This window comes from Haliotis cracherodii, unplaced genomic scaffold, assembly GCF_022045235.1.
Source record: "Haliotis cracherodii isolate W230 unplaced genomic scaffold, xgHalCrac1.p SCAF_41, whole genome shotgun sequence".
Lineage (NCBI taxonomy): Eukaryota > Metazoa > Mollusca > Gastropoda > Lepetellida > Haliotidae > Haliotis > Haliotis cracherodii.
In genome coordinates, this window is record NW_027266299.1 from 889,389 (window position 1) to 1,033,567 (window position 144,179).

Consider the following 144,179-nt stretch of genomic DNA (forward strand, 5'->3'; position numbering starts at 1 on the left):
ATTAGAACGTATTATTCTCACCTCAGGTTGGGAGTAAACAAGTTATTTTGTTGTAACAACGTATTGCTTGTTAGTTCAGTTAACCCGTTCGCGTGTTTAGTAAATCAATTTCACATCAATTATACACATCAAGTATACAATAGGGTTAATGATAATATCATTGGCAACAAGTCTGCATGTTCGTTATAAAATCAGAGAAGGCAGAACCACAGCGGAAGAGCGTGACTGTATGTACTACTCTGTTTCATATGCTTGTACAGTTATCATGATGTAGAGTGGGATTATAACTTTAAATGTTTCAACTATTATTTGACATTATAAACCTCCGGTGACGTCATCCTATTGTTCTCCAGTCGGGTTATATCTCATAAACCGGGACGTTGTAATGTCCCTGGGATTTTATATAACATCCCCGGGATTTTATAGGATATTCAAGTCATTTTTGCTATATAATGTGTTATAATATCCCAGGGATTTTATATAATGTCCTGGGTATTTCATTAATATAACTTCCGTTCAGATTTTAACATGTAATGAAATGTAAAATCAAATGACAAATATTTAATTTATATTCCCGAGGATCGAACATGCAACCTTTGTATCTGTAGCCTAGTGAGTGTACCACTAGGTTAGAGAGGCATTGATAAGTCGCACTGCTTTTTAGAATGTCCTTTTCAAGATCCGTATGCCAGCAACAGATATTTTACGCCCGTTTCCTAATGTTCATTGAAAGTATGTTCGAAACATAAAAATGTTGATAAATGTTGTTTAAAGTTTCTTTTCTCGGTTTATAAGTAAGATAAAACACTTCCCCTCGGGTTGTTATGATATTTAAAACCCTTTTCCTCGGGGTAAGCCCCTCGGGATGCAGGTTTTAAATATCATAACCCGAGGGGAAGTGTTTTATGCTATACTTAGAATATAGATCTCCAGGTTCCAAAGGGTCACTTTACTGAGGCCACTCACTTTACTGCACACTCACTCACTCAACTTTTGGGCTGTGACCAAAATACATCTCTCAGACATTGACAATTGAGTTTCTGATGAAGATTAAAACGTATTATTCTTACCCCAGATTGGGAGTAAAGAAGCTATTTTGTTGTGCCAACGTATTGCTAGTTACTTCCGTTAACCCGTTCGCGTGTTCAGTAAATCAATTTGACTTCAATTATACACATTCAGTATACAATAGGGTTAATGAATAATTGTTGTAGAAGCACAGTACTGTCGTCTTGATGTATATTCTCCGGATGTTATATGATTATGCAGCCTTCACGACTATGTTTTGCAGGTCATAATCAGTCAGGTCAACCGACACCAATACCACCAAACTGAAAATGAAACTCCCACAGATGTTCCTGCTGATGCTAGTTGTCTCCCCCTGGGTGATCCTTGCGACTCGGAGGCGTGTTTCGTTCACGAGTTGCCAGTCCACAAAAATGGACAGTGATATCCTTGAATCAGTACCAGTCAGAAGCAGGATCGAGTGTTCTGTGAAGTGCCTGAATAACCCGGTCTGTCTGTCAGCCTCCTACTGTAAGACTGGGGATGGTTATACGTGTCAGTTAACCGGGTCGTACGTGGAGGGGAACTGTTCGAGGCTTGCCGCTGGTAATGTCTGTGGTCAGACTGCGATGGTAAATTTCTGTTGTTGTTCCTTCATTTAAGACTTACAATATATTTTCTTGAGTAGTTGGCTTAGAATTATGTAATGACTAATAATTAAAATTTTGAACAATCAAATATAGAACCAAATTGTCATTAGGTAAAACACCGAATTTTGATTATTTGGAAGCTGCCTCATGTCATACGACATTCAGTTGGGAATTCCAAGATTGACCTCAAACTGATGGCATCAGAGGAATGTTCAGACAAATTCTGCTCGTATGTAGTTGTGTAAATGGACATCTGAAATATTTGTTGCCATGGAATACGTGGCAGCTCTGATGCAAACCAGAAATGAGAACAATTAGCTCGTAAATGTAAGAATGTAAATAATTACATACATGTGTGTGCGTGTGTGTGTATATATATATATATAGTTGTGCAATATGTATAAATGTATATTGCTCAACTACATGTGTATATCTTTTTGTTGCACACACACACACACACGTGTGTGACGTTGAAGTTTCTTTCATTTAAAATATATACGTGTCTCCCCATAGGTAGATCCGTGTGAGAACGGCGGAACTTTCTACCCTCACAACAGGACCTGTCACTGTGCTGAAGGCTTTGTGGGACATTACTGTCAGAGGCGCTACCGAGGTAGGTGATACTTTCGATTCCAACGTATCTACATCACAAGTCAACCTATCGTTCCGTATGTTTGGCAAAGGAAACCAATCCCTCGATGTATCTGTTATTTCAAATACAAAATGAAATGATCGTTTTATCATAAAACATTACCATGGGTAGAACTTTATTGATATGACATCCAAATTTCCAAGAGGTGTGAACTATGTTAATGGCTTCCCTAAAACTTAAGGTTGATGTGATAGGAGTGAATTTGATGTTACGCCGCTTTTAGAAATGGATCGCAGAAATGGGCTTCACACATTGTCCCGATGTCGGGAATCGAACCCGGGTCTTCGAAGTGACGAGCGAATGCTTTAACCACCAGGCTACCCGACTGCCCCTGATGTGATCTGAATTAAAGTGATGTAAGCACAGGTATCTGCATGTAATACCATCACGTCTACATGAGAGAGAACTAAATGGATCAGGCATTGCATGGATGTCATTGTATTCTAACTGCGTGCTCATGCTGTCAATCACTGGATTGTCTGGTGTAGAATCGAATATTTACAGTCCTTCGTCATACACCTGAAATATTGGTTGTTGTGGCCTAAACAAATATACAAGAAAACGGAGCTTCTACTATCTTCTTCTTTTTTATCATTAAGCAGACCCAAGATCCGAGGTAGAATATGTCTTAGCAAGAGGCGACTGACGGTATCGGGTGGTAAGGCTCACTGAAAGTCATCACACCCCAATTGCGTTGATCGATGCTCATGATATCAATCGCTGGGTTGTCTGGTACAGCTGATATTTGCATTGGACCCGTGAAGATTCCAGGGTAGAATAGGTCTTCAGCAACCCATGCTTGTCGTAAAAGGCGACTAACGGGATCGGGTGGTCAGGCTCGCTGACTTGGTTGATGCATGTCATCGATCCCGATTGCGTGGAGTGATGCTCATGATATTCAGCACTGGATTGTCTGGTCCAGACTCGATTTTTTACAGACCGCCGTCATATAGCTGGAATAATGCTGAGTGCGGCGTTAAACAACAAACCAACCAACCAATGATATGTGCATTGATCAGCTTCTTCATGATCACATTGAACATCACCACTGCGTACATCACACTACACCTACTTTGTATGCTTGTACATCTTCTCTTCCAGGCTGTACAGAGACACCCACAACAGCCGGGTTTAGTCCATACATCATGCAGCCATTTGGATCTGAAGAGGCACTTGAGTGGGTTTGTGTTCAAAGGAGCGGTCGTGTGGCAGAGATATACACCGTCAATTCTAATGTTAACTTCACACTTCCATGGCAAGAGATGAAACGCTATTGTCCATTGTTTGAAGGCTTCTCCTTTTTTGGTCTTGAAAATCTACACCAGCTCACAAAACAGGGTGTGTATGATGTACGTGTTATTTTATCAGCTTTTGAAGATGATTATGGTGATTTATACTATAGAAACATTCGCGTGGACTCTGAAGCGGAAGGTTATGCATTGCACTGGGACAGCGTTGAATGGGACAATACATACTTCAAAATGAGCGAGCAATATTTGGATGGCTTTGGTGGAGCGGGGGATGAAACCAAGAACCTGAATGGGGCACGTTTTGGAACATATGACAATGACGTCAATGGCTGTGCCCGTGCCAAAAACGCTGGATGGTGGTTTAATCCACTTGGTTGTACAAAGTTGAGTTTTCATTCACATGGCTTTTTTTGGCCCACAAACCGAAACGGAACCGTGGCAGTGGAGTTTATGGAGTTCGCCCATATCATTTTAAAGAAGGTTTATTGGTATGTGGAAGATGACCTTGTGCTGTGAATAGATTATACAGACCGCCAATTATTTGTTGTTATTCGTTGTGCTATGGCAGGATAAGTGAAGAATATACATTAAATTGTTATAAAGATTGTAATTTAATAAAACCCAAATCCAATTAATAAATGCAAATTATCCAATGGCATATGACCATACTTTTGTCCTATCATGTTTCATAAACCTAAAGATATTAGACCACACCCTCTGGTAGGCTACTGCTTCCTCATTGGGTCGTTATAGAGTGCCCTCGAGGCGATACCGTGTAGATAAGAATGTGTCTTCAGCACCCCATTTCTGGTCGTAAAATGGGACTGAATTGGGCAACCCTTTCGAGATGGGTTGCGTCCCTGTGACGGTGGAGAAGCAGATTCTGGGGGTGATTCTCCAGGTGCTAATTCTTGGCCAACGTTCATAGTTATCTCATCAACTGATGGAAACCCCAAGAAACGAAATCCTTTGGCTGTCTCCAAGGGCATTCAGAGTGACCGTGGCGATGTAAAGTAACCCATCTCCGAATAGGTTCACTTCTTGTCAAATGTGCACGGAGACAACAATCTGTGATTCTGCTGGGTTTCCAACAATTTGTTAACACCCAGGTTTTTGTTTCAATGCACAAATCTCTGAAAACATTTAGAGGAATTGTTCGAGACCGAGCAAAGTGTCTGTCTGACATGACGGAAGAAGGAATTACAGCTGCATTAAAAAATCGGCGTCACGTCTTCAAAACGTTTCATGAGAAAACAAGACAACAATATCGTCAAAACAAATAGATACCTGTTTACTTTCAGACTATCTAACCCACTAATATGTTATAAATGTCAACAGTTTGGACTCTAGCAGTCAATATTCCTCGCCGGTTTTCTTTGATAGAATCACACAGGCAATGAAGCGAATCAGTACAGTAGACACAGATAATCGTCTTTTGACTTTCTAAGTAATCAACAAGGATCACACTCTTTGCATCCCAGTCAAAATAACTTTCTTCACTGATCTTGAGGATTTTAATTTCTTTGGTAGAAGTAGAATGGTGCCATTGACAATTTGACTCGGGATCTCAGTGGTAGACCCATGTCTCATCACCCGATACAAATCTCTTTTTGAATTTGAGAGAATCCTTCCGAATCAGCTCTAAATATTCTATGGCAATGTCAGTTCTTTTTTCCTCAAGGTTGTGACCCAATGAGCAGATATCATATGCATCTGTAAACGTTCATGAATAAAATCAATGGATCCATGGCTAAGGCCTGTGTCTTCCTCAAGTTCAGCAATGATAATACGTCTATCTGGCATTATACGTTTTTCTGTCTCCTCGATTGAATCTTCATTGATGGAAGTTGAGGGATGTCCAGACCTAGGGTCATCATTAAGGCTTGTCCTCCTTGCCTTAAACATATCTGCCCAATCTTTAAAAATGGAATAGTAAAGGGCACTTATCCCATACACTTATGACATGCGTTCGTAATTTCTTGTTGAGTGCTTTTCTCTAAAGTAAAAAAACTTAACTTGACTGCTCGGTACTCATTCTTTTCCATTCCTGTGTCCATTTGGATGTTGACCAAGTTGTTATATTCTGAAAGGGAGAATTGGCTTCGGTTTCTTATTCTTGAAGCAAAGGGTAACTACAATCCTTTTTCATATTCACGGTTGCGTTTGGAAAAAAGGTCTACAAGCAAAGCTGGTGAGATGGAAGATGTTGCACAGTTTCGGTCTTGAGGCCTTTTGATTGAATGCACACAATACTCTTAATTTCCCCAAAGGTCTTATCTGAGATAGAGATCAAATTCACGTTGATGAATAAATTGGGTCTGAAATTAGAAGTGAAGATATCTATCATTGAGGCAAAATTATCGTCAAAGATGACTGCCTGTTCCATTCGCACACATTTCGTTCTACTTTTGACACTCCAATACTTCCCAGTCGCATGTTTTTTCTATACATTTGGATCTATTCATCCTACGCCCTACACGTTGCCTCAAATGTCAGAAGTGTGTTCATCGGCACATTTTCTGAATAAAATAAGCTAAATTGTTTCAGAGTTCGAAAATTGATGATGATGACGACACATGTACCCAGACAATAATGTGCTTAAATTGCAAATGTATGACATTAAAAAGCAATGTATGACATCTACAACTGACTGCTCCGTTTAGAAATATGAGGCCACTGTACTCAAGGTTCTGTTGGTTGCTTCAAGATTTGGGTTGTTTGAAGATATGGATACGTAAGTGTTTGCCAGTGGTCACTCACCAAAAGAGAACACTAGAGCCGTATCAACCATTATCCTTCCTTAAATAAGTAACACAAACGCATTACTTAAGTGGAATTGTCGAGGTTTAAGGGCATCTTTTTACACGATTAAGCTTCTAGCAAGTACATACACTCCAATAGCTTTCAGCTTTCACGAAACATATTTGAAGGAAAATGATAAACTGACTTTACGTCAAGATAACATGTAAGATACAGGTGAGGCATCTGGTGGTTCAGCATTTATTGTTACATATAAAACACAGTCCACAGTCCGATGTCATTTAATACGAACCTTCAGGCAGTGGCAGTACCTTCAACTCTACATGTTGCCAACACTTTATGCTCATTATACATACCTCCATCACGTCAAGGATCTCGATAATCTTGTTGATCAGGTACCCAAGCCCTTCTTCCTTGTGGGGTACGTAAAAGGTCGCAATCCATTATGGGGTTCAACAAATCATATTCCCCGGCCGCGTCATACCAAAAAACGTTAAAAGATGGTACTTGTTGTCACCATGTCTGGCGCTCGGCATTAAGGAGCTTAAACAATGACTGGTCGGCTCGGAGTCAGTATACTGTGTCTAAGTTGGGTATTCATGTTAAACTGCGGCATGGTGTCTCAGTGAGCTAGCACTATAAATCAGCATCAGTCCGGACTAGTACAAGCAGCCACACAAACACACACACACGTACATGCACGTAAGTGCAATAATCTTTGACGCGACGTTAAACCCAATTTCACCTCACCTCACCTCAACAAATCATAATGACAAAGGTAAAGTGCAAGAGGACATGCTTCAAAAACATAAACGATGTTTGTTTAATGATGGTAGTGATACACATCTACATCCAGCAAGAGGTGCATACTCTGCCATAGACTTATCTTTACCGATTTTTCATGGTCCGTTTATGATCATTAATGTGGTAGTGATCAATTTCCAGATATTCTTGAAATTGTCATTACCTTCGAAAATATACCTCCTAATACGTGGTCGGGTAGCGTAGTGGTTTAAGCGTTCGCTCGTCACGCCGAAGACCCGGGTTCTATTCCTGACATGGGTACAAAGTGTGAAGCCCATTTCTGGTGTCCCCGACGTGATATAGCCGGAATATGTCTAAAAGCGGCGTAAAACCATTAACACTCACTAACTCACTCTCTTATGTGACATAACTATAGAATCTATTCCCAAAACATCGACCAACTCAAGTGTACATACTCCATGTTACACTGAGAGCTGTAGAAAAGCTAGGAATGCCAGGAAAAAGTCGAAACGATTGGGGTGTCATACTCCAGAATTACAGACATGAATGGCTGTCATGAATAAAAATTTGAGGCTGATTCGACCCATGCCATTTTCTTATTAAAAATACAGTATTCAGCGGTTCATATCAATAGATTGGCCCATGAGCCACCGCCTTGTGGGACTGGACTCAAAATTATTTTATTTTACATAATCAATGTTTTTATATATCCATGATCAAAACTTGTGTGATGTGATTTGTCTAAATTATCAAGTAATAAATGCACATGGCATGACGTGGCGGGACAATTATATGACCCCTGAAGGTGAGGTAAGGGTCGAAGTGGTGAAATAGAAATTTAGAAATAGTATGCAGACAATCGCGAGCAGCTGAATTGATGGTGCAAATCCTGCTGGGGAAACAGGTGTAGGGAGTAGAAGTTTTGTATGGTGGTCCAGTTTTAGTGGTTGGCGATCTATAGCCTATTTCTATTTTGTGTTGTTGATTAATTATTCGTTTGTTAAATGTTCCAAACTGGTTTTGACAGGTTATAATTCAATCTAAATGTTCTTATTATCCATGTATAAGTTCTCGTCACGATATTGCTGAAATAATCCTGATGTGAATTAAAACTTAACTGACTGACTCATTCCCTCATTGAAAACGGTTTAAGAGCAGTGCCATTTTATCAGCAAATCTTGCCACAAATTATCCAATAAATATGGTGTTTCCTTCATATATGTGTATCCTTTGTTTCGCTTGCCAATGCATTTAACCTAAACGTACACCTCACAGTTAAGTCTTAAGTAATGAAAATATTTATGATGCCACAAAACACATGCATTGATTTGCAACAGTGTTCAGTGTTACGAAACTACACGACAGTGCATGACGTTTAGAGTTCTGTTTTCAAAAGTAAGCCTCATAGAATGGATCAGCGACCACATGGATCAGGTGTTCATGTGTGGTGACTTGGCGGATTGTGTATCATGGCACCCTGACAATATGGGACGTTGACAAACTGAGTTGTTAACTAATTAACAAGTAACCAGGCATCAAATATCAGTCCAGAAATTGATTAAATCCTCAGCTTTTTGCTATAGAATTATAATTTAGAGATAAAAAGCAATGCTATTAAATGCAAAATACAATATTGTAAAATACCATACATTGACAGGCATGACGTGTGTATGCTGATGAAAAATCTATACTCACCAAATACCACAAACTATTTGAACGATATAATGATATATGTATACGCTTTATATATACCTTCACATCTTCGAGACGAAAAATAACTTCTTATAGATATCGAATACACTTGCACAAAGTAAAGGGGCTATAAATCCGTTATGCTTCAAAACAATGTCCAGAGTCACAAGCAATAAGGGACGGGGTGTGTCCTTGGGGAGTTTATCTCAAATAATGATTTATGTATATCTAATGATGATCCACACACTTATTTACATCCTGCAATTGGTACATACTCTTCGCCTGATTTGTCACTTATAGACCTTAATTTGTTCTCAATGAATTTGACTGGTCGGTTTATTGTGACCTGTGTGGAAGTGATCATTTTCCAACCACACTTTCACGGGTTCATCCAGCTGATGTTCTGCCTTCTGTTTTTTTTTCCTTTCATGAAGTTCTTAGTTAAACAAAGCTTTTTCCATATTCAAAAGAAATCTCTGCTGAAAGCAGAATCATGTTTGTTCAAGTGTCATACAAGTCTTGCTCAGAAGTTATTTGATACTAATTATGACATACAAGGCCTCATTAAATGTTTCGAAAAGTGTCATGGAAGACATGTGGAGGACGGATGTTCATTTCACGCAGCAGTGGCGAGAATAATGTACGATGCAATTATTCAACCATACCTCGGCGAGAACAAGCTATACAATGATAATAAATACATTTATACCACTAGTATATAAATACTTGTCATTGATGGACAGCAAGATAACTATATTATCATTTATATTTTATTTATAAGCTAGTATTATAACATACAATGTTTTAATTATTATTTGACATTAGAATATAGTTCTCCAGGTTCCAAAGGGTTGACCACTTTACTGAGGACAATGGGTGCTCGCTCACTCATTCACTCAAACGGGATGATCACAGTCGACAGTCAACATGGGAGTGGCTATGAACGTTTAGTCGGAAATAATCATTTTCAGGCCAACTCGACTGTTACTCATGGACAATGCTGTCAGTTGGGGCAGGACATTTCCTTAATGTTTTGATTCATCACCTTTACATTGGTTCTTGAGGGATCTTGAATTCGTTGCTGGTTTTGTTGGACTGTGAAAAAATAAATCTCTCAGGCATTAACAACTGAATTTTTAATGAAGATAATGAAGAACGTACAAATGTATTATTCTTACCCCAGATTGGAAGTAAACAAGTTATTTTGTTGTGACAACGTATTTCTTGTTAGTTTAGTTAACTCATTCGCGTGTTCAGTAAATAAATTTCGCTTCAATTATACACATCCCGTTTACAATAGGGTTAATGATAATATCATTGGCAACAAGTCGTCATGTACGTTGTAGAAGCACAGACGGCACAACCCCAGTGAAAGAGCGTGACTGTGTGTACTACTCTGTTTGATGTGCTTGTATTGTTATCATGGTGTAGATATGTTTCTGGGAACACCAGGTATACTTGAATGTCCACTTCACCATCACAGAATGTACAAGTAGACATTTGAGTTAATTATGTACTTTATCTTATTTCTTATATCGTGAAGATCCGGGGTAGAATAAGTCTTCAGAAACCCATGCGTGCCGTAAAAGGCGACTATTCTTTTCGAAATAGGCGACTGACGGGATCGAGTGGTCAGGCTCGCTGACGTCGTTGATGCATGTCACCGTATCCCAATTGCGTGGATTGATGCTCATGATGTCATTCACTTGATTGTCTGGTTCAGACTCGATTATTTACAGACCGCCATCATAGAGCTGGAATATTGCTGAGTGTGGCGTTAAACAACAAACAAACAGACAATTAAAAATCTTAAATCAGATATTGCTGTTGCAACTTTGAATTGTTATTCAAGCACTCACTTTAATCGATGTCACACCAACACTAGACCGATACAACCCTCAAGGACCATTAGGCTGGCAAGAGATTCAACATGCAAAGTTGACTGTCTTTGTGTTTTAACTGCTGTCTTCTGGATGTTTTTTTTCGGATAAGATATGCATTTGCAGCCTTCACGGCTATGTTTTGCAGGTGATAATCATTCAGTTCAACCGACACCAGTTCCCCCAAACTGAAAATGAAGCTTCCACAGATGTTCCTGCTGATGCTAGTTGTCTCCCCCTGGGTGATCCTTGCTACTCGGAGGCGTGTTTCGTTCACGAGTTGCCAGTCCACAAAAACGGACAGTGATATCCTTGAATCAGTACCAGTCAGAAGCAGGATCGAGTGTTCTGTTAAGTGTCTGAATAACCCGGTCTGTCTGTCAACGTCCTACTGTAAGACTGGGAATGGTTATACGTGTCAGTCAACCGGGTCGTACGTGGAGGGGAACTGTTCGATGCTTGCTGCTGGTGATGGCTGTGGTCAGACTGCGATGGTAAATTTCTGTTGTTGTGTCTTTATTTATGACTCACACTATATATTTTGTTTAGCAGTTGGCTTAGACATAATATTTTATTGTATTTCTTCTTTGCAAAAGCATGAAAGGAAAGCAAACATTAGTGTAATTACTACTAATATAAATGTGAAACAACAAACTGTTGAAAAAAACAGTCATTAGGTAAAACACCCAATTTGGATTTTTAGCAAGCCGCCTAATTTCATACGACATTCGGTTGGGAATTATTAGAGTGACCTCAGCTGATGCATCGAAGGAATGTTCAGACATGCATTTGTACTCTGCATTTGTGTAGCTGTGTAAATGGGCGCACATGGAAATCGTTGCAACTCTGATGCACAAGATGAGAACAATATATATATATATATATATATATATATATATATATATATATATATATATATACGTAAGAATATACACAAGTACATACATGTGTGCGTGTATATATACATAAACGAGGTACATATACATATAGTTTTGCATATAGTGTCTATCATAGGTGGATCCGTGTGAGAACGGGGGAACTTTCTACCCATACAACAGGACCTGTCACTGTGCTAAAGGCTTTGTGGGACATTACTGTCAGAGGCGCTACCGAGGTAGGTGATTCAGTGATTCCAACATCATCCTCACTTACATCGCAACCTATCATTTCGTATGTTGGGCAAAGGAAACCATTCACCCGATGCATCTATTATTTCAAACATAAAATGAAATGATCGTTTAATATTGAAGCATTCCCGGGGGTAGTACTTCATTGATATTGCCCACTCCGATGTGACTCCGAGAGGTGTGCACTATTCGAAAGGATTCCCTAAAACTAAACGTTGATGTGATAGGAGTGAGTGACTTTGATTTTACGCCTCTTTAAGCAATATTCCAACAGTATCACGGTTGGGAACACCAGAAATTGCCTTCACACATAGTACCAATATCGGTAATTGAACCCGGATTTTCGGTGTGACGAGCGAACGCTTTGTCCACCAGGCTACCCGACCGCCCCTGATGTTGGTTGGTTGGTTTGTTGTTTAACGCCGCACTCAGAAATATTCCAGCTATATGACGGCGGTCTGTAAATAATCGAGCCTGGACCAGACAATCCAGTGATTAATGTCATGAGCATTGATCCACGCAATTGGGATCGATGACATGCATCAACCAAGTCAGCGAGCCTGACCACCCGATCCCGTTAGTCGCCTTTTACGACAAGCATAGTCACCCTTTACGGCAAGCATGGGTTGCTGAAGTTGCTACCCCGGAATCTTCACGGGTTCCGCTCCTGATGTGATAGGAATTAAGAGTGATGTAAGTACTGGTATCTGCATATATCACCATGACTACTATAGAAGACAGTAGGGACTAAGGGTAGGTATATAGATCACCACTAAGCTATGCTTATCGTAAGAAGCAGTTATTTAAATCGGGCGTCGCATCGATGTCATGGCATCCTTATTGCATGGATCACTGAATTGTCAGCTGTATAATCGAATATTTACAACTGGAATCTTGGTGACTGTGACCTTACCGAACATTCAAAGAAACACTTTAAGCTTCAACTATCTTCTACCTCTTTATTACACAGCTTACCCATGAAGATCCGGGTTAAATTAGGTCTTCAGCAACCCATGCTTGTCGTAAAAGGTGACTATCCCGTGATATGCCAAGGAGAGGCACGGGCTACCGAGCCGTGGATGCCCGTGCCTATAATAAAAACAGAAGATGAGATTGGGTTAAATGGCCGAGGGTGTGCAGGTACTAGTGGGCTACTTAGCTGCTAATTGTGTATACCAAAATGCTACCGTGGCCAACGGCGATTGCAGCTAGCGCTGCTGGCCTGAGACTGCTACCGCTGTCCGGCCCCCACGGTAGCATATTTAAATGCTACCATTGCTTGGCAACTCCCACGCTGCCAAAAGCAGCTCCACGCTGCTGGCCTAAGTCAGACTACCGCTGCCCGGCCCCAGGTAGCCGGCCAAAGCAGATCCCACTGCCTGGCCCCATTAGCAAAACCATTATGCGGCTCCCGCCGCGGACCCAACTGTCAGCTACCGCTTGACAAGACGACTTCCGCCGCCGGGCCCATATACGTGGCGATTGTTTGCCCCAACGTATGTTATTTTACGATTCCCCGGCTGAAAAGTCGGGAAAGACAAGGTTCCCACTGAGAAGCAGGTAACCCCGGAAAGGTTCCCGCTGAAAAGCAGGTAGCCTTAAGCACGAGTATTAATTTGGAAGCAAGTTAACTTGTTACTAGCAGTGTAGCCCACAAGAACCCCGACACAAAGCACCAGAGTGCTACCCCACACCCACGGCCACCCGATACGTGGAGATAGCATTGTTGCCCGGCTTGCCTATGTACTGAAAGGAAACACTAACCTGTGGAGAAAATATCCTAACTGGCGCAAAACAAGCGCCAGGGCATGCAACAAATTGTCCGTAAACACACACAGTCCTTTGTCACTGAGGTGGACGCCCTCCCAGGCGTACCATGTCTTGTCTGATGCCAGGATCTGGGGATGTGGCACCATTGTACCGCCGAGCTCTTTGACTCGGTTGGCCTGTCGGCGGTTGATATTCTTCCGCATTCCCTCGATCTTTAGTGGGTCCCTGGCATCGTGCCAGTAGCGCCTGGGCAGCATTGAGGATACGATGATCTTGGTGTCAGGAAGCTGGAGTTGTATCCGAAGGATTGATGCCACCATGTCAAGGTAGAGTTGGCTGCCCTTGACCGAGCACAGGTCGTTGGAGCCCAGGTGAATGATGAGGGCTCTGGGGCTGCGCCGTGTCGCCTTGACCTGTGCATCTAGAAAGGTGTCCAGCTCCTTCCACCTCATCCCCCCTCGTGCCAGCCATAGCATCCTCGGTTGGTTCGGACTGGTGCCCTTCAGGAGCAAGTACTGCCGTGCCCTGGCCATGTAGCTGGATCCCACCATCCAAACTGTAAACAATAAGAAGTGTAGTAAGTACCATGAAAGGCTATTGGAATTAATTGTGCAACATTGGATTTGTTGGTAAGAATATGTAAGCATTATAGCAATCTGATTTCCACCTGCCGTATTTTTTTATGAGGTGTTCGGGCACCCCGTTCATGGCTGCTGATGTGGCTGCCCCAATGCGGAAGGAGTGCGAAGAATAGCGGGCCGTGTTTATGTTGCTGTGTGCTAAGGCCTTTTTTAGGAGTGCCTGGAATTGGTACCTTGTAACGGGGGAATGGTGGAAGTGAACGAATGCATGTTGTGGGCCGGAGGGGCGCGCCTCCAGGTAGTGCTTGATGGTGACTACCGGACATAGTGGATTACCTGGTATAGATGACATTGTAACTGTTGTCCCCATCCTGTACTGATCAGACTTTGAGTGTGGTAAATGGATTGAAAGCTGCTGGGGGTTGCCCGAGAAGCTTAAATTCTGGATGGCGCAACCTGTTTTTGAGGGTCCAGTTTGGACCAGTTCGCTAACCCTAAAGAAACCGAAGAAGGCTGTGCAGTAGACTGCCTTGAACAGCCTGGCTTCATATGCTGATGAGCATACATGAGGCAGATTGTTGGTTACTACCTGCAGCAGGTCTGCAGTGATCGGTTTTCTGGTGTCTGGTCGGCCCGCTGATTTGTGTAAGCCTGTTAAAATCTTGCCTACCAGGAAATGGTTTGTACAGTCGGTGAGCCCGTGGCATTTGTGGTGTGAAGACAGCGCTGCAATGTAAGTCTTGACTGTGTTAGAGGAGTGGTGAGTGACCGACAGATAAGCAATAAAGTTTACGACCTGATCCAGCGGGACTGGCCACACCTCTTGTAGCTGGTGTGCGGACCGGAACTGGTGCAAGGCATTGATGCCTGTTTGGTAAGTGGCCCATGTATTTGTAGAGATTGTTGTAGGAGTCTGCCGGCTTCCTGCCTCAGATCAGCCATATGTTGCACGGGATAGGTGTTGGGTTCTGGGCCGCGGCTGGTGCTGCCTCTCGGAAGCGTTTGAGCTGAAACCTCGAGAGAGCATCGGCAATAGTGTTAGCAGTGGAACATACATACTTTGCCTTAAACATAATATTATATCGGAGGCACTGCAGGATTAGGCGACGGAGTAGGCTCATCACTCTGGGGGCCATAGTTGACTGCTTGTTGATTATTGTTACGACGGCTTGGTTGTCGCAGTAAAAGAGGACCTTTTTGTTTGCGAGTTGCTTGCCCCAGATTTGGATGGCCAGTGTGATGGGGAACAGCTCCAGGAGCGTCAAGTCCCGTGTGGTTCCATCCGTCGCCCACTGAGGTGGCCATGCGCCGTTAAACCATTTGCCCTGCATGTAGGCCCCAAAGCCGGCGCCACCCGCTGCGTCTGAAAACAGCTGGAGGAAATCGCTGTCCACCCACAGTTGGTCCTGAAACACTGAAATGCCGTTATAACTCGTAAGAAATGTTAACCACATTTGTAGGTCTTCCTTGACCCAGCTGGTAATTCTAATGTGGTGAAATGGTTGCTTATCTTTGCTAAGCAGATCGATTAGCCTGCGGCTGAATGCCCTTGCCATTGGTATAGCCCTGCACGTAAAGTTAAGCTTGCCTATGAGGGACTGAAGGGCCCTTTTTGTGACCTTTATGTTACCTGTTGACAGGATGTCTTGGATTTCCCTTGTTGCCTCCTTGATCTTGGACTCTTCTGATCTGCATTGCAATGGTGTCGATTTCCAGCCCTAGGAATGTCAGTTTGGTTGTGGGGCCTACCGTCTTGTCGTTCGCAATAGGAACCCCAAGCTGTTCTAGCGTATTCACGCATCCGTTGAGGTTGTCTGAGCAGTGGCTGGTGCCTGCTGTGCCCCCCGTTAGGAAGTCATCCAGGTAATGCATGATCTGACACTTTGGAAGATGCGATTGCATGCACCATTGCAAGAAGGTACTAAACGTTTCAAATATGGCGCAAGATATGGAGCAGCCAAATGGTAAGCTTTTATCGAAATAGAACTCACCTTCGAATCTGATGCCTAGCAGCTCGAAATCGGATGGGTGGACTGGTATAATTCTAAAGGCCGACTGAATGTCGAATTTTGCTAGTAGTGCTCCCTTTCCCAGTTGTTGAACCATATGGGTAGCTTCATCAAATCTGGCGTACACGACGGAGCAGGCCTCTGTGTCTATGAAGTCATTTATAGATTTACCCCTGGGATAGGATAGGTGGTGAATTAGACGGAATTCCTCCGCATGCTTACCCAGGTGCTGACCATATCCTGGCTGCTTCTTGGGCACCAGGCCTATTGGGGATACTTGGAGGTTGTCTAGGGGGGTGTCCTTGAAGGGGCCCGCCATCCTGCCAAGGTCGACTTCCTTTTGTAGTTTTTGTTTCACGTAGCCTGCCGTGTCTTGGTGCGTGGCTGATCGCAAGTTTCGTGCCAGGCGACCCGTGCGGCTTCCCTGGAATTCGAGCCTAAAGCCAAAGCTAAAACCTACCCATAAATAATTTGCATCTTTGTAATTGACCCTAGCATATTGGCGTAACCAGGGTGCCATTTCAATGAGATCCACGGGGGAAGGGGCCATTGAATTTACCTGCCTTGACGGCTGGTTTTCTGTTAGGGAAAGGCTGATTGGGCTTGTATGGGGTCGGTTGGACCCCATTCCCTCGAAAGCAGGTCCTAGAGCTATGGGAATGTTTGCCGCACTTACCGCATTTGTGAGTGTACTTACAGTTGACCCTGCTACAGCCAAATTTATTGAAATCCCAGCATACCTGACTGGCGATGTCTCCCTGTACGTGTGTCATTGCGCCACGTCCGCCTGATTCTGGTTGTCGTACCGGCTGTGTGACCATGTACTTCAGCCACAACTCCCCGTCGATGCTGTCCCAGCGTCGTGAGGGGTCCCTTGACATTCTGTGTCGGAATTGTTGGTCGTAGGTTGACCAGGCGTCCCCCCCGAATCGAAGTGCCGCTGTTCTTATGGTTTCCATGTAGGACAGCAACCCCTGGGTTGTGCGGACCTCGGAGTGCCTACTAACATATATACACATGAAAATGTGGAAAGCTGAAGTCCAGCTTGCCAGGGACAGGCGCTTTGGTTGCTGCTTTATTGGTTTAAAAATTACCTTACCTGAGGAGTCGTACGCCATGGTAATCGCACCGTCCTCGTGACTTCCCTCGGTGTTTGGTAGTATTGTGCCGAGGTCGACATACTCGCCACGCTAGATTTTTTTCCATACCTGTTGTTTGACGTGCGCGTCTATTCCATCCGCACGGAAGGATAGGGAATCCCCGTATCCTGCGATGTGATTGGCTGGCCAAGCCGCGTCACCGTCGGCCTCGTTGTAAGCATCGTGGATTCTCCCTATGTTGGGCGAAATGGCGGGAGAACTAAAACCAAGCCTTACCTGTTGGTTTGCGCTAACCGGGCCGGGCGCTGAATGTTCCAGCAACTGGAGTATTTTTTCCAGTTGCTCGCTTACCTGGGTAGCCGAGTTGGCAGCCTGTGCGGCATTTACAAGCTGCGCCGATTGCACGTTAATTCTGTTGCCACCTTCGATATCTCCGTAATTGGCAGACTCACCATCAGCTGTTGCCTCCTGTACAATGCGTACTCCCGGGGTTTGTCTCCTGGTTGTCCTGGCCTGCTTGGCTCCCCTCACAAGCTTGTGGTTGGCGGCTGATCTTCTCTTGGGAGGCATCACGAAAGGTCGAGGTGGAGAGTTGGTGTTCCACAAGCGTAAAATTGTCCCGAGGGTGAAGTTCGGGAGTAGAACGTAATAAATGCGATACGGCGAGTGCTGAAATAGATGGTATTCAAAGCGTAATCGGCGAAACGGTCGCGATTGTGTAAATGCGATACGGCGAGTGTTGGAATAGATGGTATTGAAGGCGTAATCGGCGAAACGGTCGCGACTGGGTACAAAGGAAACGTACAAAGCGAAGGCGATTAGATACAGTGACACACGTGTGTACTTGGAGAAGGGCTGTTCGCGAATGACGGACTAACAAAGGGCGGGATGATGCTTGCGCGGGATTATTCCCCGGGCACGGTGCCGAGAGGTGGCCCGGGGGTGATTGAGTTACGAGGGGTGATTGGGTTACAGACGTAATTAGACCATGGTTTGGATACGCGCGATAAAGTCATTTAGTAGTTAGTACTAAATGTAATTATGTTTGTCGTAAAAGGCGACTAACGGGATCGGGTGGTCAGGCTCGCTGACTTGTTTGATGCATGTCATCGATCCCAAATGAGTGAATGGATGCTCATGACATTAATCACTGGATTGTCTGGTCCAGACTCGATTATTTACAGACTGCCGTGATATAGCTGTAATATTGCTGGGTGCGGCGTTAAACAACAAACCAACCGACATTATCACACAGATACTAAATTCTAGAACACAGCTGATATGTTCGTTGCCCAATTTCTTCACATGACACATCACACCATGCCTACTGTTCCTGCATTAACATCTTCTCTTTCAGATTGCACAGAGACACCCAACCCATCCGGGTTTAGTCAATACGTCATCCAGCCATTTGGATCTAAAGATGCACTTGAATGGGTTTGTGCTCAGGGGAAAGGTCGTTTGGCAGAAATATACCCCGATACGTTCAACGCAAACTATACACTCCCATGGCAACAGATGAAATGGTCTTATCGATATTTTGAAGGATTCTCCTTTTATGGCCTTGAGAATCTACACCAGGTCACCAAACAGGGCGTTTATGACATAGATATTAAGTTATTTACCAAAACAGATAAGGGTCGTATAGTCTATAGAAACTTCCTCGTCGACTCTGAAGCACAAGGTTATGCACTTCACTGGGATAGCGTCCATTGGTATAAGACCCACAGCACGAGCGCGCTATTTCTGGATGGCTTGGGTGGAGCGGGGGATGAAACCAAGAACTTGAACGGGGCACGTTTTGGAACATATGACAATGACGTCAATGGCTGTGCACGTGCCAATAACGCTGGGTGGTGGTTTAATCCACTTGGTTGTACAAAGTTGAGATTTCATGCAAAGGGATTGTATTGGCCAACAAACCGAAATGGAACGGTTACAATGGAGTTTGTGGACGTCGTCGTTATGTTTGTGAAGAAGAATCATTGGTATGTGGAAGATGACCTTGTCCTGTGAACAGATTATCTGTTCCGTCAAGACAACGACAAGGAGTGGTCTGTCAATAGTAGTCAGGTTCTCCACAATCCAAATGTCAACATTGGCAAGAATCCAATGAATTGTATTCCTTCTAATTATGATGGCTGCACACGTGACGAAAATACATTACATTGTTATACTTGAGACTCCATTATAAACAAAACGCATCTAACTAATAAATGCAAATGATACCATGGTATTTGTTTAGCTAAATGAACCATAGTAAACGGGCTACTGCTTAGTGATAGGCTCATAATAGTTGTTTGGTTGGTTTGTTGTTTAAAGCCGCACTCAGCAATATTCCAGCTACATGTATATGACGGCGGTTTTGTAAATAATCGAGTCTGGACCAGACAATCCAGTGATTAGTACATGAACATCTATCCACGCAACTTGGATCGATGACATGTAAATAATCGAATCTGGACCAGATCAACCAGTGATTGATATCATGAGAATCGATCCACACAATGGGGATACGATGGTATGCATCAACCATGTCAGCAAGCCTAACCACCTGATCCCGCGCCGTTGGTCGCCTTTTACGGCAAGCATGGATTGCTGAAAACCTATACTTCCCCGGATCTTCACGGGTCCGGTTTCTTTTGTACATTTAAACTCCGTAGTGTGCTTATCTTCACCATACTAATGACATATCTTGCGATGGTTGCATGATTGTCTACCGTCCGCGATATATTGGCATTTATGACATCGAAAAGGTTTTAGAATGTATTGACCCTCTGCGATATTAAAATATCCTGCTTTTGATAGGTATTTGAGTGAAACGAACATGTGTAACTCCCTGATGTTTCAGTTCATCAGCTATTTCAATTTCTGTCATATCAGAGAGACAGTGTTCCCTGTCTCTGAATAATACCTTTACCAGAATTTAGAATTTTGTGATGTTAAATCAAAACTGGAGTAGAAACTAAATGTTTGGCAGGTAGAAAAGTTGTTGATTGTTTGACAGTTTTACTCCAGCAGAGCAATCCAGATCAATCTTTTTGACATCCTGTACATCTACGGGGGGCACGGGTGGCCCAGTCGTCTAAGGCGCCGCGATTCGCTGTGCAGAGTTGCGTCGCTTGGGCGCGCCAGAAACCTATGATTGTGGGTTCGAATCCCTGTTCGCCCCGATTATGTTTCTAGGTTTGTCAACACCATACCCGTGCTCGTGGGTTTCACCGAAGTGGTAAACGTCTGAGACCTGCATCACTTCGGGCTTTCATCCCGCATTAAGCTGACACGCTATGATATAAATGGAATACTGTTAAAAGCGGCGTTAAACCCAACTCACTCACTCACTAACTGTACATCTACAGCAATGCCATAATGTGCCTTTACTGAGAAAACAATTTGCGAAATGCCGGAAGTTCTGTTCGGATTGGCAAAATCTAAACAAGGTAATCTGGCCAAGAAGTTTTACTTCCGACTAAAAAGTCCGGGCCAATCTACCACACGTCTTCGCGAAATAAGGTTCGAAGCAGTGTATTGGGCAAATGAGCGCTATTTCCGGAACCAGTGCTCTCAACCACCAGACTCCCGTCTTTCACCTACACAGTGACGCAACCCACAGTAAACAGGTTGCCAAATTCGGTCGCCTCTTACAACCAGCAATTGGGTTCTGGGGACACATTCTTCCCCGGAACCCCAAACGATATTAAAAGGTGAAAATCCTCCGGTCTGCATCCAGCGTGTCCTGCTTGACTGTATTGATTTTTCCACCACAAAAGGGATCAATATGTTAAAGTTTCGTTTTAACTTAAGTTAACATTAATTTTTTTAATTTTTAAACGAAATTGAATTGATTCATAAAGTTTGATGTACATAGTTGTCTTAAAATTGGTGGTTAATAATTATTGACAGATTGTTAGAGGCCATGCCCCCGATGAGGTTGAAGTTACTTAAAGTTCTTGTGATCTTTAAAGGGTATCGTAAGTCATGTCTTTCAAAGCATATCTATATCTTCCATTCTATTTAACGTAGAATATGTGTCATGTTAATTATTGGCGGAATTTGCATACAATCGCCAGTAGCTAAAGGGATGGTGTAAAACATGCAGGGGAGCCGTGTAGGTAGCAGAAGTATCGTAAGTCCCCACGGTCCCTAGTATGGTGGCCTAACTTTGGTTGCTGGCGATCTATAGCCCGTTTTTGTAACGTATTGTTATGAATAGTTATTTCTATTTTACTTGTCCCTGCTAGTTTTGTATACCAATCTGTCATAGGTCTAGTTTTTTTGCTTACCATTAATGACAAGCTCTTATATTTTACATGTATTTATTATGTACATCCTTTTAAAGTCACAATATGGCTGAAATACTACCGATGTGACTTTAAAAACTCTCTTCGACCTAGGGTTCGTGATTTGAATGTGCATGTTATTGCATGACGCACAATTTAGATTTTTGTGTGTTTATTGGGAGCATGATACTTATACCTGTGGTTTATGAATGTGAACAGCACAAAATGATTGCTTGACCTTCAGGTGCTCATTAAAATACATTTGGTTAACAGTAAATAATGATTGAGGCCCTGAGGTACACCGTTCAGAGATGAGTCCGGTTTTCATCTGGTTAGCTCTGATGGACGTGCAGTGGTCTGGAGGCGTCCAGGAGAGTGTTTTAGCAACATACGTCTGGGATGAGATAGAGACGCCTACGACAGGACAAGAACCAGCTAATAAGGCGAACGCAATTGGAACAGTGATGAGTGAGTGAGTAAAGTCACATCGTCAGTATTTCAGACATATTGTGATCATTAAATGTTGCAGATATTAAATACAACAAGCGTATAGTCGACGAAATCATCTATATCCCCTGCCCATTTTAACACGTTATGGTAACCAGCTAACTGGCCCAACATTTCTTTTAGCCCATGTCTAAACAGCTGCAATAGACATTCTGAAGTAAACATTTCTACAACTCCTTTATACCAAATGGCACCAGTTCAGTATGTGCTTTATATATAGAGATGCAATGATTGGCAAGGAAGAATTTAACAGTTTATTCTAAAAAGGCACCAGTTCAGCATGAGTCTGATAGACATGCATAGTCTCGTAGAGAAATATTTACCGGTTTCTGAGTTATGCTCCGGAATCAATTTCGGGACGCATGCACACATGTACGCACGGGCGGACGGACGGACGGACGGAATTAGACAACATAAGGGTGGCACCCGTCACAAACACATACAAAAGCAAGTCCATTGTTCACCTGATGAAACACGTTTAGTTACCGATGCGTCAATTTTGGAAATATCCTACACGTCTACTATAAAACATGAAAGCTTTGCTGGGGCATTTTATGTTATAACTTTGATCAAACAACTTTTGAGCAAGAGTCGTATGACGCTCTTTGAAATCTTGTTAGAACGAGCATGCTTGATTTTACTTCAAAAGTTGTGAATTGTAAACACCAAAGGCTGGAACTGCTGGAATATTGGTCAAGATGAAGGAAAAGTTGAAGTCACCCCCTTGACAAACAGTCTTTGAGCAACTCACATATTTGAATATCTGAATATTTTTTAGTACGGTTAGTTTAACTTTTAACAAATTGACCATATCCATTAAACGTCACGACATTAACTTTCCAAATACACATTTCGTCTCTTGAAAGTTCGATAATTTAACCAAAGAATACACAACATCTGTGACAAGATTGACTTTTTATTTTCCAATAAATCTTTAGCAGCTTTTTTGTTTCAGCAACGTAAAATACACTCAAAGTTGTTACTTTGCGTTGATCATTGGTCAGACCGATATAATTTGCAGGTAGTAGAAAGTATTTGTCTCGTGTTTACAGCCCTCCCCCAAGACACACTGGAGATATGACATTCTTTGTTAAGATTGCCATGCAATTGTCACATTTTAAAAATCGTTCGGAATCGCTCCCAACGTAACTCCCCCTGGATACGGGTCCATCCCGAAGATGTCACATAGAACATCTGTTTTAATATTAACCTATCTAAAACACACTCTATAGGCCACCAGTAAGCAAAGCTAGGCCACCTTGCTGGGGATCATGGGGACTTTCAGCAACCAAAATGGGTGATATACATATACATCTGGCTTAAATTGATTATGTCATTCCAACACTATTTATTCAGTTAAATACTTACTACACAAAAGCTGTTGTATTTCATATGCAGCATATATTTTTAATTCAGATACATCTCTTTACTTGAGCGTGTGTGTTAAAACTTGACACATTGACAATGTTTCAGCCATATTGCGGTGGAAACTAGGTAGTAGTTTGGCGACAAAGGACAGTAAAGCAATAACTCATATCACAGTTTTAGAATAATAATAAAAAAAATCAAAATCTAAGTGCATAAGCCAGAATTAACCAGGCAAACCAGTAATTGATCCTGTCAACAACGCTTCAAGCAGTCAGGGTACGATTGGCACGCAAACAACCTATTAACACGACAAGCAAAGGCTATTTGGGAATTCCCACATGGTTTGACTATTAAAATGATCTTACAATGTTGTTTGGAAATACTTCTTTACATCACAAGACATTGTGGATATGACATTCCTTCATAAAGTTGTAAAGAACACATATAAAAGGTGTATTGTTAGCTAAAGTGGTCCATGAAAGGACAAATGCAGTCACGACAGCTCAGAATGAATTATTATTGTTCGGAAATGTATATTTCAAAATGATAAATCCATATTTACATCAGAGAGGTTAAATAGGTTGACAACATGAATAAATGAGAGCTGCTGTAAGGTCAACATTTTACTGTACAATGCGGGTAGAATGAGAGTTACCCTTCTTGTTTGATGTTGGTCTGTTGTCATATCCTGGAATGACACAAGTTGGTCACGAATAAGTCAAGAATATCGTGACGTACGCAGGAATCAGACGGCCACTCAAAGAACACGTTCCCAGCAGCGTATCAAGGCGATTCTTTTTTATTCCCAAATACCCTCTAAATATACCCCCAATTTCCGCGAACCAAAATATTCAATATTAAAAAAACCCTAAAAATTAGCAACTTACAAAATATTAATAATTTTAATAATTACTGGACCAAATGTGACATCTTATGCATGTACTTTCTATCCAATTACCCATAATGCCATATTTCTATTACCCATAAGTCCCAGACTTTACAGGAAAAAAATAATATTACAAACAGATAAAGGTTATTCGGAATGCTAAATCAACACAGATACATTTAGAAGAAGAACATTATGCTACCTTCGGATGTATTATTCGTTCAATAGTTACACTTTTATATGTTTCACAGTTTGTTTCACTTTATCACGGTTGTCTCCCATAGTGAAGTAGTAAACTGCGTTGGAACCCCATGAAACAAGCGCAGTACACTCTCTAGTGTCCCCCTTTCATTATTATGATACATGTTCTAACACATTGTATAACTTTATATAATGTTAATGAAACTTTAGGGGTTTCGTGAAAAATATAACTTAACAACTAACATAACGGGAAAGTGAAAAACACATATACCAAAAAATTAATTGTCACAGACAAGTGTAGACAAAATTAGAATGCATGAATTTGCTATACAATTGCCCATAACTCCCTTGTCCCACAGACGTTAAACGGAAATATTACAAAAAGATCGAAGTCACCAGCTATATTTTGCTAATCATACCTCATTTACAACATTGTGTATTGGGGGACCCTTCAACAGTTGTGTGAGGTATACACATAGGTTAGGCACATTTAATAACACATTAACACAAGTTAACATTTGGTAAGGTTATATCACTGCTTGTCAGTTGCATGTGTAACACTAGGTGTTCGCGAATAGGGTAAGCATGTCCTGTTCTACCGGTAGCACACCACCACCAACAAATTCTGCATGCAAAAGCAAGTGTTTGATGCCTGACACCACGCATACATAAATACTATTCTGACCCGGGGGAACGGATGGACCAGTCGTCTAAGGCGCCGCGATTCGCTTTGAAGAGTTGTGTCCCTGTGATTGAGTTTGAATCCCTGTTGGTCACGATTATGTTTCTAGGTTTGTCAGCACCATACCCGTTCTCGTGGGTTTCATCGAAGTGATAAACGTCTAAGACCTGCATCACTTAGAGCTTTCCTGCCACATTATGCTGACACGCCGTTGTAAAACTGAAATAATGTTAAAAGCGGCGTTAAACCCAACTCACTTACTTATTCTGACGCAAGTCATATATTTTTTTACAAGCACAGGTTTGGTGCTGAAAATCTAACCTTGTGATTTAGACTACTGTGTCCCGATGAACAAGGAACATAGATGGGCATAATAATTGCAGCCGTAGATCTATATTTATATTGACACAAGTTCTAAAAAACATGTATTGTTATGTTGGTCCATAATCTGCACATGTTGTGTTGGGTGCGGCGTTCGGTGTTTTCATGATCCGTGTCTTGTACCACAGATTGAATAATGTTCGTTGAAACAAGTTACAACGCAATAACTTACCAGTCTGGGAGACTAATATTTTACCGATAAGTGTGAAGGAAATACATATTTTCCAAACCGAAAGAAAAACAAATCCTACAGATCTCTATTGTTGTAGCCTTGATTACTAATGTAATATTAAATTAAGTTGTAAGAAAGTGAAAAGTGAAAAGGAGAAGACTACAACAATAAACAGTAATTAGTGGACATCTCGGAATACAAATTTCGTTTTGAGTCTGCTCTACACCAAATGCTTAGAAGTTATCAGGCGAATGTGTTTTGGAATGGTTTATTATCCTGTATTAAGATTAACACTGTATAATTGCTAATATGATTAGCAAGCTTTGGCGAGGATATTTACTATGCTCAAACACACAACCGCCATAACATCTGTATTCTTTAATGTCATTCGTCAATTCTGCGGTCGAAAATCTCTTCCCATCTCTCACAAATTAAACCTTAACATTGCACGTTTTCCTGGAGTGAGTGAGTTTGGTTTTACACCGCTTCTAGCAATATTCCAACAATATCACGGCGGGGGCGTGGCGAGCGAACGTTTTAACCACCAGACTACCCGACCGCCCAAGTTTTCCTGGAAAGTGCGCATGATTATATATTACGTCAGAAGGAAAGTGAAGCGTCAGTCAGACACTGACAACAATCAATTCCAACTGAAAACTGTTTTTTTCAGAGTTGCGTAACTGCATGTTGGCAAAACAACAATTGCCTTCACAAATTGTTTCCACGTGCATTTTGCGTCAATCCATCGATCTAACCACTAAGCCCTTTATCAAAGAGAAGCTACTCTAAGCCTGGTCTATGAGACGTCACGTTTGTTGACATACTGCCTGTCCTGTCATAACGTTAAGAAGAGCAGTCAAGAGAGACAAAACGAAACAAGGTGGCAATTCGGACATATTTCGGCCAGATTCAACTGTTTTAATTTGGGGAAAGGGCTCAAAGCGGCATATTTCCTCATTAAATTGTTTCGCAATTTTATATCTCCAAAGTTGCCAAATTTGTAAATGCCTTAGCTACGTCACAGTTAGACAATGCGTTTCAGTATTTTAGACTGTTCTTTTGAAAATGATAGCAATTATCCCAGTAGTTTCTCTAGATTCCCGATGGTTAATTCTGACTCGATCGCCGAATAACAAGGGCTACGCCATGTTTGTTTATAAACAGTGAAAGTAGTCCCTACTTGACCTTTGATATTTGCATCTCTATCCGCATATGACTCCAGCGGATACAACTATTATCCGTTGGCTTTATCCTGCCAAGAAACCTACCCATTTTATGATAAAAATATATATTTGAGTATCATTAAACGATTTATTAAGCTTCATAAATGATTTGTTACACAGCAGAATATGAATGTTTGAAAACATTCGCTGGATTTGAAGAAGTGCTTACATTGTACAGGTGAAGATTACAGCTTTATACCTATGATGATAATTTTTATCTACGAATTTATAGTTTAATCGATGAAGAAACTTTACTAAATCATAACTTGTAGATGGATATGTAAAAGTGATAACGTAATAAAAAACTTGCAAATCATAACTACCTGATACATCCGATTCAAATTCCACAAGGTGAATGTGTGTAAAGGACGACTCTGTCCAACAAACCAATCCATACAGTGTACCTTGAATTTCACAGATTAACATTAAATAAAATCATATGTATGTTAGCTAAATGTGTTTTTGTATTGATTAAAGCTTGTTACGTAATGAGCCCGAATTTGATAAAATACAAATGAACAAAGTGCTCAATTTGTTTACAATTCTTTGTCTGTGACTAACTTTACTATCAGTATAACGGTTTGGTCATGCTTTCGCTATGTCCCTATTCTTACCTCCCATATTGTTAATACAATATAAGCAAAAACGAAATATATGACAGGTCCGATTTCACTTTTCATTCAATTATGTCATATCGCGATCTTCATACAAAATAAGAATATTGTGGTGACAGAAGGAGAGTGTTACTCATCTTGGTAAGAATTGTGTGAATGAAATCATGAAGTTTTGTGATGCGTGAAGTCAATGAGAGCTTTACTCGGATAGTTAATCAAATACGAAAATAAAAAAGTACTTGATTAAAGAACAAGGTTATCTTCCTCGTACCAGTATATCCGTATTAGTTGGAATTGAACCATATCTATTTTCTCTAATTCCATTGTTCCGGTTCGGTTAACTGGCCAGTGCAATCCATCTGGGTCAAATTCCAAGATCGTGCACCCAATAGGATTGTACCACCATCCAATACCTTTAGAGCCAGCACAGCCACTGATGTCTTTGTCGTATGTAGCAAAACGCGCTCCATTCAGATTCTTGGTGACATCGCCAGCACCACCAAAACCATCCAGATACTGATCACTGTAGGTGCCGCTGGTGTGCTTTTCAAAGTAATCCCACTGACAGGCATAGCCCTCCGCTTCAGAATCCACTCGGAAATTCTTGTAGAATACTAAACCATTATCAGCATCAATCATCCACAATCTTACCCTTAAATCATACGAAGCGTCTTTGGTCAACTGGTGTAGATTTTCAAGGCCGATAAAGTAATAATGATTTTGAACTTGAATGCCTTGTCTCATAGACTGCCAGGTTCTTGTAAAATTGCCGTTGAAAGTAAATAAAAAGGACACTACATATGATATGTATCTATTCGGAGGCAGGCAAGCCATTCAAAGATATAATCAGAGTTCAATGGCTGAAGAGTGTAAATTATATTCTTCCGTGGTGTCTCTGTGCAATCTGGATTGAAGGGAAATAAATTGATTGTAATAATGCAAACAGTTCTTCAAAAGAAAGAACGAATCTGTAGCTGATAACAACTAGTAGTGACAGTTTGTTAGTTTGTTGTTTAACGCCGCGCTCAGCAATATTCCAGCTATATGACGTCCGTCTGTAAATAATCGAGTCTTAACCAGGCAATCCAGTGATTCAGAATCACAAAATTAACTCGTCACAAGACTGTATGACAAGTGTGAGTATTACAGTTATATCACGGTGTGTCAGCTTACTGACGTGATGCAGATGTCACTTCGGTGAAACACGCGACTACGGGTATGATGCTGACAAACCTAGAAACATAATCATAGGTTTCTGGCGTGCCCAAGGTACGCAACTCTGCACCGCGAGTCGCGGCGCCTTAGACGACTAGGGCCTCACGTACCCCCGGAGTCGTTTGAGACATCGTCGAAACTGTTTCCATGTGGAAAAATACAATTTTGAATGACATTTAAGGACCAAAGGCGCCTGTTAACGTGATGATCAATGCAGATGTCAAGTCTCTTTGATAAACAATGAACGGTTTTCAAGTTTTGGGTCTGAATAGGAGGTGGACGCCAACGGTAACCGAGCCAGAAGCAACATGTCTAACCTCCCTTGAGTTGGGGTGACATAATCATGGACTGCAACCCCTGGTGGTTTACTTAAATTTTAACTGCGACACTTAACGGACATGCATTTAATGATTTGCTGGTCTTCATGATGTGGGTTCTACACTGCACATTGCCATTGTATATTTAATGGCAAATCATTCCCTTTCCAGGATTTGTTATATAATGTTTGTTGTTTGTTTGTTAGATGTTTAACGTCGCGCTCAGCAATATTCCAGCTATATGACGGCGGTCTGTAAATAATCTAACCTGGACCAGACAATCCAGTCATTGACATCATGAGCATCGATCCACCCAATTGGGATACGATGACGATCCCATTAGTCGCCTCTTACGACAAGAATAGTCGCCTAGTCACATAATGAAAGAAGTTGGACAAAGAACCTACCTCTGTAGCGCCTGTGACAGTAATCTACAGTGAAGCCTTCAACACAATAACAGGTCCTGTTACCTGGAAAGAATGTTCCTCCGTTCTCACATGGATATACCTGTAAATAAAGGCAACAAATCAAAAATCTCTGCTGAACGTAGTGTCCACTAACTATTCCGCCTAAGTAAACAGGAATCGCTATCAAATAGTCTATAACCAGGTGTTCGCGAAAAGGTGAACATATCCAATCCCACCGGTGGCACCCCTCATCAACACATGCACAGGCAAATCAATTGCTCCCCTGACAAAAACACCTTGAACATATGGGACAAGTCAAAATAGGAAATTGCATCAAACACCATTTGTGACCAATTTGCAAAGGGCCTAATTGCAACCACTAAAGAAGTTATTACTGGTGTTTCTGGCTATCTGCAGTTTTTTTATAGATCCAGTGTAGCTCCAAGGCACTGAGTTGGAGAGTGAATAAGTTGAGTAGTTTTCTCCAAATTAAAGACATCGTCAAATTTCGGTTTTTCTCACAGATCACAGTTGGAATCCCCAGTAATTAGGACATGTTCACATTCATGCTGAAGTTTCTGCATGAAATCATTAAGTGAATGTTGTTGGAAGGAACTGTATTCAATACTGCGAGTGAAGTAAAATTAAAAGTCACATCGGCATTATTTCAGCTATATAGCGACTCAATACACAGCAATATCTGTCTGTAAGAGTGAATGTTCTGCGACCCTATATTTTATCCCCGGGATGACTCTCTTGTGTCAGGATGATTCTCCCTAGAGAATTCGAACCCATACCAATGTGGCACTAAAGTAGGATACTATACTCTAGAGTAAAACTTCCCCAGGGAGGATAATCCTTGCTTACATATCGAGGTGAACAGTCTTTCATTCAGCATTCTAGTCATGTAATCTAATGTTTTTTTGTTTACTAACATTTGTGTTCATTAAACCTACAAGTTTTAGGCCTTTCCATGATTTGACCCCACTGAGCATTGTATACACATGGCCAGGCTGGGCTTTCAAGTTGTATGCATCTCAATTAGGTAATTATGTTCACGGCATGGTAAGGAAGGACGGACGGATGGACGTACAGCGCCTATTGCTGTATTTCCCTTCCACTTCGTGGCGGAAAATAATAAACAAGAACTCACAACGGCTGTTTGGGTACAGGCACTATCATTTGCAAGTCCGAGACAGTTTCTATGCCTGTAAGACCTGCTCAGCTGACACGTGTGGCCATCGCCTGTTTTGCAGAAGGAGGCTGACAGACAGTCCGGGTCATTCAGGCAGATCACAGAGCACTCAATCCTGCTTCGCGCTGGCTCGATTGTCATCAGATCATTGCTTGAATTTGTGGACGGGCAATTCCTGAATGTAACGCGTCTTCTTTTCGCAGAGACGAGCAATGGACAGGCAATTACTATCAGCAGACAGGTCCGCAGAAGCCTCATTTTCAGTTTCAGAAAGATGCGTCTTCAAAATGACGGAACTTTCAAGTCAATTTTACTTAAGTGTGCATCTGGTCTGAAAACATACAGAAGAAGTCTTGGGAAACCTGTGACACATATTTGCAAATAATGGAAACACAGAAGCAGCTCTTTCATCACCATTTCTGCCCAAGGGATCGTAATCAATTGAATGCATTTGTTATCTGACATTACGTAGGGATGGAGCCCTTTCGTCGGTTTCTCAGTGTGTGCAAAGTTTCTCAAAAACTGTTTAAGTTAGAGAAATGAATTTGTACTGTTATATGTCAGTGTATTTTGTTGTTTAATTATGAATGTGTGTGTCTTCTTTTCTGCTAAGATTCGGTAGACGCCCACTGCATTGTATTAGGCAATGTAAGCATTCGTCAGATGTTACTATGTTTAGATGCGTGTATGTGTACATTTCCCGGTATACAGCGGAGGATGATAGCTTGTTATAGAAATATATGGAAAGTTCTAGTCCTGCTTGACTGGTGAGGGCACAGTATAGAAACTTCCAGAAGTTTGTAAGGCTGTATACATGTATATAGTGGTACAAGAGCCTGTTTACGTATCTCTCACACATTTCGTCTCTCACGTTTTTCACCACTTTGTGTGTGGGGAGAGGGGGCATTTCGGGTAGCCTAGTGCATAAAGCGTTCACTCGTCACGCCGAAGGCCCGTGTTCGATTCATGGGCACAATGCATAAAGCCCATTTCTGCACTCCTCTTGTGTCCCTCGCCATGATATTGCTGGAGTATTGCTAACAGCGGCGTAAAATCAAACTCACTCACTCATCGCCTTGGAACCAGCTTTCATGTGATGATCGCTCATCATCCCTGATTCTCTGACTACCACATATCGGAAGCTTGACCACTGTCGCCGCTGGGTGAACATATATTATTTTAACTGACTTTTGCTGTCACTAGTGTATTTGTGTGTTTGATAATGACGACTGCCATAGTATTTTTTAATGCCACTGAACACTTGTACCACCACTCTATTTTTACTGCCTTTGTAATTGCTATGCAAAAACTTGTATTGATTTGCAAAATTTTATTATACCTTTATTTTGTTGATTTTATACCACTTGTTGGTTGTTTGTTGGTTTCACACTAGGCTATTTTACGTACATAACTCTGAGTTAACATTTTTTCTTACTTTTGGATCGACACGTAACAATTCACACTAGGTTTACCAGTCACGATCTTTTATGTGCGTAACCGCGTTAAGGCGGTTGATCCATGATTTCCAACTTAGTGCAAACTGCGTGACGTGAGGACAAGTTTTCTCAGAAACCAATGAAGAAACATGGAGGAAAATTTGCAATCTCATGTAAGATCGTTATGACTGAGAGTACAGATGTGACTATACTTTTGACTATTTATCTCACTCACTCTCACATTCACTCAACCTATTGCAATGACTGTGACCTTCAATCTTAGTCATAAACTCTACAGATAATGTATATAAATTTTCTTCAATAGCAAGTACTTAAGATATTGTGTACACAAGCATGTTTGGACGTACACTTCACATCCAGTCACATGGGAAGAAGAAGTTACAATTAAGACATCGTCACATCCATGGTGATGCGTTCGTTTCTACATATTGCAACACCATATAAAAACGGGGTAAAGATAAACACCAATGTTAAGCTACAGAACTTGAGAACGTGGGTACCTACAGTATCCCTGCAACCTGCACGATTCAACACAAACCCTTCAACTGCAGGCGATTGAAGGCAGTTTAAGTCGGCCTATAACATTAACAAATATACTACGATCAATTCAGTTGTAGGCCTAAATAGAAATATTGAATGCTATGGAACTTACACACCTTCAGAGGGAACAATTATTATACGCTACTTCTACCTAATCGAGGATACTAAATATACTACGGACTACTGAAACTGGCTGGTAACTTCCAATGGAATAAGTTACAACGGATCTAGTAATTATCAGACCTTACCTTTCTGCAGCCCTACTGTTGTGTTTTAGGTGAAATTATCAATGAAGGTTGTTTTTTTCCAAAACATGTTTTGTTCAATAGACTTACAACTTGCTTCCGGATATGTTATGAACAATCCTTAAACAAACTTTATCTGCTAAGCTGTTTACCTCAGACGAAAGTCGTCTTGCACGTTGCATTGTCACAACAATGTATGTTGGTTGCTACAACAAGTTAATTCCTATACAGCAAATCTTTTCCGCTTCCTTCATAAATAAGTCTGAGATGTACGGAAGCGTAGTAGGGCCACGGTGAATTTCTGTCTAAGTATCTCCTACGTAGGACTTACCATCTCCTACGTAGAACTTACTAAGTCCTACGTAAGAGATAGTATGTCCTACGTAGGATATACTAATCGTAATTATCATACTAATAATTATCAATGTTTTCTCTTGGCTGATAAGGGGTGATATTCGTTAGTGGTCTGATCACCACATGGTTTCAAAAGAACACGGCAGCCTATGAAGAGATAAATAAACTCTTGCCAAACTTTACTAGTCGTGTAGCAGTGAGAGAAGGAGATAAAATGTAACCTAACATCGGCAATATTACAAACGTATCGTCGCGGGAACACGTTATAAAATATTATCACAAATATTTTACTTAAAACTTGTAACAGAGCAATACACGTCTAACTATTATTAGACATTAAATTAAGATCTATAGCAAGCAAAGGGGAGATCAGTGTACTGAGGACAAAGAGTACAGACAGTACCACTCTACCTGCATCTCACTCCAGCAGGTTCCACGCATGCTTCTATTACCAGCCTCACCTCACCTCACCTCACCTCACCTCACCTCACCTCACCTCACCTCACCTCAAGGGATGTAAAACCCGAGTCACACCGGTTATGCTGCAAGGTCTGCCAGCACAATTCCCGTGCTCGTGGGTTTCACCAAAAATGTAAACGTATAAGACCTGCATCACTTTGGACTTTTCTCCGAAGTTAAGCTGACACGCTGTGATATCACTACAATACTGTTCAAAGCGGCGTTAAATCCAACTCACTCACTCACAAAGGATGTTCATAGTCAAATGACAACCAACATTGAAGCGGCTAATTTGATAATTCACAAATCACTAAAAACCTTAAGTCCAATGACAACACAACGTCATCCTAAAGTTTTATCATACAGAATTATATCCAGGCCAATTAGTAATTGACCTTGCCTTGTGACTATAAACATCCCCAAGTCATTTTCATATGAACTTTTAATGAAGATAAGAAAGGTATTCTTATTCTTATTCCAGGTTGGGAGTCAACAACTCATTTTGTTGTGACAACGTATTGTTTGTTGGTGCATTTATGCGTTAACCCGTTCGAGTGTTCAGCGAATCAATTTCACATAAATGAAATAAATCCGGAATTTAAAAGAGTTAATGACAAAATCACGAGGAAGAAGAAAAATGAACAGGTAAAGGCACTTTGCAGGCGCAACAACCACAGTGGAAGAGGGTGATTGTAAGTACTACTCCATTTGATGGTGCCTAGAATGTACATGTTTCTAAGGAGACCGCTTTTCAGTTTGATTTCCATTTGACCATCAAATTAGTGAGTGAGTGAGTTAAAGTTTAACGTCACATCGGCAATATTTCAGCCATATCGTGACGAAACAAAAGTTGACATGAACAATATAGTTCAAACTGTTTAAAATTCTGTCAACGAAGGGCAGTATAATATCTAGAATATCACAGATTTACATAAAACTAGTCAGAGAGCATGTAAAAATATATATTAACATTTGACAATACCACATAATAACAGGCTATAGATCGCCAACAACTGAAGGTAGATCACCACGCTAGGGTCCATGGGTACTTACAGTACTTTTGCTACCTACATTGAACCCAGCAGGATTTACACCATCCCTTCAGTGGTTGGCGATTATTGACAATGTAGCCGAATTAAAAGAACATATATTCTGCGATTAAAAACATGGTAGTAATAAATATACTGTGAATGACGGGGACTTACGTACCATCTCCGGGGGACAATCATTTTACACTACTTCAACCCCCTTCGAGGTACAGCCACTGACAATCTTAGTTATCTAATTTATTCGACCAGTATTAAAAGATCAATAATGAAATTCAAAACACATTTATCAAAATTTATGAACAAGTTCTATTTCTTTTAAAAAGCTTATTAATAAATGAGACGAAATATTATTAAAAAGATCCATTGTTGATGTTGCACTGAAATATTTATCCCTTGTGATGGAAAAATCAAAAGTTGGGTGGGGGCTATATTTTCAAGATTTAGCCGAAATAGAAGATTGTATTCTTAAGCCAAGTGGAGGAGTGAGTGGTGATCTTTTTGTATAGAGGTCTTCGTAAAGAGGGTTAAAAACACAGTCATAGGCTGGATTGGATTTCATAGAACGTAGTTTAGTAATATACTGCAAAGATAATTTAACACGACGTTGTTTAAGTGAAGGCTCATCAGCCTCCACATACAGACTATGAATTGGAGATGTTCTAAAGGCTCCAAGGCAAAGCCTCAGGCCCTGATGATGAATAGAATCCAGCTTTTTCAAATTGCTTTTACATGCTCCACCGTAGACGATGGAGCCGTAATCAAGTTTAGAGCGGATGAGGGCTCTGTACAGTTGGAGCAGGGTTTTCTGATCCCCTCCCCATTTTGCGTTTGAAACTACTTTTATTATATCCAGAGCCTTCAGGCATTTAGTTTTTAAATAATTTATGTGTGGCAGAAAGGTCAAGTGATGGTCAAAAATAATACCAAGAAACTTGGCGACCAGCAAATTAAGTACAGGATAAAAAATAACTTGACAAGAGTGTTAGTGATGTACTTGGTATGATGTTATGATGTACATGAGTTTATAATGATTTTTAATTCACTCACTCACTTACTTTAATCGAAGCCAAACCTACGCCAGACAAAAAGCTGGCAAGAGATTAAGTAGGCAAAGGGAGTCTCATACCTTGAGCCTTCAGATTTTCCGTTTCTTTCTTCGTGTCCTTATTATTGTATTCAGGAGGTATTTTCCGCAGGAGACCCGCATAAACAGCCTTCAAGTCTATGTTTTGCAGCCGTAAATCATTCAGTTCAATCAACACCAGTGCCTCCAAACGGATAATGAAACTTCAACAGATCTTCCTGCTAGTTGTCTCTCCCTGGGTAATCCTTGCACACAGGAGGCGTGTTTCGTTTAAGAGTTGCCTGTCCACAAACACAAACAGTGATATTCTTCAATCAAAACCAGTCAGAAGCAGGATCGAGTGTTCTGTGATCTGCCTGAATAACCAGGACTGTCTGTCTGCCTCCTACTGTAAGACGGGCGATGGCTTCATGTGTCTGTTAACCAGGTCGTACGTGGAGGGGAACTGTTCGACTCTCGCCCCTGATAATGGCTCCAGTCAGGCTATTATGGTGATTTGTTATGTTTCCTTTTTTAGATAGATTGAGTGAGTGAGTTGTGTTTATCGCCGCTTTTAACAGTATTCCAGTTATATCACGGCCTGTAAGCTTGATGTGTGAGGAAAGCCCCAAGTGGTGCAGGTCTTAGACGGTTAACTTTTCGAGTGATTTGTTTTGTTTCCTATTAAAATATATTTTGGATTAAAACTGAATATGCTCTTATAACTGCCCTAGATCAGGTACACTTTAATGCTACATGCTCGTCAGCTGATATGTTATATTGATGTATAAGTTCTAAGATCCAACATAATTGACAGTCACCTCATGCAAGGGATTGTCCACAAAATAATAATTGAAGAGGGAAGATAAATGTTTCTATAATCAGTAAATATCATCACGACATCAATAAACATACAAACAATTGTATCAAAAGACACAGGATGTGCAGTATTAGTCACAGCTGAATGACGAATAAGACACGTGCTTCGTTCTTGAATGCAGAAGACCAGTTGAATACAGAAACAGCCAGAAAAGTAGGTCATTTCAGATGAGTAGATGTCTCAGATCGAAGGCTAAGAATCACCCTCGTCTCGATCTTGTGTATGTACAGCTAGCCTTCTAGAAACTGATACCTTACGCCCCAAATGTAAACAGGCATTGAAGTGAATAACTCAAAACAAGCTCTACACAGCGGAATTCTCCATACCGGGAAGGTAATGAAGGCGTCGCGTGGTGGGGAGGGGTTAATTCTGTAAACACTGAGCGAGGTCCCTCTATTGTGCAATTTGTAAAAAGTCACTGCCAGTCCCTGGGTATTTTATTTTAATCACATTACTGCCACCTGCAATTATCTGAAATAAAATAAAAGTATCTACTGCCACGTAATACTTGTAATATATATATATATATGTGTGTCAACCACAGATGGATCCTTGTGAAAACGGGGGTACTTTCTACGCTCACAACAGGACCTGCCACTGCGCTGAAGGCTTTGTGGGACACTACTGCCAGAGGCGCTACCGGGGTAGATGATTCAATGATACTGTCGATTCCAACATACTTACATCACAATATTAATTCTGAAGTTAACCTGCCGTTACATATATACCCAACGCAAAAGGAATGTGAACCATAGAAACATACAGAGTATTACGTACGTTATGAAGAGATGTTTCTGATGTGTACCAATAATGACAAAATTATCAGTCAGTGTTACAACAGGGTGTCTCTATTCTTATCACGATATGCTTCACGTGATTTCAAAACATTAAACTTATAATTGAACAACACGCTCATTAACGTGTAACATTATAACATAGTTTACCTTCCACGTTTGCCTCACAACTAAAATACAGCTCTAGTATATGCAGTGTACAACTTCTTGCCATAGGATACTAATGCGTACTTCACAATCACTTCTATTAATACCATAATAATAGTTCATTGGTAGAGCGAATACAATGTGTCTAACATCGTGAACTTCTTCTCTATTCAGATTGTTCAGAGGCACCCACATCAAACAAATTTATTCAATACACCATCCAGCCATTTGGATCGAAAGATGCACTTGAGTGGGTTTGTACCTCTGGGAATCGGGAGCGCAATCGTTTGGTAGACATATACCACGTCAACAAGTATTTTGACTTCAACTACACGCTATCATGGCAACATATGAAAAGGTATTGTCCGTTTAATGAAGGCTTCAGCTTTTTGGGCCTTGAAAATCTCCACCAGCTCACCAAACAAGGCGTGTATGATCTACGTGTCTACTTAAGAGGTTCAATGAAGGATAAGGGTATTATGTACTACCGAAACATCCGCGTGGACTCGGAAGCAAGAGGGTATGCACTGTACTGGGATAACGTGGAATGGGACAAGACCTGCTGCAACACGACTGAGCAATACCTGGATGGCTTGGGTGGTGCAGGGGACGAAACCAAGAACTTGAATGAGGCACGTTTTGGAACATATGACAATGACGTCAATGGCTGTGCCCGTGCCAATAATGCTGGATGGTGGTTTAATCCACTTGGTTGTACAAAGTTAATATTTCATGCAAAAGGAATTTCTTGGCCAACAAATCGAAATGGTACAGTTGCAATGCGGGAGATGCTATTCGTTGTTATGAACTTAAAGAAGGTATATTGGTATGTGGAAGATGACCTTGTTCTGTGAATGATTGGACATTGACTGTTCTGTGATTAGGGTCTACACACTATATTTGCCATTTGTGATGAATCCAATTACTTGCATGTGTTCTTCTCATGGCAATACACACATGACGTGGAGTACATACATGTCATATTTAAATTATGATATTGCATTTTTTTTAATAAGCTCACCTCTTTCTGATAATTTTAAGTGGTTCACTGCCATTTATTTGGCCAACCAAGCGATATATTTTCCATAAACAGAAGGTTATAAGGCCAGGCTCTCTAGCAGACTCTTGTTTCCTGATTGGCTGATAATATGTTTGGCTTAGTGTTAGCATCAAAAGCGTCACTAATTTCGTATACATGTAGTTGTCTGCAGTTTTTGTGTTAATGATAAATATGCAGTCTGCGAAGTATTGCTGACTTATTTATTTACGAGTCTTGACTTCAATACAAATTTCGTTGAGGGAGGTATATACGTACAAGAATTGTGTCCACACTTTGCTAAATTAAAAGAAAAAAGTTAACACGCCAACATCCCTGGAAGGGGTTGTCAAGACGAGAGAGGCAGTGATAGGGTGAAACTGGGCTCAGTATTCAGATGAAACTGACTCGTTGGAACATCCCGATCAGATGGAGAATACCAAACGAACAGTGGAGATCATCCATCCCTCCAAGTGTCGGTTAGGATCCTATTACCCAATTTTCAAAATCATATTACCAGAACCATAAGCAGTCCTAATGAATGTAGGATCAGTCTTCCATGCACAACATTACACATCCCCAAAGCCAAGGAACGTCCCAATCAGATAAGATTAACACACCCGTAACACTGTCAGGATTTCATCCAGAAAAGGTTAGCCTTCAACTTATTGTGTTTTGGTAGTTCCTCAAGGTGTCAATGAAACATTAGTATCGGTATTAGGTAAAGGACCTGTGTCATTTTCTCGTGTTCACATGCCAGTTGGCCTCATAATCCAAGAGGGTAACGTAAACAACTAATTGAAAGATAATCGACTGACCAATAGACATATGTGTTCCCAGCTGTACAACGCTTGCAATTCTTTTAGGGCAAAGTTCAGCGGTTTGTCCAATAATTGATTTGGTTGTTGTTTAACGCCGCTCTCAGTTCTAGCTATATGACGACGGTCTGTAAATAATCGAGTTTGGACCAGACAATCCAGTGATTAATATCATGATAAATCAATGCACTTGGATCGATGACATGCATCAACCAAGTCAGCGATCATGACCATCCGAACCCGTTAGTCGCCTTTTACGGCAAGCATGGGTTGATGAAGACCTATTCCACTCCGGAATCTTCACGGGTCTCAAATATTTGAAAAAAGATCAAAAAGATCAAATATTTGAATATATTTTTCTCTGCTTGAAGTTCGAAGGGTCTTATGGTCAACAGTTTAGGTGTACGGTAAGAGAATTTATACTCATACACCATTGTCAGTGATCAACCACCTTTGGTTAATTTGTTTAACAATCACGTACAACAGCACCACCTAAGTTAACTCTTCCTGCAACAAACATTTTTTAATGAAACTGTTTCCATTTCAAATTGTCAGCAAGCGCAAGATTTGAAAGGACGCTCACGTTTGTACCAATAGCTCCACCCAGAACGATCCTGAAATCAAGTCAAAACGAGAGCAACCATCCAAACATGAATACCGGTTAGAATTGTCCCTTAAGGGTGCATCGTCCCTGCTTGTGCTATATAATCAGTAGTCATGGTTACCAGATTGTCCTGACAAGGCAACTGAAGACTACCTTTGGCAACTACACAGACCCAAAATACAGGATTCAGTAAAAAAACCTGTCCAGTATTCAAGTATCCATACATTGTAGAGGTAAAATTGCCAAAAAGTATGAAGAAGGAAAAGTATGAAGATTCGAAATTAGATCAATGTGATACACAAGAGGCATTACAACTTTTCAATAGTCATCCGTCCCTTTAAGTTGTGCAATATTATTGATTGTGATCAGCTGTAAGCAGCAAGCGTCTGTCCATGATATTTGAACAAACTGCACATGATCATGAGTCCCTAAGAAACTGTGAAATATGGATTGATTGACACAAAAAGGAAATTCAAGAAGGGGAAAAACAAATCACACCTCTTGTTATATAGTTTGGTACACTCTTTAATTTCTAAGTCTTGATAGTTAGATGAGGTAAAGATATAGAGGATATTATATTCGTGTTCATGTCATATGTTTCAGGCACAAGTGTCTAAATTCCGGAGCAAAAGCAGGGAAACACCGGAATATAGGCATGAACATGAATATAATGTTCTATTTATTACCGAAAAAGATATCTCCGCACTGAGACGAAATTTGAAATTTTGTGTTGCAATGATCACCACCTGTTTCACAGATAAAAACAATTTGCCGAACGACGTCAACAATCTTAAGCTAAGACGTTTCTGTTGAGACATCAATCCGAACCTACGTCAAAATAATATTCGAATGACAACAACACTGCCGCCCGGACGACGGAAACAATACTGTTGTCAGGTGACAGTGATATGATCCTAGGGCAAAATGATTTTTAACCCGTGAAGATCCGGGGTAGAATAGGTCTTCAGCAACCCATGCTTGCCGTAAATAGCAACTATGCTTGTCATAAGAGGCGATTAATAGGGTCGGGTGGTCAGGCTCCCTGGTTTAGTTGATGCATGTCATCGTATGCCAATTGCCCGAACAAATTTCTGAAGGTTAAATAGAAGTAGCTGTAACTAAACACAAATATAAAAGTTAAGCACACCCTAATATGTTTCATTCATGTTCGGTCCCGATATTTGTAACAATCATGAAAGATATAATTACAGGAAGAATTAAGTTTTCTCGAGATGATGTAATCAGTCATGCGTGACGAAAGCTCACGCGCCAAGGATGGTATGCCCGTGCAGCATGCTACCCTCTACCCTCGTGTGTCTCTAAAAGCAATATATCCAAACATTAAAATTGCTTTCTTAACCTCGGTTTTCAACAGTTATTCCATGACATTGAGTGACCATGGCACGAAGGTGATCCTCAAACGCGGCAAGATGGCAAATAATTGGTGTGCATTACGCAGGAAAGTCTTGTAATGCCGTTGGTTTGGAGAGTTTGGAGGCACCGGAACGACCTACACCCCAGGAACATTTAACCGACTGTTGCATACGGCGGGTGCTCGGTATTGGTTTGGGGGTGTATCTCTCATGATTCAGGTTGGATTTGGTCACCATAAGGGGCAACTTAACAGGGGCTCAGTACAGTCAGCGTTCCTCATTTTGACAACCACCCTCCTGCTACTCTAACTCAGTACATAAATGACAATGCCAGGACTCATAGTTTGCATGCAGTGGTGGATTACATGAGGGTCAATGCAATAACGACTCTACCATTGCTAACAATGATCCCAGATTTGAACCCACTAGAACATGTTGAGGATAGTCTGGGGCGGCGCATACATGCACGAGACCTTTCTGTACAAGTTATGCCAATTGGGAGCAGCATTGCATCAGGAGTGGTTGTTGTTGACCCATCAACAGATCCAACGTTTGACTTGAGGCATGAGACGAGGGTGGAATGCTTCATCTGGGCACGTGGCGGTTATACCCGCTACTTATCGTTTTCACGTCTCATGTCAAGTAGAGACTATAAGGAACATTTTCACGTGAAACATCAAACATTACACGTTTTCTTAATCCTACTTAATCCATACTTTTTTTTAGGTATTGTTTATGGTCTAAAACAGCACCTGTGTTACCATGACGTTTTGGCAGTAAATTGAAATCACAACTCAACAATATCTTCTTTATTTGTTGTCAAATGTTTGTTCTCTCCGATGACATTTCTATCGCACAGCTCCTGTGGTCAGCCAACCCATGCCATGATTTTTGCCATTTGTCATGGTTCAGAAATAGGGATGTGTTTCACTTGTTTCTTTGTGTATATACTAATGGAACTGTTATGCTTCTTTAACCACCGTCGATAACATGGCCACGAACATCAAAATTTGTGAATTGGTTCAAAATCTTTCAAATAGTGAATGATTAAATAAAGATTACCATTGCTAAAATGGTGATAAACTGTGTTACACTGTAATACTGATCGCTTGTTATGGAAAATCCAATGCAGTCAAGCAGGACATGCTTGTCTGTGATTCTTTCAAAAGGAGGAGACACCTCCAAATGTTGAAGGGATACAAACCGGAGATTTCTCATCTATCAATAAATAGCCATGTGCATATCTGCACATAATGCCAAATCATTGCCGAGCATTGTATAATAGTGACTGTTAACGTGCATAAACACCATTTCATAAAGTGATTATGTTAATCCTACTGGGGTAACGTGCAGTAAGCTGAGGCACCATAAGTCCCCGACAAGGGGGCCAAGCTTGGGTAGCTGATGGCTTATATATGTTTGAAACATGTTTAAAACAGTACTAGATAATGTTGTTTTGCCCAAACAGGTTGGACAATCTTAACTTTGTATTCATGACTCAGATGGGTATATATCAACTTGTTATCGTCACTTTTTGACTGAAATACTGTCGATGCGACGTTAAATTTTTATTCACTCACTCAAAGTTTTCTGTACTGACACAGGAACCTCATTCTTGGCAAATGTAGTTATTGCAAAAAGAACGGGAGATTGATTTTCCAAACGCACTCAACAGAAAGGTAGACGTGTTATATTATCTGTTGCTTTGGCAAACAGAGGCGTCTCATAAACAGGAGGAATGTAATGGCCAGCTGATTGATAGAATTGAAACACACATCTGGTTGAAGTTCTAGTTGAATGGTGAAAGTGGAGTTTTGGGGAATACTGTTCCCGTCATCCGCTGACACACGGCCGCAACCAATGACAAACAGATTTCCCAGTTCGGTTGTCCTTACATCCAGCAGTTTGGTGCTGGGGACATATGTTTACCTGGGGTCCCAACGTGGAACGTTATTTAAGTCAAATGACAAAGGAAAGACGAACGTGGCAGTTCTAGCAACTATAACTGTTCTGATGTCAGTCTTGGAAGAGCACATCCAAACACTACAAAAAGATGCAACTCTGTATAGCCTTCGAACATAAGCAAATGTAGTTGAGGGATCTAATTGACTGTGTTTCAGTACATTTCGAGCATAGCCTAAAGGTGTTTATACAGATAAACCTAACTAACAAACCTTCACGACGCTGAATGTAGACACTACATCATATTTTGACAACCTTAACCAACTCAACATTCGTAATTAAAGTCTGTAGAAGCAAAAATCATCCAAATAACTGCGAGGTGGAAAACTCGTATTAAACTCAAACCACATTAAACAGACAGTTGATTGGATAAACTTACATTTACGATCGACACATCCATTAATGTTTGCACACGAGTTAAATAGTTTGTTGACATGACAACCATGGAACATCTACTGCAAGGATACCAGTTATACATAAACAGGGACAAATATTATTAACGATAATTAACTTTATGTGTAACCATCGAAACAAGTCAGCATCAACGATCACATAACATCTTGACGACTAACAGAAACCGTAAGTTTTCGTGTGTCTAGGAAAATAGAAATGTATTTTACCCCATCTATCATAGTTCCAGAAGACTTATTACTGGTATAATTAGCCCCGCTACGGAAACGTCACCAGTTTTGTGCCCTAACTGTCCTTGCTAGCGACCTTTAGTCTGACTTATATGTTGACGTTTTGGTGTAGATCCTAACACCTTTACCTAGCAAGGTGTTAGGATCTACACCGAAACGTCGCACTAATTGTAATAAAGAAGTTGTCCATCCATAGAACTCGTCTTACTTCATCAAACCAACTTCTGAATACCACTCTAAGAAGGAAACAAGTATATGTTCGTTTAAATGTTTTGTTTCAAACAACCATTACTGCCATCACTCTGCTTTTCTGTTGTTAATACCGATCGTTTTGACTAATAAGGGGAAATAAACTTATATTATCCAAGAGTACAACGCATATATTCGCATTTATGGACATGTTTTTATTTCAGTGCTCGTGAAATTGAAAACAAAGCTCGGGAGACGTTCTGCCCTATCAGAACTTAAGATGAAACATCTTCAGACCTACCTGCTGTTGATAGTTGTTTCGTCAGGGTTGATTCTAGCAAAACGAAGACGGATCTCATTTATGAACTGCCAATCAGCAAAATCCATCAGAAACCTTGCGACAACCACAACGGCCCTAACAAAGATAGAGTGTTCTGTGATCTGCCTGAATGACCCTGAATGTCTATCAGCCTCCTTCTGCAAGGCGGACGGTGGCTACACGTGTCAGCTGAGCCGGTTTTATGCAGATGGAGGCTGTTCCCAGTTTGCAGCTGATGGTGACTGTAGCCTGACTGCTATAGTGAGTTACCCGGCCTTTTGCCCTAAGTGAGTGAGTGAGTGAATGAGTGTGTGAGTGAGTGAGTCATATCATGACGAAGCAGTTATAATAATTATATTTATATTGACTGAAATGCTGTCAACGATGGACAGTATATTACCAAGAGGAACACACTTTCGATTTTAAAACTAGTTTAGAAAATTTAAAGTAATACATTATCATTCAACAATACCACATTTTTTTATTATAAAAATTGGCAATAGAAAACCAGCAAACAAACAAAGGATCACGACCTTCTTTGTAATGCTCTGATCTCATAAAGCGATAAAGTCGCGATAAAGACCCAATACTTTTAGAAAATGAAGCTTCATGAGTTTTGAACAACACAAATGATGTCTATTTGAAGGAGCATATTAGGTGTTTGAGTGTTGAATGTGCTCTATGACCAATAAATATACCAGTCATTCAAGTGAGTGAGTGATTGAGTGAGTGAGTGAGAGAGTGAGTTGTGTTTAACGCCGCCTTTAACAGTATTCCAGTTATATCGCGGCGTGTCAGCTTAATGTGGGAGGAAAGCCCGAAGAGATGCAGGTCTCAGACGTTTACCACTTCGGTGAAACCCACGAGCACGGGTCTGGTGCTGACAAATCTAGAAACATAATTTGGGCGAAACAGGATTTGAACCCACAATCATAGGTTTCTGGCGTACCCAAGGGACGCAACTCTGCACAGCGAATCACGGGGACTGACAACTGGGCCACCCGTCCCCCCGTCATTTAAACCTTTATCGGTTGGGGGGAAATGAGATTTTAAATTCATAATGACCACAGCACCTGCTGCCCCAATGCAGATGTTTTTTTCATTGACTTTCCAACCTTACGGTGGCTACTTTGATTTTAAAATGAAAAAACTATACTCTTGAAAAAAAGAAACTTGACACAGACTTTCAAAATGTAATATAATGCGATTGTTTCAAAATAAGACACAGAAAACATAATTGAAGATCAATGTACACAACGGCGGTGGATTCCTTGTGCGAACACGTCGATACAACTCGTCCCACAGATGCTCAATCGGGGACAAATCTGGTGACCGGGCTGGCCAAGGTAATGTAAGAAGTCCTGACAAACACGTGCAATATGCGGTCGAGCGTTGTCCTGCTGGAACTGTCCGCCATGAACGTGGACGTGGCTTTAGGATCAAGCCTCTGTAACGCACACCTGTTGGCACCAAAGCAGACAAAGTGACGTCAATACATGACGTCGAACAGGCCTTCATGCAAAAAGTACAGCCTCCCTCAGACTGTTGTGTACCGTTTGAGCTGATATTCTCCTGACCTCAGGGATCTGTGTGGTTGTAGACGTGGCTGTGGTAGTGCGGTCTCGGAGGTGTCACAGCCGGATGTATCGATCTTGTGCTTGGGTTGTCACCCTTGGTCTTCCTGACCTTGGTCTGTCGACATCTCTGTTAGTGTTGTTGTATCGGGTCCACAGTGCGGAGATTGTCTGTCTGGATACACCTGAGTTGCCCTAGCTTGTAATCTCCCAATGGCGTTGTTCCGTTGAGCTGCATTCAGTCTTGGCATTCTGTCACCGCCTCTACTGCCGTTTTAGGACTGTATGAACAGCCGTTGATGTGGATTTTTATACCCATTCAGCAGGGGGGGGGGGGGCTGCATGCCTAAATGCAGGATCCTGTACTGCACTTTTTTTACAGGCGGCTGTGTTTGGATGAAGCTGTAAAATTGATCCCCAAACGCTACGTTTATGTGCTTTGCGTGTTTTCGCGAATTATAGACACATCATCTTTCTGTTTGACTTATTTTGTTCACATTTAATGTAATAATGTTAGATACTTGGCAAAAAGTGGTTTTACATCTATGTCAAGTTTCCTTTTTTGAAGAGTATATTTATTTTCAGTTAATCTACCATATTGTGTCTACAATATGTAATATCAAATATAATATAATTCTGTATCATATGTAAAGAGTATACTCATAAGAGAGAATCTGATGACTTGTGAGTAGCATATGACAATGTTGCATTTAAACCAGGTTGGAGAATACTAACACACGTTTACCTATCAAGAACGAAACAATCTTATAATTTGGGCTTCAGATCGCAAGCATCTCAAGTTCTGCCACCATACTAGGAATCTAATAACAGTCACATCTTTATGACAGAAGTAATTGAAATGGTAACGATGCCTGATATTTCACAGGTGAACCCGTGTGAAAATGGAGGGACTTTCTTTCCCCAAAACAGAACATGTCAGTGTGTTGACGGCTTTGTTGGGGACTATTGTCAGAGGCGCTACCGAGGTGGGTATACTGTTGACACTACATGGCAATCTGATCATCGTTTGTACTTGCACATGTATGTGATCATCTGTTTCATCAGTATTTCATTCTCTTGGTAACATCCAAATGACACTTCTGTTGTACCAAAACGATGACCATATTTACCACGTGTAGCTTGGCATTCTTTGCCCTTAACACCGCAAGCTTTCAAGGAGATGTCATATTGCAAACTGGGCAGATACACGTCCATTGTGAAGGAATCATAAGGGAAAGTACAAAAGCATAGGTCCAAGAGAACTTCATGTCTCTTGTACAACGTGTAATTGTAATAGTCATCGCGCGTACGGCCTAGACCAAGTTTAGGTTGTCATATATATTTTGACTCTTTCGAAATGCCAACGCTAAATCATAGTTCACTCCCTCACTACATATCATTCTATGAATGTTTTATGGTTTGTCTTATTTTCAGTCTGAAATAACGATCACGCAATCATTTATAATTTGTCCTCGTCTGTAAAAGTGTCCGTGACACTGCCGATTGAATCTTCGTAGATATCATATCACTACATAAGAATTCTTTCTCACTTAATTTCAGACTGCACGGAAACCCCACAGAGTAAACATTCCTTCATTCAGCCACTGGAGTCAGACTATATCTCTGAGATATATTGTGAGTATCATCCACTTCATCTCAAACGACTTACTCCTATCACGACTTACATGCTCACCTTCAGCGGAAATTTTACAAGGACGTGGCAGTCGATGAGACAGGGTATTCCACTACAAAGTCATTATTACTTTCTCGGCCTTGAAAACCTACACCAGTTAACCAAACAGGGTGTGTATGATCTGTGGGTTTTCCTGATGGATGTCGGTAAAAGTGCGGGGAGTATACGCTACACAAATATATGCGTTGACTCTGAAGCAGAAGGCTATGCATTGCACTGGGATCACATTGAAAGTGAGAACTTCGGCAGCTACGACGACAACCCTTATATGGATGGTTTCGGTGGTGTAGGTGATGTCACCAAGAACATAAACGGGGCACGTTTTGGTACCTATGACAACGACGTCAATGGCTGTGCCGGTTCCAAAGGAGCTGGATGGTGGTACAACCCTCTCGGGTGCACTATGTTGCAATTTGACCCTGATGGACTATCTTGGCCAGTTAACAGAACTGGGGCAGTTGAAATAGAGCAAATAAACATTGTTAAGTTAGTACTCTTGCCAGTGTACTGGTATGTGGAAGATGACCTTGTTCTTTGATAACGTTAAAGCCCCATCTGCGGTAGTAACTACCGCACTCTAGTGTGCGGAGCTTATACAAGTGATCTGACAGGTCAATATGACGTCATGATAACACATACATTTCATTGGTTAATGCGTAAACGGGTGACGTCATGTAAACACCCACCCACCTGGGCCGTTTGACAACAAGGACGTAAGTTTTAATGGTAATATAAAATATCTACCAAACGATTCCAAGACTTTTCAACAAACGCGTTAATCTTTGGTTTCAAAATCTACCTGCCATGTCGTCTTCACATCCTCATAAAATGATACCGTGGAATGTCCACGATTTATCCAACACAGTCCACACACAAATTATAGTTCTAGATCTCTAGACGAGAACGAAATACGTTTGTCGTGATGCTTACGAGCAGTGTAAATGAACAAGAAATATAATATGTGTTGGGGCTCCAATCGTTATCCTGTGGTGTAGGGTATATCTGCAGTTTATAAATAGCATTTCTCACAATATATACGGCAATCGGTGATTTCAACAATGTTTTTCTTCGTTGTGTTCATCTTGCCTCATCTGGAATCTGGATGACAACGATCGTGTAAGAAACCCTGGTTATGATCAAAAATATTTTCAAGTGATCAAAGTAGTTTCTTGTCTTTTTTCATTGCCCAGTAGCAATATATTTTGGCAAAGTCTCACTTGTCCGATGAAGCTCCTCATGCCGAAGTAACTCGATCCGTGAAACTTGGCGGGTACAAGTGACCCAGATCCCTGTTGATTAGCATTCCAAGTGTCATTTGCTTAAGGCCATCCATATTTTTCGTATGTGTTTCTACCCTTAAGCCTCCACTAACCAGAGAGCGGGCGGACGAAATAAAATATATTACTTATAAAAAATGTCTTTCAATAATTGTGTCGACCCGTGAAGATTCCGGGTTAGAATAGGTATTGAGCAACCCATGCTTGCCGTTAAAGGTGACTACGCTTGTCGTAAGAGGCGACTAACGGGATCGGGTGGTCAGGCTCGCTGACTTGGTTGATGCATGTCATCGATCCCAATGGCGTGGATCGATGCTAATGATATTAATCACTGGATTGTCTGGTCCAGACTCGATTATTTACAGACCGCCGTCATATAGCTGGAATATTGCTGAGTGCGGCGTTAAACAACAAACCAACCAACCAATAATTGTGTCAGTTATTTTATGACATTTAAAAAAAGGTTTAACACTTGGCACTAAAATGTAGCCTATGAATGAAATTATGATGTAGATCGATTCGCTTTGCTTCGGAAACGAATTTTTCATATACAACGGAACAAAGATAAAGTTGACCTAGTTCTTTGATGACGGTGCAATGGTAGATCTAGTAGTATTTCTTATATTAGATCGGTGCGCAATTTTACCACAGCGGCAGCAAAACTGAGACACGAAGACATTATATTATTTCACGTCGGAATGGAGATAAAAAAAATTAAATACGGACAGCCTCAGACTTCGAAACGAAGTTCAGATAATTAATTGTTCACATTAATTCTGTCATTTGTGTGAAAATGGGTTTCAACATTATTTTCATCAACCTTACATTTAGGTCGCTGGCTACTTCGACATGAACACATGTTTTGTCTCGAAGCTCAAAGCAACAATGTTTCTCTCAGATACATTTTTCTCCATCCATGACGAACATCTGTCATAATGTCAATGCCTCAACAAGCCTAATTTGACGAAGAGTTATTTGAGATAATCAGGGAGCCTTTGGTCATTTCGATTATGACACTGGTGACTTTATCGTGGAGAAAGTTCCAATTCAAGATGACATCATTCCGATTCACAACTCGAATCGACGAGATGGCGCCTCTCTTCCCGCCCTTGCAAGTGCAACAGAAACTTTGATAAATTCAGTGCCGATTCTTGGGATTAGTGAAACAATGTCACAGCTAGATTTCATTGTGGAACCAGATGAAGCTGAATATGTATGTTCACACTTCTTTTGTCAACCATGCGTGACACGGCACAGGCAATCGCAGTTAGGGAATGGTGCGGCCACCATGTTGCAGAAATTCGTCGATTCGAACACATTGTTTCTGGACTGAGCTAAATAAACGAAGTGTTTGGAGGGATCGTAGATACTTGGACTTGAAGAAACGGAATTAAACGTTGCAGCAGATGAAGGATTGGTGTGGACAAAACTGGAAAGGGATCCCAGATTGTATTTTTTAAATTTGTGTGCGAAATGTATCCAAATACCCCGAACAAAAAATTCATGGGACAAGTGTGGATCTAATGATCAAACTCAGTTTTGTGTGTGAAAATTCTGTGAAAGAAAAGGAAATTCATAATTAAAGTTGTCTTGGAATATGCGCATTGGAGTTTTGGTTGATGGTAAGTACAATGTTATCTGGATAAGCCTTCTGTAGGTCAAAACATCAAGTATATTTCGTTACTTATTTACCACAGTTATTTACCATGCTTATGTGCATCGTTATGTTGATACACGTAACATATTCATCTATTGTAGTCAAGCTGAGAAATATTGGAGCAACTTCTGCTGCTTCAAATTAGGCCCCTTCCTAAGCACTTGTTGAAAAAAATCTGTGTAATAATTTACGTTTTATGAATATGAACTAATTAAGTCTAACTGTTGAATGCAAATGCAAATGACCAAAACTAAACAAATATCTGTAATTTTCGGAATGGACTGAAAGAATCGCGTCGTCAATTTCGTATTTAAGTATCGTTACTGTTAAATTAAACGAAACTGATGTTCTTCTGTAAAAATATACAAAAAAATACACTTTGACCACAAATGCATTGAATACAGGTACACATGACTGACTGACTGATCCAGAAGATTTAACGTGCGCTTTCCGGCTGCAGCGTATTTCGCACACATGACCATGTGCTTGGCTATTTAAAGCGCAACCGTAAATAAGCTCCGCCCACTGTGGTTGATGCAGACGCCAAACACGATCGATTCGATTTTTTATGATAAAACTACAGAATATTTATTGACTTATATCTAGATATGGAGCCATTTGTTGTATCCATGGTTTGTCATTCAAGTTGATTCGAAGTTTGACGGTCAATGGTGATCTAGTTCCCTTATGGTTTTCAACATAAACACCGCCACCTTGCGGGCTATTTATAGTCAGGATGGGGCTGTAAGGAGTTAATTTTTAACATTGCTCACAGGGTAATATTCCAGCTGTACAGCGATGTGTTCTTTTAATGTAGTATAAAATCTGATTACGGTTATTTCATCAAAGAAGATTTTAATGGATCCAAAGTGTTACGTGACCCGAAGGGAATAAAATGTGCACATAACTAAACAATGCATTCTCAATCATATGTCCCCACACGTAGCACAGCTGTGTTATGTTATTCTTCGTTAGGATGAGCTTTTCACCCTATTGTTACAGCGACTGTAATTCTGTCATTATTCAAATAAAATATTTTTTCGGATTATATTGTTTAACAAGGGATATAGTTATTTAATACTATATTTCTATTTTATTGCGATTTTTCATAAACTTGTTTGTCACGCCGGCAATATTTCAGCCATATCGTTAAATGACAACAGTATACTTCAATAAGAAATATATTTTGAGTGTATAAAATCCTGTCATCAAAGAACAATACGTTATATAGATTATCCCAGATTGTATGCAAAGCTAGTTTGAGAGCATGTAAAAGACTAGGCTATCAATTAACAGCACAAGAAAAAAGACCCGTGATGATCCGGGGTAGAATAGGTCTTCAGCAACCAATGTTTGCCGTGAAAGGCGACTATTGAGATCGGGTGATGAGGCTCGATGACTTGGTAGATGCTGTTATTGTTTGTTTGTTGGCGATGTAAATGTGAATCTTTGTTGGTTGACTGGTTGTTTAAAGCCGCACTCAGCAAAACTGCAGCTATATGACGGCGGTCTATGGTCCTGAGTAGAGGTTACAAGTCGAGCCGCCCTGACTGATTTTTTGGTTTGTTGTTTGGTTTGTTGTTCGACCTGACTGAACGTAATTACACAGATCGCCGTCATATTGCTGAAATATTCCTGAGTGCTGCATTAAAGATCAAACCAGCCAACCAACCGCCCTGACTGAAGGTTGGTTGCATTGGCTGGTTTGATCTTTAATGCCGCACTCAGGAATATTCCAGCAATATGACGGCGACCTGTGTAAATAATCGAGTCTGGACCAGACAATCCGGTGATTGACATCATACGCATCGATCCATGCAATTGGAATATGATGACATATAGTCAGCCAGCCTGACCACCCAATTTCGACAAGTATAGTCAGTCGCCTTTTACGGCAAGCAGGGGTTGCTGAAGACCTATTCACGGGGCTACGGATACGTTGAATGGGAGACATTTTATTTGAGTGAGTAAAATTTAACGTCACATCGTCAATATTTCAGGCATATCGTGACGAGAACTTAGACTCAATAAATTATTTATATGGAATAAAACCTGTCAGCGCTGGATAGTGTATTATCAACTAGAGTGCCACAGTTTCGATTTTAAAACTAGTTGAGAACATGTAAAAGAATACATTTTCATTTAACAATGCATTATAAAAAATGGGCCAAAGATCACCAGCAACAACGGCGGACCACGGTTTCCCATCCCAGCAGCCACTGGTGACATTACGCAATTAAGTCATCAGGTAAAATAAACAAATATACTACGTTTACAACTGACGTATGAATAAATGTACTTGTATTGATGAGGTCTTATCCTGTCTTGGGGGAAGATAAATTAACGCTTACTCAGCCCCTTTTGAGGAAACAGCTACTAACCATCTAAGTAACAACTTATACATTACAAATTTAAAATATAGCTTACTACGTGATTCAAAATCTGATTTTTTTTTTTTAAATATTTTAATTAAATTGTTATTGATGCTAAAAAAAGAAATCCGTATGATGATTTGAAATGTCCCTTATCGTTGAAGACGTTCTATAGGCTCCAAGGCAAAGCCTTGGGCCTTAATGATGGAATGTATAGATTCTAGTCTTTTGTAAAATATTGTTACATGCTCCACCATAGACAATGGAGCCATAATCAAATTTTGAACACACCAGTGATCTGTGTAAGTATAAAAGGGTTATCTGACATACAATTTTAGCTTTAAGTGATCTAATATGTGGTAAGAAAGTCTAATGGCTTTCAAAGTTGAGTTCCAAGAATTTGGTCTCCTTTACAACTTGGATAGGGGTGCTCCTATGAGGCTTACATTTTCTGGACATGGGGACACCTTATCATCCGCTTTTGCAGGTTTAAGGACAATAGGGAAATCATCTAGTTAAGGCAAAATAAGATTTCACTTGGAAAAAATTGCAACAGTGTTTCCACAAGGCATTTCTACAAGGTCACCCAAACAACATACTTTAAGTCCCAAAGCAATCATTCAATGACATGCTTCAACCAAGTCAGTAAGCCTGACCATCCGATCCCGATCTCGTCGCCTTTTACGACAAGCATAGTCGCCTGTTACGGCAAGAACGAGTTGCGGAAGACCTAATATATCCCGGATCTTCACGGATCGTTTGCAGATGAAATATGAGTGAGTGAGTGAGTTTGGTTTTACGCCGCTTTTAGCAATATTCCAGCAATATCACGGCGGGGGACACCAGAAATGTGCTTCACACATTGTACCCATGTCGGGAATAGAACCCGGGTCCTCGGCGCGACGAGCGAATAGGCTACCCGACCGCCCCAGATAAAGTATGTATGGAGTTCCCTTAGGATTGGTTTGGTTGGTTTCTTGTTTAACGCCGCACTCCAGCATTATTCCAGCTATATGACGGCGGTCTGTAAATAATCGAGTCTGGACCATACAATCCAGTTATTGATATCATGAGCATCGATCCACGTAATTGGGATCGATGACATGTATCAGCCAAGTCAGCGAGCCTGACCACCCGATCCCGTTAGTCACCTTTAACGACAAGCAACAAAAGTTGCCTTTCTTCCCAAATGGGAAGAAACAGATATGGTTGTTGTTTAACGCCGCACTCAGCAATATTCCAGCTATATGACGGCGGTCTGTAAATAATCGATAATCATGATACAGAAGTTGAAATTTGAACTAAGTATCTTCAAATTTCAAGATAGTATCGAAACAAAAACAAAAAAAACATGGCCCTAAAAGGCTTCCGTACAATCCAGTGATTTCCAGCTTCTATTACTTACAGACTGCCGTCATATAGTTGGAATATTGCTGAGTGCGCCGTTAAACAAACAAACAAACAAATTATCTTGAAATTTCAACTTAGTACCTTGACATTTCAACATTCTAATTTGAAAGTTCATGATACTAACTTAGTATCAATTTCGACATAAAATCTTGAAATGTCAAGTCAGTATCATGAAATTTGAAGAAATGTTTTTATTAAAAACAAATGGCCCTAAAAGGCTTTCGTATAATCGTTTGTCTTCGAGAAATATTTTGCGCCAAAAGTTGCAGTCGTTATGTGTGTACCAACCAATCAGCGACGACCTGGGTCTGTATTTAATACACGTGCACCTGTCAATCATCGTATTTTTAGAAGCACTATAAAGCAAGACACCGAGCTAAAGACGTCATTCTACTCTTTCTTCCGAAGACACTACAACAATGTCAGGAAATCGACTGCTTCGACGCGGACTCTCTGTGGATCGCGACATACAGTGTGACTGTCCATTCCTCTCCAGGTTTGCCAACCTGTTCGCCCCAAGCTTGGACAACAGCTTCATCCCAACCTTGGATCTCTTCACAGAGTACAAGACCAAAGTAGCAGCCTGGACTGAAGACAAGCAACTCCAAGCTCTCGCCGGAAGACGCCAAGCCTTCACCACTCAGTTCCGGGCGGTCGCCATCAACGTGGGCTTTGCTTACGTAGAATCTCCTCGTCGTGGGTACAAGGTTAGGAGGGTAAGAGTAGGTCGAAATTTGGGGGGAGGGGAGGGGGATCGGGACGTTTTGGGAGGACCTCTGCGGTATTCTTTGAGGGGTTACAGTAGTCGTAGCGCAGTGCAGGAGAGGGAGAGGAGGGGGGATATGTTTTCGGCACCCATTATTGCACCTGTCGACGCGAAAACTGGGAAGGGGGTATTTGCAACTCGGAATTATAGGGAGGGGGAGGAGGTGTGTGAGTGCTTTGGCCAGCTAATTCCGAGAGCAGATGTTGATGGGAGGTTGGGTGAGTACGACAGGTTGAATTTAACTTATCGGTTTATTCACATTCAGGGGGCTCATGGTCATGAGGAACTTGTTTTGGACGGCCATAGAAATCACCAGGGCGATCTTATTCACCCTGATTCAAATTTGGGGGCAACCATGAACCATTCCAGAGATAATGCTAATTGTAAGTTAACCCGGGTTACTACGGGGATGAGGGGGGAACGGCCGAGATTCCAGGTGGTGGCCAAAACGGGGATAAGTGCTGGCGCGGAGCTCCGGTTGGAGTACGGGGACTTCAGACGAGGAGTGGAGGGTTTCATCGACCACAGGGAGTTCAGCCAGCGCTAACATCTTATGTCAGGAACCTAGCTTCCTCGACGGCCTTTTTCAAGGCTACAAATGACCCAAAAGGAAACTAAAGCATGAAATAAAAACATGAACACAATTGTTTACGATTGAATCAAAGTATTGCCCTTAAATTTTCTTAAACGAAAAGAATGAAATGAAATTAATTGCTTGTGTTAATTCTGTAAACAATCCATGAAGCTCCGGGATAGAAGAAAAGGCCTTAAGCAACCTATGCTTGCCGTGAAAGGCTCATCGATACCAATTGCGTGGATCGATTGCTCGTGAAATTAATCACTGGTCCATACTAGTTTATTTACAGACCGCCGTCATATAGCTGGAATATTGCTGAGTGCGGCGTTAAATAACAACTATGCTCATTTCAATCACTGGATTGTGTAGTCCATACCTGTATTAACAGACCGCCGTTTTTCAGCTGGAATGAATAAATTTCAGCGTCATGCAATTAAATCAGGCGTAATTCAACTTGCGTATTAGTATGAAAGCTGCACTCGGCAATACTCCAGCTATGTGATGGCGGTCTGTATATTGACGGAGTCTGGACCAGAAAATCCAGTGAGACATGTTCCTGATATTAATCACTGGATTGTCTGGTTAAGACTCGATTAATTACAGACTGCCGTCAAATAGCAGAAATATTGCTGAGTGCGGCGTTAAACGTCAAACAGACAGACAGACGATGATATTTTTAGTTGAGTAGTTCCTTTATACATTTGAAAGCTCGCTATAAGGCATTTTAAATTGGTTTCCTGCTTAACGCCGCACTGGGCAATATTCACGCTCTATGACAGCGGTCTGTAAATAATCGAGTCTGGACCAGACAATCCAGTGATTGATATCATGCGTCAAACTAACTCCGCGAGCCTGACCATCCAATCTCGTTAGTCGCCTTATACGTCAAGCATGGGTTGCTGTAGACAGGATCTTCACGGTATGTACGTTAAAGTGGCTGATAGATCACTGATCCGGGGTAGAAGAGGCGACTAACGGGATCGGGTGGAGGTTGGCTGACTTAGTTCATGCATTTTGTGGATTCGTATTGTGTCTATCGATGTTAATGATATTTATCACTAGATTCCCAGATAGCAGTCAGACGTTGGGCAAACGTCATTTTGACCGGCGGCCCAACGTTGGCTAAACATATTGGCCTGTTTTATTTGTCAATACCTCCCAGGCAGCCTAAAATGTTGTACCAATCTAGCTGAGACATCAGGTATCAAGCAATACATTCTTCTGCCAGCTGAATTCACTTTGAATTCTATCCATTAAACAGCAAGTCAATGAAATGCTCTTTCTCTTGGCAGGGTACCCTGTATTGTTTGATGTAGGGCCAAGAAAACAATCAAAATGTTTTTTTACATTACATGTACAAATAGGTTGTATATTTGCCAAAGCACCTTTCAAGGATATGTGCAAATTGTTCACAAATGTTTTCAATGGCATTAAAAGATAATATCCCAAGAATTTGCAAACAAACAAACAATAAGTCCTCCACAAAGTCCCACATTATTATGTGAAACATTTGAGTTGTTCTTGGCCATACTCCATACATTCCGCACTGAGGGCAAGACTGAGACCAGCTTAATAGTCTAAGCATCTTGATCCATTTCCCTGATATCCATTAAAGCTGTGATTATGATAGCATCATAATGACCTATTTCTTAAGTGACAAATCAGAACTTGGGCTGAGGAGCCTTTTCAGTCCTAAAATGTAGAGTTATAAGAACTATACACGGGATGATCAACTGTATCAAATAATTTTCAAATCGTTCAAATGCAATTTAAAGATTAATATTTTACCCAGAAGTTGCAAAAGTCATGAGATATTATATCCCATAAAATGAAGTAATCTTAATCTTCATTGGTGTCACCCTACATATCAACAGCAGGGTTTCAGATGTCCTATCAAAAAAAAATCCTATTGCCATTATTTTGTGTCCAGCAAAATCACTGTACGGCATTCAGAGCAGGTTCGAGACCAGCAAAGGCACTACAGTATTCCATTACATCAAAATACGGTGAACATTACAGCACAATAGAAAACTCTGGTTGAGGAGTTATTTATTCGTTGAAAATTGTATTCAATTGTCCGCGTCTGAGGACTCACAAACTCTTGTTTCATGACTCTCCGCCTGTGCTGCTGAAAAAAAATGTAATAAACAATTAACATGACCACACACAACATATCATGAAAATTATAAGGTAAATAAGGTAGGATGCTTTCGAAAGTAGCCACCCCATACACCTGAAAGGTAGGGCTGGCTAAAATGACTAATAATCAGATGGGAAGAAATATGAACAAATATCGATATGAAAATTGTGTCATCAATAATATCTTACACAAACTATTGTGATGAAATAATTTCAAGCAGATTTGGTTTTGAACATTGCCGAAGACGGCAAGCAACTGATTTTGTTATATTTTAATCATAATATTAATGTCCACAAAGTAATCCACGCAAAAATGTTTCATCACTAACCAGTGACTTGTGGTGTGGTGCCTCTGAGCTTTTTGCATATTTGCTCAAAATTACTTCTGTTATTCATCAGTAATAGATCGTTATTCAGTGAACGATTATTGATCTTTTCGATTTACATCGATAGCCAGCCCTACTGAAAGGTAAAATACATGTTCTGCGTGTATTGCCGAAAAGGATGTCACCCCTTATCCTGGTATATTTAACTTACATAACTCAAAGAAAGATGGAATGACAACTGGCAGCCATTTAATACTGTTATGTAAAAAAACCAAAATCTTTATTTGCTCCTAAATCGCCATGAAACAAGGCAAACGGAAGCCAGTTCTCTCTGGTTATAAAAAGAGTCCATTTTATATATTGACTTGTGTTTGTAATCCATTGTTTTACATTTATTCAAGACAATTATGTCAACATAACATCTGTGTGATCAAATAGCAGACGACAGGAAGCCTCAATGGTGACTGGTCAAACTGTTTCATATATATATACTAGTAAATATCTGGCAATAGCAATCAGCTCTACCAAAGTGCTATACTAATGGTTATTCTTATTTTCAATATATATAGTAAAATATGCAACAAAAGTAGCCCGACATTGGAATATGTTAGTCTTGAAAAATATATATTCAGACATACTTTTCTTCTGATAATGGCATAACAAATTCTCCTATGTTCTTCTTATTTGGTATTTTTAACTGAATCACCAGAAGATCTGGGAGAAAGCGCACAGTTGATTGCTATTGATCTTCTGGGAGAAAGCGCACAGTTGATTGCTATTTCTGTCTTAGTTTACAAGAAAATGCACATGGAAATCTTAGTCCTTACATATAAACCAGCAGGCCAGGATTTCATGAGCCTCAATCATTCAGTGGTGGGTCAGTAACTTTGGAGAGGTGCCAGTAACTTTTAAAAAGAGGAGCAAGCCCTGGTGACTTGAAACAAATGTGTTGTTTAATTGAATCTTACAGAGGACAGAGGGTCGTACTGTACATACTTTTCTTCTGGGATCTTGCTGTACGTGCACAGCCCCTGTCCCCACTGTACTTTGGCCGAAGCGTTATTCTACTTTCGCTCTCTGCCTCGGTGATGCCCATTTTTTTAGAATACCTTAACATTTCAGGCACAAAACATACCTCAAGGTTTCCATACTGATTCTTTCTATTAGCCTTGGATAAACACAATTTGAAATGCTTCTTTAATACAAATAATTGGTTTTCATGTCACAGCATACAGAAATATCACACGATGTGGTGATATGTGGAAAAATATGACATCAGTGTATAAACCTTTGTTAATATTACCATGTTTCTTCACTACATACATCTCACGCTCGATGATAGCGTGTATAACATAATATATTCGTATAGAAAAATATCACACCCCTCTATATACATAGAGACAAGTAGTGACACCCCCCATCTTATCTCTTATTCAAGATTTCGCACTCGGTTCGAATCACAACTCGATGTCGCATGTAATATGAATGTCACTTATTTCAACCTATTGGCACCTGCTAAACAAACCATAAGCTATACAATCATGTTCATCTGTGGTCACCTTACTTCGTATTTATTTTAAAACAACCATCAAATGTTAGCTCTATGCTGCGCCGCTGAGGTAAACAAGAAATAGGAGGCCGGAAATTACGGCGCTACACGGGCTTGAACTCTGCGAACGTTTCTGGTTGGTTAAAATGTGTATTTCAATATTAGCACATGGTGAAGGGAGGGAAATTCAAGACCGTCATTGATAATCTGCATCGAAATAATTAATTATGCTGTAGATTTCCTTGTCAATCCTAACATTTTGCAAGCAGGTCTACCATGGACGGTTTTGAATTTCCCTCCTTTCACTATTTCGATACTCTATCTTTTATTTTAGCCAATCAGAAACGTTTTGCGAGTTCAAGCCCGTGTAGCGCCGTAATTTCCGGTCACCCTTTTCTTGTTTACCTCGGCGGCGAAGCTTGGGTTGAGATTTGATGGTTGTTTTAAAATAAATATGAGTTTAGGTGACCACAGATAAACACGATTGTGTTGCCTGACGTTTGTTTAGCAAGTTCCAATTGTTTGAAATAAGTGACATTCATTTTCATGCGATAATGAGCTATGATTCGAACCGAGTGCGAAATCTTGAATAAGAACCAAGATGCCAGGTGTCACTCCTTGTCTCTATGTTATGTATACAGAGGGGTGTGATTTTTTTCACTCTCTACGAATATATCACCAAGTTCCTGTGATATATCTTTATGAATTTTACCTTTTATGGAACGGCACAGGGCAAGTCCTGAAAAGGCATGTTTTGCCCCCCTTCCCTTCCAGATATAATCACAGTCCAAAATGTCGTGAATGACAGTTGTCATCATCCGCCTGATGATATCACCAATGGAGCAAAGATGGTTTATCTGAAAAAAAAACAGTTTGAGTATGTTACATATTCAACAGATTTTCCAATATCTGCTTTCAGTATATCAAAATGCAATTGCATTTATCACAATATCTCCTTCAATAAATAATACCGTAACAGAATCATTTTGCTCAACGAGTTCTAACTTCTCACCAGACGATCATAAAGAACAGAAATATGCATATATTTTCTTTTTCATAGTCAATTTCATTTCAATTGGAATTTTCAAAGGTTGATTGAACAAAACATAAATTTGATATATAGATTTATTACAGTCTTAAACAAAACAAATAATCATTAGTCAACGTGAAGGGTTCCAATACTGTCATGCTAAACAGCTTATATATAAGCGGTTTAGCAGGTGGGTAAAGTGATAGAATGGAGTCCCTTACTCGCTCAACCTGTTCCAAACATCTGAATGAAAAGTATGTACATTAAAAGTAACCAAATAATGATCATGGTTACAATACCTGCTGTAAGTTAAACAAATCATAATGTGACAATCACGTCATTTGATATTGATTGGTTCAAAGAAGGCAAATATATTACCACCCAATACCATTAACATCACCTGATAAGTGATAACAAAATAGAGGAACCACAAAGCACCTCATTCTCACATTCTTATATAAATACATCCAAATGTAAACTAAAAGGAATGTGTGAGCTGCAATCCTATTGATTAAATAAGATTGGTGCAAGACTTTTCGCTTCACATGAATACTTTTATTGACTTGTTTTTCTAATCTAAATTTTCTAAGTGTTTCTTTGTTTGTTTGTTGTTAAATGCAGCACTCAACAATATACAGCTAAATGACGATGGTCTGTAAATAATAGTAACTGTCATCATGAGCAATGATCCAAACAAATAGTTTAATCAAGGCTACCTCACTGCCCTGTAGAAATATGAAAGAATCGGGTGGTCCTTAAATTCTTGGTAGTAGTATATATTCCAAAATACTGAATTATTTGAAATTGCACACATACATACCAATGCCTTTTCTCTTGTCCTGTCGGCCAACAGAACTTCAACATGCTCTATGTCCAACCTGGTTTTTAGGGGAAAGTTGAAAATGTCGATTTCAATTACGGCACTCTCAAACTGTCTCCGCTTGACCAGGGTTTGGAGTAGGAGGCTGTTTTGTTTGACTTGTCCTTGTATTTCTTCCAGGAGTGTCAAGAACAGTTTATATTTATCTGGTACAGAAAAAAGAGTCAATAAGTAATCACATAATAGCAACTGTAGGAAAAATAATCTCCAAAGTTTGGTGATGACATGTAAGGACACTGTAAATATTTGATTTCTCAAAGCAAATTTTATTCACAGTGGCTCAACTAAAATTTCAATCCATGAATAGGTTGAACAAATCGAAACCTTTTCTCCGGCATTGGATTGTCAATTAATATTTATTTTCAATATATTCCTTTAATCATTGTAATACTGACCATCAAAAATGGGGGTACCAATTGTTTAATAGGCATAACTAAGAAGTTGACGGATGACAAAGTAGACACAATGAAGTGTTAATATTAAAGAAGTTGTTATTCATAAATTGTGTCTGCTTTGGGTACAAACATTTAGAGATTAAGAATCCATTTGCACTTGTTAAAGCAAATGTATTTAGACAATATGCACATAGTTGACATTTGTACCCAGCATGATCAACGTTGTACCCTCTATGACTTGGAACACTTATGTTTTTACAGATGAAACACACACACACACACACACACAGGAGTGACAAATATTGTACGTACCTGTCAAATCCACGGGTGTACTAAATGTCCTTGTAATATTGATCATAAATGGCCTGGACATGCTACTAGCTGTGGACGTGGTTTCTGGATTGGGCCAAATCTGCGAACATCACTGACCAAATGGGTAAGTGCATGAACAAGTTGGTTATGTCCAAAGACAAGATGAGCAAGTCTTCCACATAATCACAATATTGTGAGCAGAGCTGTGAACTTGATAAAATTGTAATGCTAACATGGAGCATGATGGAGTGACAGATCAACTCATGAGACAACTTCCTCTTGAGTGCCACTGGTCCAGTGTAAAGAACACATTTTCTAAACTCTGTGGCTTTCCAGCTGTCAACGTCTGATAAGGACCGACATTTCCTCGCAAATACCCGTGGCATGAATGGTTTGAAGCCTCCAATACTTTCAGAAATAAGATGCACAATACGAGAACCAATTCGGGTTGGCAGAGGTCCCTTCATTCACAAGAAAATCAATTTTCTAACCACTACCAAACAAACCAAGTGCATATAATTCAAAGGAAAGCCTGAGACGAGGCCTATTCAGCTGTCCTAATGTAGATGTACCTCTGTGATGTTCCCCATCCACCATTTCATCAAACATGAGTGAGTGAGTGAGTATGGTTTTACGCCGCTTTTAGCAATATTCCAGCAACATCACGGCGGGGGACACCAGAAATGGGTTTCACACATTGTACCCATGTCGGGAATCGAACCCGGGTCTTCGGCGTGACGAGCGAATGCTTTAACCACTAGGCTACCCGACCGCCCCTCATCAAACATGATGTCAGTTCTGGAATTAGTGCGGACCTCAGGGAAGGTCATACGGTGATTTATCCATTCACCAGTTCGATCACAACCAGAACAACCTGTATGACCCTTAGACTTTTTCACAAAAGCTCTGACAGGCGTGTCACATGCAAAGTTCAAAAGTTTGATTTGCTTTACTGAGCCTCTATATGTCATTCCTTCAGTCAGAATCTTTTTCATTTCATCAATGAACGACTGCAAATATAAATTTGAATCTTCCGGCTTGGAAGATCCAACCCATAAGCCAATGACAAATGGCTGATTTGTTATATCCTCTGAACAGACCAAGAATTGGCCAAAATTGATCATTGGAGCTCTTGAGCAGAGGAATTCCTTCAATGTTTACGTGGAGGGACAATGTGTCAAGTGCAGCAAGTTCTTTCCTGCTATCTAAGACGACAGTGATATTAGATTTAATACCAAAATGATAATATTTCCCCCCAGAACATCACAAACATCATAAGATGTGGGTGTGCCAACTAAAGTTCGGGCATCTTTGGGTAACTCTGGGAGGTGGGGTCTCAATATGCTCAACACAGTGAAATGCCACTTATCACAGTACGGTCAGCAAGTTTCTCCCTGAGACTATCAGCCAGACGAGAGACTGACATGTCGCTCTCATTCGACACTTCACGGTCCGAGTCGACCAAGGAAATTTCATCGCCAGAAAAAGTATAGCACTGAAGTGTTGCATTGTGATGATAATCAATGTTGTCATCAATATCACTCTCTTGGTCATTTTCTTCACAGGCCTCACTTTCAGATGAATGCTTCTGCTCATAATTGCCTGAGACCTCATCGTCTTCAACAACAACGCTTTCACAAACACTTTCCTGACAATTTGAACTGGATTCAGCTAACGCACAATCCAACATGGTATCTACCCTTTAAAGTGCCTTCCGGTGCAGAGTTATATCAGTAAAAGCAATTCCAGCCAGTGTGCTTAAGAATAGAATACCAAAGATAAATCAGAATGAGCAACAACAACAAACTGTATCAAATTAACAAATCATTTTATTTTTTTTCAAATGAAAAAAGATGACCATTTTAAAAATCAAATATTATTTTCACTTGTCAAAAGAATGAACTGCTACAGTGTTGTAATATTATGAATGTACCTAATGGTTAAAGTGGTAGTAAAGTATACAAGGAATGTCACTAGTGAGTAGGACTACCTGAATTTTAATTGTTTCAGAATTCAGACTAGCAGATTTATAATTTCGAACCCTGGATAATAAATTTAAAATTGACATGTAAATGACATCAATTAAACTTCAAGTTTGACTTTAAATGCCTATAACAATTACATACTAAACAAGAGTAATCAGAAGTTGACAAATCCCTCCTGCCCCTACAACAAAAGGCACCACTTCAACCCCTGGTTAATACATGAACCAAGTTTGGATGAAAAATCTTTAAAGGTTTTCAAGTTATTCTCCAGAATACGGAAATACGGACAGACGGATGGACAGACCAGATGTTGACTATATCCCCCCCCCCCCCCCTACATGATATCCCGGGGGAAATAAAAAGGATAATATCACAATCAAAGATGCCAACTCTAATGTAAGCTTTGGAGTAATCAATGCAGAGTTAAAGAAATATAATGACGTCACTGTCATTAACAATAACAACCAATCAGAGACCTTGTATCACACTATTTAACACTAAATGAATTGAAGGCAGGGCTATGATTGGTCTCGTCGAAGAATGCGTCATGTCACCGTGCATTAACGATTGGCTCCCCATGACATGTATGCATGAAAATAATGGTTGGTATCAGTTTTCAAAACTAAGCTCGGACGAGAAATTTTCGATGTCTTTAATATCAAAAGATTACAATTTAGGCGATCCCTAGATTAAAATAATATAATACAGCAAAGGGTACCTGGAGCAGCCATAATTTCAAACACTGATGATACATCGGTCTGTAAATAATAAAGTCTGGACCAGACAAGCCAGTGATTGATATCATGAGCATCGATCCACGCAATTGGGATCGATGACATGCATCAACCAAGTCAGCGAGCCTGACCATCCGATCCAGTTCGTCGACTTTAACGATACGCTTGGTCGCCTTTTACGGCAAGAATGGGTTGCTACTGACCTATTATATCCCGGATCGTTTGCAGATGTATAGAGTTCCCTTAAGAAAATGCGACCCGTGAAGATTCCGGGGTAGAATAGGTCTTGAGCAACCCATGCTTGCCGTAAAAGGTGACTATGCTTGTCGTATAATGCGACTAACGGGATCGGGTGGTCAGGCTCGCTGACTTGGTTGATGCATGTCATCGATCCCAATTGCGTGGATCGATGCTGATAATATTAATCACTGGATTGTCTGGTCCAGACTCGATTATTTACAGACCGCCGTCATATAGCTACAATATTGCTGAGTGCGGCGTTAAACAACAAACCAACCAACCTTAAGAAAATGCGCAACTAAAGTTGCATTTCTTCCCAAATGGAGAAACTGATTCGTTTGTTGTTTAACGCCGCACACAGCAATATGCCAGCTATATGACGGCGGTCTGTAAAATAATCGAGACTGGACCAGACAATTCAGTGATTATCATCATGAGCATCAATCAACGCAATAGGGATCGATGACATGCTTAAACCAATTTAGCGAGCCTGACCACCCGATCCCGTCAGTCGCCACTTACGACAAGCAGAGTCACCTTTTACGGCCAGCATGGATTGCTGAAGACCTATTCTACCCCGGATTCTTCACTGGTAGGGAACAGAGGACGGTTTAGGCTTCATATGAAGAACTTTTAAAGTGAATTTTGGAAGAACAAAACAAACGAACACTGTTGACGAGGTCAAAATGCGAAAAAAAAGAACGTGGGTCGTACCCGACCCCTTCACCGGTTCCTATATGATGGCGGTCTGTGTAAATAATCGATTCGGGACCAGACAATCCAGTGATTGATATCATGCGCATCGATCCAAAAAAAACTGGGATCGATAACATGCATCAAGCTAGTCAGGAGACTAGCATGCAGGTGTAGCTACAGTATTGATATATCCTTAATGATTAACTTCTAAACAACTCTGTTCAAAGTATGATGCGAGTTTGTTTGTCGTCAAACGCCGCACTGAGCAGTACACCAGCTATATGACGGCGATCTGTACACGAACGAGTCTGCACCAGACAATCAAGTGATTGACATCATGATCATCGATCCACGCAGTTGGGATGTGATGACATGCAGTCAGCGAGCCTGACCACCCGATCCCGTGTGTCTGCTCTTACGACGAGAGTATGGCAATATTAATGTGAATCTTGGTTGGTTGGTTTGTTGCTCAAAGCCGCACTCGGGAAAATTCCAGCTAAATGACGGCGGTCTGTAAATAATCGAGTCTGGATAAGAGTGAGTGAGTGAGTTAAAATTTAACGTCGCATCGGCATTATCTCAGCCATATAGCGACGAGACCAAGTTAATATATTTACAATTTAGTCATTAATTCAAAGTTTTGTTTAAAAAAAAGTTGTAAAACATATTTGAGCATACTATATTTAGAAACAATTCATAAAAATATTTGAGTATAACAATATTATATATACAGTTTTAAAACACGGGCTATAGGCCACCAGTAACCAAAGCTAGGCCACCAGTAACCAAAACTAGGCCACCTCGCTGGGGATCATGGGGACTTCAGTACCTCTGCTTCCTGCATGATACCCCAGCAGAATTTACGTCATCACTTAAGCCACTGGTGGTTGTGCACTTTGTCTGGATAAGACAATTCAGTGACATCCAGACTGTATTATTTACAGACCGCCGTGACATCCAGTCTCTATTATTTATGGACCGCCGTCATATAGGTGCAATATACCTAAGTGCGGCGTTAAACAACAAACAAACAAATGATCTTGAAATTTCAAGATAATTTGAAAGTTCATGATACTTACTTAGTAGTATCAATTTCGACTTCAAGAAAAAAATTAAAAAAAACAAATGGCCCTAAAAGGCTTCCGTATAATCGTTTGTCTTCAAGAAAAAAAATTGCGCCAAATTTTGCAGTCGTTATGTGCACCAACCAATCAGCGACAACCTGGGTCTGTATTTAATACACGTGCACCTGTCAATCATCGTATTTTTAGAAGCACTATAAAGCAGGATAGCGGGCTAAAGGCGTCATTCAGCTCTTTCTTCCGAAGAAACTACAATCATGTCAGGAAGGCGACTGCTTCGGCGCGGACTCTCTGTGGATCGCGACATACAGTGTGACTGTCCATTCCTCTCCAGGTTTGCCAAACTGTTTGCTCCAAGCTCGGACAACAGCTTCATCCCAACCTTGGATCTCTTCACAGAGTACAAGACCAAAGTGGCAGCCTGGACAGAGGACAAGCAACTCCAAGCTCTCGCCAGAAGAAGCCAAGCCTTCACCACTCAGTTCCGGGCGGTCGCCATCAACGTGGGCTTTGCTTACGTGGAATCTCCTCGTCGTGGGTACAAGGTTAGGAGGGTAAGTGTAGGTCGAAATTTGGGGGGAGGGGAGGGGGATCGGGACGTTTTGGGAGAACCTTTGCGGTATTCTTTGAGGGGTTACAGTAGTCGTAGCGCAGTGCAGGAGAGGGAGAGGAGGGGGGATATGTTTTCGGCACCCATTATTGCACCTGTCTACGCGAAAACTGGGAAGGGGGTAATGGCAACTCGGAATTATAGGGAGGGGGAGGAGGTGTGCGAGTGCTTTGGCCAGCTAATTCCGAGGGCAGATGTTGATGGGAGATTGGGTGAGTACGACAGGTTGAATTTAACTTACCGGTTTATTCACATTCAGGGGGCTCATGGTCATGATGAACTTGTTTTGGACGGCCATAGAAATCACCAGGGCGATCTTATTCACCCTGATTCAAATTTGGGGGCAACCATGAACCACACTAGGGATAATGCTAATTGTAAGTTAACCCGGGTTACGGGGAGGAGGGGGGGACGACAGATTCCTGGTGGTGGCCAAAACCGGGATAAGTGCTGGCGCGGAGCTCCGGTTGGAGTACGGGGACTTCAGACGAGGAGTGGAGAGTGTTATCGACCACAGGGAGTTCAGCCAGCGCTAACATCACATGTCAGGAACCTAGCTTCCTCGACGGCCTTTTTCAAGGCTACAAATGACCCAAAAGGAAATTAGACCATGAAATAAAAAAATAACCCAATTTTTTCAAGGCTACAAATGACCCAAAAGGAAATTAAGGCATCAAATAAAAAATAATAACCAAATTTTGACGATAGAATCATAGTCTTGCCTTTAAATTTACTATAACGGAACGAATGAAATGAAAAAAATGCTTGTGTCAATTCTGTACACAGTCCATGAAGTTCCGGGATAGAAGAAAAGGTCTTAAGCAACCTATGCTTGCCGTGAAAGGCGACTTCCGGGATCGGGTTGTCACGGACTTGTCACAGTTGATGAATGTCATCGTATCCCAATTGCCCACGTGGATCGCTTGAGTGTGGCGTTAAACTACAAACTAACTAAATAGTCGTGTCTTGCCCAGACAATCTAGTGATTGACATCAAAAGCATCGTTCCGCGCAATTGGGACACGATGATATATGCATCAACGAAGTCAGCGAGCCTGACGACCCGATCCCGTTAGTCGCCTCGTAAGACAACATAGGTTGCTGAAGACCTATGCCACATCATCGATGCTCTTTAGGTCCGTGACTAGATTATTTATGGTTAATGAATGATATCATATCCAAAATGTGTGGATCGATGCTCATTTCAATCACTGGATAGTCTGGTCCATATTTGTATTAACAGACCGCCGTCTTTCAGCTGGAATGAAAAAATAAATCATTATCAGCAACATTCACTTCAATCAGGCGATTGACCACCCGATCCCGTTAGTCGCCTTTTACGACAAGCATAGTCACCGTTTACGACAAGCATGGGTTGCTGAAGACCTTTTCTACCCTGGATTCTTCACGGGTCCTGTAGCTTATACAAAATTAGGAATTCGTTTTAACCCAATACAAAGATATGTCTGTCTTAATTACAATTATTTATCGGTTGTATACGTTTTCTGTCAACTATACAGTATCTTGTCAATTATAAATCATAGGCTGGAGTGAGTCAGTGAGTATGGTTTTACGCCGCTTTTAGCCATACCCAGCAATGTCACGGCGGAGGACACCAGAAATGGGCTTTACTCATTGTACCCATATCGGGAATCGAACCTGGGTCCTTGTCGTGACGAGCGAACGCTTTAACCACTAAGCTACCCCCTAATGTTTTGTCACTCTGAATCACTTAAAATAGTTGTCCCCCAGAAGAGGTACATAAGTCCCATTTCTTTCAAACTATTTTTCATTTACAATGTTTTCAAACGTAGAATTCTTAGTTTTTTTAATGATTTGGCTTAAACTTACTGACAATCACCCGTAGCCAGAACGATGGTGTAAATCCTGCTGGGTTACCATGTAGGTCCCCATGGTACCTAGTATGGTGACCTGCCTTTGGTTATTGGTGATCTATAGCCCATTGTTATTGTGATTTTATGATGATATGCTAGTTTTAAATCCACATCTGTGATAGTCTATTGCTTTTACTGTCCTTTGTCGACAGATTTTAATGTCTCTATTTATGTTTTATTATTTTATGACTTGATTTAGTCACTATATGGCTGAAATATTGCCGTTGTGACTTTAAATTTTAACTCATCCTCACTCACTCTGAATCTGTATGCATAGATCTAAATATGAAACAGATGAGGCGGTCTCACAGGTCTCCTCTAGTTCAGGTCGTTAAATCAATGGAAGGAAATTGGCAAATTGATTCTTTATATTGAACAAAGCATGTGTACCGCCAACTTTCCAAATCTTTTCGTTTTTAATGAAGGCACTTCGCGCAGTAAGATACGTTTTATAACGATATAGATTGAGCATCGTTCACATCGTCTTGACTGGGTAGGCTCCGCCATTTTGCTTTTAGCACATGTAACTGATTTGAGAGGTGGATTCTGATTAGATAATTACTATGAATCGTTATTAATAGTCACATGTTTATAGTTACAAACTAGTTTTAAATCTATACCTGTAATAGTCTTGTGCTTTTACTGTCCTTTTGCGACAAATTTTACAGTCTATTATTATGTCGTATTACTGTACAGTTTGATTTAGTCACGATATGACTGAAATATTGCCGATGTGACTATCAATCTTAATTCATTGATTGATCAATAGGAGGCACATAGAAGGGACATTACACGTAATAACGACTGATGGCGCGACGATCGAGCCTAGAAATTCCAGCTTAGTTCGGGAAAGGTGGAAACTGGACATACAGTCAGTTAACGCCTTTTCCGACCCGCGAGGTCAGCAACCAATGCTTGCCGTAAGAGGGGCTTGCACACTCGGATATAGTTTAAAACAAACACACTTTCAAAATATATCAAGCCATTTTCGTGCATAATTGAAAAGCTCCTTAAATGACTCCTCGCAGGATATATCTTGGACATTTGCTGGGAATTCTGTGGTTGCAGCAGCTGCCAAATTAAAAGTAAACATATTTACCAGACACAGCCTCCTTTTGATGAAGCAATTCATTGACAATCAGACCCGGGAAGATGCGGATTTGAAGTGGTCTTCAGCATGCCACGCTTGTCATAACATGCGACTAACGGGAACAGGTGGTCAGGCTATTTTATTTGGTTGATGCATGTCCTCCTCGCATCTAGTGAGTGAGTGAGTATGGTTTTACGCCGCTTTTAGCAATAGTCCGGCAATATCATGACGGGGGAAACCAGAAATAGGCTTCACACATTGTACCCATGTCGGGAATGGAACCCGTGACGAGCGAAAGCTTTAACCACTAGGCTACCCGACAGCTCTTCCTCGCATCTAGATCGATATGGGGAATGGAATGGTAATAATGGAATGTATTTATCGATTTAAGCCAGTGTTTGACCCTTGTGAGGAAAAAATAACTTGTAATTGTCGAAATTGAAACTACAAGTCGGTTCCCGGTACTGTCACCAATGTACATGAAAGTGATACCACCACGCAAAATTGTAAGCTCTGGCACACCCATTGACATCCTTGTCAATAGTTCCAAAACGTGACCCATTTATGCTCTTATTGGAATCGCCCAAAGCCCTTAACCCGTCGAGATACATATCGCTGTTGTAGCAGACGCCAGTGTCCTTCGCAAAGGAATTCCAGTGACATGAATATCCTTCTTCTTCTGAGTCCAACCGGAAGTTTTTGTAGATTACATAACCCTTCTCTTGACCCCCAACAACCATCCTGACAAAAAAGATTGTATACACCCTGTTTAGTTAACTGATGAAGCGTTTCAAGGCCAGGAAAGAAATAACCGGTCCGAAGTGTAAACTCTTGTCTCATCTGCTCCCAGAGAAATGTATAATTAAGCCTAAAGATAGAGAAATACTTTGGTACCTGCTGGAATCTCCGCAGTGTAGGTCTGACAGTTTTGGTTGGTAAAATATAACAAGACATTTGCCAAATTCGGGTCAACACCTTCAACAGTCACCTTTTAATGAGACAATTCATGTAAAACAAATATAGTATAGTAGTTGTCAGTGCCATGTTTTGTCCTGGCGCCAGAATAGGGCGTTCGTGTGACATTTATGAAGACAAAATGAAATAGAGGAAAATATCGTGTGAAATGCAACTTCAAGTTCTAATGCAAGAGATTTTTCGCATTTTTATTTTACTTTATGCTTTAGAGCAGGTAGAAGACATCATGTTCGTCATAAACGTTTGCAACGACAATGCTGTCACCACAATGAAAATAAGGGGGCACGGGTGGCCCAGTCGTCTAAGGCGCCGCGATTCACTGTGCACAGTTGCGTCCCTTGGACACGCCAGAAACCCATGATTGCGGGTTCGAATCCCGGCTCGCCCCAATTATGTTTCTAGGTATGTCAGCACCAAACCCGTGCTCGTGGGTTTCACCGAAGTGGTAAACGTCTGAGGCCTGCATCACTTCGGGCTTTCCGCCCATATTAAGCTGACACGCCGCGATATGACTGGAATACTGTTAAAAGCGGCGTTAAACCCAACTCACTCACTCACAACAAAATGTTGTTACAGAAAAAGGTTATCTTCAACATACCAGAACTCTTTAATTAAGCCTATAATGCCTACGTCTATTTTCTCCATTACAACTGTTCCGGTTCTGTTAGTAGGCCAGTTAAATCCATTTGGTTCCAATGTCAGGAATGTACATCCAATTGGGTTATACCACCACGGAAAGTCGTAGTTAGCCCTGGCACGCCCACTGACATCCTTGTCATAAGTTCCGAAGCGTGTCCCATTCATGCTTTTGGTGGAATCGCCCAAAGCCCCTAACCCATCAAGATACTGATCGCTTTGATAGATTGCGCTATATTTCCTTGCTAAGGAATCCCAGTGACATGCGTAGCCTTCTGCTTCTGACTCCACCCGGAAGTTTGTGTAGATTAACCAACCCTTTGGTTTACCCAAAACAAAGAATATAAAAAAAAAGATTGTATACACCCTGTTTAGTTAACTGGTGAAAATTTTCAACACCAAGGAAGTAATAGCCAGGCTGAGGTTTGATCCCTTGTTTCATTTGCTCCCAAGTCTGTGTATAATTTAAATTGCCTGTTGAGAAATACTCGGCTATTTGGTAATAAGTCTTAGTCGGGCCACACTTCCACTGAAAGGTGTACAGAACGCCTGCAACGGGTGTCTCCTGGCAATCTGAAAATACATATTGACCATGATATTATATCTAGTACTGTTGTTCCTGGAGCCATATGGTCTGTTTGTTTGATAGATACACGTTGTCAGTGTTCAACTAAAATTCACAAGAGAAGAAACATCTGCATGATCATAAGACATATCTGCTGAAGGGGACATTGAACAATTCCGGCTATATCGCAAGCATATATTCTGTTTGGGTTTCCTTTGTTGGCAGGATTGTATATGATTTTAAGTTTGTAAATGTGCTTGTCACACCAGCAGAGGGACTGATGGCGTCTGGCCTACCCTTACCATCACAGTGCTTCCTAGAGACCCGTGAAGATTCCGGGGTAGAATAGGTCAAAACCCATGCTTTCCGTAAAAGGCGACTATGCTTGTCGTACAAGGCGACTAACGGGATCGGGTGGTCAGGCTCGCTGACTTGGTTGATACATGTCATCGATCTCAATTGCGTGGATCGATGCTCATGATATCAATCACTGGATTGTCTGGTCCAGACTCGATTATTTACAGACCGCGCCATGTTGATCAGATGAGCAAAACTTCTTCGGCCCGACGATGTTTGCCGACGCTGGGCCGATGCAGTTTGTCGACGTTGAGCCAATGTCGATCCGATGAGCAACATTTCATCGGCCAACGTTGGGCCGATGATGAAACCGCTGCTGGCATGGTACCTGGGATACCCCCTCGCCCTGACCCGCGAAGATCCGGGTTGAGAATCTTGCCGTAAAATGCGACGTTGCTTGTCGTCAGAGGCGTCTAACGGGATGGGGTGGTCAGACTGGTTGACTTGGTTGATGCACGTCATCGCATCCCAGTTCTGTGGATCGGCGACCTACGTCGTCAACGCAAGTCCGGGTCAGACAGCATCCTGCCTTGATGACTCAATTTCATTTCATATGGCTTCTTTCGGTTGATTTTAGACTGCTGTCAAGTGTTTCTCAAGCTGCTGCATTGGCTTTTGAGTTGCTTTGACCACGAGCCAACATGATGACACCCAACAAAAGACTATGACAGTGGCCAGTAGGAAGTAGTATTTCGGTAATCTCTTGAAGCAATGTTTTACTTAAGCGCCAGAAGGGAGGACAAAGAAATGTAACCCAAAGCTGTTAAAATAGCATTGGCCCCGGTCGTGAAAATGAGCTATTGTCTGGAATTATGGACGCAACGGTTTTGGATCAAGGACAGTGGCACTTTGTCAATTATCTTTGGACTCGTCAGTAAAATGGGTCTGTGAGAATCATATTTTGTTCGTTCCAGGAATGCCGACCCCTACTTGTTTCTGAAGCACAAACATCTGTTATTATTGTGAAAGTACGTACCCCGATAGCGCCTGTGACAGTAGTCCCCGATAAAGCCATCAACACATTGACAGGTTCGCCTCTCATGAAAGAACGTTTCCCCGTTTTGGCATGGGTATACCTGTGAAAAACAGTATTTTCGAAATATTCGAGGCAAGAAAAACCTGCATATATATGATATCCATTAACATGTCATAATATATTCCTTATATATGATTCCAATCGAAGGATACTTTAGCTTACCTGGATATGACGTCAACAGTCCTCAAAGACACTTAAAAACGTTGCTGTCATGATCAGCATTGCTATTCAAATATATTCTGCCATGAATACAGCGGACTATCTAAAATGCAATAACTTATAAAATATGATATCATCATAAGGTGGAACATGCAAGACCAAGTCCGGCTGCCTCATTCTAGCAATTTCATACAATTTACAGAGCCAAATATGCTCTTTAAGTGAATATGAGTGAGTGACAATAAGGGGACACGGGTGGCCCAGTCGTCTAAGGCGCCGCGATTCGCTGCGCAGAGTTGCGTCCATTGAGCTAGCCAGAAACCTATGATTGTGGGTTCGAATCCCGGTTCGCCCCAAATATGTTTCTAGGTTTGTCAGCACCATACCCGTGCTCGTGTGCTTCGCCGAAGTGGTAAACGTCTGAGACCTGCATCACTTCGAACTTTCCTCCCACATTAAGCTGACACTCCGCGCTTAACTGGAATACTGTTAAAAGCAGCGTTTAACCCAACTCACTCAAATAAAGACATATTTTTTCCTTTAAAAAATGTACATATATATCGACTTTCTTATTGTCTTTCTTATCCATTTATGCCCGAGAAGTAATAATGAATGAACAATAGGGTTCCGTTTGTACAGCCTCGGCGGTATCAAACATCATGTGACCCGTGAAGATTCCGGGGTAGAATAGGTCTTCAGCAACCAATACTTGCCGTAAAAGGTGACTATGCTTTTCGTAAAAGGCGACTAACAGGATCGGGTCGTCAGGCTCGCTGACTTGGTTGGTGCATGTCATCGATCCCAATTGCGTGGATCGATGCTCATGATATCAATCCCTGAACTGTCAAGTTCAGACTCGATTATTTACAGACCGTCGTTATATTCAGCGCGAATATTGCTGAGTTGGGCGTAAAACATCAAACCAACCAACCTAGGTGGTGGGGATTCAAAGTTGTACAAATCGTGAGGCTGAGGGGCGGGGCCAAATAGGGGTAATTTGGCTATGTTGCTTTAAACGACTTCTTATCTGGAACAAGATAGATATCTAACATATTTGTTTGGAAGTATTCTCCAATTATTGGGATTCAAATTGAAAAGAATGGAGGGGCTGTACCCACACCACCCTATCCCCCGGGGGCGGGGCTAAAAGGGGTTATTTCGCAATATTGCTTTAAACGACTTTTTTTCCTGAATTAAGAGATATACGTCAAATATATTTCGTTGAAAGTATTCTCAGGTGATGGGAATTCACAATTGTACAAATGGAGGGGCTGAGGGATGGGGCCATAAAGAGTTTATAACTTGGACACAGTTAAGATCCCCACCGTATAGTATATCCGTATGTACAATTGCTGAGTATAATGAGAGGAAAGCACATATATGCTACCAGGACTGGCCCTTCTGTTCATCTGTCCGGCACTACCAAAGGAGTTAGAACCTTGACAACAACATGCAAACCGATATTATCCCCACCCTATAATAAACGGAAACATTGTATACATTTGTTTGTTGTGAAGAGAATAATACATAATGCCAGTAGGAATCGCCCTGGGATCCATCCTTGCCTCTGAAAACTTGGATCCGCGATCATAACATGGAAAGGGTTCAGAACTTTAAGCTATATTTGTTTCTAGAGAAGTACACGTTTATGCTGTCATATTTTCCATCCACCCCTTTTCAATGCCGACACGAAATATTTGCAGTATTATATACATGTACAATGCAAATGTATATTTTGTTATGATTGCGTAAATGTCCAGGTGAGCGATACGGAACCTATTGGCCTCTTGTCTTGATTCGTTGCGTTGAGTGAGTTAAACATTTACATAACTTCGGCAGTGCTGCAGCAAAGTTTATTATTGTTAAAAATATGTCGACAAAGTACAGTACATCAAATCATTCCTTTTTAAATGTAAACAAATAATTGTCAGTAGATCAGTTTGTGTCAAGTAAAACCAGACCTGAAGCACACAAAGCTAGAATACCTTACTGGGGAATTACAGTGCGTCTGCAATCCTGCAAGATTCCCTAGCAAGATACATACTTCACGACAAATGTAGTATTAAGTCAATTTATTAGAAAAGGTCACTTTAGCAAGTAATGCACATGTACCTGGCTTGGAGCAAACAACCTTTATGCATTCAACTGTCCTTGTTTTGTATACTCTTATTTTTAACACATTGATACTCACAATATTTGTCTGACTACAGCCGCCCTCATCAACAAGCCCGATGCAGCTTCCGTTTGCGTAAAATCCACTCAGCTGACATGTGTAGCCATCGGTAGTCTTGCAGTAGGAGGCGGACAGACAGTCCGGGTCATTCAGGCACATCACAGGGCACTCAATCCTGCTTCGAACAGTTATTATTGTCATTAAATCACTATCTGCTTTTGCTTGTGGGCAATTCATGAACTGAAAACGTCTTCTTTTAGCAGAGATGACCAAAGTATGAACAAGTAGTAACAGACAGACCCGTAGAAGCTTCATAGTTACGTTCAAAACGTGCTCACGGTATAGAAAAGGCGGCTTAATCTGAAAGTCAAAGAAAACCGGTGGATATGAACCAATGTTTTGACGCCGAAATAAGACACACAAAACAAGTAATGCAATGATATTTTTTACAAACATTATGAAAAGTGTTTGCAAAAAAAGAATTTCCTTTGTGCAGTAGGTTCGAATATGAATGCCTGACATATCTCGTGCGCTCATTGTCCCCGTTCGTGACATCATACCAGTATCGCCCTACAGCTACGGGTGTACCCCTATCTCGCAACATGCATATTCAGTTTGTCTTTGAGTCATTACTGGATATTTTACTGTCCTTTGATGGCAGGTTTTATATTCCAGTCACATAACGGGTGAACGGTTGCCGACGTGACTTTTCATTTCAACTCACTCACTCGTCCATATGATGAGATCATATCGTGTTGATAGTCATCATTTATGTTGAAATATGTTAATACTAATGGTGACAGAACAATCTACTTTTGCAAGTTTAATGTCATTGCCAATATCTCGACTCCAAGCATCGTAGGGAGTATGTAACTGAATAATTTTCTAACAATTGCCAACATGACCACTGCTTAAGATGCGACTCATCTGACTTGTATTCATGAGGCCTCGTTATGACAAGGAATTTGATAAAAGCGCTTTCACGTGAGCACACACGAATATTATTATTTAAACATGTCAGCCGCAAAACACCTTACCTGTTCGTGGTCAGGCCGTTGTGTGCACTGTCGAACTTGAGAAAGTATATATTTTACCTTCACTCTTTTCTTTCTGGTACCTTCTACCTCTATATATGTCTAAAAGAATAATCGATGAAAGAATTCCTCTTGCTGGCTGATACTAGCACACTACATTGCTACACGAGTTGATGTTGGTTGCCATAACAAATTACACTGAATCAGATGCTTCCTTCAGAAAAACGTATTTTTTGTTGTGGTTGACAATATATATTGCCACAATAACCATCACAATGAAATTACAGCATTGTGTGCGCTATTATGCTTATCGCAACTAGATAATGAAAAAATATTTAACGAATCTAAAATGCACTAATTTTCTTGTACAAATATTTCATGTAAACAACATGGTCCCTAGTATGGTGGTCTAACTTTGGTTTGCTGGTTATCTAGAGCCCATTTTTACAATGTAAAGTTGTTGATGGTCATATTGTTATGGTTATATACAAGTTTGAAATATTAACTTGTGATACTCTAGTGGTTTTACTGTCATTTGTCGACAAATTTATAGTCTACGATCATGCATTATTAGGGTTCAACTTGATTTCCTCAAGAAGTGGCTGAAATATTGCCGATTTGGCTATTAATCTTCACTCACTCACTCACTCACTCACTCATGTAAGGCCAAGACGAGATTTTGTTATTTGTTGTTTCTTTGTTGTTAAATGACCAGACAATCAAGGAATTTACTTCATGAGCATCAACCTATGTAATTGGGATAGATGACTTGCATCAACAGTCAGAGAGCCTGACCATCCGACCCTGTGTGTCACTTTTGGTTTATGTGGAAATATACTCACAGCCAAATGAAACATGAATAACATAAATATACATGTGGGTTAACATATGGAGACTTATTCATATTCGATGCCCAAACGAACATACTGGTGTGTTGTGTGATCCGATGCTTGTGAACGCAGCAACGTGACGTCATAGATCCTTCATGCACAATTTCAGGATTCGCATGTACATTTTGGAAATCACGTGCAGCGTGGCGCGATAAGATTAAAGACACTCTATGGTAACAATTGAATGATTGTTAGTTTCGGCATTTATTGGTACGCATTGGAGACATCTCTTCTTAACGTACATACTTCTCTTTATGGTTCGCGTTTCTTTTGGCGGTGAGTATGTAATAATTACTTTGATTACACACTACATATTCAATGCATAGCATACCTCTGCTTGGTGTTTCTCAAGTTGGTTACATTTCTGGTTTCCCCTGCGATGATGTTGCTGGAATATTGCTAAAAGCGGTGTTAAACAATACTCACTCACTACAATATGTCTAGTTCAAGTGAGTATATCAGTGAATGGGAATTGGCTATTTGAAGGTTTTTGAACGATATCAGCTCATCGATATAACGAAAGCTGAAGACCTTGGGCAATTTATGAACTGAACACGTCTTCTTTCAGCAGAGATGACCAACGTATGAACAAGTAGTATCAGACAGACCTGTAGAAGCTTCATAGTTACTTTCAATACGTGCTCACGGAATAGAAATGACGGCTTTATCTGAAAATCAAGCAAAATAAAACCGCTGTTATGAACCAACTGTGTCAATTTAACTAAACTGGCGTCCAAAAGAAACTTTACCAACTGAAAATATAAATTTCAGACAAAAGTATATTTTTGGGGATGAAGTCTATCTAAAACACATAACCAAAATATAACAATAGTGTATGCAGAAAATGTTAATTGTCTGTTACATGTTTGCGAGATAACATGCGAAAAAGTGAAAAACACGTGCTAATAAGGGTATAAAACGATTGCAACGGCAAGTGAGACATCCACAGTGATAAAAAACCACAACAGAAATGCCACGACTCACAGTCGAACAAAGTGAACAAGCCTTGGGTATTGTACAGATTGGAGCCACCCACGCCCATGTTGCACGAACCTTCGGTTGCTCCCGTGTTGCCATTACCAACCTGATGACTTGATGACGTTACAGACAGACAGGGCGGACCGCTGACAGGCCAAGAACAGGCAGACCCAGGGTGACCACGCCTAATGATGACCGGTACTTGCGTACCTTGCACCTCCGAAATCGCTTCCTGACAGTGACGTCATCGGCGACAAATGCCTTAGGTCACAGGGTTAGTCGACAGACAGTGGCCAGGAGACTCAGGGCTCATGGAATCAGGGCTTTTAGAGCATACAGAGGATAGCTATTGGCAGCTCAACATCGACGTCTGCGATAGAGATGGGCCCGTACTGTACGACGTTGGCAGCGACGTGACTGGCAGAGGGTTGTCTTCACTGACGAAAGTCGATTCTGTATTTTTAGGGCTGATGGAAGACAACGTGTTTACCGCCGAAGGGGTGAACGAACGGCGGCGTGTTGCGTGCAGGAGGTCGTACCATAAGGAGGAGGGAGTGTCATGGTGTAGGGAGGGATCTGTGGGCAGGAGAGGACACAGCTTGTCATCGTTGACGGAAACATGACAGCTCAGCGTTACATGGAATAACATTCTTCGTCCAGTTGTCCTACTATTTCTCAAACAGCACCCACGTGGTGTCATTTATCAGCATGACAACGCTAGAGCTCACACAACCAGTTTTGTCACAAACTTCCTCGCAGCTTCCTGCACGCTCACCCGACATGTCCCCCATAGAACGCCTCTGGAACTTGATGGATCGTCGTGTTCGACAACGACCACAATCTCCAGCCAACCGGCAAGAACTGATCTTGGCCCCCCAAGAAGAATGCTGTCAAATCCCACGTGACGACTGACTTTTTCTGTGCGTCGAAGAGTTTTTGCGTGTATTGAGGCTTTTGGTGGTCACACACGCTACTAATGACTTGTTATTGAACGTGAGCGATTGTTTATGTACTCTGCCTATTGTCCATGATTCTGAAAGCTCGAGTTTTGTACGACCCCAACTTTGGGGGACTCTGACGTCATTCTCATGTTCACTGTTGATTATGTTGATATATTGATCATCTCAATACACTTTACTTCATGCATGTATGTTTTGTTGTTCCTTAGCAAGATTGATTTCAAACTCTGGGAAAGTTTCTTTTGGACGTCAGTTTATAACACAAATATAAAGTGCAGTACAGAAAATATTATTTACAAACAAAATTAAAGGTGATTGCACAGATAATGTTTCCCTTTATGTAGATTCAAAAATGAATGCCTGACGAATTTCGTTCGCTCATTTTCCTGTTTTGTAATAGCATTTCAGTCTCACCCTACAGTTACAAGTTGTTGTAGTTGTAGCTGCCTACATTTGACACAAAAGAGTATCAAACAGAGCATATGCGCCGAACACATAGACACAATCATTCCTGCAGTCTGGGACTGCACCGAGGTAAGCTTCATTTGGAAATTATCTGAAAAATGCCTTCAGCATAAACTAGAACTAAAACTTGATATTACGAGCAGACTAAAACTACTACATTATCCATGTAGAAACATTGATCCGATTACCATTACTTTCATACTTTGTTAAAATGGATGAAAAAAAAAAGTTTCACGAAACCATGACCCTGCCGCGGGACCTCAAACAAACCACCAAAACATCGGGAAAAAAAGCAAAGTCGACCTTACCCTAGCTAACCCCCTAACCCCCTAGGGTTAACCCTAACCATACCCGTTAGCTCGATTTTGGACTCTAACCCTAGCTAAGAGCAGTTTAGGTCAAAATGATCCCAAACGAGCCAAACTAGGTTGAAAAAAACGTCTTTTTTCAGACTTCAACCTCCATACGCACACTCCTAGGGGCACCCAAGGCCATTTCTACCTCTTTCCACGCCTCGTTCTTACAAAATAATAAGTTCAGGTCACAAAGAGCATATGTGCAAAACACATAGACACAATTATTCATACATTCTGGGTTTCAAGCGAAGTAATCTTCATTTGAAATTACCTGAAAAATGCCTTGAGATAAACTAAAACTAAAACTTGATATTACGAGCAGACCAATCCTATTACATTGTCCAAGTAGATATAATGATCCGAAAACCATTACATTCATACTTTGTTAAAATGAAATTAAAAAAACAAGTTTCACGAATGCATGACCCTGCCACGGGACTTCCAAAAATCCACCAAAACATCGAAAAAAGCAAAGTCAACGTAACCCCAGCTAACCCCCTAACCCTCTTACCCCCTAGGGTTAGCGCTAACCATACCCGTTAGCTCGATTTTGGACGCTAACCCTAGCTAAGACCAGCTTAAGTCAAAATGACCCCAAAACGAGCCAATCTAGTGGGAAAATCGTATATATATATATTATCTTCAGCAATGTCTTTTATGATTAAATATTGAGTAAAACGTTTGGAGACGTGCCCTAAAATGACACAAAAGAGTACCAAACAAAACCAACAACAGAACACAAACCACTCCCACAACAAAACAAACAGCGCACAAACACCAAAGCAATCACAGTAAACAACAACAAATCCCAAAATAAGTCAATAAGATTGACAAAAATAAATTGCACTATCTAACCCTAGTTGCAGCGCAAACAAAACGCTCAAAAAACGCCACAAAACGCACACGCGCGCACGACATCGGGGAACTGCACACATAAAAAACACCACCAATGCTCCACAATGTCCCGACCCTGCCGCAGGAATTCCAAAAATCCACCAAAACAAAAAAAAATCAAAGTCGACCTAACTCTAGCTAACTCCCTAACCAACTAACCCTAACCATACCCGTTAGCTCGATTTTGGACTCTCACCCTAGCTAAGAGCAGTTTAGGTCAAAATAACCCCAAAACGAGCCAAAATAGGGTGAACATCGTATATATATATTATATTTTCAGCAATGTATTTTATATTAAATATTGAGTTAAACCTTTGGAGACGTGCCCTAAAATGACACAAAAGAGTACCAAACAAAACCAACCACAACAGAACACAAACCACTCCCACAACAAAACAAACAGCGCACAAAGAACAAAGCAAACACAGCAAACAACAACAAATCCAAAAAAATAAGATTGACAAAAATAAATTGCACTTTCTAACCCTAGTTGCAGTGCAAAAAAAACGCCACAAAACGGACACGCGCGCACGACAACGGGGAACTGCAGACATCAAAAACACCAACAACGCTCCACTAAGTCCCGGCCCTGCCGCGAGACCTCCAAAAATTCACCAAAACATCGAAAAAAAAGCAAAATCGACCTAACCCTAGCTAACCCCCTAACCCCCTAGGGTTAGCCCTAACCATACCCGTTAGCTCGATTGTGGACTCTAACCCTAGCTAAGAGCAGTTTAGGTCAAAATGATCCAAAACGAGCCAAACTAGGGGGGATATCGTATGTATATATATTATTTTCGGCAATGTATTTTATGTTAAATATTGAGTAAAACCTTTGGAGACGTGCTCTAAAATGACACAAAAGAGTACCAAACTAAACCAAAAACAGAACACAAACCACTCCAACAACAAAACAAACAGCGCACAAAGACCATAGCAATCACAGTAAACGACAACAAATCCCCAAATAAGTAAATAAGATTGACAAATATAAATTGCACTATCTAACCCTAGTTGCAGCGCAAACAAAACGCTCAAAAAACGCCACAAAACGCACACGCGCGCACGACAACGGGGAACTGCACACATAAAAAACACCACCAATGCTCCGCAATGTCCCGACCCTGCCGCAGGACCTCCAAAAATCCACCAAAACATAAAAAAAAGCAAAGTCGACCTAACTCTAGCTAACTCCCTAACCAACTAACCCTAACCATACCCGTTAGCTCGATTTTGGACTCTCACCCTAGCTAAGAGCAGTTTAGGTCAAAATAACCCCAAAACGAGCCAAAATAGGGTGAACATCGTATATATATATTTTATTTTCAGCTATGTATTTTATATTAAATATTGAGTTAAACCTTTGGAGACGTGCCCTAAAATGACACAAAAGAGTACCAAACAAAACCAACCACAACAGAACACAAACCACTCCCACAACAAAACAAACATCGCACAAAGAACAAAGCAAACACAGCAAACAACAACAAATCCAAAAAAATAAGATTGACAAAAATAAATTGCACTTTCTAACCCTAGTTGCAGTGCAAAAAAAACGCCACAAAACGGACACGCGCGCACGACAACGGGGAACTGCAGACATCAAAAACACCAACAACGCTCCACTAAGTCCCGGCCCTGCCGCGAGACCTCCAAAAATTCACCAAAACATCGAAAAAAAAGCAAAATCGACCTAACCCTAGCTAACCCCCTAACCCCCTAGGGTTAGCCCTAACCATACCCGTTAGCTCGATTGTGAACTCTAACCCTAGCTAAGAGCAGTTTAGGTCAAAATGATCCAAAACGAGCCAAACTAGGGGGGATATCGTATGTATATATATTATTTTCGGCAATGTATTTTATGTTAAATATTGAGTAAAACCTTTGGAGACGTGCCCTAAAATGACACAAAAGAGTACCAAACTAAACCAAAAACAGAACACAAACCACTCCAACAACAAAACAAACAGCGCACAAAGACCATAGCAATCACAGTAAACGACAACAAATCCCCAAATAAGTAAATAAGATTGACAAATATAAATTGCACTATCTAACCCTAGTTGCAGCGCAAACAAAACGCTCAAAAAACGCCACAAAACGCACCCGCGCGCAGGACAACGGGGAACTGCACACATAAAAAACACCACCAATGCTCCGCAATGTCCCGACACTGCCGCAGGACCTCCAAAAATCCACCAAAACATATAAAAAAAGCAAAGTCGACCTAACTCTAGCTAACTCCCTAACCAACTAGGGATAGCCCTAACCATACCCGTTAGCTCGATTTTGGACTCTCACCCTAGCTAAGAGCAGTTTAGGTCAAAATAACCCCAAAACGAGCCAAAATAGGGTGAACATCGTATATATATATTTTATTTTCAGCTATGTATTTTATATTAAATATTGAGTTAAACCTTTGGAGACGTGCCCTAAAATGACACAAAAGAGTACCAAACAAAACCAACCACAACAGAACACAAACCACTCCCACAACAAAACAGACAGCGCACAAAGAACAAAGCAAACACAGCAAACAACAACAAATCCAAAAAAATAAGATTGACAAAAATAAATTGCACTTTCTAACCCTAGTTGCAGTGCAAAAAAAACGCCACAAAACGGACACGCGCGCACGACAACGGGGAACTGCAGACATCAAAAACACCAACAACGCTCCACTAAGTCCCGGCCCTGCCGCGAGACCTCCAAAAATTCACCAAAACATCGAAAAAAAAGCAAAATCGACCTAACCCTAGCTAACCCCCTAACCCCCTAGGGTTAGCCCTAACCATACCCGTTAGCTCGATTGTGGACTCTAACCCTAGCTAAGAGCAGTTTAGGTCAAAATGATCCAAAACGAGCCAAACTAGGGGGGATATCGTATGTATATATATTATTTTCGGCAATGTATTTTATGTTAAATATTGAGTAAAACCTTTGGAGACGTGCCCTAAAATGACACAAAAGAGTACCAAACTAAACCAAAAACAGAACACAAACCACTCCAACAACAAAACAAACAGCGCACAAAGACCATAGCAATCACAGTAAACGACAACAAATCCCCAAATAAGTAAATAAGATTGACAAATATAAATTGCACTATCTAACCCTAGTTGCAGCGCAAACAAAACGCTCTAAAAACGCCACAAAACGCACCCGCGCGCAGGACAACGGGGAACTGCACACATAAAAAACACCACCAATGCTCCGCAATGTCCCGACACTGCCGCAGGACCTCCAAAAATCCACCAAAACATATAAAAAAAGCAAAGTCGACCTAACTCTAGCTAACTCCCTAACCAACTAGGGATAGCCCTAACCATACCCGTTAGCTCGATTTTGGACTCTCACCCTAGCTAAGAGCAGTTTAGGTCAAAATAACCCCAAAACGAGCCAAAATAGGGTGAACATCGTATATATATATTTTATTTTCAGCTATGTATTTTATATTAAATATTGAGTTAAACCTTTGGAGACGTGCCCTAAAATGACACAAAAGAGTACCAAACAAAACCAACCACAACAGAACACAAACCACTCCCACAACAAAACAGACAGCGCACAAAGAACAAAGCAAACACAGCAAACAACAACAAATCCAAAAAAATAAGATTGACAAAAATAAATTGCACTTTCTAACCCTAGTTGCAGTGCAAAAAAAGTGCCACAAAACGGACACGCGGGCACGACAACGGGGAACTGCAGACATCAAAAACACCAACAACGCTCCACTAAGTCCCGGCCCTGCCGCGAGACCTCCAAAAATTCACCAAAACATCGAAAAAATAGCAAAATCGACCTAACCCTAGCTAACCCCCTAACCCCCTAGGGTTAGCCCTAACCATACCCGTTAGCTCAATTTTGGACTCTAACCCTAGCTAAGAGCAGTTTAGGTCAAAATGATCCCAAACGAGCCAAACTAGGGGGGAAATCGTATGTATATATATATATTATTTTCGGCAATGTATTTTATATATTAAATATTGAGTAAAACCTTTGGAGACGTGCCCTAAAATGACACAAAAGAGTACCAAACTAAACCAAGAACAGAACACAAACCACTCCCACAACAAAACAAACAGTGCACAAAGACCATAGCAATCACAGTAAACAACAACAAATCCCCAAATAAGTCAATAAGATTGACAAAAATAAATTGCACTATCTAACCCTAGTTGCAGCGCAAACAAAACGCTCTAAAAACGCCACAAAACGCAAACGCGCGCACGACAACGGGGAACTGCAGACATCAAAAACACCACCAATGCTCTGCAATGTCCCGACCCTGCCGTAGGACCTCCAAAAATCCACCAAAACATCGAAAAAATAGCAAAATCGACCTAACCCTAGCTAACCCCCTAACCCCCTAGGGTTAGCCCTAACCATACCCGTTAGCTCGATTGTGGACTCTAACCCTAGCCAAGACCAGTTTAGGTCAAAATAACCCCAAAACGAGCCAAACTAGAGTGAAAAAACGTCTTTTTTCAACCTCCAACCTCCAAACGCACACTCCTAGGGGCACCCAAGGCCATTTCTACCTCTTTCCACACCTCGTTCTTACAAAATAATAAGTTCAGGTCACAAAGAGCATATGTGCAAAACACATAGACACAATTACTCATACATTCTGGGATTTCAGCGAGGTAATCTCCATTTGGAAATTACCTGAAAAATGCTTTCAGCATCAACTAGAATTAAAACTTGATATTACGAGCAGACCACTACTACTACATTATCCAAGTAGATACAATGATCCAATAACAATTACTATCATACTTTGTTAAAATAGATTAAAAAAAACAAGTTTCACGAATGCATGACCCTGCCCTACGTGGGACTTCCAAAAATCCACCAAAACATCGAAAAAAGAAAAGTCGACTTAACCCTAGCTAACACCCTAACCCACTAGGGTTAGCCCTGACCATACTTGTTAGGTCGATTTTGGACTCTAACCCAAGCTGAGACCCTAACCCTAACCCTAACCCCCTATGGTTACCCTAACTATACCCGTTAGGTCGATTTTGGACTCTAACCCAAGCTAAGACCCTAACCCTAACCCTAACGCTAACCCTAATCCCCCCAAAAACACCAAAACATCGAAAAAAGCAAAGTCGACCTAACCCTAGCTAACCCCCTAAACCCCTAGGGTTAGCCCTAACCATACCCGTTAAATCGATTTTGGACTCTAACCCTAGTTAAGATCAGTTTAGGTCAAAATAACTGCAAAACGAGCCAAATTAGGGGGGAAATCGTATATATATATATATATTATGTTCAGCAATGTATTTTATAATAAATATTGAGTAAAACCTTTGGAGACGTGCCCTAAAATGACACAAAAGAGTACCTAACAAAACCAACAACAGAACACAAACCACTCCCACAACAAAACAAACTGCGCACAAAGACCATAGCAATCACAGCAAATAACAACAAATAAAAATTAAATAAGATTGACAAAAATAAATTGCACTTTCTAACCCTAGTTGCATTGCCATCAAAAACGCCACAAAACGCTAACGCGCGCACGACAACGGGGAACTGCAGACATCAAAAACACCAACAACGCTCCGCAATGTCCCGGTCCTGCCGCGAAACCTCCAAAAATCCACCAAAACATCGAAAAAAAAGCAAAATCGACCTAACCCTAGCTAACCCCGTAACCCCCTAGGGTTAGCCCTAACCATACCCGTTAGCTCGATTTTGGACTCTAACCCTAGCTAAGAGCAGTTTAGGTCAAAATGACCCCAAACGAGCCAAACTAGGTTGAAGAAACGTCTTTTTTCAACCTCCAACCTCCAAACGCACACTCCTAGGGGCACCCAAAGCCATTTCTACCTCTTTCCACACCTCGTTCTTACAAAATAATAAGTTCAGGTCACAAAGAGCATATGTGCAAAACACATAGACACAATTATTCATACATTCTGGGATTGCAGCGAGGTAATCTTCATTTGGAAATTACCTGAAAAATGCTTTCAGCATCAACTAGAATTAAAACTTGATATTACGAGAAGACCAATACAATACATTATCCAAGTAGATACAATGATCAGATAACCACTACTATCAAACTTTGTTAAAATAGATTTAAAAAAACAAGTTTCACGAATGCATGACCCTGCCCTACGTGGGACCTCCAAAAATCCACCAAAACATCAAAAAACGCAAAGTCCACCTAACCCTAGCTAACACCCTAACCCACTAGGGTTAGCCCTGACCATACTTGTTAGGTCGATTTTGGACTCTAACCCAAGCTGAGACCCTAACCCTAACCCTAACCCCCTATGGTTACCCTAACTATACCCGTTAGGTCGATTTTGGACTCTAACCCAAGCTAAGACCCTAACCCTAACCCTAACGCTAACCCTAATCCCCCCAAAAACACCAAAACATCGAAAAAAGCAAAGTCGACCTAACCCTAGCTAACCCCCTAAACCCCTAGGGTTAGCCCTAACCATACCCGTTAAATCGATTTTGGACTCTAACCCTAGTTAAGATCAGTTTAGGTCAAAATAACTGCAAAACGAGCCAAATTAGTGGGGAAATCGTATATATATATATATATTATTTTCAGCAATGTATTTTATAATAAATATTGAGTAAAACCTTTGGAGAGGTGCCCTAAAATGACACAAAAGAGTACCTAACAAAACCAACAACAGAACACAAACCACTCCCACAACAAAACAAACTGCGCACAAAGACCATAGCAATCACAGTAAACAACAACAAATCCAAAAAAATAAGATTGACAAAAATAAATTGCACTTTCTAACCCTAGTTGCATTGACATCAAAAACGCCACAAAACGCAAACGCGCGCACGACAACGGGGAACTGCAGACATCAAAAACACCAACAACGCTCCGCAATGTCCCGGTCCTGCCGCGAAACCTCCAAAAATCCACCAAAACATCGAAAAAATAGCAAAATCGACCTAACCCTAGCTAACCCCCTAACCCACTAGGGTTAGCCCTAACCATACCCGTTAGCTCGATTTTGGACTCTAACCCTAGCTAAGAGCAGTTTAGGTCAAAATGACCCCAAACGAGCCAAACTAGGTTGAAGAAACGTCTTTTTTCAACCTCCAATCTCCAAACGCACACTCCTAAGGGCACCCAAAGCCATTTCTACCTCTTTCCGCACCTCGTTCTTACAAAATAATAAGTTCAGGTCACAAAGAGCATATGTGCAAAACACATAGACACAATTATTCATACATTCTGGGATTGCAGCGAGGTAATCTCCATTTGGAAATTACCTGAAAAAATGCTTTCAGCATCAACTAGAATTAAAACTTGATATTACGAGCAGACCAATACTACTACATTATCCAAGTAGATACAATGATCCGATAACAATTACTATCATACTTTGTTAAAATAGATTAAAAAAAACAAGTTTCACGAATGCATGACCCTGCCCTACGTGGGACTTCCAAAAATCCACCAAAACATCGAAAAAAGAAAAGTCGACTTAACCCTAGCTAACACCCTAACCCCCTAGGGTTAGAACTAACCATACTTGTTAGGTCGATTTTGGACTCTAACCCTAGCTAAAATCAGTTAATGTCAAAATAACCCCAAAACGAGCCAAAATAGGGGGAAATCGTTTATATATATATATATTATTTTCAGCAATGTATTTTATATTAAATATTGAGGTAAACCTTTGGAGACGTGCCCTAAAATGACACAAAAGAGTACCAAACAAAACCAACAACAGAACACAAACCACTCCCACAACAAAACAAACAGCGCACAAAGACCATAGCAATCACAGTAAACAACAACAAATCCCAAAATAATTAAATAAGATTGACAAAAATAAATTGCACTTACTAACCCTAGTTGCAGCGCAAACAAAACGTTCAAAAAAACGCCACAAAACGGACACCCGCGCACGACAACGGGGAACTGCAGACATAAAAAATGTCCCGGCCCTGCCGCCAGACCTCCAAAAATCCACCAAAACATCGAAAAAAAAGCAAAGTTGATCTAACCCTAGCTTACCCCCTAATTCCCTAGGGTTAGCCCTAACCATACCCGTTAGCTCGATTTTGGACTCTAACCCTAGCTAAGAGCAGTTTAGGTCAAAATGACCCCAAACGAGCCAAACTAGGGTGAAGAAACGTCTTTTTTCAACCTCCAACCTCCAAACGCACACTCCTAGGGGCACCCAAAGCCATTTCTACCTCTTCTACCTCTATCCACACCTCGTTCTTACAAAATAATAAGTTCAGGTCACAAAGAGCATATGTGCAAAACACATAGACACAATTATTCCACAATAATCTCCATTTGGAAATTACCTGAAAAATGCTTTCAGCATCAACTAGAATTAAAACTTGATATTACGAGCAGACCAATACAATACATTATCCAAGTAGATACAATGATCAGATAACCATTACTATCATACTTTGTTAACATAGATTAAAAAAAACAAGTTTCACGAATGCATGACCCTGCCCTAAGTGGGACTTCCAAACATCCACCAAAACATCGAAAAACGCAAAGTCGACTTAACCCTAGCTAACACCCTAACCCCCTAAGGTTAGCCCTAACCATACCCGTTAGCTCGATTTTGGACTCAAACCCTAGCTAAGATCAGTTTAGGTCAAAATAACCCCAAAACGAGCCAAAATAGGGGGAAATCGTATATATATATATATATATATATATATATATATATATATTATTTTCAGCAATGTATTTTATATTAAATATTGAGTTGAACCTTTTGAGACGTGCCCTAAAATGACACAAAAGAGTACCAAACAAAACCAACAACAGAACACAAACCACTCCCACAACAAAACAAACAGTGCACAAAGACCATAGCAATCACAGTAAACAACAACAAATCCCAAAATAATTAAATAAGATTGACAAAAATAAATTGCACTATCTAACCCTAGTTGCATAGCCATCAAAAACGCCACAAAACGCAAACGCGCGCACGACAACGGGGAACTGCAGACATCAAAAACACCAACAACGCACTGCAATGTCCCGGTCCTGCCGCGAAACCTCCAAAAATCCACCAAAACATCGAAAAAAAAGCAAAATCGACCTAACCCTAGCTAACCCCTAACCCACTAGGGTTAGCCCTAACCATACCCGTTAGCTCGATTTTGGACTCTAACCCTAGCTAAGAGCAGTTTAGGTCAAAATGACCCCAAACGAGCCAAACTAGGGTGAAGAAACGCCTTTTTTCAACTTCCAACCTCCAAACGCACACTCCTAGGAACACCCAAAGCCATTTCTACCTCTTTCCACACCTCGTTCTTACAAAATAATAAGTTCAGGTCACAAAGAGCATATGTGCAAAACACATAGACACAATTATTCATACATTCTGGGATTGCAGCGAGGTAATCTTCATTTGGAAATTACCTGAAAAATGCTTTCAGCATCAACTAGAATTAAAACTTGATATTACGAGAAGACCAATACAATACATTATCCAAGTAGATACAATGATCAGATAACCACTACTATCAAACTTTGTTAAAATAGATTTAAAAAAACAAGTTTCACGAATGCATGACCCTGCCCTACGTGGGACCTCCAAAAATCCACCAAAACATCAAAAAACGCAAAGTCCACCTAACCCTAGCTAACACCCTAACCCACTAGGGTTAGCCCTGACCATACTTGTTAGGTCGATTTTGGACTCTAACCCAAGCTGAGACCCTAACCCTAACCCTAATCCCCTATGGTTACCCTAACTATACCCGTTAGGTCGATTTTGGACTCTAACCCAAGCTAAGACCCTAACCCTAACCCTAACGCTAACCCTAATCCCCCAAAAAACACCAAAACATCGAAAAAAGCAAAGTCGACCTAACCCTAGCTAACCCCCTAAACCCCTAGGGTTAGCCCTAACCATACCCGTTAAATCGATTTTGGACTCTAACCCTAGTTAAGATCAGTTTAGGTCAAAATAACTGCAAAACGAGCCAAATTAGGGGGGAAATCGTATATATATATATATATATATATTATTTTCAGCAATGTATTTTATAATAAATATTGAGTAAAACCTTTGGAGACGTGCCCTAAAATGACACAAAAGAGTACCTAACAAAACCAACAACAGAACACAAACCACTCCCACAACAAAACAAACTGCGCACAAAGACCATAGCAATCACAGCAAATAACAACAAATAAAAAAAAATAAGATTGACAAAAATAAATTGCACTTTCTAACCCTAGTTGCATAGCCATCAAAAACGCCGCAAAACGCAAACGCGCGCACGACAACGGGGAACTGCAGACATCAAAAACACCAACAACGCTCCGCAATGTCCCGGTCCTGCCGCGAAACCTCCAAAAATCCACCAAAACATCGAAAAAAAAGCAACATCGACCTAACCCTAGCTAACCCCCTAACCCCCTAGGGTTAGCCCTAACCATACCCGTTAGCTCGATTTTGGACTCTAACCCTAGCTAAGAGCAGTTTAGGTCAAAATGACCCCAAACGAGCCAAACTAGGTTGAAGAAACGTCTTTTTTCAACCTCCAACCTCCAAACGCACACTCCTAGGGGCACCCAAAGCCATTTCTACCTCTTTCCGCACCTCGTTCTTACAAAATAATAAGTTCAGGTCACAAAGAGCATATGTGCGAAACACATAGACACAATTATTCATACATTCTGGGATTGCAGCGAGGTAATCTCCATTTGGAAATTACCTGAAAAATGCTTTCAGCATCAACTAGAATTAAAACTTGATATTACGAGAAGACCAATACAATACATTATCCAAGTAGATACAATGATCAGATAACCACTACTATCAAACTTTGTTAAAATAGATTTAAAAAAACAAGTTTCACGAATGCATGACCCTGCCCTACGTGGGACCTCCAAAAATCCACCAAAACATCAAAAAACGCAAAGTCCACCTAACCCTAGCTAACACCCTAACCCACTAGGGTTAGCCCTGACGATACTTGTTAGGTCGATTTTGGACTCTAACCCAAGCTGAGACCCTAACCCTAACCCTAACCCCCTATGGTTACCCTAACTATACCCGTTAGGTCGATTTTGGACTCTAACCCAAGCTAAGACCCTAACCCTAACCCTAACGCTAACCCTAATCCCCCAAAAAACACCAAAACATCGAAAAAAGCAAAGTCGACCTAACCCTAGCTAACCCCCTAAACCCCTAGGGTTAGCCCTAACCATACCCGTTAAATCGATTTTGGACTCTAACCCTAGTTAAGATCAGTTTAGGTCAAAATAACTGCAAAACGAGCCAAATTAGGGGGGAAATCGTATATATATATATATATATATATTATTTTCAGCAATGTATTTTATAATAAATATTGAGTAAAACCTTTGGAGACGTGCCCTAAAATGACACAAAAGAGTACCTAACAAAACCAACAACAGAACACAAACCACTCCCACAACAAAACAAACTGCGCACAAAGACCATAGCAATCACAGCAAATAACAACAAATAAAAAAAAATAAGATTGACAAAAATAAATTGCACTTTCTAACCCTAGTTGTATAGCCATCAAAAACGCCGCAAAACGCAAACGCGCGCACGACAACGGGGAACTGCAGACATCAAAAACACCAACAACGCTCCGCAATGTCCCGGTCCTGCCGCGAAACCTCCAAAAATCCACCAAAACATCGAAAAAAAAGCAACATCGACCTAACCCTAGCTAACCCCCTAACCCCCTAGGGTTAGCCCTAACCATACCCGTTAGCTCGATTTTGGACTCTAACCCTAGCTAAGAGCAGTTTAGGTCAAAATGACCCCAAACGAGCCAAACTAGGTTGAAGAAACGTCTTTTTTCACCTCCAACCTCCAAACGCACACTCCTAGGGGCACCCAAAGCCATTTCTACCTCTTTCCGCACCTCGTTCTTACAAAATAATAAGTTCAGGTCACAAAGAGCATATGTGCAAAACACATAGACACAATTATTCATACATTCTGGGATTGCAGCGAGGTAATCTCCATTTGGAAATTACCTGAAAAAATGCTTTCAGCATCAACTAGAATTAAAACTTGATATTACGAGCAGACCAATACTACTACATTATCCAAGTAGATACAATGATCCGATAACAATTACTATCATACTTTGTTAAAATAGATTAAAAAAAACAAGTTTCACGAATGCATGACCCTGCCCTACGTGGGACTTCCAAAAATCCACCAAAACATCGAAAAAAGAAAAGTCGACTTAACCCTAGCTAACACCCTAACCCCCTAGGGTTAGAACTAACCATACTTGTTAGGTCGACTTTGGACTCTAACCCTAGCTAAAATCAATTAATGTCAAAATAACCCCAAAACGAGCCAAAATAGGGGGAAATCGTTTATATATATATATATTATTTTCAGCAATGTATTTTATATTAAATATTGAGGTAAACCTTTGGAGACGTGCCCTAAAATGACACAAAAGAGTACCAAACAAAACCAACAACAGAACACAAACCACTCCCACAACAAAACAAACAGCGCACAAAGACCATAGCAATCACAGTAAACAACAACAAATCCCAAAATAATTAAATAAGATTGACAAAAATAAATTGCACTTACTAACCCTAGTTACAGCGCAAACAAAACGTTCAAAAAAACGCCACAAAACGGACACCCGCGCACGACAACGGGGAACTGCAGACATAAAAAATGTCCCGGCCCTGCCGCCAGACCTCCAAAAATCCACCAAAACATCGAAAAAAAAGCAAAGTTGATCTAACCCTAGCTTACCCCCTAATTCCCTAGGGTTAGCCCTAACCATACCCGTTAGCTCGATTTTGGACTCTAACCCTAGCTAAGAGCAGTTTAGGTCAAAATGACCCCAAACGAGCCAAACTAGGGTGAAGAAACGTCTTTTTTCAACCTCCAACCTCCAAACGCACACTCCTAGGGGCACCCAAAGCCATTTCTACCTCTTCTACCTCTATCCACACCTCGTTCTTACAAAATAATAAGTTCAGGTCACAAAGAGCATATGTGCAAAACACATAGACACAATTATTCCACAATAATCTCCATTTGGAAATTACCTGAAAAATGCTTTCAGCATCAACTAGAATTAAAAACTTGATATTACGAGCAGACCAATACAATACATTATCCAAGTAGATACAATGATCAGATAACCATTACTATCATACTTTGTTAACATAGATTAAAAAAAACAAGTTTCACGAATGCATGACCCTGCCCTACGTGGGACTTCCAAACATCCACCAAAACATCGAAAAACGCAAAGTCGACTTAACCCTAGCTAACACCCTAACCCCCTAAGGTTAGCCCTAACCATACCCGTTAGCTCGATTTTGGACTCAAACCCTAGCTAAGATCAGTTTAGGTCAAAATAACCCCAAAACGAGCCAAAATAGGGGGAAATCGTATATATATATATATATATATATATATATATATATATATATATATATATTATTTTCAGCAATGTATTTTATATTAAATATTGAGTTGAACCTTTTGAGACGTGCCCTAAAATGACACAAAAGAGTACCAAACAAAACCAACAACAGAACACAAACCACTCCCACAACAAAACAAACAGTGCACAAAGACCATAGCAATCACAGTAAACAACAACAAATCCCAAAATAATTAAATAAGATTGACAAAAATAAATTGCACTTACTAACCCTAGTTGCAGCGCAAACAAAACGTTCAAAAAAACGCCACAAAACGGACAACCGCGCACGACAACGGGGAACTGCAGACATAAAAAATGTCCCGGCCCTGCCGCCAGACCTCCAAAAATCCACCAAAACATCGAAAAAAAAGCAAAGTTGATCTAACCCTAGCTTACCCCCTAATTCCCTAGGGTTAGCCCTAACCATACCCGTTAGCTCGATTTTGGACTCTAACCCTAGCTAAGAGCAGTTTAGGTCAAAATGACCCCAAACGAGCCAAACTAGGGTGAAGAAACGTCTTTTTTCAACCTCCAACCTCCAAACGCACACTCCTAGGGGCACCCAAAGCCATTTCTACCTCTTCTACCTCTATCCACACCTCGTTCTTACAAAATAATAAGTTCAGGTCACAAAGAGCATATGTGCAAAACACATAGACACAATTATTCCACAATAATCTCCATTTGGAAATTACCTGAAAAATGCTTTCAGCATCAACTAGAATTAAAACTTGATATTACGAGCAGACCAATACAATACATTATCCAAGTAGATACAATGATCAGATAACCATTACTATCATACTTTGTTAACATAGATTAAAAAAAACAAGTTTCACGAATGCATGACCCTGCCCTACGTGGGACTTCCAAACATCCACCAAAACATCGAAAAACGCAAAGTCGACTTAACCCTAGCTAACACCCTAACCCCCTAAGGTTAGCCCTAACCATACCCGTTAGCTCGATTTTGGACTCAAACCCTAGCTAAGATCAGTTTAGGTCAAAATAACCCCAAAACGAGCCAAAATAGGGGGAAATCGTATATATATATATATATATATATATATATGTATATATATATATTATTTTCAGCAATGTATTTTATATTAAATATTGAGTTGAACCTTTTGAGACGTGCCCTAAAATGACACAAAAGAGTACCAAACAAAACCAACAACAGAACACAAACCACTCTCACAACAAAACAAACAGTGCACAAAGACCATAGCAATCACAGTAAACAACAACAAATCCCAAAATAATTAAATAAGATTGACAAAAATAAATTGCACTATCTAACCCTAGTTGCATAGCCATCAAAAACGCCACAAAACGCAAACGCGCGCACGACAACGGGGAACTGCAGACATCAAAAACACCAACAACGCTCCGCAATGTCCCGGTCCTGCCGCGAAACCTCCAAAAATCCACCAAAACATCGAAAAAAAAGCAAAATCGACCTAACCCTAGCTAACCCCTAACCCACTAGGGTTAGCCCTAACCATACCCGTTAGCTCGATTTTGGACTCTAACCCTAGCTAAGAGCAGTTTAGGTCAAAATGACCCCAAACGAGCCAAACTAGGGTGAAGAAACGCCTTTTTTCAACTTCCAACCTCCAAACGCACACTCCTAGGAACACCCAAAGCCATTTCTACCTCTTTCCACACCTCGTTCTTACAAAATAATAAGTTCAGGTCACAAAGAGCATATGTGCAAAACACATAGACACAATTATTCATACATTCTGGGATTGCAGCGAGGTAATCTTCATTTGGAAATTACCTGAAAAATGCTTTCAGCATCAACTAGAATTAAAACTTGATATTACGAGAAGACCAATACAATACATTATCCAAGTAGATACAATGATCAGATAACCACTACTATCAAACTTTGTTAAAATAGATTTAAAAAAACAAGTTTCACGAATGCATGACCCTGCCCTACGTGGGACCTCCAAAAATCCACCAAAACATCAAAAAACGCAAAGTCCACCTAACCCTAGCTAACACCCTAACCCACTAGGGTTAGCCCTGACCATACTTGTTAGGTCGATTTTGGACTCTAACCCAAGCTGAGACCCTAACCCTAACCCTAATCCCCTATGGTTACCCTAACTATACCCGTTAGGTCGATTTTGGACTCTAACCCAAGCTAAGACCCTAACCCTAACCCTAACGCTAACCCTAATCCCCCAAAAAACACCAAAACATCGAAAAAAGCAAAGTCGACCTAACCCCTAGCTAACCCCCTAAACCCCTAGGGTTAGCCCTAACCATACCCGTTAAATCGATTTTGGACTCTAACCCTAGTTAAGATCAGTTTAGGTCAAAATAACTGCAAAACGAGCCAAATTAGGGGGGAAATCGTATATATATATATATATATATATTATTTTCAGCAATGTATTTTATAATAAATATTGAGTAAAACCTTTGGAGACGTGCCCTAAAATGACACAAAAGAGTACCTAACAAAACCAACAACAGAACACAAACCACTCCCACAACAAAACAAACTGCGCACAAAGACCATAGCAATCACAGCAAATAACAACAAATAAAAAAAAATAAGATTGACAAAAATAAATTGCACTTTCTAACCCTAGTTGCATAGCCATCAAAAACGCCGCAAAACGCAAACGCGCGCACGACAACGGGGAACTGCAGACATCAAAAACACCAACAACGCTCCGCAATGTCCCGGTCCTGCCGCGAAACCTCCAAAAATCCACCAAAACATCGAAAAAAAAGCAACATCGACCTAACCCTAGCTAACCCCCTAACCCCCTAGGGTTAGCCCTAACCATACCCGTTAGCTCGATTTTGGACTCTAACCCTAGCTAAGAGCAGTTTAGGTCAAAATGACCCCAAACGAGCCAAACTAGGTTGAAGAAACGTCTTTTTTCAACCTCCAACCTCCAAACGCACACTCCTAAGGGCACCCAAAGCCATTTCTACCTCTTTCCGTACCTCGTTCTTACAAAATAATAAGTTCAGGTCACAAAGAGCATATGTGCGAAACACATAGACACAATTATTCATACATTCTGGGATTGCAGCGAGGTAATCTCCATTTGGAAATTACCTGAAAAATGCTTTCAGCATCAACTAGAATTAAAACTTGATATTACGAGAAGACCAATACAATACATTATCCAAGTAGATACAATGATCAGATAACCACTACTATCAAACTTTGTTAAAATAGATTTAAAAAAACAAGTTTCACGAATGCATGACCCTGCCCTACGTGGGACCTCCAAAAATCCACCAAAACATCAAAAAACGCAAAGTCCACCTAACCCTAGCTAACACCCTAACCCACTAGGGTTAGCCCTGACCATACTTGTTAGGTCGATTTTGGACTCTAACCCAAGCTGAGACCCTAACCCTAACCCTAATCCCCTATGGTTACCCTAACTATACCCGTTAGGTCGATTTTGGACTCTAACCCAAGCTAAGACCCTAACCCTAACCCTAACGCTAACCCTAATCCCCCAAAAAACACCAAAACATCGAAAAAAGCAAAGTCGACCTAACCCCTAGCTAACCCCCTAAACCCCTAGGGTTAGCCCTAACCATACCCGTTAAATCGATTTTGGACTCTAACCCTAGTTAATATCAGTTTAGGTCAAAATAACTGCAAAACGAGCCAAATTAGGGGGGAAATCGTATATATATATATATATATATATTATTTTCAGCAATGTATTTTATAATAAATATTGAGTAAAACCTTTGGAGACGTGCCCTAAAATGACACAAAAGAGTACCTAACAAAACCAACAACAGAACACAAACCACTCCCACAACAAAACAAACTGCGCACAAAGACCATAGCAATCACAGCAAATAACAACAAATAAAAAAAAATAAGATTGACAAAAATAAATTGCACTTTCTAACCCTAGTTGCATAGCCATCAAAAACGCCGCAAAACGCAAACGCGCGCACGACAACGGGGAACTGCAGACATCAAAAACACCAACAACGCTCCGCAATGTCCCGGTCCTGCCGCGAAACCTCCAAAAATCCACCAAAACATCGAAAAAAAAGCAACATCGACCTAACCCTAGCTAACCCCCTAACCCCCTAGGGTTAGCCCTAACCATACCCGTTAGCTCGATTTTGGACTCTAACCCTAGCTAAGAGCAGTTTAGGTCAAAATGACCCCAAACGAGCCAAACTAGGTTGAAGAAACGTCTTTTTTCAACCTCCAACCTCCAAACGCACACTCCTAAGGGCACCCAAAGCCATTTCTACCTCTTTCCGCACCTCGTTCTTACAAAATAATAAGTTCAGGTCACAAAGAGCATATGTGCGAAACACATAGACACAATTATTCATACATTCTGGGATTGCAGCGAGGTAATCTCCATTTGGAAATTACCTGAAAAATGCTTTCAGCATCAACTAGAATTAAAACTTGATATTACGAGAAGACCAATACAATACATTATCCAAGTAGATACAATGATCAGATAACCACTACTATCAAACTTTGTTAAAATAGATTTAAAAAAACAAGTTTCACGAATGCATGACCCTGCCCTACGTGGGACCTCCAAAAATCCACCAAAACATCAAAAAACGCAAAGTCCACCTAACCCTAGCTAACACCCTAACCCACTAGGGTTAGCCCTGACCATACTTGTTAGGTCGATTTTGGACTCTAACCCAAGCTGAGACCCTAACCCTAACCCTAACCCCCTATGGTTACCCTAACTATACCCGTTAGGTCGATTTTGGACTCTAACCCAAGCTAAGACCCTAACCCTAACCCTAACGCTAACCCTAATCCCCCAAAAAACACCAAAACATCGAAAAAAGCAAAGTCGACCTAACCCTAGCTAACCCCCTAAACCCCTAGGGTTAGCCCTAACCATACCCGTTAAATCGATTTTGGACTCTAACCCTAGTTAAGATCAGTTTAGGTCAAAATAACTGCAAAACGAGCCAAATTAGGGGGGAAATCGTATATATATATATATATATATTATTTTCAGCAATGTATTTTATAATAAATATTGAGTAAAACCTTTGGAGACGTGCCCTAAAATGACACAAAAGAGTACCTAACAAAACCAACAACAGAACACAAACCACTCCCACAACAAAACAAACTGCGCACAAAGACCATAGCAATCACAGCAAATAACAACAAATAAAAAAAAATAAGATTGACAAAAATAAATTGCACTTTCTAACCCTAGTTGCATAGCCATCAAAAACGCCGCAAAACGCAAACGCGCGCACGACAACGGGGAACTGCAGACATCAAAAACACCAACAACGCTCCGCAATGTCCCGGTCCTGCCGCGAAACCTCCAAAAATCCACCAAAACATCGAAAAAAAAGCAACATCGACCTAACCCTAGCTAACCCCCTAACCCCCTAGGGTTAGCCCTAACCATACCCGTTAGCTCGATTTTGGACTCTAACCCTAGCTAAGAGCAGTTTAGGTCAAAATGACCCCAAACGAGCCAAACTAGGTTGAAGAAACGTCTTTTTTCACCTCCAACCTCCAAATGCACACTCCTAGGGGCACCCAAAGCCATTTCTACCTCTTTCCGCACCTCGTTCTTACAAAATAATAAGTTCAGGTCACAAAGAGCATATGTGCAAAACACATAGACACAATTATTCATACATTCTGGGATTGCAGCGAGGTAATCTCCATTTGGAAATTACCTGAACAAATGCTTTCAGCATCAACTAGAATTAAAACTTGATATTACGAGCAGACCAATACTACTACATTATCCAAGTAGATACAATGATCCGATAACAATTACTATCATACTTTGTTAAAATAGATTAAAAAAAACAAGTTTCACGAATGCATGACCCTGCCCTACGTGGGACTTCCAAAAATCCACCAAAACATCGAAAAAAGAAAAGTCGACTTAACCCTAGCTAACACCCTAACCCCCTAGGGTTAGAACTAACCATACTTGTTAGGTCGATTTTGGACTCTAACCCTAGCTAAAATCAGTTAATGTCAAAATAACCCCAAAACGAGCCAAAATAGGGGGAAATCGTTTATATATATATATATTATTTTCAGCAATGTATTTTATATTAAATATTGAGGTAAACCTTTGGAGACGTGCCCTAAAATGACACAAAAGAGTACCAAACAAAACCAACAACAGAACACAAACCACTCCCACAACAAAACAAACAGCGCACAAAGACCAAAGCAATCACAGTAAACAACAACAAATCCCAAAATAATTAAATAAGATTGACAAAAATAAATTGCACTTACTAACCCTAGTTACAGCGCAAACAAAACGTTCAAAAAAACGCCACAAAACGGACACCCGCGCACGACAACGGGGAACTGCAGACATAAAAAATGTCCCGGCCCTGCCGCCAGACCTCCAAAAATCCACCAAAACATCGAAAAAAAAGCAAAGTTGATCTAACCCTAGCTTACCCCCTAATTCCCTAGGGTTAGCCCTAACCATACCCGTTAGCTCGATTTTGGACTCTAACCCTAGCTAAGAGCAGTTTAGGTCAAAATGACCCCAAACGAGCCAAACTAGGGTGAAGAAACGTCTTTTTTCAACCTCCAACCTCCAAACGCACACTCCTAGGGGCACCCAAAGCCATTTCTACCTCTTCTACCTCTATCCACACCTCGTTCTTACAAAATAATAAGTTCAGGTCACAAAGAGCATATGTGCAAAACACATAGACACAATTATTCCACAATAATCTCCATTTGGAAATTACCTGAAAAATGCTTTCAGCATCAACTAGAATTAAAACTTGATATTACGAGCAGACCAATACAATACATTATCCAAGTAGATACAATGATCAGATAACCATTACTATCATACTTTGTTAACATAGATTAAAAAAAACAAGTTTCACGAATGCATGACCCTGCCCTACGTGGGACTTCCAAACATCCACCAAAACATCGAAAAACGCAAAGTCGACTTAACCCTAGCTAACACCCTAACCCCCTAAGGTTAGCCCTAACCATACCCGTTAGCTCGATTTTGGACTCTAACCCTAGCTAAGATCAGTTTAGGTCAAAATAACCCCAAAACGAGCCAAAATAGGGGGAAATCGTATATATATATATATATATATATATATATATATATATATATATATATATATATTATTTTCAGCAATGTATTTTATATTAAATATTGAGTTGAACCTTTTGAGACGTGCCCTAAAATGACACAAAAGAGTACCAAACAAAACCAACAACAGAACACAAACCACTCCCACAACAAAACAAACAGCGCACAAAGACCATAGCAATCACAGTAAACAACAACAAATCCCAAAATAATTAAATAAGATTGACAAAAATAAATTGCACTTTCTAACCCTAGTTGCATAGCCATCAAAAACGCCACAAAACGCAAACGCGCGCACGACAACGGGGAACTGCAGACATCAAAAACACCAACAACGCTCCGCAATGTCCCGGTCCTGCCGCGAAACCTCCAAAAATCCACCAAAACATCGAAAAAAAAGCAAAATCGACCTAACCCTAGCTAACCCCTAACCCACTAGGGTTAGCCCTAACCATACCCGTTAGCTCGATTTTGGACTCTAACCCTAGCTAAGAGCAGTTTAGGTCAAAATGACCCCAAACGAGCCAAACTAGGGTGAAGAAACGCCTTTTTTCAACTTCCAACCTCCAAACGCACACTCCTAGGAACACCCAAAGCCATTTCTACCTCTTTCCACACCTCGTTCTTACAAAATAATAAGTTCAGGTCACAAAGAGCATATGTGCAAAACACATAGACACAATTATTCATACATTCTGGGATTGCAGCGAGGTAATCTTCATTTGGAAATTACCTGAAAAATGCTTTCAGCATCAACTAGAATTAAAACTTGATATTACGAGAAGACCAATACAATACATTATCCAAGTAGATACAATGATCAGATAACCACTACTATCAAACTTTGTTAAAATAGATTTAAAAAAACAAGTTTCACTAATGCATGACCCTGCCCTACGTGGGACCTCCAAAAATCCACCAAAACATCAAAAAACACAAAGTCCACCTAACCCTAGCTAACACCCTAACCCACTAGGGTTAGCCCTGACCATACTTGTTAGGTCGATTTTGGACTCTAACCCAAGCTGAGACCCTAACCCTAACCCTAATCCCCTATGGTTACCCTAACTATACCCGTTAGGTCGATTTTGGACTCTAACCCAAGCTAAGACCCTAACCCTAACCCTAACGCTAACCCTAATCCCCCAAAAAACACCAAAACATCGAAAAAAGCAAAGTCGACCTAACCCTAGCTAACCCCCTAAACCCCTAGGGTTAGCCCTAACCATACCCGTTAAATCGATTTTGGACTCTAACCCTAGTTAAGATCAGTTTAGGTCAAAATAACTGCAAAACGAGCCAAATTAGGGGGGAAATCGTATATATATATATATATATATTATTTTCAGCAATGTATTTTATAATAAATATTGAGTAAAACCTTTGGAGACGTGCCCTAAAATGACACAAAAGAGTACCTAACAAAACCAACAACAGAACACAAACCACTCCCACAACAAAACAAACTGCGCACAAAGACCATAGCAATCACAGCAAATAACAACAAATAAAAAAAAATAAGATTGACAAAAATAAATTGCACTTTCTAACCCTAGTTGCATAGCCATCAAAAACGCCACAAAACGCAAACGCGCGCACGACAACGGGGAACTGCAGACATCAAAAACACCAACAACGCTCCGCAATGTCCCGGTCCTGCCGCGAAACCTCCAAAAATCCACCAAAACATCGAAAAAAAAGCAACATCGACCTAACCCTAGCTAACCCCCTAACCCCCTAGGGTTAGCCCTAACCATACCCGTTAGCTCGATTTTGGACTCTAACCCTAGCTAAGAGCAGTTTAGGTCAAAATGACCCCAAACGAGCCAAACTAGGTTGAAGAAACGTCTTTTTTCAACCTCCAACCTCCAAACGCACACTCCTAGGGGCACCCAAAGCCATTTCTACCTCTTTCCGCACCTCGTTCTTACAAAATAATAAGTTCAGGTCACAAAGAGCATATGTGCAAAACACATAGACACAATTATTCATACATTCTGGGATTGCAGCGAGGTAATCTCCATTTGGAAATTACCTGAAAAATGCTTTCAGCATCAACTAGAATTAAAACTTGATATTACGAGAAGACCAATACAATACATTATCCAAGTAGATACAATGATCAGATAACCACTACTATCAAACTTTGTTAAAATAGATTTAAAAAAACAAGTTTCACGAATGCATGACCCTGCCCTACGTGGGACCTCCAAAAATCCACCAAAACATCAAAAAACGCAAAGTCCACCTAACCCTAGCTAACACCCTAACCCACTAGGGTTAGCCCTGACCATACTTGTTAGGTCGATTTTGGACTCTAACCCAAGCTGAGACCCTAACCCTAACCCTAACCCCCTATGGTTACCCTAACTATACCCGTTAGGTCGATTTTGGACTCTAACCCAAGCTAAGACCCTAACCCTAACCCTAACGCTAACCCTAATCCCCCAAAAAACACCAAAACATCGAAAAAAGCAAAGTCGACCTAACCCTAGCTAACCCCCTAAACCCCTAGGGTTAGCCCTAACCATACCCGTTAAATCGATTTTGGACTCTAACCCTAGTTAAGATCAGTTTAGGTCAAAATAACTGCAAAACGAGCCAAATTAGGGGGGAAATCGTATATATATATATATATATATATTATTTTCAGCAATGTATTTTATAATAAATATTGAGTAAAACCTTTGGAGACGTGCCCTAAAATGACACAAAAGAGTACCTAACAAAACCAACAACAGAACACAAACCACTCCCACAACAAAACAAACTGCGCACAAAGACCATAGCAATCACAGCAAATAACAACAAATAAAAAAAAATAAGATTGACAAAAATAAATTGCACTTTCTAACCCTAGTTGCATAGCCATCAAAAACGCCGCAAAACGCAAACGCGCGCACGACAACGGGGAACTGCAGACATCAAAAACACCAACAACGCTCCGCAATGTCCCGGTCCTGCCGCGAAACCTCCAAAAATCCACCAAAACATCGAAAAAAAAGCAACATCGACCTAACCCTAGCTAACCCCCTAATTCCCTAGGGTTAGCCCTAACCATACCCGTTAGCTCGATTTTGGACTCTAACCCTAGCTAAGAGCAGTTTAGGTCAAAATGACCCCAAACGAGCCAAACTAGGGTGAAGAAACGTCTTTTTTCACCTCCAACCTCCAAACGCACACTCCTAGGGGCACCCAAAGCCATTTCTACCTCTTTCCGCACCTCGTTCTTACAAAATAATAAGTTCAGGTCACAAAGAGCATATGTGCAAAACACATAGACACAATTATTCATACATTCTGGGATTTCAGCGAGGTAATCTTCATTTGGAAATTACCTGAAAAAATGCTTTCAGCATCAACTAGAATTAAAACTTGATAATACGAGCAGACCAATACAATACATTATCCAAGTAGATACAATAATCAGATAACCATTACTATCATACTTTGTTAAAATAGATTAAAAAAAACAAGTTTCACGAATGCATGACCCTGCCCTACGTGGGACTTCCAAACATCCACCAAAACATCGAAAAACGCAAAGTCGACTTAACCCTAGCTAACACCCTAACCCCCTAAGGTTAGCCCTAACCATACCCGTTAGCTCGATTTTGGACTCAAACCCTAGCTAAGATCAGTTTAGGTCAAAATAACCCCAAAACGAGCCAAAATAGGGGGAAATCGTATATATATATATATATATATATATATATATATATTATTTTCAGCAATGTAGTTTATATTAAATATTGAGTTGAACCTTTTGAGACGTGCCCTAAAATGACACAAAAGAGTACCTAACAAAACCAACAACAGAACACAAACCACTCCCACAACAAAACAAACAGCGCACAAAGACCATAGCAATCACAGTAAACAACAACAAATCCCAAAATAATTAAATAAGATTGACAAAAATAAATTGCACTATCTAACCCTAGTTGCATAGCCATCAAAAACGCCACAAAACGCAAACGCGCGCACGACAACGGGGAACTGCAGACATCAAAAACACCAACAACGCTCCGCAATGTCCCGGTCCTGCCGCGAAACCTCCAAAAATCCACCAAAACATCGAAAAAAAAGCAAAATCGACCTAACCCTAGCTAACCCCTAACCCACTAGGGTTAGCCCTAACCATACCCGTTAGCTCGATTTTGGACTCTAACCCTAGCTAAGAGCAGTTTAGGTCAAAATGACCCCAAACGAGCCAAACTAGGGTGAAGAAACGCCTTTTTTCAACTTCCAACCTCCAAACGCACACTCCTAGGAACACCCAAAGCCATTTCTACCTCTTTCCACACCTCGTTCTTACAAAATAATAAGTTCAGGTCACAAAGAGCATATGTGCAAAACACATAGACACAATTATTCATACATTCTGGGATTGCAGCGAGGTAATCTTCATTTGGAAATTACCTGAAAAATGCTTTCAGCATCAACTAGAATTAAAACTTGATATTACGAGAAGACCAATACAATACATTATCCAAGTAGATACAATGATCAGATAACCACTACTATCAAACTTTGTTAAAATAGATTTAAAAAAACAAGTTTCACTAATGCATGACCCTGCCCTACGTGGGACCTCCAAAAATCCACCAAAACATCAAAAAACGCAAAGTCCACCTAACCCTAGCTAACACCCTAACCCACTAGGGTTAGCCCTGACCATACTTGTTAGGTCGATTTTGGACTCTAACCCAAGCTGAGACCCTAACCCTAACCCTAACCCCCTATGGTTACCCTAACTATACCCGTTAGGTCGATTTTGGACTCTAACCCAAGCTAAGACCCTAACCCTAACCCTAACGCTAACCCTAATCCCCCAAAAAACACCAAAACATCGAAAAAAGCAAAGTCGACCTAACCCTAGCTAACCCCCTAAACCCCTAGGGTTAGCCCTAACCATACCCGTTAAATCGATTTTGGACTCTAACCCTAGTTAAGATCAGTTTAGGTCAAAATAACTGCAAAACGAGCCAAATTAGGGGGGAAATCGTATATATATATATATATATATTATTTTCAGCAATGTATTTTATAATAAATATTGAGTAAAACCTTTGGAGACGTGCCCTAAAATGACACAAAAGAGTACCTAACAAAACCAACAACAGAACACAAACCACTCCCACAACAAAACAAACTGCGCACAAAGACCATAGCAATCACAGCAAATAACAACAAATAAAAAAAAATAAGATTGACAAAAATAAATTGCACTTTCTAACCCTAGTTGCATAGCCATCAAAAACGCCGCAAAACGCAAACGCGCGCACGACAACGGGGAACTGCAGACATCAAAAACACCAACAACGCTCCGCAATGTCCCGGTCCTGCCGCGAAACCTCCAAAAATCCACCAAAACATCGAAAAAAAAGCAACATCGACCTAACCCTAGCTAACCCCCTAATTCCCTAGGGTTAGCCCTAACCATACCCGTTAGCTCGATTTTGGACTCTAACCCTAGCTAAGAGCAGTTTAGGTCAAAATGACCCCAAACGAGCCAAACTAGGGTGAAGAAACGTCTTTTTTCACCTCCAACCTCCAAACGCACACTCCTAGGGGCACCCAAAGCCATTTCTACCTCTTTCCGCACCTCGTTCTTACAAAATAATAAGTTCAGGTCACAAAGAGCATATGTGCAAAACACATAGACACAATTATTCATACATTCTGGGATTTCAGCGAGGTAATCTTCATTTGGAAATTACCTGAAAAAATGCTTTCAGCATCAACTAGAATTAAAACTTGATAATACGAGCAGACCAATACAATACATTATCCAAGTAGATACAATAATCAGATAACCATTACTATCATACTTTGTTAAAATAGATTAAAAAAAACAAGTTTCACGAATGCATGACCCTGCCCTACGTGGGACTTCCAAACATCCACCAAAACATCGAAAAACGCAAAGTCGACTTAACCCTAGCTAACACCCTAACCCCCTAAGGTTAGCCCTAACCATACCCGTTAGCTCGATTTTGGACTCAAACCCTAGCTAAGATCAGTTTAGGTCAAAATAACCCCAAAACGAGCCAAAATAGGGGGAAATCGTATATATATATATATATATATATATATATATTATTTTCAGCAATGTAGTTTATATTAAATATTGAGTTGAACCTTTTGAGACGTGCCCTAAAATGACACAAAAGAGTACCTAACAAAACCAACAACAGAACACAAACCACTCCCACAACAAAACAAACAGCGCACAAAGACCATAGCAATCACAGTAAACAACAACAAATCCCAAAATAATTAAATAAGATTGACAAAAATAAATTGCACTATCTAACCCTAGTTGCATAGCCATCAAAAACGCCACAAAACGCAAACGCGCGCACGACAACGGGGAACTGCAGACATCAAAAACACCAACAACGCTCCGCAATGTCCCGGTCCTGCCGCGAAACCTCCAAAAATCCACCAAAACATCGAAAAAAAAGCAAAATCGACCTAACCCTAGCTAACCCCTAACCCACTAGGGTTAGCCCTAACCATACCCGTTAGCTCGATTTTGGACTCTAACCCTAGCTAAGAGCAGTTTAGGTCAAAATGACCCCAAACGAGCCAAACTAGGGTGAAGAAACGCCTTTTTTCAACTTCCAACCTCCAAACGCACACTCCTAGGAACACCCAAAGCCATTTCTACCTCTTTCCACACCTCGTTCTTACAAAATAATAAGTTCAGGTCACAAAGAGCATATGTGCAAAACACATAGACACAATTATTCATACATTCTGGGATTGCAGCGAGGTAATCTTCATTTGGAAATTACCTGAAAAATGCTTTCAGCATCAACTAGAATTAAAACTTGATATTACGAGAAGACCAATACAATACATTATCCAAGTAGATACAATGATCAGATAACCACTACTATCAAACTTTGTTAAAATAGATTTAAAAAAACAAGTTTCACTAATGCATGACCCTGCCCTACGTGGGACCTCCAAAAATCCACCAAAACATCAAAAAACGCAAAGTCCACCTAACCCTAGCTAACACCCTAACCCACTAGGGTTAGCCCTGACCATACTTGTTAGGTCGATTTTGGACTCTAACCCAAGCTGAGACCCTAACCCTAACCCTAATCCCCTATGGTTACCCTAACTATACCCGTTAGGTCGATTTTGGACTCTACCCCAAGCTAAGACCCTAACCCTAACCCTAACGCTAACCCTAATCCCCCAAAAAACACCAAAACATCGAAAAAAGCAAAGTCGACTTAACCCTAGCTAACCCCCTAAACCCCTAGGGTTAGCCCTAACCATACCCGTTAAATTGATTTTGGACTCTAACCCTAGTTAAGATCAGTTTAGGTCAAAATAACTGCAAAACGAGCCAAATTAGGGGGGAAATCGTATATATATATATATATATATTATTTTCAGCAATGTATTTTATAATAAATATTGAGTAAAACCTTTGGAGACGTGCCCTAAAATGACACAAAAGAGTACCTAACAAAACCAACAACAGAACACAAACCACTCCCACAACAAAACAAACTGCGCACAAAGACCATAGCAATCACAGCAAATAACAACAAATAAAAAAAAATAAGATTGACAAAAATAAATTGCACTTTCTAACCCTAGTTGCATAGCCATCAAAAACGCCGCAAAACGCAAACGCGCGCACGACAACGGGGAACTGCAGACATCAAAAACACCAACAACGCTCCGCAATGTCCCGGTCCTGCCGCGAAACCTCCAAAAATCCACCAAAACATCGAAAAAAAAGCAACATCGACCTAACCCTAGCTAACCCCCTAACCCCCTAGGGTTAGCCCTAACCATACCCGTTAGCTCGATTTTGGACTCTAACCCTAGCTAAGAGCAGTTTAGGTCAAAATGACCCCAAACGAGCCAAACTAGGTTGAAGAAACGTCTTTTTTCAACCTCCAACCTCCAAACGCACACTCCTAGGGGCACCCAAAGCCATTTCTACCTCTTTCCGCACCTCGTTCTTACAAAATAATAAGTTCAGGTCACAAAGAGCATATGTGCAAAACACATAGACACAATTATTCATACATTCTGGGATTTCAGCGAGGTAATCTCCATTTGGAAATTACCTGAAAAATGCTTTCAGCATCAACTAGAATTAAAACTTGATATTACGAGAAGACCAATACAATACATTATCCAAGTAGATACAATGATCAGATAACCACTACTATCAAACTTTGTTAAAATAGATTTAAAAAAACAAGTTTCACGAATGCATGACCCTGCCCTACGTGGGATCTCCAAAAATCCACCAAAACATCAAAAAACGCAAAGTCCACCTAACCCTAGCTAACACCCTAACCCACTAGGGTTAGCCCTGACCATACTTGTTAGGTCGATTTTGGACTCTAACCCAAGCTGAGACCCTAACCCTAACCCTAACCCCCTATGGTTACCCTAACTATACCCGTTAGGTCGATTTTGGACTCTAACCCAAGCTAAGACCCTAACCCTAACCCTAACGCTAACCCTAATCCCCCAAAAAACACCAAAACATCGAAAAAAGCAAAGTCGACCTAACCCTAGCTAACCCCCTAAACCCCTAGGGTTAGCCCTAACCATACCCGTTAAATCGATTTTGGACTCTAACCCTAGTTAAGATCAGTTTAGGTCAAAATAACTGCAAAACGAGCCAAATTAGGGGGGAAATCGTATATATATATATATATATATATATATTATTTTCAGCAATGTATTTTATAATAAATATTGAGTAAAACCTTTGGAGACGTGCCCTAAAATGACACAAAAGAGTACCTAACAAAACCAACAACAGAACACAAACCACTCCCACAACAAAACAAACTGCGCACAAAGACCATAGCAATCACAGCAAATAACAACAAATAAAAAAAAATAAGATTGACAAAAATAAATTGCACTTTCTAACCCTAGTTGCATAGCCATCAAAAACGCCGCAAAACGCAAACGCGCGCACGACAACGGGGAACTGCAGACATCAAAAACACCAACAACGCTCCGCAATGTCCCGGTCCTGCCGCGAAACCTCCAAAAATCCACCAAAACATCGAAAAAAAAGCAACATCGACCTAACCCTAGCTAACCTCCTAATTCCCTAGGGTTAGCCCTAACCATACCCGTTAGCTCGATTTTGGACTCTAACCCTAGCTAAGAGCAGTTTAGGTCAAAATGACCCCAAACGAGCCAAACTAGGGTGAAGAAACGTCTTTTTTCACCTCCAACCTCCAAACGCACACTCCTAGGGGCACCCAAAGCCATTTCTACCTCTTTCCGCACCTCGTTCTTACAAAATAATAAGTTCAGGTCACAAAGAGCATATGTGCAAAACACATAGACACAATTATTCATACATTCTGGGATTGCAGCGAGGTAATCTCCATTTGGAAATTACCTGAAAAATGCTTTCAGCATCAACTAGAATTAAAACTTGATATTACGAGAAGACCAATACAATACATTATCCAAGTAGATACAATGATCAGATAACCACTACTATCAAACTTTGTTAAAATAGATTTAAAAAAACAAGTTTCACGAATGCATGACCCTGCCCTACGTGGGACCTCCAAAAATCCACCAAAACATCAAAAAACGCAAAGTCCACCTAACCCTAGCTAACACCCTAACCCACTAGGGTTAGCCCTGACGATACTTGTTAGGTCGATTTTGGACTCTAACCCAAGCTGAGACCCTAACCCTAACCCTAACCCCCTATGGTTACCCTAACTATACCCGTTAGGTCGATTTTGGACTCTACCCCAAGCTAAGACCCTAACCCTAACCCTAACGCTAACCCTAATCCCCCCAAAAACACCAAAACATCGAAAAAAGCAAAGTCGACCTAACCCTAGCTAATCCCCTAAACCCCTAGGGTTAGCCCTAACCATACCCGTTAAATCGATTTTGGACTCTAACCCTAGTTAAGATCAGTTTAGGTCAAAATAACTGCAAAACGAGCCAAATTAGTGGGGAAATCGTATATATATATATATATTATTTTCAGCAATGTATTTTATAATAAATATTGAGTAAAACCTTTGGAGACGTGCCCTAAAATGACACAAAAGAGTACCTAACAAAACCAACAACAGAACACAAACCACTCCCACAACAAAACAAACTGCGCACAAAGACCATAGCAATCACAGTAAACAACAACAAATCCAAAAAAATAAGATTGACAAAAATAAATTGCATTTTCTAACCCTAGTTGCATTGCCATCAAAAACGCCACAAAACGCAAACGCGCGCACGACAACGGGGAACTGCAGACATCAAAAACACCAACAACGCTTCGCAATGTCCCGGTCCTGCCGGGAAACCTCCTAAAATCCACCAAAACATCGAAAAAATAGCAAAATCGACCTAACCCTAGCTAACCCCCTAACCCCCTAAGGTTAGCCCTAACCATACCCGTTAGCTCGATTTTGGACTCTAACCCTAGCTAAGAGCAGTTTAGGTCAAAATGACCCCAAACGAGCCAAACTAGGTTGAAGAAACGTCTTTTTTCAACCTCCAACCTCCAAACGCACACTCCTAGGGGCACCCAAAGCCATTTCTTCCTCTTTCCGCACCTCGTTCTTACAAAATAATAAGTTCAGGTCACAAAGAGCATATGTGCAAAACACATAGACACAATTATTCATACATTCTGGGATTGCAGCGAGGTAATCTCCATTTGGAAATTACCTGAAAAATGCTTTCAGCATCAACTAGAATTAAAACTTGATATTACGAGCAGACCAATACTACTACATTATCCAAGTAGATACAATGATCCGATAACAATTACTATCATACTTTGTTAAAATAGATTAAAAAAAACAAGTTTCACGAATGCATGACCCTGCCCTACGTGGGACTTCCAAAAATCCACCAAAACATCGAAAAAAGAAAAGTCGACTTAACCCTAGCTAACACCCTAACCCCCTAGGGTAAGCCCTAACCATACTTGTTAGGTCGATTTTGGACTCTAACCCTAGCTAAAATCAGTTTAGGTCAAAATCACCACAAAACGAGCCAAAATAGGGGGAAATCGTATATATATATATATTATTTTCAGCAATGTATTTTATATTAAATATTGAGTAAAACCTTTGGAGACGTGCCCTAAAATGACACAAAAGAGTACCAAACAAAACCAACAACAAAACACAAACCACTCCCACAACAAAACAAACAGTGCACAAAGACCATAGCAATCACAGTAAACAACAACAAATCCCAAAATAATTAAATAAGATTGACAAAAATAAATTGCACTTTCTAACCCTAGTTGCAGCGCAAACAAAACGTTCAAAAAAACGCCACAAAACGGACACCCGCGCACGACAACGGGGAACTGCAGACATAAAAAATGTCCCGGCCCTGCCGCGAGACCTCCAAAAATCCACCAAAACATCGAAAAAAAAGCAAAGTTGATCTAACCCTAGCTTACCCCCTAATTCCCTAGGGTTAGCCCTAACCATACCCGTTAGCTCGATTTTGGACTCTAACCCTAGCTAAGAGCAGTTTAGGTCAAAATGACCCCAAACGAGCCAAACTAGGGTGAAGAAACGTCTTTTTTCAACCTCCAACCTCCAAACGCACACTCCTAGGGGCACCCAAGGCCATTTCTACCTCTTCTACCTCTATCCACACCTCGTTCTTACAAAATAATAAGTTCAGGTCACAAAGAGCATATGTGCAAAACACATAGACACAATTATTCCACAATAATCTCCATTTGGAAATTACCTGAAAAATGCTTTCAGCATCAACTAGAATTAAAACTTGATATTACGAGCAGACCAATACAATACATTATCCAAGTAGATACAATGATCAGATAACCATTACTATCATACTTTGTTAAAATAGATTAAAAAAACAAGTTTCACGAATGCATGACCCTGCCCTACGTGGGACTTCCAAAAATCCAAAACAAAGAACAGAACACAAACCACTCCCACAACAAAACAAACTGCGCACAAAGACCATAGCAATCACAGTAAACAACAACAAATCCCAAAATAATTAAATAAGATTGACAAAAATAAATTGCACTATCTAACCCTAGTTGCAGCGCAAAGAAAATGCTCAAAAAACGCCACAAAACGCAAACGCGCGCACGACAACGGAGAACTGCAGACATCAAAAACACCAACAACGCTCTGCAATGTCCCGGCCCTGCCGCCAGACCTCCAAAAATCCACCAAAACATCGAAAAAAAAGCAAAATCGACCTAACCCTAGCTAACCCCCTAACCCCCTAGGGTTAACCCTAACCATACCCGTTAGCTCGATTTTGGACTCTAACCCTAGCTAAGAGCAGTTTAGGTCAAAATGACCCCAAACGAGCCAAACTAGGGTGAAGAAACGTCTTTTTTCAACCTCCAACCTCCAAACGCGAACTCCTAGGGGCACCCAAGGCTATTTCTACCTCTTTCCACACCTCGTTCTTACAAAATAATAAGTTCAGGTCACAAAGAGCATATGTGCAATACACATAGACACAATTATTCATACATTCTGGGATATCAGCGAGGTAATCTTCATTTGGAAATTACCTGAAAAATGCTTTCAGCATCAACTAGAATTAAAACTTGATAATACGAGCAGACCAATACAATACATTATCCAAGTAGATACAATAATCAGATAACCATTACTATCATACTTTGTTAAAATAGATTAAAAAAAACAAGTTTCACGAATGCATGACCCTGCCCTACGTGGGACTTCCAAACATCCACCAAAACATCGAAAAACGCAAAGTCGACTTAACCCTAGCTAACCCCCTAACCCCCTAAGGTTAGCCCTAACCATACCCGTTAGCTCGATTTTGGACTCTAACCCTAGCTAAGAGCAGTTTAGGTCAAAATGACCCCAAACAGGCCAAACTAGGGTGAAGAAACGTCTTTTTTCAACCTCCAACCTCCAAACGCACACTCCTAGGAACACCCAAAGCCATTTCTACCTCTTTCCACACCTCGTTCTTACAAAATAATAAGTTCAGGTCACAAAGAGCATATGTGCAAAACACATAGACACAATTATTCATACATTCTGGGATTTCAGCGAGGTAATCTTCATTTGGAAATTACCTGAAAAATGCTTTCAGCATCAACTAGAATTAAAACTTGATAATACGAGCAGACCAATACAATACATTATCCAAGTAGATACAATAATCAGATAACCATTACTATCATACTTTGTTAAAATAGATTAAAAAAAACAAGTTTCACGAATGCATGACCCTGCCCTACGTGGGACTTCCAAAAATCCACCAAAACATCGAAAAAAGAAAAGTCGACTTAACCCTAGCTAACACCCTAACCCCCTAGGGTTAGCCCTAACCATACTTGTTAGGTCGATTTTGGACTCTAACCCTAGCTAAAATCAGTTTAGGTCAAAATCACCACAAAACGAGCCAAAATAGGGGGAAATCGTATATATATATATATATTATTTTCAGCAATGTATTTTATAATAAATATTGAGTAAAACCTTTGGAGACGTGCCCTAAAATGACACAAAAGAGTACCAAACAAAACCAACAACAGAACACAAACCACTCCCACAACAAAACAAACAGCGCACAAAGACCATAGCAATCACAGTAAACAACAACAAATCCCAAAATAATTAAATAAGATTGACAAAAATAAATTGCACTATCTAACCCTAGTTGCAGCGCAAAGAAAATGCTCAAAAAACGCCACAAAACGCAAACGCGCGCACGACAACGGGGAACTGCAGACATCAAAAACACCAACAACGCTCCGGAATGTCCCGGCCCTGCCGCCAGACCTCCAAAAATCCACCAAAACATCGAAAAAAAAGCAAAATCGACCTAACCCTAGCTAACCCCCTAACCCCCTAGGGTTAACCCTAACCATACCCGTTAGCTCGATTTTGGACTCTAACCCTAGCTGAGAGCAGTTTAGGTCAAAATGACCCCAAACGAGCCAAACTGGGGTGAAGAAACGTCTTTTTTCAACCTCCAACCTCCAAACGCACACTCCTAGGGGCACCCAAGGCTATTTCTACCTCTTTCCGCACCTCGTTCTTACAAAATAATAAGTTCAGGTCACAAAGAGCATATGTGCAAAACACATAGACACAATTATTCATACATTCTGGGATTTCAGCGAGGTAATCTTCATTTGGAAATTACCTAAGAAAATGCTTTCAGCATCAACTAGAATTAAAACTTGATAATACGAGCAGACCAATACAATACATTATCCAAGTAGATACAATAATCAGATAACCATTACTATCATACTTTGTTAAAATAGATTAAAAAAAACAAGTTTCACGAATGCATGACCCTGCCCTACGTGGGACTTCCAAACATCCACCAAAACATCGAAAAACGCAAAGTCGACTTAACCCTAGCTAACCCCCTAACCCCCTAGGGTTAGCCCTAACCATACCCGTTAGCTCGATTTTGGACTCTAACCCTAGCTAAGAGCAGTTTAGGTCAAAATGACCCCAAACAGGCCAAACTAGGGTGAAGAAACGTCTTTTTTCAACCTCCAACCTCCAAACGCACACTCCTAGGGACACCCAAAGCCATTTCTACCTCTTTCCACACCTCGTTCTTACAAAATAATAAGTTCAGGTCACAAAGAGCATATGTGCAAAACACATAGACACAATTATTCATACATTCTGGGATTGCAGCGAGGTAATCTCCATTCGGAAATTACCTGAAAAATGCTTTCAGCATCAACTAGAATTAAAACTTGATATTACGAGCAGACCAATACTACTACATTATCCAAGTAGATACAATGATCCGATAACAATTACTATCATACTTTGTTAAAATAGATTAAAAAAAACAAGTTTCACGAATGCATGACCCTGCCCTACGTGGGACTTCCAAAAATCCACCAAAACATCGAAAAACGCAAAGTCGACTTAACCCTATTTAAGCCCCCAACGTCCTAGGATTAAACCCTAACCATACTCTTTAGCTCGATTTTGGACTCTAACCCTAGCTAAGATCAGTTTAGGTCAAAATAACTGCAAAACGAGCCAAAATAGGGGGAAATCGTATATATATATATATTATTTTCAGCAATGTATTTTATATTAAATATTGAGTTAAACCTTTGGAGACGTGCCCTAAAACGACACAAAAGAGTACCAAACAAAACCAACAACAGAACACAAACCACTCCCACAACAAAACAAACTGTGCACAAAGACCATAGCAATCACAGTAAACAACAACAAATCCCAAAATAATTAAATAAGATTGACAAAAATAAATTGCACTTTCTAACCCTAGTTGCTGCGCAAACAAAACGCTCAAAAAACGCCACAAAACGCAAACGTGCGCACGACAACGGGGAACTGCAGACATCAAAAACACCAACAACGCTCCGCAATGTCCCGGCCCTGCCGCCAGACCTCCAAAAATCCACCAAAACATCGAAAAAAAAGCAAAGATGATCTAACCCTAGCTAACCCCCTAACCCCCTAGGGTTAGCCCTAACCATACCCGTTAGCTCGATTTTGGACTCTAACCCTAGCTAAGAGCAGTTTAGGTCAAAATGACCCCAAACGAGCCAAACTAGGGTGAAGAAACGTTATTCGGAAATTACCTGAAAAATGCTTTCAGCATCAACTAGAATTAAAACTTGATATTACGAGCAGACCAATACTACTACATTATCCAAGTAGATACAATGATCCGATAACAATTACTATCATACTTTGTTAAAATAGATTAAAAAAAACAAGTTTCACGAATGCATGACCCTGCCCTACGTGGGACTTCCAAACATCCACCAAAACATCGAAAAACGCAAAGTCGACTTAACCCTATTTAAGCCCCCAACGTACTAGAATTAGCCCTAACCATACCCTTTAGCTCGATTTTGGACTCTAACCCTAGCTAAGATCAGTTTAGGTCAAAATAACTGCAAAACGAGCCAAAATAGGGGGAAATTGTATATATATATATATTATTTTCAGCAATGTATTTTATATTAAATATTGAGTTAAACCTTTGGAGACGTGCCCTAAAACGACAAAAAAGAGTACCAAACAAAACCAACAACAGAACACAAACCACTCCCACAACAAAACAAACTGCGCACAAAGACCATAGCAATCACAGTAAACAACAACAAATCCCAAAATAATTAAATAAGATTGACAAAAATCTTAGGTCAAAATGACCCCAAACGAGCCAAACTAGGGTGAAGAAACGTCTTTTTTCAACCTCCAACCTCCAAACGCACACTCCTAGGGGCACCCAAGGCCATTTCTACCTCTTTCCACACCTCGTTCTTACAAAATAATAAGTTCAGGTCACAAAGAGCATATGTGCAAAACACATAGACACAATTATTCATACATTCTGGGATTGCAGCGAGGTAATCTCCATTCGGAAATTACCTGAAAAATGCTTTCAGCATCAACTAGAATTAAAACTTGATATTACGAGCAGACCAATACTACTACATTATTCAAGTAGATACAATGATCCGATAACAATTACTATCATACTTTGTTAAAATAGATTAAAAAAAACAAGTTTCACGAATGCATGACCCTGCCCTACGTGGGACTTCCAAAAATCCACCAAAACATCGAAAAACGCAAAGTCGACTTAACCCTATTTAAGCCCCCAACGTCCTAGGGTTAGCCCTAACCATACCCTTTAGCTCGATTTTGGACTCTAACCCTAGCTAAGATCAGTTTAGGTCAAAATAACTGCAAAACGGGCCAAAATAGGGGGAAATCATATATATATATATATTATTTTCAGCAATGTATTTTATATTAAATATTGAGTTAAACCTTTGGAGACGTGCCCTAAAACGACACAAAAGAGTACCAAACAAAACCAACAACAGAACACAAACCACTCCCACAACAAAACAAACTGCGCACAAAGACCATAGCAATCACAGTAAACAACAACAAATCCCAAAATAATTAAATAAGATTGACAAAAATAAATTGCACTTTCTAACCCTAGTTGCAGCGCAAACAAAACGCTCAAAAAACGCCGCAAAACGCAAACGTGCGCACGACAACGGGGAACTGCAGACATCAAAAACACCAACAACGCTCCGCAATGTCCCGGTCCTGCCGCCAGACCTCCAAAAATCCACCAAAACATCGAAAAAAAAGCAAAGATGATCTAACCCTAGCTAACCCCCTAACCCCCTAGGGTTAGCCCTAACCATACCCGTTAGCTCGATTTTGGACTCTAACCCTAGCTAAGAGCGGTTTAGGTCAAAATGACCCCAAACGAGCCAAACTAGGGTGAAGAAACGTCTTTTTTCAACCTCCAACCTCCAAACGCACACTCCTAGGGGCACCCAAGGCCATTTCTACCTCTTTCCACACCTCGTTCTTACAAAATAATAAGTTCAGGTCACAAAGAGCATATGTGCAAAACACATAGACACAATTATTCATACATTCTGGGATTGCAGCGAGGTAATCTCCATTCGGAAATTACCTGAAAAATGCTTTCAGCATCAACTAGAATTAAAACTTGATATTACGAGCAGACCAATACTACTACATTATTCAAGTAGATACAATGATCCGATAACAATTACTATCATACTTTGTTAAAATAGATTAAAAAAAACAAGTTTCACGAATGCATGACCCTGCCCTACGTGGGACTTCCAAAAATCCACCAAAACATCGAAAAACGCAAAGTCGACTTAACCCTATTTAAGCCCCCAACGTCCTAGGGTTAGCCCTAACCATACCCTTTAGCTCGATTTTGGACTCTAACCCTAGCTAAGATCAGTTTAGGTCAAAATAACTGCAAAACGAGCCAAAATAGGGGGAAATCATATATATATATATATTATTTTCAGCAATGTATTTTATATTAAATATTGAGTTAAACCTTTGGAGACGTGCCCTAAAACGACACAAAAGAGTACCTAACAAAACCAACAACAGAACACAAACCACTCCCACAACAAAACAAACTGCGCACAAAGACCATAGCAATCACAGTAAACAACAACAAATCCCAAAATAATTAAATAAGATTGACAAAAATAAATTGCACTTTCTAAACCTAGTTGCTGCGCAAACAAAACGCTCAAAAAACGCCACAAAACGCAAACGTGCGCACGACAACGGGGAACTGCAGACATCAAAAACACCAACAACGCTCCGCAATGTCCCGGTCCTGCCGCCAGACCTCCAAAAATCCACCAAAACATCGAAAAAAAAGCAAAGATGATCTAACCCTAGCTACCCCCCTAACGCCTTAGGGTTAGCCCTAACCATACCCGTTAGCTCGATTTTGGACTCTAACCCTAGCTAAGAGCAGTTTAGGTCAAAATGACCCCAAACGAGCCAAACTAGGGTGAAGAAACGTCTTTTTTCAACATCCAACCTCCAAACGCACACTCCTAGGGGCACCCAAGGCCATTTCTACCTCTTTCCACACCTCGTTCTTACAAAATAATAAGTTCAGGTCACAAAGAGCATATGTGCAAAACACATAGACACAATTATTCATACATTCTGGGATTGCAGCGAGGTAATCTCCATTCGGAAATTACCTGAAAAATGCTTTCAGCATCAACTAGAATTAAAACTTGATATTACGAGCAGACCAATACTACTACATTATCCAAGTAGATACAATGATCCAATAACAATTACTATCATACTTTGTTAAAATAGATTAAAAAAAACAAGTTTCACGAATGCATGACCTTGCCCTACGTGGGACTTCCAAAAATCCACCAAAACATCGAAAAACGCAAAGTCGACTTAACCCTATTTAAGCCCCCAACGTCCTAGGGTTAGCCCTAACCATACCCTTTAGCTCGATTTTGGACTCTAACCCTAGCTAAGATCAGTTTAGGTCAAAATAACTGCAAAACGAGCCAAAATAGGGGGAAATCGTATATATATATATATTATTTTCAGCAATGTATTTTATATTAAATATTGAGTTAAACCTTTGGAGACGTGCCCTAAAACGACACAAAAGAGTACCAAACAAAACCAACAACAGAACACAAACCACTCCCACAACAAAACAAACTGCGCACAAAGACCATAGCAATCACAGTAAACAACAACAAATCCCAAAATAATTAAATAAGATTGACAAAAATAAATTGCACTTTCTAACCCTAGTTGCTGCGCAAACAAAACGCTCAAAAAACGCCACAAAACGCAAACGTGCGCACGACAACGGGGAACTGCAGACATCAAAAACACCAACAACGCTCCGCAATGTCCCGGCCCTGCCGCCAGACCTCCAAAAATCCACCAAAACATCGAAAAAAAAGCAAAGATGATCTAACCCTAGCTACCCCCCTAACGCCCTAGGGTTAGCCCTAACCATACCCGTTAGCTCGATTTTGGACTCTAACCCTAGCTAAGAGCAGTTTAGGTCAAAATGACCCCAAACGAGCCAAACTAGGGTGAAGAAACGTCTTTTTTCAACCTCCAACCTCCAAACGCACACTCCTAGGGGCACCCAAGGCCATTTCTACCTCTTTCCACACCTCGTTCTTACAAAATAATAAGTTCAGGTCACAAAGAGCATATGTGCAAAACACATAGACACAATTATTCATACATTCTGGGATTGCAGCGAGGTAATCTCCATTCGGAAATTACCTGAAAAATGCTTTCAGCATCAACTAGAATTAAAACTTGATATTACGAGCAGACCAATACTACTACATTATCCAAGTAGATACAATGATCCAATAACAATTACTATCATACTTTGTTAAAATAGATTAAAAAAAACAAGTTTCACGAATGCATGACCTTGCCCTACGTGGGACTTCCAAAAATCCACCAAAACATCGAAAAACGCAAAGTCGACTTAACCCTATTTAAGCCCCCAACGTCCTAGGGTTAGCCCTAACCATACCCTTTAGCTCGATTTTGGACTCTAACCCTAGCTAAGATCAGTTTAGGTCAAAATAACTGCAAAACGAGCCAAAATAGGGGGAAATCGTATATATATATATATTATTTTCAGCAATGTATTTTATATTAAATATTGAGTTAAACCTTTGGAGACGTGCCCTAAAACGACACAAAAGAGTACCAAACAAAACCAACAACAGAACACAAACCACTCCCACAACAAAACAAACTGCGCACAAAGACCATAGCAATCACAGTAAACAACAACAAATCCCAAAATAATTAAATAAGATTGACAAAAATAAATTGCACTTTCTAACCCTAGTTGCTGCGCAAACAAAACGCTCAAAAAACGCCACAAAACGCAAACGTGCGCACGACAACGGGGAACTGCAGACATCAAAAACACCAACAACGCTCCGCAATGTCCCGGCCCTGCCGCCAGACCTCCAAAAATCCACCAAAACATCGAAAAAAAAGCAAAGATGATCTAACCCTAGCTACCCCCCTAACGCCCTAGGGTTAGCCCTAACCATACCCGTTAGCTCGATTTTGGACTCTAACCCTAGCTAAGAGCGGTTTAGGTCAAAATGACCCCAAACGAGCCAAACTAGGGTGAAGAAACGTCTTTTTTCAACCTCCAACCTCCAAACGCACACTCCTAGGGGCACCCAAGGCCATTTCTACCTCTTTCCACACCTCGTTCTTACAAAATAATAAGTTCAGGTCACAAAGAGCATATGTGCAAAACACATAGACACAATTATTCATACATTCTGGGATTGCAGCGAGGTAATCTCCATTCGGAAATTACCTGAAAAATGCTTTCAGCATCAACTAGAATTAAAACTTGATATTACGAGCAGACCAATACTACTACATTATCCAAGTAGATACAATGATCCAATAACAATTACTATCATACTTTGTTAAAATAGATTAAAAAAAACAAGTTTCACGAATGCATGACCTTGCCCTACGTGGGACTTCCAAAAATCCACCAAAACATCGAAAAACGCAAAGTCGACTTAACCCTATTTAAGCCCCCAACGTCCTAGGGTTAGCCCTAACCATACCCTTTAGCTCGATTTTGGACTCTAACCCTAGCTAAGATCAGTTTAGGTCAAAATAACTGCAAAACGAGCCAAAATAGGGGGAAATCATATATATATATATATTATTTTCAGCAATGTATTTTATATTAAATATTGAGTTAAACCTTTGGAGACGTGCCCTAAAACGACACAAAAGCGTACCAAACAAAACCAACAACAGAACACAAACCACTCCCACAACAAAACAAACTGCGCACAAAGACCATAGCAATCACAGTAAACAACAACAAATCCCAAAATAATTAAATAAGATTGACAAAAATAAATTGCACTTTCTAACCCTAGTTGCTGCGCAAACAAAACGCTCAAAAAACGCCACAAAACGCAAACGTGCGCACGACAACGGGGAACTGCAGACATCAAAAACACCAACAACGCTCCGCAATGTCCCGGCCCTGCCGCCAGACCTCCAAAATCCACCAAAACATCGAAAAAAAAGCAAAGATGATCTAACCCTAGCTAACCCCCTAACCCCCTAGGGTTAGCCCTAACCATACCCGTTAGCTCGATTTTGGACTCTAACCCTAGCTAAGAGCAGTTTAGGTCAAAATGACCCCAAACGAGCCAAACTAGGGTGAAGAAACGTCTTTTTTCAACCTCCAACCTCCAAACGCACACTCCTAGGGGCACCCAAGGCCATTTCTACCTCTTTCCACACCTCGTTCTTACAAAATAATAAGTTCAGGTCACAAAGAGCATATGTGCAAAACACATAGACACAATTATTCATACATTCTGGGATTGCAGCGAGGTAATCTCCATTCGGAAATTACCTGAAAAATGCTTTCAGCATCAACTAGAATTAAAACTTGATATTACGAGCAGACCAATACTACTACATTATTCAAGTAGATACAATGATCCGATAACAATTACTATCATACTTTGTTAAAATAGATTAAAAAAAACAAGTTTCACGAATGCATGACCCTGCCCTACGTGGGACTTCCAAAAATCCACCAAAACATCGAAAAACGCAAAGTCGACTTAACCCTATTTAAGCCCCCAACGTCCTAGGGTTAGCCCTAACCATACCCTTTAGCTCGATTTTGGACTCTAACCCTAGCTAAGATCAGTTTAGGTCAAAATAACTGCAAAACGAGCCAAAATAGGGGGAAATCATATATATATATATATTATTTTCAGCAATGTATTTTATATTAAATATTGAGTTAAACCTTTGGAGACGTGCCCTAAAACGACACAAAAGAGTACCTAACAAAACCAACAACAGAACACAAACCACTCCCACAACAAAACAAACTGCGCACAAAGACCATAGCAATCACAGTAAACAACAACAAATCCCAAAATAATTAAATAAGATTGACAAAAATAAATTGCACTTTCTAACCCTAGTTGCTGCGCAAACAAAACGCTCAAAAAACGCCACAAAACGCAAACGTGCGCACGACAACGGGGAACTGCAGACATCAAAAACACCAACAACGCTCCGCAATGTCCCGGTCCTGCCGCCAGACCTCCAAAAATCCACCAAAACATCGAAAAAAAAGCAAAGATGATCTAACCCTAGCTAACCCCCTAACCCCCTAGGGTTAGCCCTAACCATACCCGTTAGCTCGATTTTGGACTCTAACCCTAGCTAAGAGCGGTTTAGGTCAAAATGACCCCAAACGAGCCAAACTAGGGTGAAGAAACGTCTTTTTTCAACCTCCAACCTCCAAACGCACACTCCTAGGGGCACCCAAGGCCATTTCTACCTCTTTCCACACCTCGTTCTTACAAAATAATAAGTTCAGGTCACAAAGAGCATATGTGCAAAACACATAGACACAATTATTCATACATTCTGGGATTGCAGCGAGGTAATCTCCATTCGGAAATTACCTGAAAAATGCTTTCAGCATCAACTAGAATTAAAACTTGATATTACGAGCAGACCAATACTACTACATTATCCAAGTAGATACAATGATCCAATAACAATTACTATCATACTTTGTTAAAATAGATTAAAAAAAACAAGTTTCACGAATGCATGACCTTGCCCTACGTGGGACTTCCAAAAATCCACCAAAACATCGAAAAACGCAAAGTCGACTTAACCCTATTTAAGCCCCCAACGTCCTAGGGTTAGCCCTAACCATACCCTTTAGCTCGATTTTGGACTCTAACCCTAGCTAAGATCAGTTTAGGTCAAAATAACTGCAAAACGAGCCAAAATAGGGGGAAATCATATATATATATATATTATTTTCAGCAATGTATTTTATATTAAATATTGAGTTAAACCTTTGGAGACGTGCCCTAAAACGACACAAAAGAGTACCTAACAAAACCAACAACAGAACACAAACCACTCCCACAACAAAACAAACTGCGCACAAAGACCATAGCAATCACAGTAAACAACAACAAATCCCAAAATAATTAAATAAGATTGACAAAAATAAATTGCACTTTCTAACCCTAGTTGCTGCGCAAACAAAACGCTCAAAAAACGCCACAAAACGCAAACGTGCGCACGACAACGGGGAACTGCAGACATCAAAAACACCAACAACGCTCCGCAATGTCCCGGCCCTGCCGCCAGACCTCCAAAATCCACCAAAACATCGAAAAAAAAGCAAAGATGATCTAACCCTAGCTAACCCCCTAACCCCCTAGGGTTAGCCCTAACCATACCCGTTAGCTCGATTTTGGACTCTAACCCTAGCTAAGAGCAGTTTAGGTCAAAATGACCCCAAACGAGCCAAACTAGGATGAAGAAACGTCTTTTTTCAACATCCAACCTCCAAACGCACACTCCTAGGGGCACCCAAGGCCATTTCTACCTCTTTCCACACCTCGTTCTTACAAAATAATAAGTTCAGGTCACAAAGAGCATATGTGCAAAACACATAGACACAATTATTCATACATTCTGGGATTGCAGCGAGGTAATCTCCATTCGGAAATTACCTGAAAAATGCTTTCAGCATCAACTAGAATTAAAACTTGATATTACGAGCAGACCAATACTACTACATTATCCAAGTAGATACAATGATCCAATAACAATTACTATCATACTTTGTTAAAATAGATTAAAAAAAACAAGTTTCACGAATGCATGACCCTGCCCTACGTGGGACTTCCAAAAATCCACCAAAACATCGAAAAACGCAAAGTCGACTTAACCCTATTTAAGCCCCCAACGTCCTAGGGTTAGCCCTAACCATACCCTTTAGCTCGATTTTGGACTCTAACCCTAGCTAAGATCAGTTTAGGTCAAAATAACTGCAAAACGAGCCAAAATAGGGGGAAATCATATATATATATATATTATTTTCAGCAATGTATTTTATATTAAATATTGAGTTAAACCTTTGGAGACGTGCCCTAAAACGACACAAAAGAGTACCAAACAAAACCAACAACAGAACACAAACCACTCCCACAACAAAACAAACTGCGCACAAAGACCATAGCAATCACAGTAAACAACAACAAATCCCAAAATAATTAAATAAGATTGACAAAAATAAATTGCACTTTCTAACCCTAGTTGCTGCGCAAACAAAACGCTCAAAAAACGCCACAAAACGCAAACGTGCGCACGACAACGGGGAACTGCAGACATCAAAAACACCAACAACGCTCCGCAATGTCCCGGCCCTGCCGCCAGACCTCCAAAATCCACCAAAACATCGAAAAAAAAGCAAAGATGATCTAACCCTAGCTAACCCCCTAACCCCCTAGGGTTAGCCCTAACCATACCCGTTAGCTCGATTTTGGACTCTAACCCTAGCTAAGAGCAGTTTAGGTCAAAATGACCCCAAACGAGCCAAACTAGGATGAAGAAACGTCTTTTTTCAACATCCAACCTCCAAACGCACACTCCTAGGGGCACCCAAGGCCATTTCTACCTCTTTCCACACCTCGTTCTTACAAAATAATAAGTTCAGGTCACAAAGAGCATATGTGCAAAACACATAGACACAATTATTCATACATTCTGGGATTGCAGCGAGGTAATCTCCATTCGGAAATTACCTGAAAAATGCTTTCAGCATCAACTAGAATTAAAACTTGATATTACGAGCAGACCAATACTACTACATTATCCAAGTAGATACAATGATCCAATAACAATTACTATCATACTTTGTTAAAATAGATTAAAAAAAACAAGTTTCACGAATGCATGACCCTGCCCTACGTGGGACTTCCAAAAATCCACCAAAACATCGAAAAACGCAAAGTCGACTTAACCCTATTTAAGCCCCCAACGTCCTAGGGTTAGCCCTAACCATACCCTTTAGCTCGATTTTGGACTCTAACCCTAGCTAAGATCAGTTTAGGTCAAAATAACTGCAAAACGAGCCAAAATAGGGGGAAATTGTATATATATATATATTATTTTCAGCAATGTATTTTATATTGAATATTGAGTTAAACCTTTGGAGACGTGCCCTAAAACGACACAAAAGAGTACCAAACAAAACCAAGAACAGAACACAAACCACTCCCACAACAAAACAAACTGCGCACAAAGACCATAGCAATCACAGTAAACAACAACAAATCCCAAAATAATTAAATAAGATTGACAAAAATAAATTGCACTTTCTAACCCTAGTTGCAGCGCAAACAAAACGCTCAAAAAACGCCACAAAACGCAAACGTGCGCACGACAACGGGGAACTGCAGACATCAAAAACACCAACAACGCTCCGCAATGTCCCGGTCCTGCCGCCAGACCTCCAAAAATCCACCAAAACATCGAAAAAAAAGCAAAGATGATCTAACCCTAGCTAACCCCCTAACCCCCTAGGGTTAGCCCTAACCATACCCGTTAGCTCGATTTTGGACTCTAACCCTAGCTAAGAGCGGTTTAGGTCAAAATGACCCCAAACGAGCCAAACTAGGGTGAAGAAACGTCTTTTTTCAACCTCCAACCTCCAAACGCACACTCCTAGGGGCACCCAAGGCCATTTCTACCTCTTTCCACACCTCGTTCTTACAAAATAATAAGTTCAGGTCACAAAGAGCATATGTGCAAAACACATAGACACAATTATTCATACATTCTGGGATTGCAGCGAGGTAATCTCCATTCGGAAATTACCTGAAAAATGCTTTCAGCATCAACTAGAATTAAAACTTGATATTACGAGCAGACCAATACTACTACATTATCCAAGTAGATACAATGATCCAATAACAATTACTATCATACTTTGTTAAAATAGATTAAAAAAAACAAGTTTCACGAATGCATGACCTTGCCCTACGTGGGACTTCCAAAAATCCACCAAAACATCGAAAAACGCAAAGTCGACTTAACCCTATTTAAGCCCCCAACGTCCTAGGGTTAGCCCTAACCATACCCTTTAGCTCGATTTTGGACTCTAACCCTAGCTAAGATCAGTTTAGGTCAAAATAACTGCAAAACGAGCCAAAATAGGGGGAAATCATATATATATATATATTATTTTCAGCAATGTATTTTATATTAAATATTGAGTTAAACCTTTGGAGACGTGCCCTAAAACGACACAAAAGAGTACCTAACAAAACCAACAACAGAACACAAACCACTCCCACAACAAAACAAACTGCGCACAAAGACCATAGCAATCACAGTAAACAACAACAAATCCCAAAATAATTAAATAAGATTGACAAAAATAAATTGCACTTTCTAACCCTAGTTGCTGCGCAAACAAAACGCTCAAAAAACGCCACAAAACGCAAACGTGCGCACGACAACGGGGAACTGCAGACATCAAAAACACCAACAACGCTCCGCAATGTCCCGGCCCTGCCGCCAGACCTCCAAAATCCACCAAAACATCGAAAAAAAAGCAAAGATGATCTAACCCTAGCTAACCCCCTAACCCCCTAGGGTTAGCCCTAACCATACCCGTTAGCTCGATTTTGGACTCTAACCCTAGCTAAGAGCAGTTTAGGTCAAAATGACCCCAAACGAGCCAAACTAGGATGAAGAAACGTCTTTTTTCAACATCCAACCTCCAAACGCACACTCCTAGGGGCACCCAAGGCCATTTCTACCTCTTTCCACACCTCGTTCTTACAAAATAATAAGTTCAGGTCACAAAGAGCATATGTGCAAAACACATAGACACAATTATTCATACATTCTGGGATTGCAGCGAGGTAATCTCCATTCGGAAATTACCTGAAAAATGCTTTCAGCATCAACTAGAATTAAAACTTGATATTACGAGCAGACCAATACTACTACATTATCCAAGTAGATACAATGATCCAATAACAATTACTATCATACTTTGTTAAAATAGATTAAAAAAAACAAGTTTCACGAATGCATGACCCTGCCCTACGTGGGACTTCCAAAAATCCACCAAAACATCGAAAAACGCAAAGTCGACTTAACCCTATTTAAGCCCCCAACGTCCTAGGGTTAGCCCTAACCATACCCTTTAGCTCGATTTTGGACTCTAACCCTAGCTAAGATCAGTTTAGGTCAAAATAACTGCAAAACGAGCCAAAATAGGGGGAAATCATATATATATATATATTATTTTCAGCAATGTATTTTATATTAAATATTGAGTTAAACCTTTGGAGACGTGCCCTAAAACGACACAAAAGAGTACCAAACAAAACCAACAACAGAACACAAACCACTCCCACAACAAAACAAACTGCGCACAAAGACCATAGCAATCACAGTAAACAACAACAAATCCCAAAATAATTAAATAAGATTGACAAAAATAAATTGCACTTTCTAACCCTAGTTGCTGCACAAACAAAACGCTCAAAAAACGCCACAAAACGCAAACGTGCGCACGACAACGGGGAACTGCAGACATCAAAAACACCAACAACGCTCCGCAATGTCCCGGCCCTGCCGCCAGACCTCCAAAATCCACCAAAACATCGAAAAAAAAGCAAAGATGATCTAACCCTAGCTAACCCCCTAACCCCCTAGGGTTAGCCCTAACCATACCCGTTAGCTCGATTTTGGACTCTAACCCTAGCTAAGAGCAGTTTAGGTCAAAATGACCCCAAACGAGCCAAACTAGGATGAAGAAACGTCTTTTTTCAACATCCAACCTCCAAACGCACACTCCTAGGGGCACCCAAGGCCATTTCTACCTCTTTCCACACCTCGTTCTTACAAAATAATAAGTTCAGGTCACAAAGAGCATATGTGCAAAACACATAGACACAATTATTCATACATTCTGGGATTGCAGCGAGGTAATCTCCATTCGGAAATTACCTGAAAAATGCTTTCAGCATCAACTAGAATTAAAACTTGATATTACGAGCAGACCAATACTACTACATTATCCAAGTAGATACAATGATCCAATAACAATTACTATCATACTTTGTTAAAATAGATTAAAAAAAACAAGTTTCACGAATGCATGACCCTGCCCTACGTGGGACTTCCAAAAATCCACCAAAACATCGAAAAACGCAAAGTCGACTTAACCCTATTTAAGCCCCCAACGTCCTAGGGTTAGCCCTAACCATACCCTTTAGCTCGATTTTGGACTCTAACCCTAGCTAAGATCAGTTTAGGTCAAAATAACTGCAAAACGAGCCAAAATAGGGGGAAATTGTATATATATATATATTATTTTCAGCAATGTATTTTATATTGAATATTGAGTTAAACCTTTGGAGACGTGCCCTAAAACGACACAAAAGAGTACCAAACAAAACCAAGAACAGAACACAAACCACTCCCACAACAAAACAAACTGCGCACAAAGACCATAGCAATCACAGTAAACAACAACAAATCCCAAAATAATTAAATAAGATTGACAAAAATAAATTGCACTTTCTAACCCTAGTTGCAGCGCAAACAAAACGCTCAAAAAACGCCACAAAACGCAAACGTGCGCACGACAACGGGGAACTGCAGACATCAAAAACACCAACAACGCTCCGCAATGTCCCGGTCCTGCCGCCAGACCTCCAAAAATCCACCAAAACATCGAAAAAAAAGCAAAGATGATCTAACCCTAGCTAACCCCCTAACCCCCTAGGGTTAGCCCTAACCATACCCGTTAGCTCGATTTTGGACTCTAACCCTAGCTAAGAGCGGTTTAGGTCAAAATGACCCCAAACGAGCCAAACTAGGGTGAAGAAACGTCTTTTTTCAACCTCCAACCTCCAAACGCACACTCCTAGGGGCACCCAAGGCCATTTCTACCTCTTTCCACACCTCGTTCTTACAAAATAATAAGTTCAGGTCACAAAGAGCATATGTGCAAAACACATAGACACAATTATTCATACATTCTGGGATTGCAGCGAGGTAATCTCCATTCGGAAATTACCTGAAAAATGCTTTCAGCATCAACTAGAATTAAAACTTGATATTACGAGCAGACCAATACTACTACATTATCCAAGTAGATACAATGATCCAATAACAATTACTATCATACTTTGTTAAAATAGATTAAAAAAAACAAGTTTCACGAATGCATGACCTTGCCCTACGTGGGACTTCCAAAAATCCACCAAAACATCGAAAAACGCAAAGTCGACTTAACCCTATTTAAGCCCCCAACGTCCTAGGGTTAGCCCTAACCATACCCTTTAGCTCGATTTTGGACTCTAACCCTAGCTAAGATCAGTTTAGGTCAAAATAACTGCAAAACGAGCCAAAATAGGGGGAAATCATATATATATATATATTATTTTCAGCAATGTATTTTATATTAAATATTGAGTTAAACCTTTGGAGACGTGCCCTAAAACGACACAAAAGAGTACCTAACAAAACCAACAACAGAACACAAACCACTCCCACAACAAAACAAACTGCGCACAAAGACCATAGCAATCACAGTAAACAACAACAAATCCCAAAATAATTAAATAAGATTGACAAAAATAAATTGCACTTTCTAACCCTAGTTGCTGCGCAAACAAAACGCTCAAAAAACGCCACAAAACGCAAACGTGCGCACGACAACGGGGAACTGCAGACATCAAAAACACCAACAACGCTCCGCAATGTCCCGGCCCTGCCGCCAGACCTCCAAAATCCACCAAAACATCGAAAAAAAAGCAAAGATGATCTAACCCTAGCTAACCCCCTAACCCCCTAGGGTTAGCCCTAACCATACCCGTTAGCTCGATTTTGGACTCTAACCCTAGCTAAGAGCAGTTTAGGTCAAAATGACCCCAAACGAGCCAAACTAGGATGAAGAAACGTCTTTTTTCAACATCCAACCTCCAAACGCACACTCCTAGGGGCACCCAAGGCCATTTCTACCTCTTTCCACACCTCGTTCTTACAAAATAATAAGTTCAGGTCACAAAGAGCATATGTGCAAAACACATAGACACAATTATTCATACATTCTGGGATTGCAGCGAGGTAATCTCCATTCGGAAATTACCTGAAAAATGCTTTCAGCATCAACTAGAATTAAAACTTGATATTACGAGCAGACCAATACTACTACATTATCCAAGTAGATACAATGATCCAATAACAATTACTATCATACTTTGTTAAAATAGATTAAAAAAAACAAGTTTCACGAATGCATGACCCTGCCCTACGTGGGACTTCCAAAAATCCACCAAAACATCGAAAAACGCAAAGTCGACTTAACCCTATTTAAGCCCCCAACGTCCTAGGGTTAGCCCTAACCATACCCTTTAGCTCGATTTTGGACTCTAACCCTAGCTAAGATCAGTTTAGGTCAAAATAACTGCAAAACGAGCCAAAATAGGGGGAAATCATATATATATATATATTATTTTCAGCAATGTATTTTATATTAAATATTGAGTTAAACCTTTGGAGACGTGCCCTAAAACGACACAAAAGAGTACCAAACAAAACCAACAACAGAACACAAACCACTCCCACAACAAAACAAACTGCGCACAAAGACCATAGCAATCACAGTAAACAACAACAAATCCCAAAATAATTAAATAAGATTGACAAAAATAAATTGCACTTTCTAACCCTAGTTGCTGCGCAAACAAAACGCTCAAAAAACGCCACAAAACGCAAACGTGCGCACGACAACGGGGAACTGCAGACATCAAAAACACCAACAACGCTCCGCAATGTCCCGGCCCTGCCGCCAGACCTCCAAAATCCACCAAAACATCGAAAAAAAAGCAAAGATGATCTAACCCTAGCTAACCCCCTAACCCCCTAGGGTTAGCCCTAACCATACCCGTTAGCTCGATTTTGGACTCTAACCCTAGCTAAGAGCGGTTTAGGTCAAAATGACCCCAAACGAGCCAAACTAGGGTGAAGAAACGTCTTTTTTCAACCTCCAACCTCCAAACGCACACTCCTAGGGGCACCCAAGGCCATTTCTACCTCTTTCCACACCTCGTTCTTACAAAATAATAAGTTCAGGTCACAAAGAGCATATGTGCAAAACACATAGACACAATTATTCATACATTCTGGGATTGCAGCGAGGTAATCTCCATTCGGAAATTACCTGAAAAATGCTTTCAGCATCAACTAGAATTAAAACTTGATATTACGAGCAGACCAATACTACTACATTATCCAAGTAGATACAATGATCCAATAACAATTACTATCATACTTTGTTAAAATAGATTAAAAAAAACAAGTTTCACGAATGCATGACCTTGCCCTACGTGGGACTTCCAAAAATCCACCAAAACATCGAAAAACGCAAAGTCGACTTAACCCTATTTAAGCCCCCAACGTCCTAGGGTTAGCCCTAACCATACCCTTTAGCTCGATTTTGGACTCTAACCCTAGCTAAGATCAGTTTAGGTCAAAATAACTGCAAAACGAGCCAAAATAGGGGGAAATCATATATATATATATATTATTTTCAGCAATGTATTTTATATTAAATATTGAGTTAAACCTTTGGAGACGTGCCCTAAAACGACACAAAAGAGTACCTAACAAAACCAACAACAGAACACAAACCACTCCCACAACAAAACAAACTGCGCACAAAGACCATAGCAATCACAGTAAACAACAACAAATCCCAAAATAATTAAATAAGATTGACAAAAATAAATTGCACTTTCTAACCCTAGTTGCTGCGCAAACAAAACGCTCAAAAAACGCCACAAAACGCAAACGTGCGCACGACAACGGGGAACTGCAGACATCAAAAACACCAACAACGCTCCGCAATGTCCCGGCCCTGCCGCCAGACCTCCAAAATCCACCAAAACATCGAAAAAAAAGCAAAGATGATCTAACCCTAGCTAACCCCCTAACCCCCTAGGGTTAGCCCTAACCATACCCGTTAGCTCGATTTTGGACTCTAACCCTAGCTAAGAGCAGTTTAGGTCAAAATGACCCCAAACGAGCCAAACTAGGATGAAGAAACGTCTTTTTTCAACATCCAACCTCCAAACGCACACTCCTAGGGGCACCCAAGGCCATTTCTACCTCTTTCCACACCTCGTTCTTACAAAATAATAAGTTCAGGTCACAAAGAGCATATGTGCAAAACACATAGACACAATTATTCATACATTCTGGGATTGCAGCGAGGTAATCTCCATTCGGAAATTACCTGAAAAATGCTTTCAGCATCAACTAGAATTAAAACTTGATATTACGAGCAGACCAATACTACTACATTATCCAAGTAGATACAATGATCCAATAACAATTACTATCATACTTTGTTAAAATAGATTAAAAAAAACAAGTTTCACGAATGCATGACCCTGCCCTACGTGGGACTTCCAAAAATCCACCAAAACATCGAAAAACGCAAAGTCGACTTAACCCTATTTAAGCCCCCAACGTCCTAGGGTTAGCCCTAACCATACCCTTTAGCTCGATTTTGGACTCTAACCCTAGCTAAGATCAGTTTAGGTCAAAATAACTGCAAAACGAGCCAAAATAGGGGGAAATCATATATATATATATATTATTTTCAGCAATGTATTTTATATTAAATATTGAGTTAAACCTTTGGAGACGTGCCCTAAAACGACACAAAAGAGTACCAAACAAAACCAACAACAGAACACAAACCACTCCCACAACAAAACAAACTGCGCACAAAGACCATAGCAATCACAGTAAACAACAACAAATCCCAAAATAATTAAATAAGATTGACAAAAATAAATTGCACTTTCTAACCCTAGTTGCTGCGCAAACAAAACGCTCAAAAAACGCCACAAAACGCAAACGTGCGCACGACAACGGGGAACTGCAGACATCAAAAACACCAACAACGCTCCGCAATGTCCCGGCCCTGCCGCCAGACCTCCAAAATCCACCAAAACATCGAAAAAAAAGCAAAGATGATCTAACCCTAGCTAACCCCCTAACCCCCTAGGGTTAGCCCTAACCATACCCGTTAGCTCGATTTTGGACTCTAACCCTAGCTAAGAGCAGTTTAGGTCAAAATGACCCCAAACGAGCCAAACTAGGATGAAGAAACGTCTTTTTTCAACATCCAACCTCCAAACGCACACTCCTAGGGGCACCCAAGGCCATTTCTACCTCTTTCCACACCTCGTTCTTACAAAATAATAAGTTCAGGTCACAAAGAGCATATGTGCAAAACACATAGACACAATTATTCATACATTCTGGGATTGCAGCGAGGTAATCTCCATTCGGAAATTACCTGAAAAATGCTTTCAGCATCAACTAGAATTAAAACTTGATATTACGAGCAGACCAATACTACTACATTATCCAAGTAGATACAATGATCCAATAACAATTACTATCATACTTTGTTAAAATAGATTAAAAAAAACAAGTTTCACGAATGCATGACCCTGCCCTACGTGGGACTTCCAAAAATCCACCAAAACATCGAAAAACGCAAAGTCGACTTAACCCTATTTAAGCCCCCAACGTCCTAGGGTTAGCCCTAACCATACCCTTTAGCTCGATTTTGGACTCTAACCCTAGCTAAGATCAGTTTAGGTCAAAATAACTGCAAAACGAGCCAAAATAGGGGGAAATTGTATATATATATATATTATTTTCAGCAATGTATTTTATATTGAATATTGAGTTAAACCTTTGGAGACGTGCCCTAAAACGACACAAAAGAGTACCAAACAAAACCAAGAACAGAACACAAACCACTCCCACAACAAAACAAACTGCGCACAAAGACCATAGCAATCACAGTAAACAACAACAAATCCCAAAATAATTAAATAAGATTGACAAAAATAAATTGCACTTTCTAACCCTAGTTGCAGCGCAAACAAAACGCTCAAAAACGCCACAAAACGCAAACGTGCGCACGACAACGGGGAACTGCAGACATCAAAAACACCAACAACGCTCCGCAATGTCCCGGCCCTGCCGCCAGACCTCTAAAAATCCACCAAAACATCGAAAAAAAAGCAAAGATGATCTAACCCTAGCTAACCCCCTAACCCCCTAGGGTTAGCCCTAACCATACCCGTTAGCTCGATTTTGGACTCTAACCCTAGCTAAGAGCAGTTTAGGTCAAAATGACCCCAAACGAGCCAAACTAGGATGAAGAAACGTCTTTTTTCAACCTCCAACCTCCAAACGCACACTCCTAGGGGCACCCAAAGCCATTTCTACGTCTTTCCACACCTCGTTCTTACAAAGTAATAAGTTCAGGTCACAAAGAGCATATGTGCAAAACACATAGACACAATTATTCATACATTCTGGGATTGCAGCGAGGTAATCTCCATTCGGAAATTACCTGAAAAATGCTTTCAGCATCAACTAGAATTAAAACTTGATATTACGAGCAGACCAATACTACTACATTATCCAAGTAGATACAATGATCCAATAACAATTACTATCATACTTTGTTAAAATAGATTAAAAAAAACAAGTTTCACGAATGCATGACCCTGCCCTACGTGGGACTTCCAAAAATCCACCAAAACATCGAAAAACGCAAAGTCGACTTAACCCTATTTAAGCCCCCAACGTCATAGGGTTAGCCCTAACCATACCCTTTAGCTCGATTTTGGACTCTAACCCTAGCTAAGATCAGTTTAGGTCAAAATAACTGCAAAACGAGCCAAAATAGGGGGAAATTGTATATATATATATATTATTTTCAGCAATGTATTTTATATTGAATATTGAGTTAAACCTTTGGAGACGTGCCCTAAAACGACACAAAAGAGTACCAAACAAAACCAAGAACAGAACACAAACCACTCCCACAACAAAACAAACTGCGCACAAAGACCATAGCAATCACAGTAAACAACAACAAATCCCAAAATAATTAAATAAGATTGACAAAAATAAATTGCACTTTCTAACCCTAGTTGCTGCGCAAACAAAACGCTCAAAAAACGCCACAAAACGCAAACGTGCGCACGACAACGGGGAACTGCAGACATCAAAAACACCAACAACGCTCCGCAATGTCCCGGCCCTGCCGCGAGACCTCCAAAAATCCACCAAAACATTGAAAAAAAAGCAAAGATGATCTAACCCTAGCTAACCCCCTAACCCCCTAGGGTTAGCCCTAACCATACCCGTTAGCTCGATTTTGGACTCTAACCCTAGCTAAGAGCAGTTTAGGTCAAAATGACCCCAAACGAGCCAAACTAGGGTGAAAAAACGTCTTTTTTCAACCTCCAACCTCCAAACGCACACTCCTAGGGGCACCCAAAGCCATTTCTACGTCTTTCCACACCTCGTTCTTACAAAGTAATAAGTTCAGGTCACAAAGAGCATATGTGCAAAACACATAGACACAATTATTCATACATTCTGGGATTGCAGCGAGGTAATCTCCATTCGGAAATTACCTGAAAAATGCTTTCAGCATCAACTAGAATTAAAACTTGATATTACGAGCAGACCAATACTACTACATTATCCAAGTAGATACAATGATCCAATAACAATTACTATCATACTTTGTTAAAATAGATTTAAAAAAACAAGTTTCACGAATGCATGACCCTGCCCTACGTGGGACTTCCAAAAATCCACCAAAACATCGAAAAACGCAAAGTCGACTTAACCCTATTTAAGCCCCCAACGTCCTAGGGTTAGCCCTAACCATACCCTTTAGCTCGATTTTGGACTCTAACCCTAGCTAAGATCAGTTTAGGTCAAAATAACTGCAAAACGAGCCAAAATAGGGGGAAATCATATATATATATATATTATTTTCAGCAATGTATTTTATATTAAATATTGAGTTAAACCTTTGGAGACGTGCCCTAAAACGACACAAAAGAGTACCTAACAAAACCAACAACAGAACACAAACCACTCCCACAACAAAACAAACTGCGCACAAAGACCATAGCAATCACAGTAAACAACAACAAATCCCAAAATAATTAAATAAGATTGACAAAAATAAATTGCACTTTCTAACCCTAGTTGCTGCGCAAACAAAACGCTCAAAAAACGCCACAAAACGCAAACGTGCGCACGACAACGGGGAACTGCAGACATCAAAAACACCAACAACGCTCCGCAATGTCCCGGCCCTGCCGCCAGACCTCCAAAATCCACCAAAACATCGAAAAAAAAGCAAAGATGATCTAACCCTAGCTAACCCCCTAACCCCCTAGGGTTAGCCCTAACCATACCCGTTAGCTCGATTTTGGACTCTAACCCTAGCTAAGAGCAGTTTAGGTCAAAATGACCCCAAACGAGCCAAACTAGGATGAAGAAACGTCTTTTTTCAACATCCAACCTCCAAACGCACACTCCTAGGGGCACCCAAGGCCATTTCTACCTCTTTCCACACCTCGTTCTTACAAAATAATAAGTTCAGGTCACAAAGAGCATATGTGCAAAACACATAGACACAATTATTCATACATTCTGGGATTGCAGCGAGGTAATCTCCATTCGGAAATTACCTGAAAAATGCTTTCAGCATCAACTAGAATTAAAACTTGATATTACGAGCAGACCAATACTACTACATTATCCAAGTAGATACAATGATCCAATAACAATTACTATCATACTTTGTTAAAATAGATTAAAAAAAACAAGTTTCACGAATGCATGACCCTGCCCTACGTGGGACTTCCAAAAATCCACCAAAACATCGAAAAACGCAAAGTCGACTTAACCCTATTTAAGCCCCCAACGTCCTAGGGTTAGCCCTAACCATACCCTTTAGCTCGATTTTGGACTCTAACCCTAGCTAAGATCAGTTTAGGTCAAAATAACTGCAAAACGAGCCAAAATAGGGGGAAATCATATATATATATATATTATTTTCAGCAATGTATTTTATATTGAATATTGAGTTAAACCTTTGGAGACGTGCCCTAAAACGACACAAAAGAGTACCAAACAAAACCAACAACAGAACACAAACCACTCCCACAACAAAACAAACTGCGCACAAAGACCATAGCAATCACAGTAAACAACAACAAATCCCAAAATAATTAAATAAGATTGACAAAAATAAATTGCACTTTCTAACCCTAGTTGCTGCGCAAACAAAACGCTCAAAAAACGCCACAAAACGCAAACGTGCGCACGACAACGGGGAACTGCAGACATCAAAAACACCAACAACGCTCCGCAATGTCCCGGCCCTGCCGCCAGACCTCCAAAATCCACCAAAACATCGAAAAAAAAGCAAAGATGATCTAACCCTAGCTAACCCCCTAACCCCCTAGGGTTAGCCCTAACCATACCCGTTAGCTCGATTTTGGACTCTAACCCTAGCTAAGAGCAGTTTAGGTCAAAATGACCCCAAACGAGCCAAACTAGGATGAAGAAACGTCTTTTTTCAACATCCAACCTCCAAACGCACACTCCTAGGGGCACCCAAGGCCATTTCTACCTCTTTCCACACCTCGTTCTTACAAAATAATAAGTTCAGGTCACAAAGAGCATATGTGCAAAACACATAGACACAATTATTCATACATTCTGGGATTGCAGCGAGGTAATCTCCATTCGGAAATTACCTGAAAAATGCTTTCAGCATCAACTAGAATTAAAACTTGATATTACGAGCAGACCAATACTACTACATTATCCAAGTAGATACAATGATCCAATAACAATTACTATCATACTTTGTTAAAATAGATTAAAAAAAACAAGTTTCACGAATGCATGACCCTGCCCTACGTGGGACTTCCAAAAATCCACCAAAACATCGAAAAACGCAAAGTCGACTTAACCCTATTTAAGCCCCCAACGTCCTAGGGTTAGCCCTAACCATACCCTTTAGCTCGATTTTGGACTCTAACCCTAGCTAAGATCAGTTTAGGTCAAAATAACTGCAAAACGAGCCAAAATAGGGGGAAATTGTATATATATATATATTATTTTCAGCAATGTATTTTATATTGAATATTGAGTTAAACCTTTGGAGACGTGCCCTAAAACGACACAAAAGAGTACCAAACAAAACCAAGAACAGAACACAAACCACTCCCACAACAAAACAAACTGCGCACAAAGACCATAGCAATCACAGTAAACAACAACAAATCCCAAAATAATTAAATAAGATTGACAAAAATAAATTGCACTTTCTAACCCTAGTTGCAGCGCAAACAAAACGCTCAAAAACGCCACAAAACGCAAACGTGCGCACGACAACGGGGAACTGCAGACATCAAAAACACCAACAACGCTCCGCAATGTCCCGGCCCTGCCGCCAGACCTCTAAAAATCCACCAAAACATCGAAAAAAAAGCAAAGATGATCTAACCCTAGCTAACCCCCTAACCCCCTAGGGTTAGCCCTAACCATACCCGTTAGCTCGATTTTGGACTCTAACCCTAGCTAAGAGCAGTTTAGGTCAAAATGACCCCAAACGAGCCAAACTAGGATGAAGAAACGTCTTTTTTCAACCTCCAACCTCCAAACGCACACTCCTAGGGGCACCCAAAGCCATTTCTACGTCTTTCCACACCTCGTTCTTACAAAGTAATAAGTTCAGGTCACAAAGAGCATATGTGCAAAACACATAGACACAATTATTCATACATTCTGGGATTGCAGCGAGGTAATCTCCATTCGGAAATTACCTGAAAAATGCTTTCAGCATCAACTAGAATTAAAACTTGATATTACGAGCAGACCAATACTACTACATTATCCAAGTAGATACAATGATCCAATAACAATTACTATCATACTTTGTTAAAATAGATTAAAAAAAACAAGTTTCACGAATGCATGACCCTGCCCTACGTGGGACTTCCAAAAATCCACCAAAACATCGAAAAACGCAAAGTCGACTTAACCCTATTTAAGCCCCCAACGTCATAGGGTTAGCCCTAACCATACCCTTTAGCTCGATTTTGGACTCTAACCCTAGCTAAGATCAGTTTAGGTCAAAATAACTGCAAAACGAGCCAAAATAGGGGGAAATTGTATATATATATATATTATTTTCAGCAATGTATTTTATATTGAATATTGAGTTAAACCTTTGGAGACGTGCCCTAAAACGACACAAAAGAGTACCAAACAAAACCAAGAACAGAACACAAACCACTCCCACAACAAAACAAACTGCGCACAAAGACCATAGCAATCACAGTAAACAACAACAAATCCCAAAATAATTAAATAAGATTGACAAAAATAAATTGCACTTTCTAACCCTAGTTGCTGCGCAAACAAAACGCTCAAAAAACGCCACAAAACGCAAACGTGCGCACGACAACGGGGAACTGCAGACATCAAAAACACCAACAACGCTCCGCAATGTCCCGGCCCTGCCGCGAGACCTCCAAAAATCCACCAAAACATTGAAAAAAAAGCAAAGATGATCTAACCCTAGCTAACCCCCTAACCCCCTAGGGTTAGCCCTAACCATACCCGTTAGCTCGATTTTGGACTCTAACCCTAGCTAAGAGCAGTTTAGGTCAAAATGACCCCAAACGAGCCAAACTAGGGTGAAAAAACGTCTTTTTTCAACCTCCAACCTCCAAACGCACACTCCTAGGGGCACCCAAAGCCATTTCTACGTCTTTCCACACCTCGTTCTTACAAAGTAATAAGTTCAGGTCACAAAGAGCATATGTGCAAAACACATAGACACAATTATTCATACATTCTGGGATTGCAGCGAGGTAATCTCCATTCGGAAATTACCTGAAAAATGCTTTCAGCATCAACTAGAATTAAAACTTGATATTACGAGCAGACCAATACTACTACATTATCCAAGTAGATACAATGATCCAATAACAATTACTATCATACTTTGTTAAAATAGATTTAAAAAAACAAGTTTCACGAATGCATGACCCTGCCCTACGTGGGACTTCCAAAAATCCACCAAAACATCGAAAAACGCAAAGTCGACTTAACCCTATTTAAGCCCCCAACGTCCTAGGGTTAGCCCTAACCATACCCTTTAGCTCGATTTTGGACTCTAACCCTAGCTAAGATCAGTTTAGGTCAAAATAACTGCAAAACGAGCCAAAATAGGGGGAAATTGTATATATATATATATTATTTTCAGCAATGTATTTTATATTGAATATTGAGTTAAACCTTTGGAGACGTGCCCTAAAACGACACAAAAGAGTACCAAACAAAACCAAGAACAGAACACAAACCACTCCCACAACAAAACAAACTGCGCACAAAGACCATAGCAATCACAGTAAACAACAACAAATCCCAAAATAATTAAATAAGATTGACAAAAATAAATTGCACTTTCTAACCCTAGTTGCAGCGCAAACAAAACGCTCAAAAAACGCCACAAAACGCAAACGTGCGCACGACAACGGGGAACTGCAGACATCAAAAACACCAACAACGCTCCGCAATGTCCCGGCCCTGCCGCCAGACCTCTAAAAATCCACCAAAACATCGAAAAAAAAGCAAAGATGATCTAACCCTAGCTAACCCCCTAACCCCCTAGGGTTAGCCCTAACCATACCCGTTAGCTCGATTTTGGACTCTAACCCTAGCTAAGAGCAGTTTAGGTCAAAATGACCCCAAACGAGCCAAACTAGGATGAAGAAACGTCTTTTTTCAACCTCCAACCTCCAAACGCACACTCCTAGGGGCACCCAAAGCCATTTCTACGTCTTTCCACACCTCGTTCTTACAAAGTAATAAGTTCAGGTCACAAAGAGCATATGTGCAAAACACATAGACACAATTATTCATACATTCTGGGATTTCAGCGAGGTAATCTCCATTTGGAAATTACCTGAAAAATGCTTTCAGCATCAACTAGAAATAAAACTTGATATTACGAGCAGACCAATATTACTACATTATCCAAGTAGATACAATGATCCGATAACA

General features: G+C 40.5%; 3 protein-coding genes and 3 pseudogenes across 3 annotated transcripts; 2 read left to right on the forward strand and 4 right to left on the reverse strand.

Annotated features, from left to right (window-relative positions):
- Window positions 1-13,520: 13,520 nt before the first annotated feature.
- Window positions 13,521-14,993, reverse strand: LOC139441557 (uncharacterized; annotated as a pseudogene).
- A 68-nt stretch (window positions 14,994-15,061) lies between these two features.
- LOC139441558 (uncharacterized) lies at window positions 15,062-17,022 on the reverse strand. The gene is made up of 3 exons (XM_071222378.1): window positions 16,882-17,022; window positions 15,763-16,565; window positions 15,062-15,518 (listed from the first exon to the last, which is right to left on the reverse strand). Exons 1-3 carry the CDS (start codon window positions 17,020-17,022, stop codon window positions 15,062-15,064), a joined length of 1,401 nt encoding a protein of 466 aa, XP_071078479.1.
- Window positions 17,023-17,064: 42 nt separating this feature from the next.
- On the reverse strand, window positions 17,065-17,811 carry LOC139441596 (uncharacterized; annotated as a pseudogene).
- A 750-nt stretch (window positions 17,812-18,561) lies between these two features.
- On the forward strand, window positions 18,562-19,257 carry LOC139441559 (angiopoietin-related protein 2-like). The gene has a single exon (XM_071222380.1). The coding sequence runs from the start codon at window positions 18,562-18,564 to the stop codon at window positions 19,255-19,257; it is 696 nt and encodes a 231-aa protein (XP_071078481.1).
- Window positions 19,258-44,580: 25,323 nt separating this feature from the next.
- On the forward strand, window positions 44,581-48,424 carry LOC139441560 (angiopoietin-related protein 2-like). The gene is made up of 3 exons (XM_071222381.1): window positions 44,581-44,880; window positions 47,080-47,179; window positions 47,754-48,424. The coding sequence occupies exons 1-3, from the start codon at window positions 44,581-44,583 to the stop codon at window positions 48,422-48,424; spliced, it is 1,071 nt and encodes a 356-aa protein (XP_071078482.1).
- A 24,028-nt stretch (window positions 48,425-72,452) lies between these two features.
- On the reverse strand, window positions 72,453-73,902 carry LOC139441561 (fibrinogen beta chain-like; annotated as a pseudogene).
- Between the last annotated feature and the right edge of the window lie 70,277 nt (window positions 73,903-144,179).

Bases quoted from the DNA above. Each gene is read 5' to 3' on its own strand.
- LOC139441558 (XM_071222378.1), bottom strand. From the start codon at position 17,022: ATGTCAAGGGACCCCTCACGACGCTGGGACAGCATCGACGGGGAGTTG. The intron at 16,566-16,881 runs GTATGCTGGGAT...CTCGAATTCCAG, and splicing joins AGGGAGACATCGCCAGTCAG to GGAAGCCGCACGGGTCGCCT. The intron at 15,519-15,762 runs GTAACATAAAGG...GTGGGTGGACAG, and splicing joins CCAAGACATCCTGTCAACAG to CGATTTCCTCCAGCTGTTTT.
- LOC139441559 (XM_071222380.1), top strand. From the start codon at position 18,562: ATGCCTACTGTTCCTGCATTAACATCTTCTCTTTCAGATTGCACAGAG.
- LOC139441560 (XM_071222381.1), top strand. From the start codon at position 44,581: ATGAAACATCTTCAGACCTACCTGCTGTTGATAGTTGTTTCGTCAGGG. The intron at 44,881-47,079 runs GTGAGTTACCCG...GATATTTCACAG, and splicing joins ACTGTAGCCTGACTGCTATA to GTGAACCCGTGTGAAAATGG. The intron at 47,180-47,753 runs GTGGGTATACTG...ACTTAATTTCAG, and splicing joins TTGTCAGAGGCGCTACCGAG to ACTGCACGGAAACCCCACAG.